Source organism: Oryctolagus cuniculus, chromosome 5 (assembly GCF_964237555.1).
Source record: "Oryctolagus cuniculus chromosome 5, mOryCun1.1, whole genome shotgun sequence".
NCBI classification, from domain to species: Eukaryota; Metazoa; Chordata; class Mammalia; order Lagomorpha; family Leporidae; genus Oryctolagus; species Oryctolagus cuniculus.
Window position 1 is genome coordinate 109626548 of NC_091436.1, and position 144179 is coordinate 109770726.

General features: G+C 37.3%; 1 long non-coding RNA gene across 1 annotated transcript; it reads left to right on the top strand.

Moving 5' to 3' along the window:
* The first annotated feature begins 54629 nt into the window (after positions 1 to 54629).
* Positions 54630 to 110941, top strand: LOC103349786 (uncharacterized). Its single transcript, XR_007923257.2, has 5 exons — positions 54630 to 55889; positions 60551 to 60809; positions 61194 to 61327; positions 106014 to 106130; positions 108581 to 110941. It is a non-coding gene; the product is annotated as an uncharacterized lncRNA (long non-coding RNA).
* Positions 110942 to 144179: the final 33238 nt, after the last annotated feature.

The window sequence follows — 144179 nt, forward strand, 5'->3', positions numbered from 1 at the left end:
CTTTCCATGCCTGAAATACTCTCATGAGCTTTTCAGCCAGCTCCGAATGCCTTTAGGGCTGATTCTGAGGCCAGAGTGCTATTTAGAACATCTGCCATTCTATGAGTCTGCTGAGTATCTCACTTCCCATGTTGGATCACTCTCCCCTTTATTTACTCCATCGGTTAGCGTTAGCAGGTACTAGACTTGTCTATGTGCTCCCTTTGACTCCCAGTCCCTCCACTATGACCAACTGTGAACTGAAACTGATCACCTGGAACAGTGAGATCGCATTGGTACATGCCACCTCGATGGGATTGAATTGGAATCCCCTGGTATGCTTCCAACTCCACCACTTGGGGCAAGTCAGCCTGAGCATGTCCCAAATTATACATCTCTTCCCTCTCTTATTCCCACTCTTATGTTTAACAGGGATCACATTTCAGTTAATTTTCAACACTTAAGAATAACTGTGCATCAATTACAGATCTAAACCAGTCATATTAAGTAGAACAGATAAAAAAACTACTAAGAGGGATAATGTATTAAGTTGTTCATTAACAGTCAGGGCTATGCTGATCAAGCCACCGTTTCCCATAGTGTCCACCTCACTTCAACAGGTTTCCCTCTTGGTGTTCAGTCAGTCGTCACCGATCAGGGAGAACATATGGTATTTGTCCCTTTGGGACTGGCTTATTTCACTCAGCATGATGTGTTCCAGATTCCTCCATTTTGTTGCAAATGACTGGATTTCGTTGTTTCTTACTGTGGTATAGACATTTTTCAAAAGAGGAAATCCAAATGGCCAACAGGCACATGAAAAAATGTTCAAGGTCATTAGCAATCAGGGAAATGCAAATCAAAACCACAATGAGGTTTCACCTCACCCGGGTTAGAATGGCTCACATGCAGAAATCTACCAACAACAGATGCTGGCGAGGATGTGGGGAAAAAGGGACACTAACCCACTGTTGGTGGGAATGCAAACTGGTCAAGCCGCTATGGAAGTCAGTCTGGAGATTCCTCAGAAACCTGAAGATAACCCTACCGTTCGACCCAGCCATCCCACTCCTTGGAATTTACCCAAAGGAATTTAAATTGGCAAACAAAAAAGAGGTCTGCACCCTAATGTTTATTGCAGCTCAATTCACAATAGCTAAGACCTGGAACCAACCTAAATGCCCATCAACGATAGACTGGATAAAGAAATTATGGGATATGTACTCTTTAGAAACTTCTCTTTTAACACCTTTCTTTTTTATAGTTTCATGAGTTTTGGGTAAAAGATAAATAAAATATAGTCCACCTACCAACCAACTCAGTATAGAAACAATATACATATAATTTAATACTAAACACTCTGTCCATGAAGGGTAAAACATGTTTTTTAAGATATCTTGAAGAACCATAGATTTTTCAGCACATAAAACTATATTTCTTAGATAGTAAGTAATGGAAAATAGAGAACATTACAGAATTAAATTTAAATGAGATATGTTTAGTAAATACCAGAAAAGTCTGATTTTTTGTTACTAGCCATGCAACCACAATGAACCCTGTTTTCTTTAATGTTTCATTGATTTTACAGTAACAATTAGTTTTATCTGACAACTATTTGTGATTCTCCATTCTGAGTGTGGTAGGAAGGCACTCTCCAGCCCTTTGAAGTTACTTGTGGTTATGTGACTTGTTTTGGTCCGTGAATCACGGTGAGTGATATAAGTCACTTCTGGAATAATGTTATAAGAGGCAATGAGTGGACTTGTCTCTGGGTATTTCTCCCTCATTGATTGACTCACTGCAATGGCTACTATATTAGTTTGTTTCCCAGAATAAGAATGGTGTGGCATAAAGCCAGTGTTAGACCAAGAAGAGAAAGAGTATGAATGAGAAATACATCGTGCTGTTTAAAACCATGGGGATTGAGGTGTCTGTATTATTAAACTTTCCTTCACTGATGGAGTCCCATTTCATTCACCACCTATGTCAAGAATCAGCAGAGAGTGACAACAATTAGTACTCATCCACAGGCTCAGAATCTTGGTGAAAATATGGATTAGAAAAGGAGACAAGAGACAGGGAAAGGTGGAGAAGAGTTATGGTTAACAGAGGGGAGGAGAAAGAAGAAGAATATAGGGGAGCGAAGAGAAGGACTGAAATAAATTTCCTTTTTAATTAAAAAGTATTCTCTAGGATATTCATTTTGCTTGCATAGGAATATATTATTAAGCAAAGAACTTGGAAAGGAAAGCATAAAATCCTTCTAAAGTAAATCCCGTGTTATTTTTCTTTATACATGTGTAGGCGTACTGCGGAGTGAAAGAATCTATAAAAATCTCATGTTCTAGTGCAAAATGACTAAGTGTGGTCTTAAGTGCTTCTGTGGGAACTTCAGAAACCACTGATTGGGACAGTTTTGCATATCTAGCTAATACAAATTGAGGTGAAATATACCAAATCTGTTTACATGACGACAACTACGACATACATTAAGTGGGAAATTCAGATACTTACACATTTTGTCTGAACATCCTCACTCTGCTGCATGGACTCAGTATTTATTTTGCCTTTGAGATACTACTAAGACGAAAGAGCACTCTAATTCTAAATAACTCAATTTGTCTGCTACTAAAATTACTCATTCAATAACAACATAAAAGAGTGTATGCATTAACTATGCTGCAAACAAACAAAAAGAATCAAAACAAAAAGACAGATGCATCCACATTTTTTCATTAGATTGTGAAGCTAATTCAATTCAGAATGATTCAGTATTTACCAAATGCTTTGTTCGGGAACCATGATGTATTGTTCACATCATCTAAAACACAAAATGAACTATAACAACAGCAGTTAACACTCAGAATGCTTACTAATTGCTAAGACTTGTTCTAAGTTTTTATCTAGAAAACTCTCCAGTCCTCTAACATACACTGTTAGGAAGATGCTAAATAATTTTGCATTTAACCTGTTGCTGGGGAAGAGAGTTAAGTAACTTTCTAGTAGTGGAGAAGCCAAGAATCAAGCCCAGGGCTCCTAACTTTTCTTGGAAAGAAGGCATCAAACTAGGGATCCCAGACATTAACTGAGTCTGATTTCCAAAAAAGATGATTGATTCTGATTTTGTAAGAAAAATTGTAAAATAATACAACTGAAAAAACATATTTAAAAGAAAAATACATTTATCTTCTCACTCTCTATAGTTAAACTCTTTAATTTTTTATTGTTATCCTAGACTTTATTAAAATCCATACAAGGGGCTAGCAGTGTGGCGTAGTAGGCTAGGCTTCTGCCTGGGATGCCAGCATCCCATATGGGTGCTGGATCATGTCCTGGCTGCTCCTCTTCTGATCCATCTCTCTGCTGAGGCCTGGAAAAGTAGTGGAAGATGGGCCAAGTGCTTGGGCCCCTGCTCACTACTGGAAGACCTGGAGGAAGCTCTTGGCTCCTGGTTTCAGATCTTCCCAGCCCTGGCCATTGGGCCATTTGAGGAGTGTACCAGCAGATGAAGGACTTTTTGGTCTTTCCCTTTCTCTGTAACTCTACTTCTCAATTAAATAAATAAAAAAATCTTTAAAAAAAACCCATATAAAACTTTTATATAGTTGTAAGCTTAACAAAACACATGAGGATATTTCACAAACCTCCTGGAAAGTGCATGTTATGAAAAAACTATTCATGGATTTTTTTTTTTTTTTTGCACTGAACGAAACATTTCTTAAAATTCAGTTTCCTTGAATGTTTTGAAATAAATCATGTAATTTTAATAAAAGATTTATTTTATTAATTTGAATGGCAGAGTGACAGAGAGAGAAAAGAGATCTTGTATCCATGATTAACCTCCCAAATCACAACAGCTGAGACTGGGTCAGACCAAATCTAGAAACTTGGAACTCTATCCAAGTTACCCACATGAGTGGCCAGGGCCCAAGCACTTGGGCCATTTTCCATGGTTTTCACAGGTGCATTAGCAGAGTTAGATTAGAAGTGGAGTGGCTGGGACTCAAACTAGTGCTCTTATATGGTTTGATTAATCCTACTCTGACAAGTGGCAGCTTAATCCACTATGTCACAATGCTAGCCCCTGTAATTTTATATTCTATTTATTGTGTTTTTATGCAAAGTAACTTTCCTAAACCCAGGTACTTTTTATTTATTCATTTTTTATTTTTTAAAATATTTTATTTAGTTAGTTGAGAGGTACAGTTACAGACAGTGAGCAGGAGAGAGAGAAAGGTCTTCCATCCGCTGGTTCACTCCCCAAATGCCGCAACAGCTGGATCTGAGCTGATCCAAAGCCAGGAGCCTGGAGCTTCTTCTGGATCTCTATCGTGGGCGCAGGGGCCCAAGGACTGGGACCATTTTCTATTGATTTCCCAGACCACAGCAGAGAGCTGGGTCAGAAGAGGAGCAGCTGGGACTAGAACCGGCATCCATACGGGATGCTCCCACCACAGTTGGAAGATTAACCTATTGCACCACAATGTTGGGCCCCACCAATGTACTTTTTAAAATAATTGTACATATTACTGGATTTCTAATATTCCACAGAGTATATATACCAAAATTTCTTTATTATTTTCTGTTATCGGCCATTTTGGTTGCCTTTAGTTATTTCATTTCATAAATAACATGCCAATGAATTTTCATGAAATATTATTTCATTAAACATGTAATCATGCATGCATCTGCATAAATTTTATGATTTTTTTTGCCAAATTGTGTTCTGATTTAGTCTGTCATAGTGTGTAAGTGTTAATAGTGCTATTATAAATTTGTTAGCCTTTGGAAATAAGATTAGTGTTGGTGAACTCAAGAGGCTTCCATAGCCTCATGTGATTACTGACGTCATAAATAAGAATATCAATTGTTAAATCAACAAGAGTCACTGTGCACTTACTCCCCATGTAGGATCTCCGTCTTTCATGTGTTGTACTATGTGAATTAACGGTATAATTAGTACTCAAACAGTACTCTATACTTTGTGTTTCTGTGTGGGTGCAAACTGCTGAAATCTTTGCTTAGTATATACTAAGTTGATCTTCTGTATATAAAGATAATTGAAAATGAATCTTGATGTGAATGGGATGGGAGAGGGATTGGGACATGGGATGGTTGTGGGTGGGAGGGAGGTTATGGGGGGAAAAGCTGCTATAATCGAAAGTTGTACTTTGGAAATTAATATTTATTAAATAAAAGTTAAAAAACAACAAAACAAACAAACAAAAATTTGTTAGCCTTTGGGATTACTTATTTTAGATTTTATTAGTTTAGAAGATAAAAATTGTATGTGATATTTAATTATTTTCTTTGATGTTGTAAAATAATCATAAATTATCCTAAATTGGTTTTTTATGCTGATGCACTAAAAATATGTAACATTTTTATTTCCTGTGATTATCTTACTTTTTTTACTTACCAATTCATGTAATGTCTCTTCCTGTCTAAGTGTTTAGTCCATTAAACATTAAATTATCTATTCAGACTGATTTTGTGCTGTAAGATCATGCAAGTCTATTTAGATAAGTGCTTAGTCTTTAACAGTTTCACCCAATCCCCTCTCATTTGATACTGGAATCTGGATACATCTAAGAGCAGTTACATATCCTGATGTTGGAAGGGCAGAAGAGGGACTCAGGTCTTTACCTATCCCATAGGCACTCTGTAATTTCTGATGGAGATTAACTGATCTGGTTCTACTTTACCTAATGGTGAACACTGAGGTATGAATGATGTTGACTACTGACTTAACGGTTTTTGAGAGTAACTACTGGCACTCCCTACAGAAGCTCATGCCTTGAACAGTAAAACCTCATATAAAGCAGCCACTTTGCCCAGTTGTATGTGGGGCCTCTGTTTTCTTTCCTGTAAGCTTCCATGCTCAGCATCCACAAACCCTTATACTTGAGTGTGGCAAAATATGGGTCTCCTGTGCACATTGAGTAGAGCTCAGGAAGCCTGGAGAGCTGCTTCACTCAGCTCATTTCTGGACTTCTTACCTAAATACTACCCCATACCATGTTGATATAATCATATAAGGATGTTCTCCCAGAGAATTTAAACTGCTTAAACAGACGAGGGAATGAATCTAGTAGCATCTGTCACCTTTCCAAAGCTCTTGGGCTGTCTAAACCAAGGGTAACATATTTTACTAGATATTCCTCCTTGGCACTTCATTAGCTGAGGATGTACACAAGGGCACGTACTATATCCACTCCCTCCTATGTCGTCTTTCTTTTATTTTTCTGAAACTTTTCAGGCAGAAAGGGACAAGCTTTTACTGTTAAATTCACTTCTAGTATTGTATCCTGTTCTGAAGTGTTGTTCAACTTGCCTACTTTATGAGATCTAGCAGTGATGGACCAGGGCACAGTGCCAGAGGGAAGTGACTTGCTAGATAGGAAAAAACAACTGAGGAATATCTGTTAAACTTATAAACTGAGGAGAAATGTTTGCACAATACTGTAAAATGCACACTTTTATCTCTATTAATTTTTACACAGTGACAATGCCTGTATCACAGATATTTCAGTTGAGATGCAGAAATTAACAATTTTTCCAACATTTATCTCAGGCTTCCATCCAAAGACAACCCATTTCATCCCTCATAGCATGGGGTTAGATATAATTTTAGTTTTTTCTATCTTAAATCCTTTGTTTTTACTTGCTTGAAATATAAAGAATTTCTCAAAACTTTGGCTTAATATCTTTTGCCAGCTTGGGAAGATTCTTGGGCAGCATTTTTTATGCTTTCTGATGCATAATGTCTATTCTCTACTTCCAGAACTCCAGAAATGTTCCAATTTTATTATATATAATTTATAAATGTTCCATCTTATAGCTAAACTAATTATAGTTTCTGCTATGCATAATATAGTTTTATATCCGTCTATTAAATTTCTGTAATTTTTATTGGATTTTTCTATATAGATTGCAATTCTATGGTAAAATCTTCACCTTTCATTTAAATTCATGTTTAATTTATTATTTTATTTTTTTAAATTGCCTATGTATATGAGTAAGTGTGATAATGCATATAGTCAATAACAAAGATCAAACAAGGTTACTTAATATTTCCATCTCTTTAAACATTAAAAAGTTTTTATTATATGTAAGTGTATATATTATATAATATAGCATGACATTTCAATAAACATATACAGTATGTGCTGGTTAAATCAGATTAATGAATAATTTCATTACTTTATGATTGGAGATTTCAAGCTCCTCTCTTCTATTTGCTCAAAAAATACATAATTGGTTATTGTTAACTATAATCACCACTCTGTGATATATAACTGGAGGAACTTATTCCTTCTATTTACCTGATAGCCGTTATCTACTACCCCTTACACATCTCTACCTCCACTTTCCTCAGCTTCTAGTAATCATTATTTTGGTGAATTCCTAAAACCTCCACATATGAAGGAAAATATGTGGCACTTGTCTTTGTCTGGCTTATGTCACCTAATATAATGTCCTCCAGTTTCATCAATTTTGCTGCACATGATTTCATTACAGTATAAAAATATCCCACTGTATAAGTATATCATATTTTCTTTATCAATTTATCCGTTAATGAATATGTTGATTCTGTATCTTGGATACTGTGAATATTCTGCAGTAAATACTTCTTGTATCAAACTAAGAAGCTTTTGCACAAGAAAGGAAAAAATTAATAGAGACAACAAACAAAATGGGAGAAAAGACTTGCAAGCTACTGTTCCAACAAACAACGAATATCCAGAATATGTAAGTAATGAAGAAAACTCAATAGCAAAAAAGCAACAATTCAGGTAGGAAATGACATAGGATATCAATAGATATTTCTCGAAAGAAGATAGAAATGTCCAACATACTTGTTTAGAAATACTTAATATTGCTAGCTGTTAGGAAAATGCAAATCAAAACCTCAATTAAACAGCATCTTACTCCTGTTGGAACGGCTATTATCAAAAAGATCAGAAGGAAGAAATTCTGGTGAGGGTTGTAAAGAAAGGGGAACTCATGCTTTTAGTAGGAATGTGAATTATTGCAGCCACAATGGAAATAAGTATGGAGTTCCTTAACAAACCAGAAATAGGATTGAAAAATGACTCAACAATCCCAACACCAGATATATATTCAAAAGAAAGGAAATCAGTGTCAAAGAGATACCTGCACTAATATACTAATTGTGGTTATTTGAAATCTTTGTCAATAACTCCAGTACTCAGATCATCTTTGAGCCTATTAATTTTTCTTTTGTATTTTCAGTAATATAGTTCCGTGTCTTACCATAGCTGAGGTTTTGCTCAATTCCAGAATTATTTATGTAGAATTGTAGAATTATTGGCGAATATTTTCTTCTTTTGTCCAGAATTCATACATATTAATCAGATATATTTTATTGGTCATATTCTACAGCCTTTTTAATAGTCACTGAAAGTCATTGTTTTATGGGCAGTTGAAAATGAAGATGCTTATTATTTTATTCTCTATTTTTAGTTGCTGAAATTAATATAAATCATTCAGATCTTCTATAGTCTTCTATAGATATTTATTGTTCCCTAATTTCATGTGATAGGATGAAAGAGGTATAATTAAAACCTCATTGTTACCACCCCATACCTCCTGTAATCTCTGACTGTAACTTCCACTCCTATCTATTTGTATGTATTTATAATAATAATCGTATTATGTTATTGTGAGTTGTAACTTTTAGCTTTATTAATTGTCCTTTTTGTCTCCTTTAATGCTTTTGGGTTAAAAATAATGTGGTTTCTTTACTCCCAATTCCCCCAAGAAACCTTTTATTTTAAGGAATACAGACTTCATGCATTTCATAAGTACAACTTTAGGAATACAATGATTCTTCCCACCATACCCTCCCTCCCACCAACTCTCCCACCCCTCCTCCTCCTCTTTTCCATTCCCAGTCCCATTCTCCATTAAGATCCATTTTTGATTAACTTTATACACAGAAGACCAAATCTATACTAAGTAAAGAGTTCAACAATTTGCACAGAAGACAAAACAAAGCAAAAAATATAACAAATGATAAAAAAACCTGTTCCTCAACAATTGAGACAGGGCTGTTCAAGTCATTGCATCTTGAAGTTAATTTCACTTCTTTTTTTTTTTTTTTTTTAGAAACTTAATTAACTTTAAAGAAGTACCCAAGAATGCTGCATCTTTTGCGAGCACTTAGACGTAATTATAATACAATTCTTTGAGGACAGAGGTCTTGCATGGGGAGTTAGTGACTATTGTTAATTTAACAATTAACACTCTTATGTATGATGTCAGTGATCACCCGAGCCCTTGACACGAGCTGCCTAGGCTATGGAAACCTTTTGAATCCACAAGCTACATGAGTACTTAGACAAGGCCATAATAAAAGTGGAAGCTCTCTCCTCCTTTCTGAGAAAAGTACCTCTTTCTTTGATGATCACGTCTTTCCACTGGGGTCTCACCAATCCAGGTCATTCATGCAGGAAATTTTTTGCCACAGTGTCTTGGTTTTCTATGCCTGAAATTATCTGGTGGGCTTTTCAGCCCACCAGAAAGCCTTAAGGGACCAGGAAACCTTAAGGGCTGATTCTGAGGTCAGACTTACTTAAAGTGATTATCATTCTATGAGTCTGCTATGTGGACTGCTTCCCATGTTGGAGCATTCACTCCTTTTTAATTTTATTTATTATTATTACTAGATCCTATCCATATTACCACTTTAACACTTAAAATGGTATTTTTTTCACCCAGCTTAAGGGGATTTGGAGTCCCATGGCAAATTTTTATGCTGTACCCTTAGAAATAAATAAGTAGGAAAGTATATAGAACCATATAGCTTTATAGTTAGAAACATCATACTCTTCATAATTACAACTTTTGGAACATGGTGATTCTTCCCACTCTGCCCACCCTCCCACCCATACTCCCAAATCCTCTCCCCCCCCTCTCTTATTCCTACTCTTATTTTTTATTCCTCCTCTTGTTTTTTACTAAGATCTGTTTTCAATTGACTTTATACACATATGTTTAATTCTGTCGTAAGTAAATAGTTCAACAAATAGTATGAGGAAAAAAAACTGTTCCTTGACAGTTCAGGTCATTGCTTCTCAAAGTCTCAATTTCACTTCCATAGATTGCCTTTTAAGTGCTCTATTAGTTATCAAAGGTCAGAGAGAACATGTGGTATTTGTCCATTTGGGACTGGCTTATTTCACCAAGTATGATGATTTCCGGAGTCACCCATTTTGTTGTAAATGACCAGATTAGGTTTTTGTTTTTGTTTTTTTTTTTTTTTTTTTTTTTTACTACTGTGTAGTATTGCATAGTATACATATCCCATAATTCTTTATCCAGCCTTGAGTTGATGGGCATTTGTGTTGATTCCATGTTTTAGCTATTGTGAATTGAGCTGCAATAAACACGGGGTGCAGATAACTCTTTCATATGCTGATTTAATTTTCCTTGGGTATTTCCCAGGAGTGGGATGGCTGGATCATATATTAGATTTATTTTCAGATTCCTGAGGTATCTCCATACTGTTTTCCATAGAGGCTTTACCAGTTTAGATTCCCACCAACAGTGGATTAGTGTACAATTCCACACATCCCCCCACCCCCCCTCCTGCATTTGTTGTTTTTTGATTTCTGTATGAAAGCCATTCTAACTGGGGTGAGGAGAAACCTTATTGTGGTTTTGATTTGTATTTCCCTGACAGCTAGTGATCCTGACTATTTTTTTTTTGTGTGTCTGATGGCCATTTGGATTTCCTCTTTTGAAAAGTATTTGTTTAAGTCCTTTGTCCATTTCTTGACTGGACTTCCTGAAATGTCCAAATCAGTGCCAGTCACTCATCCATTCAACGCTGCTATGGTTTGAATATTTGTCCTCTAAAATTCATGTGTTGGATCCTCAGGGTCCTATCTAAGTTGTATTTGGAGGTAGGGGTTTTGGCAATTGACTGAGTCATGTAGTGCATTAATTAATGGGTTATGGGTGTTGGCTGTGTTATAAAAGCAAGTTCTCTTTGGCTTGCTTGTTCTATCAACCTGTGATGCCTTCTGCCATGTCATGCACGAAGAAGGTGCTCACTAGATGCCAACCAAATGCCAGTTCTGTGCTCCTGGACTTCCCAGTCTATAGAGCTGTGAGCTCAATGAGTCCCTCTTGTTAGTTACTCAATTTCAGGTATTCTGTGTAGCAACAGAAAATGAGCTAAGACAAATGCCTGCTTCTCTTTGTTGAGGACCTGCTAGTATATTTTTCAGCTTCCCTAAATGCTGATTTCTAATTTGAATGAAGCCTACTTTTAACAGGAGCAAAGTATTCTAACATGTTGGCAGCAGTGTGATTTTGTGATTGCCTCTTACCAATCAGTGTCAGCTAGTAGGGAACTTTCTGTCAGGTTTACTAAAAAACATTTGCTAAGTTAAAGAAATATACATTCAATTTATGTTGAGGAAAATAATGTAACGGTATGAATAAATTATGAAAATATGCTAAAACACAGGCAGTACATTGGAATAGCAGATGCAGGCTTGTTTCGTGAATTATGATGTTATTCTCAAGTTATGTATGATTTTATTCTCAGGCTGTTCATTGCATCTTTTCTCCTATTTCATTTGATTTGAAAGCATATTTTTCTAAGTTGGGATTGGTTTGTGCTCTAAAATTAGAGGGAGCTGGGTGAAATGAGAAGGACATGGATTTTGCTGTAAAAATGATTTGGGACTGAATTTCTTTGCCACTTTATAATTGTGACCTTGGAAGAATTACAGTTTCTTTGAGCCTTGGCTTTCTTCAAAGTTAAATGAGGATACTAAGAGTTACTATGCAGTATTTTTAAGATTATTAAGTGAAATAATACATGTAAAGCATTACTTAACTCAATAAATAGTAATTATTACAGTGTTTTATTAATACATATAATGCCCATCATATGATGAACCTCATTATACAGGTAAATGCATTATTTGTATATGTAAACTGAAGATTTCCTAAGGGCAAGCATTTTATCTGAGAGATCACATGGCTGATAACTGTCATCTAGACCTAATTCAAATGTGCAGAGATTACATGAGATGAGTTGATATGTATACATGCACAAAGGACAGAAATCAGTCTATTTCAAGGTGCCAGATGGAAAAATAAGTTTCTTTTTAGAGTGTGTCTGCCTTGGGAGCTTTGTTTCTAACAAAGAAAGCAAGGGTAATATTTTGGCACACATGGATGGTGCCACCATAGTCTAGGATCTGAAATAAAGATTTAGAGCTTAATGACAAAAAACGCATTAATAAAGAGAAGCAAACAGTCGTATATCTTTATTTCCTAATTCTTTAACATTTAACTGTGACTGTGTGTGGTATATAAAATAAATTATATTCAATAGTATTCATACATGAGAATTTCTCATTTTACATGGAACATATTTGTGATGGTTCCTAAAAAGGAAAGCAAAAAATTCTGTTACAGTATATGTGGATATGTGGTGATGGTTTTGTTTTCCAACCTCAGGGTGACTCTTACAGTGCACTTTAGATTACAGCTAAGTAGCAGAATCACGGTGGAAAAGTTACCTCATTCTCCATTCTGATCACAAAGGGAGAGGGATCTAATGACAGGTGAGGATCTTGAAATTTCCATGGTGCTTGTCACAGGGGAATTTTGTTTGCAAAATTACAGGGAGGCCCATAACAGGAACCCATACAGTCTCAGCAAATACAGGATTTGTCTACTTGTAGCCATGATTGTCTCTGATAAGAACAAATTTGAAAGGAAGAAGGTAAGAAAGTGAGTCTTGCAGTTTGTATAAGGATTACACCAATTAACTGAGCTCCTTTAGCAAGTCACTTTAAGCACCAAGTGGGGCATAATGTAGTTAGAAGGTTGTTGAAAAAACACAAAGTGTTACATAAACATACCTTATTGCAATTACAATTTAATTTATTTGTAATAGTTTTTAAATGTCAAAGACTTTTAAATGTTTAATTTCATTTTTCTAGACGAGTATAATTTTGAAAATATCCTTCCTGAGGTAAAGGACAGGGGAAGATCCCTTTTGCCTTGTCTAACCCCAGAATCTTTTGTCATGAGCGGTTTAAGCTGATGTTATCAGAGGGGCTATGTGATGGTTACAGAAGTCATTTTTAAAAGACATTACTAAGGAGACAGTATAAGCAGTTATTCGAGAACGACTATAAACTTTACCTTAAAAACTACCTACTTTAACAACAGAAGCTGAGAGTGCACAGCTCTACTTATTTATCTAATGGGCAGGAAATGTTTTTCTTTCCTCCTCCTACAAAAGTCCATTGGTGAAGCAATATTCAATTTCACATGTTTAATGGTAACCCATTTCACATCACCTAAAAGCATGGAAGTCATGTAACATTCCAAAAATCAGAGTCGATAGGAGCAAATAAACTTAACCTGCTTCTGAATATAGATGGTGTCAATAAATGTGAAAATCATATTATATGTTATCTTTATTATTTTTGCTGTCGCTCTCTTCTTTGGAGGTGAGAAGGGAAATGGTAACACCTTTTAAAATCTCAGGAGAAACTCTTTTCTACCTAATGTCATTCACATGCCAAAGGATAGGGTGGTGTCACAGCTGCTTCATCCTGTACTTTGTGACGTATGAGCATCTGATGACTTCATGAACTGTTAGATTCACCAAACTGCAGCAGAGAATGACTGGGCTTTGGCCCAGGTGTTTTGGTTCTCTTTTTGATATCATGTAGCAGTGAGAACATGTGATGACTACGGTAGTCTAGGTATACTTAAAAATGAAGCCTTCGATTTTAATAAATCTGAATTATAGTCTTGGCTCACTGAGATTTTACTGTGTGGATAGCCTTGCAAACCACTCAATCTCTCCAATGTTAGTTTTCTTAACTGCAAACTGGAGATGATTAAGGACTAACAAAAATAATAGCAACAAAAGCAATATTAACATATTTTATTATTCCTCTATTTTACTATTGCTCTGAATATTAAATAAAATGACTGATATAAGATACTTAGCATGCAGTGTAGAATATCTGATCACAAAAAAAGTATTAGGTATTGTTACAGAGTCTTCAGAAAGTTCATAGAGAACCTGTATGTATCTCAAAATATTTTTTTCATCAAAATAATCTTATTTGGAAATTCAATTTTCCAGGAACTTTTGAAGTACCCTTGCATTGGCAGAATAGTTTTTCTTTTCATGTCAGTTGCTACTGCACAATAGTTCAATTTGAATACAATTCGTAATGTATTTTAACATGTTGAGTATCAGGAAATAATTAATATATCAGGAAATAATTTCAGTGTCAATATTTACATATTATATTGGTTCTGATTTTGATGTTGATTTGTTAATATTTCTGTGTCAGATGTTATTTTCTTTTCTGTTCTGAGATTATAATACTGTCACAAGAATAATATATGACAGCTAAGCACATTTGTCCTTTCCACCCATATTTGTCATTGAGCTTCTAATAAATTTTCTTTCATGTTTCATTAATATGTATCATAATTGATTTATCACCTCTGGGAAAGAAATAGAATGTGATCTTACTGTGCTGGCAATCTAACACATATTTCTCTTCTGGCATTGGGGTGCTTTTTATTTTCAATGTGGATGAAATAGAGTTTGGAATAAAATCTAACAGTTTAAACACTAAGCTATTAATTTGCCTTGCACAGTGGTTGGTCCACACATTAATGTGGCAGACACTCTTGGTTGGGACCCAATCTCCTTCTTCTACCCTTTCCTCTTCAGTGACCTTCTAATGACTGGTCCAAGGGTGGTTACTTGAATTCATATGGATTCTAGTGAAACAGAAATAAGTTAAAACAAACAGAAATCACTGCAGGGATTTTCTGGGAAAGTTTTGCAAACTGGACATACTCCATTAGTATGATCCTTTGGATTTTGTCTTTTTCTTTTCTGTCTGCCTATAAAATAAGTAAAATGCCTAGAAGTAGTTGGTTAGAGTTGTGTTATGTCAATGGCATCAGTTATGCATCATTTACCCTTTGGACATCTTAGTAGACTAATGCTGGCTCCAATGTATATACACATATACAGAAATGAAATTCTTAGTTTATGTTCATAAAATAACCTAGATTAGAAATTAAAAAATATTTACTTTTAATGCAGACCCTGGGAAGCAGCAGAGATTGTCAAGTGATTTGGTTTCTGCTACCCCCATGGGAGACCTAGATTGAATCCTGGTTCCTAGCATTACATACATTTGGAGAATTAGCTAGCATATAGAAACTCTTTCTCCACCCCCCCATCTAACTCTCAAATAAATACATTTTTAAAAATTAAAAGACATTGAGTAACAATAATTGTACATTTTTATGGGATGCAATGTGATACTTCAACACATGTATACAATGTATACTGTTGAATTCAGGGCAACAAATGTTTCCTTACCCTTTCCCATCATGCTCTGCGGATGGAGCCTTGGAACTCCTCCCTCCTATTTGCTCAGAAAACAATAAGGGAGAATCATTGCCATCCCATTGTACAGTGTAACAATAGGAACTTACTCCTATTTAATTCTGATTTGTATCCTTTATCTGACCTCCTTCTATCTCCTTTACCCATTCTCTTGTGGTTGCTATTCTTTTTTTTATATTCTTTTTTTTAAATTTTTTAACTTTTATTTAATGAATATAAATTTCCAAAGTACAGAATATGGATTACAATGGCTTCCCCCCCATAACGTCCCTCCCAACCGCAACCCTCCCCTTATCCACTCCCTCTCCCTTTCCATTCACATCAAGATTCATTTTCGATTCTCTTTATATATAGAAGATCAGTTTAGCATACATTAAGTAAAGATTTCAACAGTTTGCTCCCACACAGAAACATAAAGTGAAAAATACTGTTTGAGTACTAGTTATAGCATTAAATCTCAATATACAGCACACTAAGGACAAAGATCCTACATGAGGAGTAAGTACACAGTGACTCCTGTTGTTGACTTAACAATTTGACACTCTTGTTTATGGCATCAATAATCAACCTAGGCTCTTGTCATGAGCTGCCAAGGCTATGGAAGCCCCCTGAGTTCACTGACTCTGATCATATTTAGACAAGGCCATGGTCAAAGTGGAACTTCTCTCCTCCCTTCAGAGAAAGGTACCTCCTTCGTTGAAGACCTGTTCTTTCCACTGGGATCTCACTCGTGGAGATCTTTCATTTAGGTTTTTTTTTTCCCCAGAGTGTCTTGGCTTTCCATGCCTGAAATACTCTCATGGGCATTTCAGCCAGATCTGCATGCCTTAAGGGCTGATTATGAGGCCAGAGTGCTATTAGGACATTTGCCATTCTATGGGTCTGCTGTGTATCTCATTTCCCATGTTGGATCATTCTCTCCCTTTATGATTCTATCAGCTAGTAATTGCAGACACTATTCTTGTTTATGTGATCCCTTTGGTTCTTAGTCCTATCATTATGATCAATTGTGAACAGAAATTGATCACTGGGACTAGTGAGATTGCTTTGGTACATGCCACCTCGATGGGATTGAATTGGAATCCCCTGGTATGTTTCTAGCTCTACCGTTTGAGGTAAGTCAGCTTGAGCATGTCCCAAATTGCACATCTCTTCCCTCTCTTATTCCCACTCTTATATTTAACAGCAATCACTTTTCAGTTAAGTTTCAACAATTGAGAATAACTGTGTATTGATTACAGTATTCAACCAAAAGTATTAAGTAGAACAAACAAAAAAAAATACTAAGAGGGATAACATAATAAGTTGTTCATCAACAGTCAGGGTAAGGGCTGATGAAGTCACCGTTTCTCATAGTGTTCATTTCACTTTAACAGGTTTCCTTTTTGGTGCTCAGTTAGTTGTCACCTATCAGGGAGAACAAGTGGTATTTGTCATTTTGGGATTGGCTTATTTCACTCAACATAATGTTTTCCAAATTTCTAACAGGGATCACTTTTCAGTTAAATTTTAAACACCTAAGAATAATTGTGTGTTAATTACAGAGTTCAACCAATGGTATAGAACAAAAAAAAAATACTAAAATGGATAAAGTATTACATTGTACATCAACCGTCAGGACAAGAGCTGATCAAGTCACTGTTTCTCATAATGTCCATTTCACTTCAACAAGTTTCCCTTTTGGTGCTCAGTTAGTTGTCGCCAATCAGGGAGAACATATGATATTTGTCCCTTTGGGACTGGCTTAATTCACTCAGCATGATGTTTTCCAAATTCCTCCATCTTGTTGCAAATGACTGGGTTTTGTGGTTTTTGACTGCTGTATAGTATTCTATAGAGTATATGTCCCATAATTTCTTTATCCAGTCTACTGTTGATGGGCATTTGGGTTGGTTCCAGGTCTTAGCTATTGTGAATTGAGCTGCAATAAACATTAATGTGCAGACTGCTTTTTTGTTTGCCAATTTCATTTCCTTTGGGTAAATTCCAAGGAGTGGGATGGTTGGGTTGAATGGTAGGGTTATATTCAGGTTTCTGAGGAATCTCCAGACTGACTTCCATAGTGGCTTAACCAGTTTGCATTCCCACCAACAGTGGGTTAGTGTCCCTTTTTCCCTACATGCTCACTAGCATCTGTTGTTGGTAGATTTCTGAATGTGAGCCATTCTCACTGGGGTGAGGTGAAACCTCATTGTGGTTTTGATTTGCATTTCCCTGATTGCTAGTGACCTTGAACATTTTTTCATGTGCCTGTTGGCCATTTGGATTTCCTCTTTTGAAAAATGTCTATTGAGGTCCTTGGCCCATCTCTTAAGCAGGCTGTTTGTTTTGATCTTGTGGAGTTTCTTGATTTCTTTGTAGATTCTGGTTATCAACCCTTTATCAGTTGCATAGTTTGCAAATATTTTTTCCCATTCTGTCGGTTGTCTCTTCACTTTCCTGACTGTTTCTTTTGCAGTACAGAAACTTGTCAATTTGATGCAATCCCAAATGTGGGGAGCAACCCGGACTGGACTGAGTTACTGGAATTAAGACTTATTCTATGCATCTGCTCTCCCACAATATGGCGCTGGGAGAGGAGGCAACAGCTTCTACCCAGCTGCCTCTCACCAACTTGACAAGCTGTAGGAGCTGCTCCTGATTGGAGGAGAGCAGCATACTCAGCGTGTGGGCAGCCGAGTTAGGATTGGCGGAGGAGGACTATAAAGGAGGAGAGAGACGGCATGCACCAGGAACATTGAAGGGGAACATCTATCTGAAGGAACACCTGTGCAGCCCCAAAGAGAGCCGGCCGTGGTGTGCCGCTCCCCCACGGAAGTGGGGAATGTGGCAGAGGGAACCGCCCTTCCACGGAGGTGGAAGGGACGGTAGCCAACCCGGGAAGAACCAGCAGCAAACCCGGGGAGGGCCGAGCAGACGAAAGAAAAGCGCAGGGTCCTGTGTCATTCCTCCACGAAGAGGGGGAGCGACATAATGGTGCCGTGACTCGGATATGAAGCCTAGGCAGGGTTTAGTGTTGTTCCTCCATGAAGACGGGGAGCGACACCAAATGTTGATTTTGGCTTTGACTGCCTGTGCTTCTGGGGTGTTTTCCAAGAAGTCATTGCCAGTACCTATATCTTGCAGGGTTTTCCAATGCTCTCTAATAATTTGATGGTGTCAGGTCGTAGATTTAAGTCTTTAATCCATGTTGAGTGGATTTTTGTGTAAGGTGAAAGGTAGGGGTCTTGCTTCATGATTCTGCACGGGGAAATCCAATTTTCCCAGCACCATTTATTGAATAGACTGTCCTTACTCCAGGGATTGGTTTTGGATCCTTGATCATATATGAGTTGGCTGTAGATGTTTGAATTGATTTCTGGTGTTTCAATTCTGTTCCATTGGTCTATCCATCTGTTTCTGTACCAGTACCATGCTGTTTTGATTACAACTGCCCTGTAGTATGTCCTGAAATCTGGTATTGTGATGGCTCTGGCTTTGTTTTTGTTGCACAAGATTGCTTTAGCTATTCGAGGTCTCCTGTGTCTCCATATAAATTTCAGCATCATGTTTTCCAGATCTGAGAAGAAGGTCTTCGGTATCTTGATTGGTATTGCATTGAATCTATAAATTGCTTTTGGGAGAAAGGACATTTTGATGATATTGATTCTTCCAATCCATGAGCATGGAAGATTTTTCCATTTCTTGGTATCCTCTTCTATTTCTTTCTTTAAGGTTTTGTAATTTTCATCATAGAGATCTTGAACGTCCTTGGTTGAGTTTATTCCAAGGTATTTGATTGTTTTTGTAGCTATTGTGAATGGGATTGATCTTAGAAGTTCTTCCTCAGCCCTGGCATTGTCTGTGTATACAAAGGCTGTTGATTTTTGTGCATTGATTTTATACCCTGCCACTTTGCCAAACTCTTCTATGAGTTCCAATAGTCTCTTAGTAGAGTTCTTTGGGTCCTCTAAATAAAGAATCATATCATCTGCAAAGAGGGATAGTTTGAGTTCTTCCTTCCCAATTTGGATCCCTTTCATTTCTTTTTCTTGCCTAATAGCTGTGGCTAGAACTTCCAGAACTATATTGAATAGCAGTGGTGAGAGTGGGCATCCTTGTCTGGTACCAGATCTCAGTGGAAATGCTTCCAACTTTTCCCCATTCAATAGGATGTTGGCTGTGGGTTTTTCATAGATTGCTTTGATTGTATTGAGGAATGTTCCTTCCAAACCCAGTTTGCTTAGAGTTTTCATCATGAACGGGTGTTGTATTTAATCAAATGCTTTCTCGGCGTCTATTGAGATAATCATATGGTTTTTCTTCTGCAGTCTGTTAATGTGTTGTATCACATTGATTGTTTTGTGCACATTAAACCATCCCTGCATACCAGGGATAAATCCCACTTGGTCTGGGTGTGGTTGCTATTCTAAGGGCACACTGAGCTTTATGAGGGAGAATATGTGGCATTTGTCTTTCTGTTTAGGACTAATTCTTATTAAAACTGAGTGTTACCTCAAATATGTCTTTCTTCAATAGAGTTTCTTGTCAATAACATGGCACTAAAGCATTTCCTTTCCAATTTGGAAAGAGACAACTGTCGCTCCCCCTCTTCACGGAGGAACGACACTAGACCCTGCGCTGTTCTTTTGTCTGCTCAGCCCTTCCCGGCTTGGCTGCTGATCCTTCCACCTCCGTGGAAGGGCGGCTCCCCCTGCCACTTTCCCCACTTCTGCGGGGGAGCGGCACACTGCCGGCCGGCTCTCTCGGATGTTCCTCTTAGATGTTCCTGGTGCATGTTGTCTCTCTCCTCCTTTTTAGTCCTCTTCCACCAATCCCAACTCTGCTACCCACACGCCGAGTACGCTGCTCTCCTCCAATCAGGAGCAGGATCAGCTCCTGCAGGTTACTGGTCAACCTGGAGGCAGCTGTGTAAAAGTTGTTTACTCCTCTCCCAGCGCCATATTGTGGGAGAGCAGATGCATAGAATAAGTCTTAATTCCAGTAACTTAGTCTAGTTCGAGTTGCTCCCCACAGACAACCTGAAGAGTGACTTGGTATTTTTATAATGACTAAGTAAACAAATTTATAGTTATGTTTCTAAGTGGTCTACTTAAACTATTCATGCTGAGAATTCTTTATAACTGGTTACATCTGACATGTATTACAAAACTTCTATTTTAAAATATTGTGTTAAAATTTATTGACATAATGATTTTCTTATATTAGCTTTATGTGATAATATATGATATCACACACACATGCATGCACACAAGTATATAGGCAACAGTCATTCTATTTCTGTGGCCTGATTGTGCGTTTGTGGGGTAACTTCTGAGCCTCTGCTACCACATTTCTATAGTAAATACAATAAAATACACATTTCAGTTTCTTGTGGAAGTTAGCTAAATTAACTCAACCATCTGAAAAAAAATGTTTGGGTTATAGTAAATGGTTAATTTTTTGCTTTTGGCAATTGTAAGATGATGATAATGATCATAATGGCTCATCCACTCATAATTCATGACTATATGCAGGACCCTGCTCTTGAATTTAATTCTCCAAAACATGTAGCAAGTCACCTAAATCTGTGCTTTATTTCCTACTTCGGCATGTGTGTTTGTCCCCTTCAAAACTCATATAGAAACAATAATCACAAATATGAGATATTAAGAGGTGTCTCTGGGGCTGGCGCTGTGGCTCACTTGTTTAATCCTCCACCTGCGGCGCTGGCATCCCATGTGGACGCCGGGTTCTAGTCCCGGCTGCTCCTCTTCCAGTCCATCTCTCTGCTGTGGCCCGGGAGGCAGTGGAGGATGGCCCAAGTCCTTGGGCCCCTACACCTGCACTGGAGACCGGGAGGAAGCACCTGGCTCCTGGCTTTGATCGGCACAGTGCCAGCCAAGTGGCCATTTTGGGGATGAACCAATTGAAGGAAGACCTTTCTCTCTGTCTCTCTCTCTCACTGTTTCTCATCATGTGATGCCTTGTGCTACCTCAGGATATCATCAGCGAGAAGACAATTTCCATACCTGCCCCATAAACCTTGAGCTGGAACAGTGATCCCAAATCAATCTCTTTTCTTTATTATCCTATCTGTGGCATGAGGTTATTAGCAACTGAAAGTGGTCTAAGACATTTCCTCATCTCTGAAGTGGGACTACAACCCTGTGGGGGTAGATAATGAATGCTGACGAGTGGAGGCTAAGAGGAGGCCAGGAATGGGAAGGATAAAAGGAGTTGAGATGAAAAAATTAGGGGAAGCTCGATGTGGTTCATTTTTGTTTTGCAAATTCATAATTAATAATAAAAAGGATTTTGAAATCTAAATTAGCCCGTGTGGTTGTGGGTACCATGTCAGACAAGGCCAGTGTGCAGCATTGCAACATTCTAATTTACTAAACTTCATCCACAAAATAAGATTATAATTGGAAAAATGTTGTTAAACCCAGGATATTCATTCATTCTCAGTGGTTTTCTGCTTTCAGGGAATATCTGACATGCTGAATATTATTGGATTGAGATAGTATTATTTATCCAAAAGTCTCATATTTGCATGTTCTGCTGATGAGTAGATACTTTCCTATTAAAATCTGTTTGTGGCTTTATATAATATTTTAAAATATTTTAAAATCTGGGTATTACACTGAAGTTTGGCACAGAAGCCTAGAGCAATAAGAATGAAAGGTAAATAATGAAAAATAGATTTTTCTATCCTGTATATACATTAGAATCACTGGGTATTGGGGCTCCTTTGAACCAAGTCCTGGAAGTGTATTGGCGATTCCACATGATTCAAATAGGCATTCTGGGTAAGGAGCACTACCTAAAAACTTTAGGGTAGAATGACATGACAATAATCCTCACAGCATCCCAGGAATTAAAATTTTGTGTTCTCATTCACCTTTCAGTCATGTTTATCAACTCTCAGTATGCACAGAATCCCATAGGGGCACAGAGGAGTTTTCCTTTTAACAGGCCTACTGGTGTTTCTGATGCAGAAGAGGCTTGGATTACATGTGGAGAAGCACTGCTTTAGAGAACAGACAAGAGTTTATGTAAAGTTGTAGAGCTTGGGCTGAAATATGAAGTAAGAAAGTAAAACAGCTTAGACTTGTAAAATGCTATATTAGTGTGACATGTTTAATATTAGTTAGAATTCCTTGGTAAGTGAGTTCGAATTGAAATCCAGTGTTGGATCAGAGGATGGTGACAATGTGGTTGAGAGTTTTAGAGATGCATATGAATATGATCAGGAAGGAAATAATTTAATTTAATTAATTACTTTTGACAGGAATTATTAGACAGTGAGCGAGAGAGACAGAGAGAAAGGTATTCCTTCAGTTGGTTCACCCCCGAAATGGCCGCTACAGTCGGCGCTGCGCTGATCCGAAGCCAGGAGCCAGGTGCTTCCTCCTGGTCTCCCATGCGGGTGCAGGGCCCAAGCACTTGAGCCATCCTCCACTGCACTCCCAGGCCACAGCAGAGAGCTGGACTGGAAGAGGAGCAACCGGGACAGAATCTGGTGCTCCAACCGGGACTAGAACCTGCCGGTGCCGCAGGTGGAGGATTAGTCAAGTGAGCCATGGTACTGGCCTAATTGTTTTATTTTTGTTAACTAACTTAATAGATTCCAGTGAAAAATGCTGATTTATTAATTAATTCACAATAGGAAATTATTAGTAAATAGAGGATAACACTCAGGTACCACTGATTAATGCACTTAATTCGAATAGACCTATGTATGTGAGAAACAAAACCATAATCCAAAGTAGATATTAGGCATGAAGTTAGAAAAAGGAGACCATTTGGAGTATTTGAACTTTAATCCCAGACTTAAAAAAAAAAAAAAAAAAAAAAAACAGAGGTAGAAACATACATTCCACATGAAGATGGTTTTAGAGTACACCAGAACACTTGCCATCTGTGCTTGTTTTCCTGTTGCTCTTGGATGGTTGTAAGATGGACATGGTCAGAATTTCCTTCTATGACTTTCTTTCAATTATCCTTCCCTGGCTAAATAACCCTCTTTTAAACATGTGCACTGTTTAGATAAGGTAAAGCATTCAATTGGGTTTTCATCTATTAGCACTGGCTCATTGAGGCTACAGAAAATTGACATTCTCAGATTTCCATAGGTGATAATTAATGCAGATTTATTATGAATTTAAGGAAGGAATAATTCTGTAACTGAAATCAGTCAATTGTGGAGAACACAAGTATATTTCAGGATACAACAGTAAGCTAGCCTAGTAGTTGTAGGCAGGCATATAAAATAAAATTGATGGGGTTTGTGACTAGAAGACCACACCTTCACCACGCCCCTGTGTGACCTCATGCCCCTACCTGGCCACACTTGTGCGCCCACTGGCCAATCTGGTTAATTAACCACTCTCCTTTGAAACTGGATTAAAAGCCTGAGACATGGTGTGCCCAGTGCCTTTTTCCTCTTTGGTTCCTTGCTATTGTGTGGCCGCACGGCCCTGGCCTCCAGAGCATGTGGCATTTGGGCCACCTGCCCCATGCTTCCTGGCCTAGATGCTCCTGTACGTGGCTGGCTCCTGGTACTCGGTATGAATCCAGATTCCTCTCTCCTATAGATAGGGCCCTCAGTCTCCTATGCATTTTTTCTCACTGAATAAAAGCTTAAAACATATGCTGCCTCGTTCATTTATGCTGGTATTCAGAATTCTTTGAATATTAGGCAAGAGCCCACACAGGCATATTAATAATGGGAATTTATTAATAAGCACACAATGATATCGTATGGCATCCTGTATTCCGATATCATAGTGACCATATGACAGTGCTTGGAGCCTACCAGCTCTGCTGACTAATTACATGAATATGTCTTCAAAAGTAGTTTTCTATTACATCAACTCTGATATTTCTAAATATAGTTGTGTCACAGCTTTTCTTCATATTTATCTTCAGTTGTCTTGGGTTTTCTTTGAGTGTATTATAATCAACTTCCTTTGAGAGGATATAAATTGTTCACTTTCGCACTACAGCAAACACCCACATCAGGTGGGAGCCTCAGGCCATCTCTTTTCCATGACAAGCTGTCTGTATCCTCAGTGTTCATCACTGAGATTTGCTGTAAATATAGATCTGCTCTGTGGTCTTAATACAAAGGAATTACTCATGGACAAATTCCTGCTTTGGATACCTTCCTTCACATTAAGATTTTGAACCCTGCAGGTACTTATGTCTTAACTGCTGGTGTAGTAAACATTAAGTCTTAACAGGTCTACCAGCAAGTATGTCTTTTTCGAGGACTTTGGAATGTTTTTTGTTGATCAAAGAAGTATTGATTTTGAAGTTTAAATCTTAACAACCATTATTATTCTCTTTATACATTTTGGGGAATTGCTCCCTTAATACTGGAATAGAGATTAAATTGGATCAACTTGTTTTAAACAAAATTGAAGGATCTAATGAGAAAGATTGGATGTGAAATTTGGTTAATGAATTAGGAGAATAAATAAGAGACTGTAAGGGGAAGCTGTCCCCACTTGGGAGGCCAGCATATCATGCTGGAGTGCCTGTGTTCGAGTCCTGACTCTGCTCAGCTTCCTGGTAATATGCACCCTGGGGGGCAGCAGGTGATGGCACAAATAATTGATTCCCTGCCACCCAGGTGGGAGACGCAGATTGAGTTTCTGGCTCACAGCTTCAGCCTGGCCCAGCCGTGATTGTTGTGGTCATCTGGGGAGTGAATCAGGAGGCAGGATATCTCTGACTGTTTGCCTGTTTCTCTTTCTGTCTCTTCGTTTCAAATAAGCAAAAGTAAAAAAAAAAAAAAAAAGAATATAAGACATGTAAAATCTAGGACAGTTCACAATAGGGAATTTTTTCAATCATCTTTAACATAAGGGTTATTACTTAGATGAGTTTTCATATGGAAATAATATGTGGTCAGGTTACATGTCATAATACAAGGCAACAATAACTAAATAAAATGTGTCATTTTTTCGTTAAAAGGAATAATGAATCTTTTATTATTATTTATTATTATTCTTTTTATTTTTATTTTTTATTAAATCATAAAAGTTTTAAAGAATAAGAATCTGCATGAACATAAAATTGGTGTATATCATATATTTCATAAATACTGAATTTTTAAACTAAAGTCAAGTGTGGCATGTAAAAATATTAAGTAAATTCTTTATAACTGTGTCAAACTTTTAAAGCAGATAAATATTAATATCATGTATTCATTGCCATTTGAATTTTTTCAAAAAACCTTCCCTATAGATTTAATTTTTATACAGTATATCTTATAGAATGCATGTCATGTGAGACAGAAAAATCTTCCATTTATGTTTAAAGATAGGATATCCCAGATATTTATAACTGATATTTTCCATCATTAAGAACCAATTCCAGTTTTGTTTTTTTTTTTTTTTTTTTTTTTTTGGTGTTGGGTATCTCAATGGGGCAGGTGGAAATATGGAGAAAATTCCAAGATAAGCTTAAATGTTGGTGTTTTGTAACAATGTCTTTCGTTTATCCCACAGGTAAATGTTCTGTGTTAGTCTACTATCTATGAACAAATGCCAATGTAAGCAACTATTCAGAGTATGAATTTAGATCTGGTTTGTTGTGTATCCACAGCATTGAGTATATAATGACATTGAAATACATGATTTTTAAAGATAGGAAAAAAAGAGATATTTTCCTCTTGGGAAGGAACAACAACAAAATATTTAACCCTGATATAGTCACAATTTCTTGTTGCTAAGAAAACTAAAAGTCAACAAACATGCGTAACTTTAAAGCTAAGTTTTAGTATTTTATTTAAATTTAGTATTTTATTTTAGTTTAGTTTTTTTTTAATTTTATTTTAGTTTGGTTTAGTTTAGTATTTTATTTTAAATATTTTAGTATTTAGTAATATTTTACAATATACTGTGCTTCATACATGCATTAAGTATATCATTTTGTTTTGCATTATTTTCTGTACTCCATCATATCTATAAGACATAATCTTTAAAATCAGGCAACCTTGAATTACACAATATAACTAGTATTTCATAGAAGAGAGAAATGAGACTCAGAAGGTCTCAGTCTCTTGATCAAAGTCTGATGTTTTATATACAAATGACACTCAAGTGAACTCATAGTACTGCAAATCAAGATTACTTTCCTCAGCCCAAAGATATTATGCTATTGAATTCAAAATATTATTTTTAATATGGGTGACTAATGGGTATACTTACTGTTATTAGACTGCTTTGTGTATCTAGCAAAGGGCAATCCCTTAGGTTTAATATATTATGTGATACTAACTATTCAGATACTCGAAGTTGATGTGGAAAAGGGGGATATGAAGGTAAGTCAATACTAAAAGATTCTATTGATAAATAGGTAGGAAGTTTTAAACGTTCAGAAGAATCCTGGAAACTCTTTTGAGAGTTTCATTTTATTTTCCTTAAAATGTCTCTGTGGGCTATTGTGGCCATCTGTGGAGTGAACCAGTGGATACGAGATTCTCTCTCTCTCTCTCTGTGTGTGTGTATCTTTGTCTGTGTCTGTCTCCCTCTTCTTCTGTAACTCTTTCATATAAATGAATACAAATTTTTATAAAAAAAAAAGTAAATGTCTTTAAATTACCTGGTTCATCTTTAGTTATGAAAGAGTCCTAGTATCTTATCCAAATGATTATAAAATATTTCACAAACATCTCAATAATGTTTTATGTTCATGAAAGTGAAATATATAGACAAAGGGGTAAAGCAGTTTTTTTTTTTTTTAAGATTTATTTGAAAGTCAGAGTTACACACAAAGAGAAGGAGAGGCAGAGAGAAAGAGGTTTTCCATCCTCTGTTTCATGCCTCAGTTGGCCGCAATGGCCAGAGCTGTGCTGATCTGAAGCTAGGAGCCAGGAGCCAGGAGCCAAGAGCCAGGAGCTTCTTCTAGGTCTCCCATTTGGGTGCAGGGGCCCAAGCACTTTGGGCCATTTTCTACAGCTTTCCCAGTCCATAGCAGAGAGCTGGATCAGAAGTGGAGTAGCCAGGTCTCAAACCCGTTCCCATATAGGATGCCGGCACTGCTGGCAGTGGCCTAACCCGCTACTCACAGCACTGGCCCCGGTAAAGCAGTTTTAATCTCCAAAACACCAAACACATTTGACTTGATACCTCACCTATCTGAAGATCTGCTATCGACAACATCCATACTAATGATTTTGGTTCTAATTTATTAAGCCTTCATCAATATGAAAACTTGCTTTCTGATTATTCTGTTGGTCTTCCAGTCTACTTAATCTGAAATTAATGAAGTCACTGCAAACTTTTGTATTTCGTATTTGGATAGGATATCTTTTTCTTCATTTGTCTAATCTTAATATTTAATTTGAATTTTGTAATTGGCACATAGTTTTGTTTAATTTGTTTCTTTGCTTTAAATCCATTTTGATAATCTGACTTTTAATTAGAATCCTTAGTCACTTAGTACTTAATTATTGATATGGTTGCATTTGGGTTACAATTTTATTATTTGCTTTTTGTTTGATTCTTCTGTTTTTACTGTTGCCCTTTTTTTTTTTCTGCCTTGTTTGGAACTATTAAATACATGTTCAAATTAAATTTTAATTTATTTATTATTTTTACTTTACATTTTTTCTTTAGTGGTAATTCTATTAATTATATATCCTTTTTTTTAAATAAGATTTACTTATTTATTTGAAAGGCAGTTACAGAGAGGCAGAGGGAGGGAAAGGAGAGGAAAGAGAGAGAGAGAGAGGATCCATCTGCTGGTTCACTCTCCAAATGGCCAAAAAGTCCAAAGCTGAAGCCAGGAACTTCTTCCAGGTCTTTCATGTGGGAGCAGTGGCCCAAGGACTTGGACCGTCTTCTGCTGCTTTTCCAACACATTAGCCGGGAGCAGGATAGGAAGTAGAAACAGTTGTCAACAGAGCTCACAATATCATAGTATCAAAATATTATGATACTTTTTTGCAGTTTTAAAAATTTATTTATTTATTTTTAATTTGCATCTCATAATTACATTATGTACATAGTAATTCTTCCCACAGTACCCTCCCTCTCACCCATTCTTCCCCCTCCTGCTCCCTGTTGTGTTGTATCCAAGAAAGAAAAAAGAAAGAAAGAAAGAAAGAAAGAAAGAAAGAAAGAAAGAAAGAAAGAAAGAAAGAAAGGAAGGAAGAAAAGAACGAGTGGAGTAAAGAAATCTGAGAAGTGTTCCTCAATAGTCTACAGTCTATACAAGGGCTGATCTATGTTACTACTTCCTGAAAGTCATTTTTTCCCCTTCCTCTTTTCCCTTTCTCCCTCTTCTTTCTTTTTTAGCAATGTGTCTTTGAAGAATTCAAGGATGACATGCCTTTTGTGAGCTCTTAGACATAACTATTACTTATGAGACACAATAATATCCTCCTTTTAATATACTAAAAGGAAGTGATTCTTGAGCACAAGTTTTGCTATTAAGTTTCGTGGTACAGTTCTTTGGGGAGAGAGGTCCTACATGGGAAGTTAATGCACAGTGACTCTTGTTGTTTATTTAACAAATATCACTCTTATGTGTAACATCAGTAATTGTCCATGGCTCAGCTATGGAAGCCTTTTGGATCCACTAACTTGACAAGGCCATAAGCAAAATGGAGATTTTCTCCTCCCTTCAGAGAAGGACCATCCTTCTTTGGTGGTCCCTTCTTTCCACTGGGATCTTACCCATTAGGGTCCTTTATGTAGCGTGTCTTTTGCTGGTGTGTCTTGGCTTTCCATGCCTGATATGCTTCCCCTGGACTTTGCAGCTGGACCAGAGTGCCTTAAGGGCTAATCCTGAGGTTGGAGTGCTACATAAAGCAATGGTCATTCTTTGAGTCTGCTGTATGAACTGCTTCCCATGTTGGAACCTGCACTCCTTTTTAATTCTGTCTATTATTAATATTTATTATATTTAATTCTGTCTATTATTATTATTGTTTCCATATACTTAGTCCTATTTATATGATTACATGATCACTTGATCCTATTATATGGTCATTTTACCACTTAATCCTATCTATTTGGTTTTTATAACACTTAAGCTGTTATTTTTATCAGCCAGCTTAAGGAATTTTGGAAGTCCAATGGCAATTTGTTTAGCCATACCCTTAGAAGTGTAGTATAGTATGTAGGACTATATTGCTTTGCAGTTACGTACTTCATGTATTTCCCAATTATAGCTTTAGGATCTAGGTAAAATATCACAATACCTTTTAAACTATCTTGTGTGTTTTAAAAAATTTGGAGGAAAATATTCTCTAAATTTATCCACATGTATATCCTTTCCAGGGCCCTTAGATTTTTTTGAATATTTGAATGTCAAGTTGGAATTATATTCTTTTATTTATTTTTTTTTTATCTTTTATTTAATGAATATAAATTTCCAAAGTACGACTCATGGGTTACAATGCCTTCCCCTCCCATACCGTCCCTCCCACCAACAACCCTCCCCTTTCCCACTCCCTCTCCCCTTCCATTCACATCAAGATTCATTTTCGATTATCTTAATATACAGAAGATCAGCTTAGTATACCTTAAGTAAGTATTTCAACAGTTTGCTCCCACACAGAAACATAAAGTGAAAAATAATAGATGATTTTTTTTAAATGATGATGAAATCAGATCAGACCTATTGTCATGTTTAATCCCAGTGAGAGTCAAGTTGGGAATTGATAATTTCTTTCTTTTTTTTTTTTTTTTTTTTTTTTTACAGAAGATCAGTTTAGTGTACATTAAGTAAAGATTTCAGTCGTTTGCACCCCCATAGAAACACAAAGTGAAATATACTGTTTGAGTACTCGTTATAGCATTAAGCCTCAGTGTACAGCATGTTAAGGACAGAGATCCTACATGAGGAGTAAGTGCACAGTGACTCCTGTTGTTGACTTTACCAATTGACACTCCTGTTTATGGCATCAGTAATCTCCCTATGCACCAGTTATGAGTTTCCAAGGCTATGGAAGCCCCTTGAGTTCTCCGACTCTTATCTTGTTTAGACACGGTCATAGTCAAAGTGGAGGTTCTCTCCTCCCTTCAGAGAAAGGCACCTCCCTCTTTGAAGACCTGTTCTTTCCACTGGGATCTCACTCACAGAGATCTTTTTGCCAGAGTGTCTTGGCTTTCCATGCCTGAAATACTCTCATGGGCTTTTCAGCCAGATCCGAGTGCCTTTAGGGCTGATTCTGAGGCCAGAGTGCTATTTAGGACATCCGCCATTCTATGAGTCTGCTGAGTATCTCACTTCCCATGTTGGATCACTCTCCCCTTTATTTATTCTATCGGTTGGTGTTAGCAGATACTAGACTTGTTTATGTGCTCCCTTTGACTCTTAGTCCTTTCATTATGATCAATTGTGAACTGAAATTGATCACTTGGAGTAGTGAGATGGCATTGGCACATGCCACCTTGATGGGATTGAATTGGAATCCCCTGGTATGTTTCCAACTCTACCAAATGGGGCAAGTCAGCCCGAGCATGTCCCAAATTATACATCTCTTCCCTCTCTTATTCCCACTCTTATTTTTAACAGGGATCACATTTCAGTTAATTTTCAACACTTAAGAATAACTGTGTGATAATTACAGAATTAAACCAGTCATATTAAGTAGAACAGACAAAAAAAAATACTATGAGGGATAATGTATTAAGTTGTCCATTAGCAGTCAGAGCTATGCTGATCAAGTCACGATTTCTCATAGTGTCCATTTCACTTCAACAGGTTTCCTTTTTGGTGTTGAGTCAGTTGTCACCGATCAGGGAGAACATATGGTATTTGTCCCTTTGGAACTGGCTTACTTCACTCAGCATGATGTGTTCCAGATTCCTCCATTTTGTTGCAAATGACTGGATTTCGTTGTTTCTTACTGCGGTATAGTACTCTAAAGAATACATATCCCATAATTTCTTTATCCAGTCTACCGTTGATGGGCATTTAGGTTGGTTCCAGGTCTTGGCTATTGTGAATTGTGCTGCAATAAACATTAGGGTGCAGACCGCTTTTTTGTTTATCAATTTAAACTCCTTTGGGTAAATTCCAAGGAGTGGGATGGCTGGGTCGAATGGTAGGGTTATATTCAGGTTTCTGAGGAATCTCCAGACTGATTTCCATAGTGGCTTGACCAGTTTGCATTCCCACCAACAGTGGGTTAGTGTCCCTTTTTCCCCACATCCTCGCCAGCATCTGTTGTTGGTAGATGTCTGTATGTGAGCCATTCTAACAGAGGTGAGGTGAAACCTCATTGTGGTTTTGATTTGCATTTCCCTGATTGCTAGTGACCTTGAACATTTTTTCATGTGCCTGTTGGCCATTTGGATTTCCTCTTTTGAAAAATGTCTATTGAAGTCCTTGGCCCATCTCTTAAGTGGGTTGTTGGTTTTGTTTTTGTGGAGTTTCTTGATCTCTTTGTAGATTCTGGTTATTAACCCTTTATCTGTTGCATAGTTTGCAAATATTTTTTCCCATTCTGTCGGTTGTCTCTTCACTCTCCTGACTGTTTCTTTTGCAGTACAGAAACTTCTCAATTTGATGCAATCCCAATAGTTGATTTTGGCTTTGACTGTCTGTGCCTCCCGGGTCTTTTCCAGAAATTCTTTGCCTGTGCCAATATCTTGAAGGGTTTCTCCAATGTTCTCTAATAACTTAATGGTGTCAGGACGAAGATTTAGGTCTTTAATCCACGTTGAGTGGATTTTTGTGTAAGGTGTAAGGTAGGGGTCTTGCTTCATGCTTCTGCACGTGGAAATCCAGTTTTCCCAGCACCATTTATTGAATAGACTGTCCTTACTCCAGGGATTGGTTTTAGATCCTTGATCAAATATAAGTTGGCTGTAGATGTTTGGGTTGATTTCTGGTGTTTCAATTCTGTTCCATTGGTCTATCCATCTGTTTCTGTACCAGTACCATGCTGTTTTGATTACAACTGCCCTGTAGTATGTCCTGAAGTCTGGTATTGTGATGCCTCCGGCTTTGTTTTTGTTGTACAAGATTGCTTTAGCTATTCGAGGTCTCTTGTGCCTCCATATGAATTTCAGCATCATTTTTTCTAGATCTGCGAAGAATGTCTTTGGTATCTTGATTGGTATTGCATTGAATCTATAAATTGCTTTTGTAGAATGGACATTTTGATGATGTTGATTCTTCCAATCCATGAGCATGGAAGATTTTTCCATTTTTTGGTATCCTCTTCTATTTCTTTCTTTAAGGTTTTGTAATTTTCATCGTAGAGATCTTTAACGTCCTTGGTTAAGTTTATTCCAAGGTATTTGATTGTTTTTGTAGCTATTGTGAATGGGATTGACCTTAGCAGCTCTTTCTCAGTCATGGCATTGCTTGTGTATACAAAGGCTGTTGATTTTTGTGCATTGATTTTATATCCTGCCACTTTGCCAAACTCCTCTATGAGTTCCAATAGTCTCTTAGTAGAGTTCTTTGGATCCTCTAAGTACAGAATCATATCGTCTGCAAAGAGGGATAGTTTGACTTCTTCCTTCTTGATTTGTATTCCTTTGATTTCTTTTTCTTGTCTGATGGCTCTGGCTAAAACTTCCAGAACTATGTTAAATAGCAGTGGTGAGAGTGGGCATCCCTGTCTGGTGCCAGATTTCAGTGGAAATGCTTCCAACTTTTCCCCATTCAATAGGATGCTGGCTGTGGGTTTTTTATAAATTGCTTTGATTATATTGAGGAATGTTCCTTCTATACCCAATTTGCTTAGAGTTTTCATCATGAAAGGGTGTTGAATTTTATCAAATGCTTTCTCTGCATCAATTGAGATAATCATATGGTTTTTCTTCTGCAGTCTGTTAATGTGGTGAATCACATTGATTGATTTGCGAATGTTGAACCATCCCTGCATACCAGGGATGAATCCCACTTGGTCTGGGTGGATGATTTTCCTGATGTGTTGTTGTATTCTATTGGCCAGAATTTTATTGAGGATTTTTGCATCTATGTTCATCAGGGATATTGGTCTGTAATTTTCTTTCAGTGCTGCATCTTTCTCTGGCTTAGGGATTAAGGTGATGCTGGCTTCATAGAAAGAATTTGGGAGGATTCCCTCTTTTTCGATTGTTCTGAATAGTTTGAGAAGAAATGGGATTAGTTCTTCTTTAAATGTCTGGTAGAATTCAGCGGTGAATCCATCTGGTCCTGGGCTTTTCTTTGTTGGGAGGGCCTTAATTACTGTTTCAATTTCTGTTTCAGTTATGGGTCTATTTAGGTTTTCGATGTCTTCATGGTTCAATTTAGGTAGGTTGCATGTGTCCAGGAATCTATCCATTTCTGATAGGTTTTCCTGTTTGCTGGCGTACAGGTCCTTGTAGTAATTTCTGATGATTCTTTTTATTTCTGTGGTGTCTGTTGTTACGTTTCCTTTTTCATCTCTGATTTTATTGATTTGGGTCTTTTCTCTTCTTTTTTTAGTTAGTTGGGCCAATGGGGTGTCAATTTTGTTTATTTTTTCAAAAAACCAGCTTCTCGCTTGGCTGATTTTTTGTAATGTTTTTTTGGATTCAATCCTATTAATTTCTTCTCTGGTTTTAATTATTTCTCTTCTCCTACTAGATTTGGGTTTGGTTTGCTGCAGTTTTTCTAGGTCCTTGAGGTGCGCTGAAAGCTCATTTATTTGGTACCTTTCCAATTTCTTGGTATAGGCACCTATTGCTATAAATTTGCCTCTCAATACTGCTTTTGCTGTATCCCATAAGTTTTGATATGTTGTGTTGTTGTCTTCATTTACTTCCAGAAAGTTTTTGATTTCTCTTTTGATTTCTTGAATGACCCAGCGTTCATTCAGGAGCATGTTGTTCAGTCTCCATGTGTTTGCATACTTTCTGGGGTTTCCTGAGTTGCTAATTTCCAGCTTTATCCCGCTGTGGTCTGAGAAGCTGCATGGTATGATTCTAATTCTTTTAAATTTGCTGAGACTTGCTTTATGGCCTAGTATGTGGTCAATCCTAGAGAAGGTTCCATGCGCTGCTGAGAAGAATGTGAAGTCTGTAGATGTAGGGTTGAAAGTTCTGTAGATATCTGTTAGATCCATTTGGGCAATAGTGTCAATTAAATCTGCTGTTTCCTTGTTGATCTTCTGTCCGGATGATCTGTCTATTTCTGAGAGTGGAGTATTGAAGTCCCCCAGTACTATTGTATTGGAATCTAAATCTCCCTTTAAGTCCCTTAACATATCTTTTAAATAGACCGGTGCCCTGTAATTAGGTGCATATACATTTATAATAGTTACATCTTCCTGTTGAATTGAACCCTTAATCATTATATAGTGTCCCTCTTTGTCTCTCTTAACAGTTTTTGTATTAAAGTTTATTTTGTCTGATATTAATATGGCTACACCTGCTTTTTTTTGGTTTCTGTTGGCATGGAATATCTTTTTCCAACCTTTCACTTTCAGTCTGCATGCCTCTTTATTAGAGAGATGTGTTTCTTGTAGGCAACAAATAGTTGGGTTGTGTTCTGTGAGCCAGTCAGCTAAACGGTGTCTTTTAACTGAAGAATTCAGACCATTAATGTTCAATGTGACAATTGATACGTAGTGACTTTGCCCTGCCATTTTCCCGGAAATATTTTCTAGTATATGCTTTGAGCTTCCCATGCTCTTTTACTGGTAGGTGTTCTTCCTTTCCCTTCTTTCATATTGATGGCCGTGTTTCTGTGTTTCTGAGTGTAGCACATCTTTAAGTATCTTTTGCAGGGCCGGACGAGTGGCCACAAAGTCTTTCAATTTCTGTTTGCTATGAAAGGTCTTTATTTCACCTTCATTCACAAATGAGAGCTTGGCAGGATATAATATTCTGGGCTGGCAATTTTTCTCTCTTAGCACCTGTGCTATGTCTCGCCATTCCCTCCTAGCTTGTAGGGTTTCTGATGAGAAGTCAGCTGTGAGTCTGATTGGAGATCCTCTGAGAGTAATCTGACCTTTCTCTCTTGCACATTTTAGGATCTTTTCTTTATGTTTCACTGTGGTAAGTTTAATTACCACGTGTCGTGGTGAGGATCTCTTTTGGTCATGTTTATTGGGGGTTCTATGAGCTTCCTGTACTAGGATATCTCTGTCCTTCTCCAAACCTGGAAAGTTCTCTGCTAGTATCTCACTAAAAAGGCCTTCCAATCCTTTCTCTCTCTCCATGCCTTCAGGAACTCCTAGAACTCGAATGTTGGTTTTTTTGATAGTATCCTGTAGATTCCCAACAATATTTTTTAGGTTTCTAATTTCCTCTTCTTTTCTTTGGTTTGACTGTATGTTTTCCTGTGCTCTATCTTCTAAGTCCGATATTCTCTCTTCTGCTTCACCCATTCTGTTTTTAAGGCTTTCTAATGTGTTTGTCATTTGATCTATTGAGCTCTTCATTTCATTTTGATTTCTCTTCACTATAACACTTTCCTGTTCTACTAGTTTCTGAGTTTCATTTTGACTCTTCCTTAAAATTTCGTTTTCACGAGAGAGATTTTCAATCTTGTCCATTAAGGATTTCTCTAGTTCAAGGATTTGCTTTTGAAAACTTCTAAATGTTCTTATCATAAATTTTTTGAAATCCGTATCTTGCATTTCTTCTATCTCATCATCTTCATACTCTTGGCTTGGGGTGTTTTGCTTATTTGGAGGCATCATAGTGTCATCGTTGATCTTGCTCCCTCTATTTCTGTGTTTGTTACTCGGCATAGTTAATTCTTCTTGCGTCACTGTGCGTTTTTTTTTTTCTTTTTTTTTTTTTTTTTTTTTATTTATACTGTGTCCGAGTTAAGTGGACTGCCTGCTGTTGGAGGAGCCTTGGAGGCTTGAGATGGGTGCGGCCTGAGAGCTCTGCCTGGTTCTTCCAGGTTAAGGGTGTGCAAAGGTGACACCCTCAGGTTATGCGTGGTAAATCTCTCTCTTTTTATTTATTTATTTATTTTATTTATTCAGGGGGTAAGTAACACCGCAGGGCACGGCTGTGCAGAATTGATGGTATTTAGCTTCCAGTCTTTGGCTCCTCTGGACTCCCACTGGGTTGCCTAGGCTACTGAATTGTAGTGACTCAGTTCCTTAGCTCTCCCCCATTGATATGTAAATCCAGAGAGCAGGCCTGCTCTTTGTCTCTTGGGAATTCTAGTCTTGCAGCCTTGTAACCTTTGCAAGGTTAGGGGGAAGAGAAACCCGGAAGCTTTTTTTTTTTCCTTCTTTCCGGTAGTGAGTTTGCTGCACTTTCCGGCCCCCCTCTAGATTCTGACCCCCGTTTCCCCACCAATGTCTCGGGTTATTGAGCTCACCTCCCCTTCCAGCGCCGATGTGTGGAGCGTCCCAAGTCTCCCCGCTGTTGTCTGTGTGGCATGCACTCCCCTTGGAGCACTGGGGCTTCTGCGGCTCCGTCCCGCAACTTGGCTTCCGCGCGGTGGGCGACCTTGTTCTCCCAGTAGGTCCTCCGATTCACGATTCCCGTGCAATTTTTTCCTGGTTCTTTTTTCTGCGGCTACCGTAACTCCCCTTTTATTAAACTAAATTTTCCCGGACTATCGGTGCGCGCCCTCACTATTCCGCCATCTTGGCTCCGCCCACAATGCTTGGAATTATATTCTTTTAGTTCACTGAGTTTCTATCAATCTTTCTGTAGTGCAGGTCTGCTCATTAAAATTTTGCAGGCTTCCAAAAATAAATTTGAATAATGCCTATTTTTCTTCATTCTCATAAACTAATACAAATACAATGCACAGTTTTGAAGCGACCACAGTTACAAAATGGCTAACATTCAAAGTAGACTATTTGAACTACCTTTCCTCATTTTTAAAGTAGTTTTTGGAATTAAAAACATTTTTAGGACAAAGAGTGAGAAAATAATATTTTCATGTGTCCTTAACTTTTAATAGTAACTCAAAAAGTCAATTTTGTGACAAAACAGCTCTAGCAATTTGTACTCTCTCATCTTTAAAAGTAAAATTATTCTAGAGTAACTTTACTTTTTTATGGATGATAAAATAAGATTAGTAAAACTATCACCTATTAATTTTAATGCATTTTCAAAAACTGCAAATACTTTCTCTTTGCTCATTTTTCATCCTCTACTTTTTTTTCTATACTTTTGTTTTGGTACCTGTAATCTTCATTTACAATTAAATTATTTCTTCATCTGTCTTACCTTTCTCTTTCTCTATTTTTGGAATGCCCTGTAAGCAAGATTCAGGTCTGATTAAGCCATGTATCCAATTCAGCTCTAACAGTTCAATGTATTAGAAAGTACTCAGAAAGTTTTTTTAATGTGTAAGAGATTACTTAAAACCTCATCTATAATTTTCTTCTTATGAGGAATGAGGTTATTAAAAATGTTATTATTATTTCTTCTTGGTAAAAGAAGACAGTAATACTTATGTTGAAGTCATTTGAATTTGAATATTATATATGTTTTGGCATAGATGTGTATTTGTGAGAAAGTGAATTAGAGCTCATGTGGTAAAATTAATGAAATTTGATCATAAATATTTTAATATTAATGCAGTATTCAATTATTTGTTGTAAGCTTTATTTTTCTATTTGAAAGGCAGAGTTATATAGAGAGAAAAGAGACAGAGATAAAGAGAGAGATCTACCTTCCACTATTTCACTTCCCAGATGGCTACAACAACTAGGTCTGAGCCACACTGAAGCCAAGGGCCTGGAATTCCATCTGTCTCCTATATGGGTGGCAGGTTCTCAAGTACTTGGACCATCCTCTGCTGCTTTCCCAGGCACATTAGCAGGAAGCTCAGTGGGAAAGGGAGCAGCAATGACAAGAAGCAGTGCTAACATTGGATGCTGGTTTCATAGGCAGAGGATTAATCTACTGCACTGAAAGGCCATTTATATCTGGAGTAAAAGGAAGGATGAGATGATTAATTTGCTAATAGAAGTGGAGCTTAGAGGGAAATAAACTAATTAGAAATAAAATCACATTATTGATATTCAAAACTGATAGGAGTTTGGATTACAAATCATGGGAGATTAGGTGTGTGTTTGACTGAAAGAAGGACAGAAACAGAAGTGAATGACTGACTTTGAGGGAAGATCCCTGCAAGCTTTCCTGAAATCCAAATCACTCCTTACCCTAGCCTTTCTAAACAAGAAATGTGAAAAGGATATAGAAGTCAATTAGTAGCTTCAAACTGATCTATTCATACCACAGTAAAAAGCATGGACATCCATCCTAATTGAGTAATGCCCTACTGTGAGAATGTCCTGCTGTAGGGCCTAGTGCCATTTGCATTTCTTGTTAAGCAACTGAGGTTAAGCAATAAGACTAGTTGGCAAAAAATAGATTGCTTTGTTTTATGGGGTTAATGTAAATTTCATCTGCTATCTTATAATAAATGGATAAACTAATGCATTAATTTTTACTACGACATGGTTGCTGCAACTACTTATTTAAAGATGTATTTAAGAGGTTGTATCATTTATGGTAATTTTGACTACAAAAAAAAAACCTTTGAATATAATAGTGTTATATTCCAAAGCAGGAATTCCACTTGTTATACAGAATACTGACATGACAGCACCACGGCTTGAATTCCGGTACTCTTCCTCTCAGCATTTTTTCCATTTTGGTATCTACTTTGGCTTTGCTCTTGGTCAAAAAATGGCTGCCATGTATTTGTTCAACTACAACAGGAAACAGAAACTCCCTTCTAATGCTGGAAGGTAAATCTTTACCTTCTGATTATCCCTTTCCTGACCAACAACAGTCTCCAGAAAGAATGCAGTGTAACAACTGACTTAACTGTGGGTTCTTGGGGAGAAATGGCAAAGGTTTATACGTAACAGAATAAACTAATTATTTTAAACAGAAAGAATGAAGAAATATAAACTGGTCATAACACCTTGGGATTTGCTGAAATACCACTAATATTTGTACAATAAATATGGATGTAGATGTATAAAATAAAAAGTCAAAGTAAATCATTTTTTATTCTATGTTTCTACATTGAAGCACCACCTAATTTTATATTACTGCCTGTATTTACCAACTGAAAATGAGAGTCATGAATTTTGAAGATTTTTAAATTGTAACAAAATCTGAAGGTTAAAATTGGTGTTTTTTCTTTTTCTAGAAAGGTTTTAATATAACATTAAGATTATGTGATAGCATTTTTTCAATATTTGCCTTAGAATGATATAAATTGTACTTGAAAATTTTCATATATTTATATAAAATTAGTAATAAAGTTAATGATTTTAATATTTTTAATAATTCACATATCTGCTTTTCAACCACATCAGTTATAAAGGATGATAAATTCAGTAAAGGAATTAGCTATTCAAGTGAACAAAAATATGTCAAAGAACAAATGACTTTTTAAAAATGCCATGGAAATTAATCACTGTGCTTTTAAAATTATGTCACAAAACACTTGAAGAGAAAGCAAGATAATATTGTCTTCAAGAGATTCTAAAAGTTCAGCAATTCTTATTCTGACAGTTTTCCTAAGGTTATTCTCTTAAAACTCATAGCACATATCTCCCAATTTACACACTTTGCAATATGAGAAGATACAATAGGTCAAATGTATAACTTACCTAAGAAGGTTGAGATATTTCAAATGATCTTTTTAAAAAATGGAGCTATTTTAAGTGGCTTACTTTGTTTGGGGACACTTAAATCACAATAGAACTTCCTCTGGGATGGAAAAAAATATCTGCTGGAGTTTTTCTTAATTAGCAGAGGGACTTTCACTCAAAGTGCCCTTTTTATGAATAAAGCAGTATAAAATACTTAACCACTTAACATAAATTGGCTCTTCTGTCCCAATTTCTTTGTGCATTACAGCTCAAAATTTGCACCTTAAATCATTAAGTGCAAATTTGGCTTAAAACATTTAACTGGTCATAGTACTCAGAAATATTCCTGATTTGTTTAAGCTGTTCCATAGTCCAGGCAATTGCCCATGACCTATGGTTCTGCAGCATTTCTCCCACAGCACACAAATCTGCTTGGGAGCTACAAGGAAGTAAGGATAAGATCCATCTTAGAAAGAGTGTAGGTGGGGTGGATGTGTTGCGCAGTGGCACAGTGAGTTAAGCCATAGCTGGGAACTCTCGTATCCCATATCAGAGCGACGACTTGAGCCTTGGGTGCTCTACTTTCAATCTCACATCCTGCTAATGCATGCTGAGAGGCAGCAGATGATGGTCATGTGCTTTGGCTTCTTTGCCACCAATATAGGAGACCTTGATGCAGTTCCAGGATCCTGGCTTCAACTTGGACTAGACATGGTTTTGGGGGCATTTGGGAAGTGAACCAGCAGAAGGAATCTCTCTCTCCTTTTGCCTTTAAGTAGATGAAAATATAATAGAATATACCACTAACTAACAAGAAGATAAATATAATTTTCCTAAAGGAAATTATAAAAAAAAATTATGCTACACATACACAAATGTTGAATCTATAGGTAAAAGGGAAAATCGTTGTTGACCCATGTCGGTGAATGGCTTGTATCCTAAATATAATGCTTTATTACCCATATCATTGTCCTAGGTGAAACTATTTATGAGTAGCCATAAAATTAGCTATCCTACAAACATTCATTCTGTAGCATGCATACTGCTGACCTCTAATGGAAGTTATTGCCCTGGTCAACTAGTTTTGTCTATTTTATTCAAAGAATCATGTTTTTATTGTCTTGAAATTCACTTCATATTAATTTCATTAAGTTTCTCACAATTTCATATTATAAAAAATCCAGACTGAATACTTTATAAACCACTTTCCACAGTATGCTTCAAAATAGTTTTTAGCCAAGTATATTTTCATGCTTAATGGTTACAGACAACTAAACATAAAGGATGTACTCATTTAAACAGAAAAAAAAAAAACAATTTGTGAGAATGGTCTCACGAGGCTAATTTTTACACTTAGCATCTTTATCCTTGGCAGAAGAAAAATTAGTTTTAACGAAGAGTTTTCCACCAGAACACAGGTATAGTGAAAACCAATACTACATCAAAGCTCAAATGGGAAAGGAAACGACTCATATCATCATCATGGTCATTGGACACATAGATTCGGGCAAGTCTATGACTACTGACCATTTGACTTAGAAATATGGTGGCATTGGCGAAAGAACCACTGAATATTTTGAGAAAGAGGCTGCTGAGATGGGAAAGGGATCTTTCAAGAATGCATGGGTCTTGGATAAATGGAAAATATAGCATGAGCATGGTATCACCATCTACATCTTCCTGTGGAAATTTGAGACTGGCAAGTATTAGGAATCTCTCATTATGTCCCAGGACACAGAGACTTTATTTAAAACATGATGATGGGGCCAGTGCTGTGGCATAGCAGGTAAAGCAGTGCCTGTATCCCATATGAGCGCTGGTTAGAGTCCCAGATGCTCCACGTCAGATCCAGCTCTCTGCTATGGCCTGGGAAAGCAGTAGAAGACGGCCCAACTCCTTGAGCCCCTGCACCCATGTGGGAGACCTGGAACTCTCCTTCTCTCTCTCTGTAACTCTTTCAAATAAGTAAATAAATCTTTAAAAAAATAAAACATGATCATAGGCTCATCTAAGGCTGACTGAGTTGTCCTGATTGTTCCTGCTGGGGTCAGGGAATTAGAAGCAGTGTCGCCAAGAATGGACAGACCTGTGGGTGAGCCCTTCTCACTTACACACTGGGTTTGAAACAACTAATTGTTAATAAAATGGATTCCACTGAACCATCCTACAGCCAGAGAGACACTAGGAAATCATTAAGTAAGTCAGCACCAACATTAATAAACTTGGTTACAACCCTGACACTGCAGTATTTATGCCACTTGCTAATATGCCTTGATTCAAGTGATGGAAAATAACCAGCCGTGGGATAAGCTTGTAATTATAAAGAAAATTGAAAGTATATCATTGTAAAAATTAAAAGAAAAATAAGAAGTAAGGAGTGGGAGTTAGTGAGGGAGGTGGGGAGGGAGGGTATAGTAAGAAGTATCATTCATGTCCTTAAAACTGCAAATATGGCCAGCGCCGCGGTTTGCTAAGCTAATCCTCCGCCTGCGGCGCCGGCACCCCAGGTTCTAGTTCTGGTTGGGGCACTGGATACTGTCTGGGTTGCTACTCTTCCAGTCCAGCTCTCTGTTGTGGCCCAGGAGTGCAGTGTAGGATGGCCCAGATCCTTGGGATCCTTGGGAGATCAGGAGGAAGCACCTGGTTCCTGGCTTTGGATCGGCACAGTGCACCGGCCGCAATGCACCAGCCGTAGCAGCCACTTTGGGGGTGAACCAACGGAAAAAGGAAGACCTTTCTCTCTCTCTCTCTCTCACTGTCTAACTCTGCCTGTCAAAAAAAAAAAATAAAAAAAGAAAACTGCATATATGAACAGCATAAAATTTATTCCTTTTAAAATAATTTTTTTAAAAAAGTATGTATGCACCAAAAATGTTTGTTATGGCAACATTGCTGGTGACAGCAAATACAACCCATCAATGGAAGCTGCTGGTTTTACTGCTCAGTTGATCATCCTGAACCACCCAGGTCAAATCAGTGCTGGCTATGTCTCTGTACAGGATTGTCACACAGCTCATATTGCTTGCAAGTTTGCTCAGGTGAAGAAAGATTGATCATCATTCTGGATAGAAGCTGGAAAATAGGCTTAAATTCTTGAAATCTGGTGATCCTGCCATCAATGATATGGCTGCTGACTAGCCCATGTGTGATGAGAGCTTCTCTGACTATCCTCCTCTGGGTAATTTTGCTATCTGTGATTTCAGACTGTCGCTTTGGGTGTGATCATAGCAGTGTACAAGAAGGCTGCTGGAGCTGGCAAGGTCATTAAGTCTGTCCAGAAAGTTCAGAGGGCTAAATGGATATGATCATTATATTCATATTCCTGTCACCCATTATTACTCAGGGGTGGAAGAACAGTCTCAGGACTGTTTGTCTCAATTGGCCATATAAGTTTAAGAGCAAAAGACTGGTTAATGATAACAATGCATCATACAAACTTCAGAAGGAAAAGATAATATTTTGTGGACCATTTCTTTGTGTGTGCATATGACGGTTTTAAATTACTATTTTTTTTTACTTTTTTTTCAAAGACTTATTTTATATATTTGAAAGACAAAATTATAGAGAGAGGTAGAGACAGAGACACAGAGGTCTTCCATCTGCTGGTTCACTCCCCAGATGGCCGCAATGGCCGGAGCTGTGCCCATCCAAAGCCAGGAGCCAGGAGCTTCTTCTGGGTCTTCTGTGTGGGTGCAGGGGCCCAAGGATTTGGGCCATCTTCTACTGCTTTCCCAGGTCATAGCAGAGAGCTCCTGCAAATTTTGGTCTTCTTGAGTCCAGGAATTTAAAACATGAGCTCCAGAGTCACTTACAATGAAATTCACCAGCTTCTTCAAAGGAAATATATCATACATTATCCTGCAGTACTCCATGGAGGACTCCGCTGAGCAAGTCCACAGTGACTTGGATATGGGGGCCAGGGGGATGATTCCTGGGGTCCTGTTCTTCACCAGCATGTCGAACTCCACGTGCTGCCTGCAGGATTCTGCCATGTAAGGGCAGTGATCCACGACAAAGACTGTTTTATGAGACTCAGAAAAAATCTTCATTTTGTTGCAACTTTCATGCCCTCCTGGTCCTGCAGGGAAACTAATGGAGGCTACGGACCGCAGCCACCGCCAGAGACGGAAGAGTCAGCACGCAATTGGGAGCGCCTGGCACCACACACCGGCGACTGCGCTTTCCCCGCTCATCGCCTGGCACGCCGGTCCCTCTCAGGCCTCCCGGGCATGGGCGCGTGGCGCAGACTAAATTACTAATTTTTGAAATCAGTACTTTTCAAAGGGAGCAACTTGGCCAAAAATCTGTCATAGAATTTTGATACCCATCAGAGCAAAGTTTAAAGAGAAAACAAAAAAAAAAAAAAAAAAGAAAGAAAAAGAAAAAGAAAAAGAAAAAAGTTAACTTCATTGAAGTTTTTTTTTTTTACTTTTATTTAATGAATATAAATTTCCAAAGTACAACTTTTGTATTATAGCGGCTTTCCCCCCATAACCTCCCTCCCACCCACAACCATCCCATCTCCCACTCCCTCTCCCATCGCATTCTTCATTAAGATTCATTTTCAATTATCTTTGTATAAAGAAGATCAACTTAGTGTATACTAAGTAAAGATTTCACCAGTTTGTACCCACACAGAAACACAAAGTATAGAGTACTAGTTGAGTAGTAGTTTTACTGTTAATTCACATAGTACAACACATTAAGGACAGAAATCCTACATGGTGAGTGGGTACACAGTGACTCCTGTGTTGATTTAACAATTGATACTCTTATCTAGGATGTCAGTAACCATCTGAGGCTCTTGTCATGAGCTGCTAAGGTTATGGAAGCCTCTTTAGTTCACAAACTCTGACCTTATTTAGACAAAGCCATAGTCAAAGTGGAAGCTCTCTCCTTCCTTCAGAGAAAGGTACTTCTTTCTTTGATGGCCTGTTCTTTCTGCTGGGATCTCATTCACAGAGATCTTTCATTTAGGTCATTTTTCTTGCCAGTTTCTTGGCTTTCCAATGCTGAGAAACTCTCATGGGCTTTTTAGCCAGATCCAAATGCCTTAAGGGCTGATTCTGAGGCCAGAGTGCTGTTTAGGACATCTGCCATTCTATGAGTCTGCTGTGTATCCTGCTTCCCATGTTGGATCATTCTTTCCTTTTTAATTCTATCAGTTAGTATTAGCAGGCACTAGTCTTGTTTATGTGATCCCTTTGACACTTAATACTATCATTATGATCAATTATGAACTTAAGCTGATCACTTTGACTGGTAAGATGGCATTGGTACTTGCCACCTTGATGGGATTGAATTGGAATCTCCTGGCATGTTTCCAGCTCTACCATTAGGGGTAAGTCCGATTGAGCATGTGCCAAACTGTACATCTCCTTCCTTTCTTATTCCCACTCTTATATTTAACAGGGATCACTTTTCAGTTAAATTTAAACACCTAAGAATAATTGTGTGCTAATTAAAGAGTTCAACCAATGGTATTAAGTAGAACAAAAAAATACTAAAAGGAATAAAATAGTAAGTTGTTCCTCGACAGTCAGGACAAGGGCTGATCTTAATATTAAATTTAAATAGCATACACCATGTCCTAAAAACGTAGTAAAACAGTTCAAAATTCTTCCCTAATTTTGTCTATGTACATGACCCTCATTAAGGTTAAAAGTCTATATGGTAGTAAATAAAATATAAAACACTATTGTGTTTGATTTTTTGTATATACTGTTTTAGACTTTTGAAATAAAAATGTGAGGTAAGGATTAACTTGTGCCCACTTTCTTTGAGAAATCCAGGGTATTAAGCAATATAGTACGTTTTAAGAGTTGCTTCAATAGGTAAATAAGAAATGAGGATTGCCCAAGTCAGCTTTTCACAGGTTACTAGGGACTCATTCCACCTCAAATTATAGCAATGAAAAACATCAAATTAAAATTATCCAGAACATTTATAACATCTTCAAAATACAAATGAAATAAACAGACCAAAAACCCCGGGTAAAATCTGGTATTTGGCATTTGCATTGCATAATTGTAATTTAGCACACTCAAATTGCTGTCAGATTTAGTAGGAGCAATCAAAGTTTCCCAACATTTGTAGGTTAAAAATGTTTGAATATTCATGAAACAATCTAATTTGTTAAAGAAAAAAGTTAAATTTTTATATCAATCTTCATATCATGAGATCTGAGTTTCTTAGATGACATTTGTTATCCTGTATAATCATTGTGAAGACTGAGAGCAAGGACATGCTCTTGGGCAAGGAGAAAAGAGGAGTATTAAATTATATTTCAACAATGTGAGATTAAAAATTAGAAGAATACACTTCTTTATTGTTTAAAGAGAGGGTTTAAAGCAGCTTATAAAGATGAATCAAATCAAATATATAGTAAATCTAGAAAATGAAAGGTAAAGGGAAAATAGGGTGAGAAAAATCCACTGTTAACTACTTTTAATTTAGATCAGAACTTAACAAGTTTGCGAAGAGTGGGTCACAAATGTGACATGTGACATTAAACTATTTAGCAGCCATACATTTGTGTGTGTGTGTGTGTGTGTGTGTGTGTGAGAGAGAGAGAGAGAGAGAGAGAGATTATAAGCTTTAAGCTATAGAGTTTATAAAAGTGAACCATTTTATAAAAAGATACATGATTATTTTTGATACTGAAATTTGAGGTTTTACTGTAAAACAGTAAAATATTTTTACTGTAAACCAGACATATTTTGCAGGACAATTTCTTAATTTTCATATAGGTTGGTAGCTTGATACCAATGCACAAAAAAAAAAAAACAGTTATAGAAGGAGCAAAGGGCAGATATAATGGGATTTAGATATGTGGCTCTCTGATGATCTAGCTTATTTTGGGGATAAATTTTAAACTATTGAAAGAATGAATAAATTGCATATCCTTTCTGCTATATTGCTAGAATGATGAATTGGATATCCATTAACTTCATTTCTCTCTACTGAGCTTCTGAAAGCTTTCCATTTAGTGACAAAAGTTTTGAAGTTATATCCTTGACAGGTATCTCGAGTACTTGTATTCCTTATAAAACATGTACACAAGTGTGTGTTTTTAATAGCCAGATTATCTGGAAATAGGGTAAAATTGATTAACATAATAAAAAGTTTGTATGGGGTCTTATCCAAATAAAATGACATGCCAAGATCTCCTGGAAGAGAACAAAAAGAGATCTAATTAGAACAACATTTCTGCTATGGGAAATTTTTACTTAAAAGGATTTTCAAAATAGATAAGCGAGCCATTTTAATAGTAACAAAAGCCAAATCTTACATATGCACACATATAAAAAAGCACCTACAGAATATTGAAGCTAAAGCCTTATGTTATATAGCTTTGAAGATGAACTAATGCTAAAATGTACATGTGAATATTTAACTAAAATGACATGGAAAATATAATATAATTCCCTTTTAGCTTTGTTTTTTAAATTTTTTTTTAATCTTTTATTTAATGAATATAAATTTCCAAAGTATGACTCATGTGTTACAATGGCTTCCCCCCCCATACCGTCCCTCCCACCCACAACCCTCCCCTTTCCCACTCCCTCTCCCCTTCCATTCACATCAGATTCATTTTCGATTATCTTAATATACAGAAGATCAGCTTAGTATACCTTAAGTAAGTATTTCAACAGTTTGCTCCCACACAGAAACATAAAGTGAAAAATAATAGATGATTTTTTTTAAATGATGATGAAATCAGATCAGACCTATTGTCATGTTTAATCCCAGTGAGAGTCAAGTTGGGAATTGATAATTTCTTTCTTTTTTTTTTTTTTTTTTTTTTTTACAGAAGATCAGTTTAGTGTACATTAAGCAAAGATTTCAGTCGTTTGCACCCCAATAGAAACACAAAGTGAAATATACTGTTTGAGTACTCGTTATAGCATTAAGCCTCAGTGTACAGCACGTTAAGGACAGAGATCCTACATGAGGAGTAAGTGCACAGTGACTCCTGTTGTTGACTTTACCAATTGACACTCCTGTTTATGGCATCAGTAATCTCCCTATGCACCAGTTATGAGTTTCCAAGGCTATGGAAGCCCCTTGAGTTCTCCGACTCTTATCTTGTTTAGACACGGTCATAGTCAAAGTGGAGGTTCTCTCCTCCCTTCAGAGAAAGGCACCTCCCTCTTTGAAGACCTGTTCTTTCCACTGGGATCTCACTCACAGAGATCTTTTTGCCAGAGTGTCTTGGCTTTCCATGCCTGAAATACTCTCATGGGCTTTTCAGCCAGATCCGAGTGCCTTTAGGGCTGATTCTGAGGCCAGAGTGCTATTTAGGACATCCGCCATTCTATGAGTCTGCTGAGTATCTCACTTCCCATGTTGGATCACTCTCCCCTTTATTTATTCTATCGGGTAGTGTTAGCAGATACTAGACTTGTTTATGTGCTCCCTTTGACTCTTAGTCCTTTCATTATGATCAATTGTGAACTGAAATTGATCACTTGGAGTAGTGAGATGGCATTGGCACATGCCACCTTGATGGGATTGAATTGGAATCCCCTGGTATGTTTCCAACTCTACCAATTGGGGCAAGTCAGCCCAAGCATGCCCCAAATTATACATCTCTTCCCTCTCTTATTCCCACTCTTATGTTTAACAGGGATCACATTTCAGTTAATTTTCAACACTTAAGAATAACTGTGTGATAATTACAGAATTAAACCAGTCATATTAAGTAGAACAGACAAAAAAAAAATACTATGAGGGATAATGTATTAAGTTGTCCATTAGCAGTCAGGGCTATGCTGATCAAGTCACCATTTCTCATAGTGTCCATTTCACTTCAGGAGGTTTCCTTTTTGGTGTTCAGTCAGTTGTCACCGATCAGGGAGAACATATGGTATTTGTCCCTTTGGGACTGGCTTACTTCACTCAGCATGATGTGTTCCAGATTCCTCCATTTTGTTGCAAATGACTGGATTTCGTTGTTTCTTACTGCGGTATAGTACTCTAAAGAATACATATCCCATAATTTCTTTATCCAGTCTACCGTTGATGGGCATTTAGGTTGGTTCCAGGTCTTGGCTATTGTGAATTGTGCTGCAATAAACATTAGGGTGCAGACCGCTTTTTTGTTTATCAATTTAAACTCCTTTGGGTAAATTCCAAGGAGTGGGATGGCTGGGTCGAACGGTAGGGTTATATTCAGGTTTCTGAGGAATCTCCAGACTGATTTCCATAGTGGCTTGACCAGTTTGCATTCCCACCAACAGTGGGTTAGTGTCCCTTTTTCCCCACATCCTCGCCAGCATCTGTTGTTGGTAGATTTCTGTATGTGAGCCATTCTAACCGGGGTGAGGTGAAACCTCATTGTGGTTTTGATTTGCATTTCCCTGATTGCTAGTGACCTTGAACATTTTTTCATGTGCCTGTTGGCCATTTGGATTTCCTCTTTTGAAAAATGTCTATTGAAGTCCTTGGCCCATCTCTTAAGTGGGTTGTTGGTTTTGTTGTTGTGTAGTTTCTTGATCTCTTTGTAGATTCTGGTTATTAACCCTTTATCTGTTGCATAGTTTGCAAATATTTTTTCCCATTCTGTCGGTTGTCTCTTCACTCTCCTGACTGTTTCTTTTGCAGTACAGAAACTTCTCAATTTGATGCAATCCCAATAGTTGATTTTGGCTTTGACTGTCTGTGCCTCCCGGGTCTTTTCCAGAAATTCTTTGCCTGTGCCAATATCTTGAAGGGTTTCTCCAATGTTCTCTAATAACGTAATGGTGTCAGGACGTAGATTTAGGTCTTTAATCCACGTTGAGTGGATTTTTGTGTAAGGTGTAAGGTAGGGGTCTTGCTTCATGCTTCTGCACGTGGAAATCCAGTTTTCCCAGCACCATTTATTGAATAGACTGTCCTTGCTCCAGGAATTGGTTTTAGATCCTTGATCAAATATAAGTCGGCTGTAGATGTTTGGGTTGATTTCTGGTGTTTCAATTCTGTTCCATTGGTCTATCCATCTGTTTCTGTACCAGTACCATGCTGTTTTGATTACAACTGCCCTGTAGTATGTCCTGAAATCTGGTATTGTGATGCCTCCAGCTTTGTTTTTGTTGTACAAGATTGCTTTAGCTATTCGAGGTCTCTTGTGCCTCCATATGAATTTCAGCACCATTTTTTCTAGATCTGAGAAGAAGGTCTTCGGTATCTTGATTGGTATTGCATTGAATCTATAAATTGCTTTTGTAGAATGGACATTTTGATGATGTTGATTCTTCCAATCCATGAGCATGGAAGATTTTTCCATTTTTTGGTATCCTCTTCTATTTCTTTCTTTAAGGTTTTGTAGTTTTCATCGTAGAGATCTTTAACGTCCTTGGTTAAGTTTATTCCAAGGTATCTGATTGTTTTTGTAGCTATTGTGAATGGGATTGACCTTAGCAGCTCTTTCTCAGTCATGGCATTGCTTGTGTATACAAAGGCTGTTGATTTTTGTGCATTGATTTTATATCCTGCCACTTTGCCAAACTCCTCTATGAGTTCCAATAGTCTCTTAGTAGAGTTCTTTGGATCCTCTAAGTACAGAATCATATCGTCTGCAAAGAGGGATAGTTTGACTTCTTCCTTCTTGATTTGTATTCCTTTGATTTCTTTTTCTTGTCTGATGGCTCTGGCTAAAACTTCCAGAACTATGTTAAATAGCAGTGGTGAGAGTGGGCATCCCTGCCTGGTCCCAGATTTCAGTGGAAATGCTTCCAACTTTTCCCCATTCAATAGGATGCTGGCTGTGGGTTTTTTATAAATTGCTTTGATTATATTGAGGAATGTTCCTTCTATACCCAATTTGCTTAGAGTTTTCATCATGAAAGGGTGTTGAATTTTATCAAATGCTTTCTCTGCATCAATTGAGATAATCATATGGTTTTTCTTCTGCAGTCTGTTAATGTGGTGAATCACATTGATTGATTTGCGAATGTTGAACCATCCCTGCATACCAGGGATGAATCCCACTTGGTCTGGGTGGATGATTTTCCTGATGTGTTGTTGTATTCTATTGGCCAGAATTTTATTGAGGATTTTTGCGTCTATGTTCATCAGGGATATTGGTCTGTAATTTTCTTTCAGTGCTGCATCTTTCTCTGGCTTAGGGATTAAGGTGATGCTGGCTTCATAGAAAGAATTTGGGAGGATTCCCTCTTTTTCGATTGTTCTGAATAGTTTGAGAAGAAATGGGATTAGTTCTTCTTTAAATGTCTGGTAGAATTCAGCAGTGAATCCATCTGGTCCTGGGCTTTTCTTTGTTGGGAGGGCCTTTATTACTGTTTCAATTTCTGTTTCAGTTATGGGTCTATTTAGGTTTTCGATGTCTTCATGGTTCAATTTTGGTAGATTGCATGTGTCCAGGAATCTATCCATTTCTGATAGGTTTTCCTGTTTGCTGGCATACAGGTCCTTGTAGTAATTTCTGATGATTCTTTTTATTTCTGTGGTGTCTGTTGTTACGTTTCCTTTTTCATCTCTGATTTTATTGATTTGGGTCTTTTCTTTTTTTAGTTAGTTGGGCCAATGGGGTGTCAATTTTGTTTATTTTTTCAAAAAACCAGCTTCTTGCTTGGCTGATTTTTTGTAATGTTTTTTTGGATTCAATCCTGGTAATTTCTTCTCTGGTTTTAATTATTTCTCTTCTCCTACTAGATTTGGGTTTGGTTTGCTGCATTTTTCTAGGTCCTTGAGGTGCGCTGAAAGCTCATTTATTTGGTGCCTTTCCAATTTCTTGGTATAGGCACCTATTGCTATAAATTTGCCTCTCAATACTGCTTTTGCTGTATCCCATAAGTTTTGATATGTTGTGTTGTTGTCTTCATTTACTTCCAGAAAGTTTTTGATTTCTCTTTTGATTTCTTGAATGACCCAGTGTTCATTCAGGAGCATGTTGTTCAGTCTCCATGTGTTTGCATACTTTCTGGGGTTTCCTGAGTTGCTAATTTCCAACTTCATCCCGCTGTGGTCTGAGAAGCTGCATGGTATGATTCTAATTCTTTTAAATTTGCTGAGACTTGCTTTATGGCCTAGTATGTGGTCAATCCTAGAGAAGGTTCCATGCGCTGCTGAGAAGAATGTGAAGTCTGTAGATGTAGGGTTGAAAGTTCTGTAGATATCTGTTAGATCCATTTGGGCAATAGTGTCAATTAAATCTGCTGTTTCCTTGTTGATCTTCTGTCCTGATGATCTGTCTATTTCTGAGAGTGGAGTATTGAAGTCCCCCAGTACTATTGTATTGGAATCTAAATCTCCCTTTAAGTCCCTTAACATATCTTTTAAATAGACCGGTGCCCTGTAATTAGGTGCATATACATTTATAATAGTTACATCTTCCTGTTGAATTGAACCCTTAATCATTATATAGTGTCCCTCTTTGTCTCTCTTAACAGTTTTTGTATTAAAGTTTATTTTGTCTGATATTAATATGGCTACACCTGCCTTTTTTTGGTTTCTGTTGGCATGGAATATCTTTTTCCAACCTTTCACTTTCAGTCTGCATGCCTCTTTGTTAGAGAGATGTGTTTCTTGTAGGCAACAAATAGTTGGGTTGTGTTCTGTGAGCCAGTCAGCTAAACGGTGTCTTTTAACTGAAGAATTCAGACCATTAATGTTCAATGTGACTATTGATACGTAGTGACTTTGCCCTGCCATTTTCCCGGAAATATTTTCTAGTATATACTTTGAGCTTCCCATGCTCTTTTACTGGTAGGTGTTCTTCCTTTCCCTTCTTTCATATTGATGGCCGTGTTTCTGTGTTTCTGAGTGTAGCACATCTTTAAGTATCTTTTGCAGGGCCGGACGAGTGGCCACAAAGTCTTTCAATTTCTGTTTGCTATGAAAGGTCTTTATTTCACCTTCATTCACAAATGAGAGCTTGGCAGGATATAATATTCTGGGCTGGCAATTTTTCTCTCTTAGCACCTGTGCTATGTCTCGCCATTCCCTCCTAGCTTGTAGGGTTTCTGATGAGAAGTCAGCTGTGAGTCTGATTGGAGATCCTCTGAGAGTAATCTGACGTTTCTCTCTTGCACATTTTAGGATCTTTTCTTTATGTTTCACTGTGGTAAGTTTAATTACCACGTGTCGTGGTGAGGATCTCTTTTGGTCATGTTTATTGGGGGTTCTATGAGCTTCCTGTACTAGGATATCTCTGTCCTTCTCCAAACCTGGAAAGTTCTCTGCTAGTATCTCACTAAAAAGGCCTTCCAATCCTTTCTCTCTCTCCATGCCTTCAGGAACTCCTAGAACTCGAATGTTGGTTTTTTTGATAGTATCCTGTAGATTCCCAACAATATTTTTTAGGTTTCTAATTTCCTCTTCTTTTCTTTGGTTTGACTGTATGTTTTCCTGTGCTCTATCTTCTAAGTCCGATATTCTCTCTTCTGCTTCACCCATTCTGTTTTTAAGGCTTTCTAATGTGTTTGTCATTTGATCTATTGAGCTCTTCATTTCATTTTGATTTCTCTTCACTATAACACTTTCCTGTTCTACTAGTTTCTGAGTTTCATTTTGACTCTTCCTTAAAATTTCGTTTTCACGAGAGAGATTTTCAATCTTGTCCATTAAGGATTTCTCTAGTTCAAGGATTTGCTTTTGAAAACTTCTAAATGTTCTTATCATAAATTTTTTGAAATCCGTATCTTGCATTTCTTCTATCTCATCATCTTCATACTCTTGGCTTGGGGTGTTTTGCTTATTTGGAGGCATCATAGTGTCATCGTTGATCTTGCTCCCTCTATTTCTGTGTTTGTTACTCGGCATAGTTAATTCTTCTTGCGTTACTGTGCGGTTTTTTTTTTCTTTTTTTTTTTTTTTTTTTTTAATTTATACTGTGTCCGAGTTAAGTGGACTGCCTGCTGTTGGAGGAGCCTTGGAGGCTTGAGATGGGTGCGGCCTGAGAGCTCTGCCTGGTTCTTCCAGGTTAAGGGTGTGCAAAGGTGACACCCTCAGGTTATGCGTGGTAAATCTCTCTCTTTTTATTTATTTATTTATTTTATTTATTCAGGGGGTAAGTAACACCGCAGGGCAAGGCTGTGCAGAATTGATGGTATTTAGCTTCCAGTCTTTGGCTCCTCTGGACTCCCACTGGGTTGCCTAGGCTACTGAATTGTAGTGACTCAGTTCCTTAGCTCTCCCCCATTGATATGTAAATCCAGAGAGCAGGCCTGCTCTTTGTCTCTTGGGAATTCTTCAAGCCTTGCAGCCTTGTAACCTTTGCAAGGTTAGGGGGAAGAGAAACCCCGAAGCTTTTTTTTTCCTTCTTTCCGGTAGTGAGTTTGCTGCACTTTCCGGCCCCCCTCTAGATTCTGACCCCCGTTTCCCCACCAATGTCTCGGGTTATTGAGCTCACCTCCCCTTCCAGCACCGATGTGTGGACTCGGTGCCCTGAGCGTCCCAAGTCTCCCCGCTGTTGTCTGTGTGGCATGCACTCCCCTTGGAGCACTGGGGCTTCTGCGGCTCGGTCCTGTGACTTGGCTTCCTCATGGTGGGCGACCTTGTTCTCCCAGTAGGTCCTCCGATTCACGATTCCCGTGCAATTTTTTCCTGGTTCTTTTTTCTGCGGCTACCGTAACTCCCCTTTTATTAAACTAAATTTTCCCGGACTATCGGTGCGCGCCCTCACTATTCCGCCATCTTGTGTTTTTTAAATTTAAAATAATCAGATTTTAAAGATGTTTGATAAAAAGTCTTTTGTCATAATTAACTAATTGTTTGACAGTAAAATATGTGTAGCATTAGTTTTTGGTAATAATAATAATTAGATAAGAAGCAGCTATTACAAAAATATTCCTATTTTGTGAGAATGATCCTAATTCATCTCTACAATATTGTGAAAAATACATAATACACATAAAAGGCAAAGTGGTTGCATCAGACCACTCACCATGTGAACAGAATATGAGGAAGGAATGAACAAAATATGGTTCTGTATACATTCCTCTTTTACTATAATAGTGGGTTAGTGCTTTTCAACTATTCCATTTTAAAGCAAAAATCTCAGTAATTCACTTTGCTCTGCAGCATTATATTAATTGAATTTGAGAATTCTTTGTTTTGGGAAAAGGAGATAAAGCAAGAGCAAGGTTAAAAAGAATTTACGAGCTACTTTGATTTTCAAGTATAATTTTTGATACCCAGAATAGAAAAAAAAAACATAGTCTTGAAGGTGATAATGTCTTTTGCATAAGCTGGAGTTTTAAAGAGTAAAGATTCGTGGTTCTCTAAGCCATAGAAAGGGAAATGTAAAAAATGATTTAAAGAAAATTTCCTAGCATTCAGAAAAGATGATGACTTATGTTTAGGTTGAAGAAAATGAACTGTATGAGAAGAGCCAGAGAGCTGCATTGACTTAGAAGATACAGGTCTCATAGTGGGGCAGAACTTATTTTATCCCAGGAATGCACTCGGACTTACTTGCTTACTAAAGTCCATAATAGGGGAGCCCCCACATCTTAGAGAGCTAATTAATAGGTTTTCAGAGAGAGGAGGTACCAGCCACTGGCAAGGGAGTTCTGTAGCAGAGGAACACCCAAATCAGAGCATAGGTAGAAGATGTAGCTTTATTTCAGAAGGTGGTGCTGTCATCAAAGTGTGAGAAGGTCTGAGCTGTGATATGTGTATTTGAGATCTTGTGTAATGCATGGATAAAAAGTAATCAATAGCATGAATGTTATTGTGCATTTGATTATTGTGAGTAAAAACAGACCATATATTACACCTATTACAACAACTAATTAGCCTGTGCTATGAGGACAGATGCATTTGTCAGCGTAAAGCAATGTATCAGCTATATCATATAAGAAATTTTCTTGTTAATGTGCATCTATTTCTCATCACACTGACCTGTCACAATTTTGTTCAGTTTCAGTACGATCATGTGCAGCCAGAGATCTATAGTGAACTCATGGAGGTTAGGTCATAACTGATTTCTGTCCACAATGTCAAAGAACAAAGGTAAGTCGATAGGTGTTGCTAACAATCCTGTTACTCACGGCAGTAAGTCTATACATAATTTAAGAGTGATCTTTAGCACAGTGCTCATGTGTAGGGACCAGCTGTTACTTGTATAATCCATTGGTTTGAGAGATTTGCAATTTAACAAAAGCAAGCATTATATTTTATCATTTACTACAATTTCTCATTCTCACTAGGTTTTGAATAGAAATAATATATAAGCACAAATTTCAAAATACACAAAAAGTATAAGGTGAAAAATACTACTTCTACTCTCCTAATTTCTAGCCATCAGGTTTCTTCCTTCAAAGGCAGCTACCATTACTAAATTTGAATCTCTTTCTAATAATTTACCTTTCAAGTAGAACTAATCTGATCTGGTTTCTGGCTCCCTAACTCTGCGGGAAAAAATATCTACCTTGCTTAAGTTGCTAATTCTCTAACTCCCATTGAATTCCAAAATATACTTCTTCCTGGGCCTTTCAATAGCAATCAATCCTGTTGTTTCTTGAGATGCTCAATCCCCTGTTATTAGAGGGCATGTGAAAACTTGAAGGCTTAGTTTAGGGCTTCTTTCTCTCTTGGGTAAAGTCATCCATACCTGAAGACTCATTTACCATCTGACAAAGATGAAATATTTTATTTTATTTTTTAAATTTATTTATTTATTTGAAAGTCAGAGTTACAGAGAGAGAGGAGAGGCAGAGAGAGAGAGAGAGAGAAAGGTCTTCCATCTGATGGTTCACTCCCTAGATGGCTGCAATGGCCAGAGCTGTGCCAATCCAAAGCCAGGAGCCAGGAGCCAGGAGCCAGGAGCCAGGAGCCAGGAGCCAGGAGCCAGGCACTTCTTCCTGGTCTCCCACATGCAGGCAGGGGCCCAAGGACTTGGAGCATCTTCTGCTGCTTTCCCGGGTCATAGCAGAGTGCTGGACAGGAAGTGGAGCAGCCCGGTCTTGAAATGGTGCCCATATGGGATGCCAGCGCTTCAGGCCAGGGCGTTAACCCACTGCACTACAGTCCAAGCCTCAAAGATGACATTTTAAATTCATGCTCAGGTTCATATCCAATTTTTCATGGGTTACCTTCACTAAGGTAGCCTAAAGCCATCTAAAAATGCCAGATAAAAAACTAAACTCTTGACTGTCTCCTACAAACTTAATCTTCCATTTGCTATACCTTAATGAATCACAATCCAGGATTATTAAACAATCTTTGATATTTCTTTTTAATCCCCTGCTCTTTTTATTTATTTACTTATTTTAAATATTTTATTTATTTATTTGAGTAGTAGAGTTACAAACAGTGAGAGGGAGAGACAGAGAGGTCTTTCATCTGGCCGGCGCTGCGGCTCAATAGGCTAATCCTCCACCTAGCGGCGCTGGCCCCACGGGTTCTAGTCCCGGACCGGGCACCGGATTCTGTCCCGGTTGCGCCTCTTCCAGGTCAGCTCTCTGCTGTGCAGTGGAGAATGGCCCAAGTCCTTGGGCCCTGCACCGGCATGGGAGACCAGGAGAAGCACCTGGCTCCTGGCTTTGGATCAGCGTGATGCGCCAGCCACAGCACACCAGCTGCGGCGGCCATTGGTGGGTGAACTAACGGCAAAAGGAAGACCTTTCTCTCTCTGTCTCTCTCTCTCTCTCACTGTCCACTCTGCCTGTCAAAAAAAAAAAAATAAATTAAAAAAAAAAAAGAAAGGTCTTTTATCTGCTGGTTCACTCTCCAAAAGGCTGCAACAGTTAGAGCTGAACTGATCCAAAGCCAGGAGCCATGAGCAAGTACAGGGGCCCAAGTATTTGAGCCATTTTCCACTGCCTTCCCAGGCCATAGAAGAGAGCTGGATTGGAAGAGGAGCAGTCTGGACATGAACTGGCATTCATATGGGATGCAGGTGCTGCAGAAGGAGGATTAAACTACTGCACCACAGCGCCACTCCTGGCCTGTCCTTTTTAAATTACATCTAGCTCTACCATTAGGGGTAAGTCCGATTGAGCATGTGCTGAACTGTACATCTCTTCCCTCTCTTATTCCCACTCTTATATTTAACAGGGATCACTTTTCAGTCAAATTTAAACACCTAAGAATAATTGTGTGTTATTTACAGAGTTCAACCAATGGTATTAAGTAGAACAAAAAAATACTAAAAGGAATAAAGTAGTAAGTTGTTCCTTGACAGTCAGGACAAGGGCTGATCAAGTCACTGTTTCTCATAGTGTCCATTTCAGTTCAACAGGTTTCCTTTTAGGTGCTCAGGTAGTTGTCACTGATCAGGGAGAACATATGATATTTGTCCCTTTGGGACTGGCTTGTTTCATTCAGCATGATGTTTTCCAGATTCCTCCATTTTGTTGCAAATGACCAGATTTCATTGTTATTGACTGCTGTATAGTATTCTATAGAGTACATGTCCCATAATTTATTTATCCAGTCTTCTGTTGATGGGCATTTAGGTTGATTCCAGGTCTTAGCTATTGTGAATTGAGCTGCAATAAACATTGAGGTGCAGGCAGCTCTTTTATTTGCCAATTTAATTTCCTTTGGGTAAATTCCAAGGAGTGGATTCCAATTCAGTCCCATCAAGGTATATATATATATATATATATATATGAACATATATATTCAAAGTGACACTTTTTGAATTACTAATTTGACTGTTGTTATTCTTACTCCTTAAAAATTGACATATTAGTTTTGTCATTAGAATTGAAGGCAATATCTTAAAAATGGTTTATGGGTCTCTACAAATGAATCTATGAATATAGAAACTAAGTGTAGACCAGAACAAGGTGCCTGTTCTGGGGTTTACACTCCTTGGGAGTTTCTCTATTTGAGAGTAGAAATTTTCTTTGTTTCTCACTCACTGATATGTTATTGAATATCATCTGATGTGGGAGACTTCTTCCACTGCTGGCTTTACATTTGGAGCTCTGTGCATTTATCTCACTCCTCAGGGAGAACCAAAAATCTCAGACTCTCAGGTAAGTATTCAGTTACATTTCCATGATTTTTCAGGGTTTGACATATTGACTTGAAAGAAGCAGACTCAGGCCGGTGCCATGGCCCAATAGGCTAATCCTCCACCTAGCGGCGCCGGCCCCACGGGTTCTAGTCCCGGTCGGGGCACCGGATTCTGTCCCGGTTGCTCCTCTTCCAGGCCAGCTGTCTGCTGTGGCCAGGGAGTGCAGTGGAGGATGGCCCAAGTGCTTGGGCCCTGCACCCCATGGGAGACCAGGAGAAGCACCTGGCTCCTGCCTTCGGATCAGCGCGGTGCGCAGGCCACAGTGCGCCAGCCGTGGCGGCCATTGGAGGGTGAACCAACGGCAAAAGGAAGACCTTTCTTCTCTCTCCTTTCTCTCTGTCTCTCTCTCACTGTCCACTCTGCCTGTCCAAAAAAAAAAAAAAAAAAAAAAGAAGCTGAGGTGAAGCTATATTTGAACACTGTTCTGACTTGGAAAACATCAGGCAGATACATTGCTTTCAGAGGCCATTGCGGTTGGTGACAGGCAGCTTGAAAAATTAAGAGTTGACCCCTTGCACCATCTTATTGTGGAAGTTCTGGGCATAGGCCATGGAGTGGAAAGGGTCACAGTCTGTGGCTACATTCCTGTACACTCACCCAACCTGACTGTGGAGACACAGAACTCCCTGCATTCTGGAGACAGATCTTGCAGAGTGATTGGAGGACACACTGCAGACTGGGTCCGTGCTGTGTATGGTGTGCATGCCTGGGTGGGCCTGGGTGGGTTGGGTGTGTGAGACCGTTAGCTCATACTAGGCTGTGAGTCAGCTGATTTCACCTTGGCACAGTGAAGAGCTGGGACTGTGAACATCTTCTCCCCTACTGACTGTAGCCAGAGATACTCCACCACGTCTGACTTAGGTGTCACTTGGATTCTTGCCCCACCCACAATTGGTGGTCAGAGCTTCTGGCTCCAGCCAGTATGTATGAACCTATATTGTATTTCAATAAAATGTTTACTAAAAATTTCCTATAAAGTAAAATACAACCTAAATGGCTTCATTGGTGAATTCTACAAAACACTTAAAGGAAGTAGCACCAAAACCACACAAAACCTTCTGAAAAATTGAAGAGAAGAGACTTTATTCTCACTTATTCCATAACGTCAAGTTGACAATGATACTTCATTGATTTGGAATGTATTTCAGGAACTCTCAGTAGGTCCACAATAATAATTGTTACCATATACTTTTACCAGAATTATTCCAGTTATAACCATTCTTAAAGATATGGTAGTGCTTAGGATTTCATTTGAATGAAATAGGCTAAATAACTTGTTCTTTTGAGAATTTATAATGGTGAATTGCATCTTCATCATTTCAAGTATGGGTTTCTTTTATTATTCAGAGTGGCTTGAGTATTATAAGTCTTTTAAAAATGTACTCAAATATTTTTTGACTTATGAAAAACCATCATTAAGCCTTATGTGTCATAAAGGTTAACAATATGAGCAAAGTTAAATATACTTTCTGAATTTTGTCAAATAAATTGAAGTTATGATTATTAAAATATTTTTCTTTAATAATTTAGGAAGAGAATAGCCACATAGGTCATTCTCTTTCTTTATTAATAAACAGGATTTTTCTACTTTTTGCCTTTGTTGTGAGTGTGCCTAAGTCTCTTCCTTGTCATATCTTCTCACCAGGCTTTCAGGATCAAGAGATTCCAGGCTAAAAGACAAAAACAAAATCACTCCATTCCCCAACAGATTTTCATGAAAACTGATAATAAAATGCAGGTGCAGCTCCAAGAAGGGACATTGCAGAAGAATCATGTTTGGCCTGTAAGAAATTGTACAGGAGATGATATGCTTATCTGTGCTTTATCAAGGTCACCTTCATCTTAACCTTTTCAACCTGAAATGTTACCATCGGCTGTACCACTGCACGTGTTTCACTGGAGAGGTGATTTTCTTTGTGTTTCCATGCCCTGCATTAGTGTGTTGATTTAATACTAAATATGTGAAACATTTTGAAAAATAGCAGAAATGTATATAATTTTGCATGTATCTCTTGGATAGTTCTAAAACATGACTAACAAAAGATGAGTCAGAAAATAGAGACATACTAATACGTAACAGAAAATTAATACCTGTTTTAGCAATAAGGATTTATTATCCTAATACATGAGTTTAGGAAAGACAGTTATTTCTTGGGGTGATTACTGGATGGAAATATTTTGAAAATTAAATAAAATTTTAATTTAGTATAAACCATTTTAGTATAGGGTTTATATGCTTTCAAAAATAGGCTTTGAGGCCTAACATTCAACTTTTTCCAATGTCATAGTGAGTAAAGATTTGAGGAGCTTTGGTTGTAATCAGAACTGGCAGTTTTAAAATGAAGTAATGGCCTCAGAAGGCCTTTCTTGACCATTTTTTCCAGCACATAACTTCTCCAACAGATAGAGCTCCTTTTGAAGGGTAAGCATCATATTTAGAATGGATCAAAGTATGTCAATTATTGTAATTAATCTGATTATTTTTAAGAGAAGCAAGAGTGACATTTCAATTCTGTGTTATGGTTAGGCTTTATAAATCTAAAAAGCACTTGATTTTCTAGAAGAAATGTTTATATATGTATGCACAAATATACAAACGTAACACTAGTGTTAGTGTACATATTTGAGTTTATATGTGTTGGTTGTATTCAAAGTACAAGATAAATGTACAGTTTAAAGTTTAAAACTGAATTTCTATAAACTATTTTTTCTTCATTTCACACTTTTTTCCATTTTTTAAAAAGTTTTTATTTTGATTTTTAGTCTTTAACAGATTTAATGTGATTTGCAGATACAATTCTAAGAACATAATGATATTTCATATCTCCATGTCTCCCTCCCCCATCTCTCTCAAACATAAAAATTTCATAAGTTAAAATAATTTTTCTCTAGAAGAAAATTTTATGCTTTAAGTATTATTTGTATCTTGTGTTTCTTTGGTTGAACAATTAATTTAAATTTTTAAAAAGAATTTTTAAGAAAAGAAGTAAAAGATACAGAAACAAAACTCTTCAGAATGGGAAAGCCATGCTATTTCAAAACAATTAATACTTTCAAAAGCACAAATGGATTTCTTTTAAAGAAAATCATTAAAGTGGTGATAAATGGATGTGCTAAAATTACAGAGTATGTCTTCCCATCCATCACATATATTGCTATATTTTCAACAAGAAGAAAAATCTCTAAATACAATTCAGTACATAAAGTGGAGTGAAAACTATTTAAAATTAATGATATATGTAGAAAAACTATAAAGCACTGGTATGCAATTGTGAAGAAAAATACAATTTGTAAAATCCATATTTGACTATCATAATTCTATTTGGTAAATTACAATAGGCAAATCAAGACTATGTGTTACTTCTCTCTGTTACACTTTCTCTGCCTTTCAAATAAAACTAAAATAACACACTCTAAAGTTCCTTGTGGCACCATATTATTTATAAAATTCTCAATTACTAGAAATTAAATAAAAATGGCTTTTTCATTTTATTGTTTGTCTTTTTGCCTATCTTTTTAAGAACAACACACAAAAATTTTATTTACTGATGGTGTACAACATGAAGTTTTGATATATGAATAAGTTTTGGAGTGGTTAAATCAAACAAAATAATGTATGAATATCTTTTTATAATTACTTTTTCTGTTGAGAACGTTTCAAATCTACCCTCTTAGCAATTTTGAAGTATATAATATGTTGTTTGAAACTACAGCTACCTCGTTGTACACTAGACCTCTTGAAATTATTTATTTCTCATAGTGGAAATTTGTCTCCTTTGGACGAGAATATCTCCAATACCCTTTCAGCCCCTGCTAGTCACTCTGCTGACTACTTCACTGAGATTACTCCTTATATTCAACATACAAGAGTGATTGCACAATAACTCTATTGGTTTATTTCACTTAATATAATAACCCCTAATTTCAAATTTCATCCTTATTGCAAATGACAGAATATTCTTTTTTAAGGCTGGATAATATTTCATTTTCTTTATCTGCTCATCCATTCATGGGTACTTAGAGGGATTCCATTTTTGGCTGTTGTGAAAAATATGCAGTAAACAAGGATGTGCAGGTATGTCTTCAATATAATGATTCAGTTTCTTTGGATATATATCCAGCAGTGAGATTACTGGCTCATACGGTCCATACTGTCAGATCTAGCTGATGTTAAAAGCTTTTGCAAATACAGTGGCTCATTGAGCAGAGGCATTAATTACTGAATGTATCCCTTGCAAAATAGTGTCCACAATTCTATTCATTCTCACTGTTTGTTATCATTTGTATTTTTGATAGTAGCTTTTCTAATAGATGTGGCATGATATCTCATTGTGGTTTTTAACTTCATTTCTTCTAATTAGTGATGACGAACATTTTTTCATATACCTGTTCGTAATTTGTACATCTTCTTTTGATACCACATGATCTCACTCAAATGGATACTCTAAAAAATGCTGACAGATGTAGAGAGTAGAATGTTGATTACCAGAGGTTTGGCGGTTAGGCAAGAGAGAAGGATGTAGAGATGACACTCACAATTTACATGATGACACACAATGACATTCAAATTAAAGAAAGACTGAGAAAGGAAGGAGTATGGAGGGCGGGAGCATGGGTGGGAGAGAGAGTAGAGTGGGAAATATCATTATGCTCCCAAATCTGTGTGTATGAAATACATGTAATTTGTTGACCTTATATAAATAAATATTTTTAAAAAAGATTTATATAATTACACTTATATAGAAAGAATAAACTTTAAGGGATCTATTGCAAAGCAAAATGACTATAGCTTATCATTATGTGTGGTATTCTTAAAAAACATAAAAATAATGGGTATTATGTGCTCTCACTATAAAAATGATAACTATAGGAGGTAATGCATTTGTTAATTAATTAGATGTAATCACTCCATAATGTGAAAACATTATGCCATACATGATAAAAACTTACAATGCTATTGCTTTCAATCAGAAAGGAAAAGAAAGGCAGCTTTTCAATGGCAGGTTGGTAATACCAGCTAGATTATGAAAGCTTCCAAAGAGGCAGTTTATATGTCAAGTGGATCAACATAGATTAATTATATTTTGGAAAATGAGGTAAATAAAGTGTTAGATTAACAAATATGAGTGCAACAGTTTGAAAACAAAAAAGTTTGTTTTAATGGCCATGTCAGCAGACTTCATTAACAAAATGCACATTTAATTATGTATGTTGAACACAAAATGGAGATATAGCAAAACTCATTACTAGTCTACAGATGTTTTGTGTAATTTTTAAAACTGTACACAGAGATTGATACTGCTCCTTTGTATATAAACCATCTGTCATATTTTATTAAGACATCTGTCAATTCTTGTAGAAAAATAAGTGAAAACCGAATGGATTTAACCTAAATGCAAGTTATAGAAATTGAATTTATAGTTACACAAATAAAATAAAATATATATTTTTTTCTCTACTGGCAATGTATCTGAGAAACAGCAAAAGAAAAAATAAATTTTCTGCCTGTAATACATTTCTTATTTTTTATCTTACCAAATCTTTCTTTGCTCTGATCCTGGCATACTCTTAACTCATCTGCATCTATTATATTATCTCTGCAGAATCAAAGGTACTGATTATTAATCTGTTCTGAAATTTTAATACTACTCAGCTAGTTGGTAACTCCAAAAGCTTGGAAGATCTACCTGATGTTAACAGCTTTTGCAAATATAGTCCTCATTGAGCAGAAGCATTAATTACTGTATGCACTGCTTAAAGAAGAATAAGCTGGTAGACTTTCACTAACCTAGGCTGATCTCTTTCCCACACTAATCTCTGATGTGGTCTCAGCAGCTAGTTCTTATGATTTCATGCATTTGTTGGATTCTGGGCTGTCCAGTGGACTCCTCTCCACAATATCCTGGAAGTAATTGTTCTTCGGACTTCAGACTGCTGCTCATCCAGCAGATAGTCAAATCCAAGTCTTATAGTCAGGTCTTAATCATTATCTCTGACCTAACGGCCTCTTGGATGGTTGATGAGGTTTTCTGGGATCTAATGCCTTTCTCAGACCTCTCTGGTGATGCTGTGTAGTTAAAATCTTCTTTGACAACCATGCCAACTGTAACTGTTTGTGAAACTGAAGGTTGATTTATGTTTTCTCTTTCTTAGCTCTCTAATTCTGTCATTTCTACATTATTCCAAGAACACTAGTGGAAAGCATTGTGCCTTATATTGGCATCATACTTGGCATAGTGCCTTCTTAGAGTAGCTTGACATTTTCCTAATCAATGCTACAGAATATGGAAACAAACTCCTCCAGTCCAGAGTTGTTCTAAACATATTCCCCCTTTTTCTTATTTTTATCTCTCATCACTTTTCCAGTTTCAGCTTACAGTGGTAAGAATGAGTATATGTGTTGGACATCCTATCATCCCCATCTGTCTTCTTCTCCTGAGTCCACAGGAAATCAAGGGTGAGTTTTAATGTTGAGATATGTTTTCATTCTCCTTCTTTACATTCCTCAAGGTGGAAATAAGCTGGTTTATCAGAAGTGTCGCTCCCCCTCTTTGCGGAGGAACGACACAGGACCCTGCGTTGTTCTTTCGTCTGCTCGGCCCTCCCCGGGTTTGCTGCTGGTTCTTGCCGGGTTGGCTACCGACCCTTCCACCTCCGTGGCAGGGCGGTTCCCCCTGCCACTTTCCCCACTTCCGCGGGGGAGCGGCACACCGCCGGCTGGCTCTCTCGGGGGCTGCTCAGGTGTTCCTTCAGATAGATGTTCCTGGTGCATGTTGTCTCTCTCCTCCTTTATAGTCCTCTTCCACCAATCCCAACTCTGCTACCCACACGCCGAGTACGCTGCTCTCCTCCAATCAGGAGCAGCCCCTACAGCTTGTCAAGTTGGTGAAAGGCAGCTGTGTAGAAGCTGTTTACTCCTCTCCCAGTGCCATATTGTGGGAGAGCAGATGCATAGAATAAGTCTTAATTTCAGTAACAGTCTAGTCCGAGTTGCTCCCCACAAGAAGGAGGGGGAGAAAGTAGGAGGAAGAGGTAGAGGAGGAAAGGAAAGAGAAGGAAAAGGAGAAGAGAGAGGAAGAAGAGAAGAAGAAGGAGGAGAAAGGGAATGGGAGAAGATATTTCTGAGGACATATTTGAAAATTTGACCCTTGTTGAAATATAATTATTTTTAAAATCTATTTGACCATTTTGTTGACCTTTCTCCTTACTAGACATTCCTTTTCGAAAAGGCCACATCTGACTGCTCACTTCTATATCACCAGCACCAGCAAAGCCAGGCACATGGTCAGTTCTTAAAAAAACGATTAATTCAGTGAATGCATGAAGTAAAAGTGTAAGATAAATTACAAAATAGCCGCATGGCCACCGAAATGACTCCCCTTGATTCCTGCTTCTTGTATGAGATCATTACCAGCCCCAGGTGTGGGCTGGCTCTTTTAGCAGGTATCTAACAATGAGAATCTGACAAACAATGATGAGATATGACTTCCAATATTAGGTTGCAAAGTCTGTAGCTTTCTCGCCATCTCTCTTTGTCAGTCTGTTTCTGTATCTGTCTCTGTCTCTCAACTCTCACTCTAGGGGAGAGAAGCTATAGTTTGTGAGTAGCCCTGTGGAGAAGCTCAGTGACAAGGATCTAAGGTCTCTGGCTAAGGGCCAGTGAAGACTGACACCTGCTAACAGCCCTGTGAATGGGCTTGGGAGTGGATCCTCCTTCCTTCCAGTGTGGAATTTTATGTACTGGGTGGCAACTGTTGGTACCTCTACGAGACTGATTCTGAGGGCTCAGCTAAGCTGTACCCTAATGCTGGTTCCCAAAACTGTGAGATGATACATTTTATTTTTTTAAGCCACTGTGATTTAGGACAATTTTTGTGTAGCAATAGAAAACATAAATTTGTAAAATGTTAACATTTTATAGAATAAGAAAAAATTACCTTATGAAGTATCACCTTCCACATAGGTCCTAGTGATAATATATATTTGTTTTTCTATTGACTGAGATCTAAGGATTTTAAATTTAAGTACATGCTGGCAATGTGATACATTATCCAATCATTTTATCTACATAATATATTTGTCCAAATGTTCTTGCTGGGCCCACTAGATGTGGAAGCTTTCTTGGGTAAATGTCCATGTTCAAAGGCAATTCAGACATTTTGAACTAAGTGATGCAAAGAGACAGACAGACCTGTTTGAAAAACACAATAAATAAAATCCCAAAGGTACCTAACTAAGGATGTACCAGTTGACTGTGTTTGAAGCCTGTGCAACAAAAGACAATAACTATTTCTGTGGGGTATAACTTCAGAACATCTCAAAGGACTCAGATATAATTCTGCTCCTCACTTTATTCTCTGGAAAGAGGCCAGACATTGGCTGGTTCTGTCCAAGAATAACTCATTCCACCTCATGTTAGGAAGTTCCCTCAGAAACCTGTGTGGCTTTATTATTTAGAAGGTCTCTGTCTCTACAGATAACTTAACATGTTTTCTAGTATTGGCTGGCACATACAAATGGTAGCAGTATACTTTAAGAACTTGTTCTCTAAGATTATTCCAGTGAAGAAAATAAATATGAATAATGGTAGCTACACAGAAAAATAATTTATCTGCTTGAGAATTATAGTTAATATGGAGAGACTTTGTAGATCAGTTTCCATTGACTATAATGCTTTAGCATCTATGATTTTGGCTCTTTACCAGTGGGCTAATAAGTGGATCAGATCAGTGGAGCTGATTATCATCTAACCAGACCTTCAAATTAAAATATCCAAGCATTTATAGAGAAATCACTTTGGGGTTGGGGAATTAAGTTGAGGAAATGGTTGGCAAGATCAAGGTGGTGTATCCAAACCCAGTCCAAACAACTGGGGTTAAGAAGGGAAGTTAATATCCCCCATTAGGAAAGTGGACTGAACACACCTATGTCACCAGAGCATATGAGTGTAGAGTTAGAAGAAAGAGTGGCTAGAGCTCATGGGCTGCTGGGTACTGGCTTAGAGAAATACATTCTACTATAGCACCCACTTAGTAATTTATAACACATTTCCAGGCTTAGTGAAGACCAAGTCAGGGTCCTGTGAGAGAAAGTCCACAAATAAGTTTTGATATGTGGAAGGAACAACAGGAGACAGACTGATATTTTAAAACTTCAGAAACTTTAATATACACTTATAGTGGCTTAAAATAGTTGAAAAAGACACTAAGAGAAACATCTGGGGTAAGGAGGATTTTTGCTAAACAAATTCAGAAGAATTCTTGGACAGGATGCTAAGGCATGAACAATGGTCAAATACTAAGGGTGGGGTGTTTTCATTAAACAAATACAGCAGGATTCTCATTCAAACTGGACTCCTCAGACACAGAGAGGGAAGCCCGAAGCTGGGACCCAGACAGAAAGGACTTAAGTGTGACGGCCCTGCCAAGTTTCTTAAATGTTTTTTTACTTCCTACTATGTGTCAGACACAACATAGGTCAGACATATAAGTAAATAAATAACAAGAAAATTCAATGTAAGAGTTCAGCAAATATAGAAGCCATTTGAAGAGTGTGTTCAATTATTGAGTGAGAGCAAGCATAATATAGTAGGCACCTTCACTGTCTCCCCAAGTGGGAAATGGACATCCTAAATGTCCTCCACAAATATATGAAATCTAAACCAAAACCCGAAACAAAGCAGAATTTTGTTTAGTGAAGGAGAGGCAGTGGACTTGTGCAAGATCTCCTCAAATGAAGAAAGTAGTATGTTCCAATGCCCATTATCATGAGAGCCTATCATGTTTAGGAATTGATGAATATTTAAATATGGTTAAAAGTTAATGTATGAAGACACACATAGGGTGATCTGGAAAAAGATGAGTTTGGGGAATAAGTAGATACCCATTTAAGGACTTTTCAAGCAAGATCCCAATATAGCAGGAGACTTGGAACTTCTTCAAGCATTTTGTGAGGTTTAAAATGTTGCCTGCATAAGGCAAATCCATGGATATATGACTCATCTATGTGATAAACTCTCTACTTAAATCCTGATTTAATCCTCTGATATTTTGGGACTAAAGCTTTTTCTCACTGCTACCTGGCTTGTCCCCTCCCTCATCCCATTTCACATTTCTCTATACTTTGTTGGACAACATTTCTCAGTTCTTTTTAGCTTTGTCTCTCTTGCACTTCTCTGGTCATTAATTTTCTACCTCACAACTATGTTGGTTATAGAAATTAGCCAGAGTTAGCATAGAGAGTTGTTTGCACTTTTGTCTTAGGAATATTTATTCCTTATAAGCACTTGGAGTTCTGTGATCCAATATTCTGAGAATAGCTCTACCAGGACACTAAGGTGAATTCCCATGTGTCCATATATGCCGTACGTGCCTGGGAATACAATATCATTCATTTGAATTTGGCAGAGTTTCTTGTGATTTTCCTAGAACATGAAAGGATGGAAGACTTATAAGTAACTGCTACAAGGTCATCTTTCATTTGTCTCCCATTTGCCTGACTAGCTCCGCTGGAGCACTGTCATGGGTCTCTATCTTAACACTGATAACATTCTGATGAGGGGTTGGGTTTTCTGTCTTGACTCCTTCAGAATGGAACCACTTAGCTGTATTCTAGCTTTGGTTCTCGGCAATAGGATAAAACATAACATTGTCATCCTCTTGTCCCTTTTATTTGTGTCATTGTTTGCTATGTGAGTCAAGGACTGTGAGGCGATACCACTTTTTTATTTGCTAGCTTTTCTTTGTGTAAATAATCAACTGTTTGAATTTAAGTGTGTTACTTGTCAAATCAGTCAGACCCTGGAATTTGAGAAGCTGGTATGAATTAATGCTTTTCAACTGTATAAATATAGAAACACAGATGCAATATGTGTCTGTATGTGTGATACATGCATACAGACACACACAAACACACACACACACACACACACACATATATATATATATATATACACACATACATACATATGTACATTAGCTCTGTTCACCAACAGCATCACGGAGCAATAACACCCTACCAACAATGAGCTCACTTAGCATGTAGATCTTGGTTTCTGAATTCTATTTGAACCAACAGCTATTGGAGAAATGGCTTATTTCAATGCTACAGCAGATGAAAGATGAAAATTTCATATGTCAGAAATTAAGGAAGCACTAAAAATGATAGAGGTATATCAGAAAGTTATGATCAGCTTGAAGGGACTGTAACTGACCCAAATTGGACAATTTGGGTATAAAATAAGTAGCGATAAACATAACAGTAGTCATTTGAATACAATGCTGATTTACCAAAACACCTGATTCCCCACTATCCTCATGTTTTTGAATTTTCATGCTGCAATTTAGACTCTCCCTGAGTTTCCTTTACCATAACCATAGATTTTGTTTTATCTGTTAATGATCACACCACATATATTTTCTGTCTTGCAAAATGTTATTGTAGTGACTCTCCTTCATTGCGTCTGTCACTTTAAAATCATCTTGGAGACATTGCAGGAGAGAATGGCAATGAACACAAAATCCCATAAAATTTGAGTGCTAGCCTGAGAAACAATCTATCATTTATGGTATTGTTTATATGAAGGAAGAAACACATTCAGGAATTCAAATAGTGAACATACAAATGGACTTTTGAAAATAACTAAATTCTGGGACCGGTGCTGTGGCATAGTGGATAAAGCCACTGCCTGCAGTGCCAGCATCCCATATGGGTGCCAGTTCGAGTCCCAGCTGCTCCACTTCCAACCTAGCTCTCTGCTATGGCCTGTAAAACAGTAGAAGATGGCCCAAGCCCATGGGCCCCCTGTACCCAGGTGAGAGACCTGGAAGAAGCTCCTTGCTCCTGGCTCCAGGCTTCCGATTGGCGCATCTCGGGCCGTTGCAGCCATCTGGGTAGTGAAACAGCAGATGGAAGACCTCTCTCTCTCTCTCTCTCTCTCTCTGCCTCTTCTTCTCTCTCTGCGTAACTCTGATTTTCAAGTAAATAAATAAATCTTTTAAAAAAAAGAAAATAAGTAAATTCTGTCTTCATTAATTTTTCCCTATTCACCCCAATGATCTTCATTTTTGGAAGCTGAAATATCACAGAAAAATTACTAAAATATTTCTTTTAATATGAGGAATTGAATTTAAAATTATCAAGAAAATGCTGCAGCTTTGAGTATAAAGTTAAAAGATAAATTCTGCTTTATGTATTTATCAAAATCCCTCTAGTACCCATTTTAAGTGTATAAATATAAATTCCAATGATCACTCATGTAAAGACTAATGGATATTATCGTTATTGTCTTAAGTTGGACTTTCCCGTTCAATGAGAGAAACTGCAGTTCCCTAAAGTACATATCTGCATTTAACTCACTGTGTTCAGGTTTTTTAACAATCATTCAACTAAAGTTTCTCCACCAGAATAAAGTGATATTTAAAAAATTGGAAGTTCTGGCACTGTGGCATAGTGGGTAAAGCCACCGCCTGCAGTGCTGGCACCCCATATGTTCGCCAGTTGGAGTCCTGGCTGCTCCACTTCCAATCCAGCTCTCTGCTATGGCCTGGGAAAGCAGTAGAAGATGGTCCAAGTTCTTGGGCCCCTGTATCCGTGTGGAAGACTTAGGGGAGGCTCCTGGCTCCTGGCTTCCACTGGCCCAAATCTGGCCAATACAGCCATTTGGGGAGTGAGCCAACATATGGAAGATCTCTCTCTCTCTCTCTGTTTCTCCCTCTCTCTCTCTCACTCTGTAATTCTGACTTTCAAATAAAATAGTTAAATCTTTAAAAAAAATCCACAGTCTTAAATCTCTATGAATTCTTTAGGGCAAATGTGAATCTTGGGTAGCTACCACTCATTCGAATTTAATCAGCAATTTATGGTTACACTGATGTTTAAAGATAAAAGTCTCAGTCTTTTAAAATGCATATGTATATGTGTGATCTTTAATTTAGAAAACTCAAAGTTCATAATAGTTAATTAAATTTGGCTCCATAATTTAAAATTTATAGAGGAGTAGGCACTTAATAAACTGTTGTTGAATTAATAGATAAATTTAATATTAATAGTCAGTGGTAGTAAATAAAGTGGAATAAAGTATTTTTAAGACTTGAATAGTTAATAATAAAGTATTAAATATTTCAAAGGAGTTAATAGAGTAAATTTCAAATATTTCAACCAAAAAATAGTAAGTTAGATGATGGTTATGTTTATCAGCTTGAATTAACCATTCCACATTGCATGATTACATCAAAACATATTAATGTATAAAATTGTATTTTGTGTTTTATCTATGTTTTGTCAATTAACTTAACATTAATAACATAAACTGACAAAAATGGAGGAACTTGTGGGTGGATCATTAGATCCCCCCCCCCATTCTTCCCAACACAACCTTTTAAAAACCAGCACATAAATCCTTGCACCTGAATGGATTTAAGGACATTTTAATAAGACATGTAGCCAACTGAAAATCTAATCATAGTCTGCACAATCCCACTCCTAAACAGAGCATGCACAGAATATATTGATCATTAAGTTATCTTTAAGTTTGTAGGAAATGGTAGACAGATTTGGAAAAAGCTGAGGCCTTCAAATATGTAGTGTAGTATTTATTGTAGGTAAAATTTATATATAATGGAGGCAAATAAAAGTAAGTTGATTGGAGTAGGGTATATGTATTGCTGAGGAACCTGGCAAAAGTTGATGAAGTAATAGCAAATTCAAAGAGAACAAAATATTAACATTTCAAAGGTTTATTTTATTGTAGTGAAATAAAATCTTCCTAAGAGGAAATAAGCAATGTGCTTTGTTATCGAGGCAGAAGTTGGGAATTATGCATTACTATTTAATCTCTAGTGTCTAACACAATGAATTCCCACTACTGATCATCTGAAGCCAACTATATAGTAACTATTAACTTAGAGGCATGCTGCAGAATGGGTAAGAAAAGATTCAGGAGTTCAGCTGCCTGAATTTAAAATTGTGGTCCATCACTTAACAACTACATGACCTTGAGAAATTTTAACACTATGCAATGAATGAATATATGTAAGGTGATTAAAGATGTGCTGGCATATTAAGTACTATATTACCTTTATATCTTTTCCTTTTTTTTGTAAATTAAAGACTATTTCTATAAAACTTTAAAAGAACTAGGAAAAGAAATAGTAGGAAATTCTTTTTTCCCTTAGAGGATTTGATTAAATGCTGATTTAAATTGGGAGTTATCAAAAGAGCCTAATGGTCATATACAGCACTCCATGCACAGAAAAATATGTGAATTCTTCCTAAAACTTCTCAGGCAAGAAATCAAAAAAATCACATGTCATTGGATTAAAGGTGCTTTTTTCGGATGCTTATAGGAACTATATTTAGGAGATATATTTATGTAAACAGGTTTTTTATTTTTCTTTAGGCTAAATAGCTAAAGAGGTATTTATTGTACACATGTAACTCTCTCATCCATAACTGAGAATGGAATTAGTTCAGAATGTTACAGGCCCAGGGCAAAAGACCATTGGGGACTTTTTTGGTGTCAGCAAAATGGATCTAATCAGTAGTTTCAGCAATCCAACCACGATGGAAGTTTCAGATCCATGAGGAGACACGTTGTAGATAATATCAGGCAGTCCATCAACTCGTACCAGCGTCCCAGACTCCAGCACTTCTTACTTCTGCTCCTGTAGCCATCATGTGTACACAAGCCAACAGCTCACTTGGATCTTTCTCTCATAGTTCTTTTGCATTTCAGCCTTGCCTTTGATTCTTCCTTCACTTGCCTCTCACGACTTGTAGGGTCCTAAGGACTTTTTTTTTTTGTCTATGTAACTGTTCTGAATTGTTGTCATAGAACTTTATAAATGTAAGAAGTAAGAGATTTCTTAGCCTGATTACTTCATTTTCTTGACAACAAAATCAAAGTCAATAATTGAAACCAGCACTTTAAGAGCAAACACTCGGGATCTGAAATAAGTTCTGGAATTTAGTTCTATGTGTTTTCATGACAAGGATGCAATGCAACCTCAGATCTTTTTTCTGAGCTAATGTGTGTCCCATTCACAGGAAGAGATAGCCTATAAATATTATTTGTATTAAGACCCATAAATTTTACCTCCTATCTTCTTAGAATAATAAAGTTTAGCTATACAAATTATAAATGCATTATCTAATATTCAAGACATGTAGAAAAGTACAAAAGTTTTGTCCAATCAACCAAAACCCTGTACTCCAAAATAATCATTAAAGGGAGGATAATACACTTTCAGGCACCTTTTCAAGGATAAATAAATATATAAAAACCAGAGAGTAATACACGTAGAAGTTGTTTTATGTGAATACTGTCACATATATAATATGTATATTAACGTATATTTTAATTCAGTTGATAGATATATGAAAACTTAATTTGACTTTAACTGAAAAATTAATCAGTTTGAAACTTAAGGAATTGCTTACTTGGAGCCTAGATTCAAAAACTTGAATTCTTTACTAATTTTCATGTTTTGGTTGACTGGATTTTATTATTATATTATTGAAGGCTCTTGTTGTAAAAATAGAAAATAGCATAAAGACAGAATATTTTTTTTTGACAGGCAGAGTGGATAGTGAGAGAGAGAGAGACAGAAAGAAAGGTCTTCCTTTTTGCTGTTGGTTCACCCTCCAATGGCCGCCACAGCTGGCGCGCTGTGGCCAGCAGACCGCGATGATCCGAAGCCAGGAGCCAGGTGCTTCTCCTGGTCTCCCATGGGGTGCAGGGCCCAAGCACTTGGGCCATCCTCCACTGCACTCCCAGGCCACAGCAGAGAGCTGGCCTGGAAGAGGAGCAACCAGGACAGAATCCGGCGCCCCGACCGGGACTAGAACCCAGTGTGCCGGCGCCGCTAGGTTGAGGATTAGCCTATTGAGCCGCGGCGCTGGCCAGAATAATTTTTTTCTAAGAGTATTGAGTAGCTCAGAGAATTTACAGAAATGTTTGGAGAACTAGAGTAAAGGGGAGTTCTATGATTGGGATGTTGTCTGTCCATTGAAAGGTTCTTGTGTTGGGAGCTTGTTTTAGGAAATGCTCTGCAGATGAAAATTGACTTTCTCCCTACGAAGGTAAGGTCTTGCTTCAGAGTTTCAGGAGTCTGTCCTCTGACTCTGGGATTTATTTTCAAATACATTATATGCTGTCACCAATATTCCAAGAAGCTCCTAAACTACAGCTCCTTCTTACTTGTAGGGGTTGCAAATTGAAGGCATTTCTTCTTCCTTGAACAGGAATGTCTTGGCATTCCCAGATCAGTATCTTCACAGATAGGCCTTCCTCTGAATTGTTGGAGCGCGTTCTTCCGGAATGCATGTATTTTTTACTAGTTCTTCAAGAGCCCTTTTTCTAGTTAAAGGATCATGTTGACATTGTTAGTTTCCTGTTATTAATATCAATTTTGGTCCCATATATAATAAACTTCCATAAATCCATACTACTCCCCTTTCTCCAGTACAACAGTTATCTAACAAAATACTTTTAAATCCTTTGGGGGAAGTTATCAGAGGACTATTTTCTGTGTGCAAGTGTAGGGGTAATGCATTCACATTAGCCAAAGGGAGATTTCTTCCTGGATGGCATCACTGATTAATTCTACTGAAGCTTTAAGAAGAACTGACCAACTCCCCTAGAACTATTCCAAACAATGGAAAGGGGGAACCCTTACAAAGTCATTCTATGAGGCCCACATGACTTTAATTCTAAAATCAGAAAAGAATACAGCAATAAAGAGAACCATAGACCAGTATCCCTGATGAATATAAATGAAAAAATTCTCAAAAAATAAAATACTATCAAATGGAACCCAACAACACCTCAAAAACATCAATCACCCTGACCTTGTAGGATTAATCTAAGAGATACAGGGGTGGTTTGAAATATGTAAATCAGCAAACATGATAGATCACAGCAGCAGAATCAAGGAATCCTAATACACTTGCTGGGAACGCAGACTAGTACAACCACTATGGAAAACAGTGCGGAGAGTCCTCAAAACTAAAAATAGAGCTACCATGTGATCCAGCTACCCCACTACGTAACTTCTTGTCGTTATTGAATGTACCCTCTACATAGTGATAAACCCTTACTTTCTCACTGGATAATTTTTGTCATCAATATCACAGTATAGAATATCCTTGTTTTTAAGCAAAATTGTATGAATATGGATATAATATTTATATATAAGTAAATATGGAAAATGTTGAAAATTATAAATCTAGATAAATATTTTTTAAAAACAACATTTGTTTCTTTGCTTGTGAATGACTATGACATGGAAGCTATGTGGTGAATTGCAGTTTCCGTTTGCCAGCTGACACCTGCTTTCTGCTAGCCGGCCATTTTTTTTTTTTAAAGAATTTATTCTTTCGAGAGGTAGAGTCACAGACAGTGAGAGGGAGAGACAGAGAGAGAAAGGTCTTCCTTCCAATGGTTCATTCCCCAAATGGCCGCAATGGCCGGAGCTATGCTGATCCGAAGCCAGGAGCCAGGTGCTTCCTCCTGGTCTCCCCTGCGGATGCAGGGCCCAGGGACTTAGGCCATCCTCCACTGCCTTCCCGGTCCATAGCAGAGAGCTGGATCAGAAGAGGAGCAGCCGGGACCAGAACCGGTGCCATATGGGATGCTGGCGCTGCAGGCAGAGGATTAACCTACTGCGCTATAGCTCTGGCCCCTAGCCAGCCATTTTTAAGTATAGAATATGAGCCACAACTTAGTCATGTATCCAATTATCTCATACATAGAGAAGCAGCAGAAACATATTAAGCCTTGCAAAAGGGCACATTACATCTTATGATGACTATATTATGTAATATACATAATACATGCTTGGTACTTATCCCTGGTTTATGGTATACAACTTATAAATTCCTTGAAATCTCTAGAATAACAAGTCTTGTATGCTAAGGCGCATACTGATGACTGGGGCCCTAAGACAGCTTCAGCTCCAGAAAGACAAGCATTTTCAGAGAATTGGCACTTTCATTCCCACCCCTCAGTCACTAGGGCAGGGGAGAGAGAGCTCAAATTATGTCAACCACCAATTGCCATTGGTTTATTCAATTGTGCCTCTATTATAAAATCTCAATAAAAGCCTGAAGTGAGGAGGCTGAGAGCCCCGGAGTTGTTGAGCATGCTTCTGTGCTGGGAGGCTGTCACATCAAAAGGGCTGGAAGCCCTGCTGCGTGGCCTCCTGACTTTCTCCATCTTGTCCATCTGGCCTTTCCTGAGTTTTACGTTTTATTAAAAACTGATAATGGCAATTAAAGTGCTTTCCTCATTTCTGTGGTTAAGCAAATTATTGAAACTGAAGTAGAGTTTGTGGGAACCCCATATTTACTGCAACAAAGTCAGACAGAGGTATGTATACCCTGGGTATTCAACACTTGACATGGTGTCTGACAGACAGAGGGCACTCTTTGTGAATGAGCCCTGAAATTTGTGGAGTCTGATGCTAACTGGGTGATAGGCATCAAATTTGTGTTCATTTGTGAAATAACTGTTTGGTTTTTGGAGATTTGGGCAATTGGTTATTAGTTTTGGAAAACCCTAAGATATGATTAGATGGAGTTTATATGCACATTACTTTTGCTTCTGCCTGACTTCTGTACTTACAGAATTCCACAATTCTTTGTGAAACTGGGAAGTATATTGTATGGTGATATTGTCCTTAACTGGCCCTGTTTATGGAGCCAAAACTGTTCCTAAAAATCAGAGCTCCATTCATTAGTGTATTCATACCGTATTATTAGGGAGTTGTCCTACAGACCCTCTGGAAACAGTTGTCCTACAGACCCTCTGATCTCATGTAATGATCATTTCTAATTTTACATCTATTTGAGACCCTGTTTTCTTTCTTTGTAGTGCAATGGCTTCTTTACTCCCTTATTTAGCTTAGGCTATGTGTCAAGAAGTCATTTCTGTCATGTATTAGTTAGCCTGGGCTGCTGTAACAGAATACCACTCACTGGGTGCCTTAACAGAAATTCTCATTGTGTTCTCAGAGGAATCCAGTGTCTCTTTCTTTTCTTATGTAGACAGAAAAGATTTCTATCAGAATAGCTCCCCTTCCATGGCCTCCTTTAACCTTAATTTCCTCTCTAAAGGTCATATGCATATTGGAGTTAGAGTTTCAACACAGGAATATGAAAGGGACACACTTCAATTAACAAATCTTTCATCAGGACTAGAATGAGTGTCTTTTTGAGGACTTCAAATTGCAAGTCCAGCTTTTTTGTACATTACTAATAATACATCCTCCCCAAGTGAACATGACGAATATTCATTCCTGTTTTTCCCTCAACCCATAAGTAGATGAAAATAAGTGAAGAAAGCTAGTGTAGAATAGAGAAGCAACCTCTACCTTAAAGGCAATAAAACAACACAGCGTACAGAACTATATGTCTGTGGGAATGGCTTCAGGATGATCAGTAAGGAAGTTTAGCAATGACTTTGAGCTATCATAACAGTGGTAACACATAAGAAAGTCTCAGAATGAAAGTAAAATGAAAAAGACACAATACCTGACACTAATCTTTTACTCTTTCTATCTTAATAAAGCAAATATGTGCCTGTTGTGTGATCAATTGTTCTATACATAGCTTCACATCTACATTAACAACTTCCTCTCACTTTCCCTTCCCAACCCACCTATTGAACAATAATTGCAACAATTTAATATATACAATCTTTCACTCAAACCATGAAACATGCTATACATTTACATATATTTGTGCATATATATTGACATCTCCCATTACTTTAAAAACTAGAATCATTACATAATAAATTGTGTTTTATATATTTTGTCAGGCCACTAATTACACACTAGGTCATGCTTTTGAAATAGTTCCATGATGTTGTATATCACTGACACACTGTATAAATTTTGAGTTACTGGCCGGCGCCATGGCTCAACAGGCTAATCCTCCGCCTGCGGTGCTGGCTCCCCAGGTTCTAGTCCCGGTTGGGGTGCCGGATTCTGTCCCGGTTACCCCTCTTCCAGGCCAGCTCTCTGCTATGGCCTGGGAGTGCAGAGGAGGATGGCCCAAGTGCTTGAGTCCTGCACCCCATGGGAGACCAGGAGAAGCACCTGGCTCCTGCCATGGGATCAGCGCGGTACGCCGCCGCAGTGCGCCGGCCGCAGCGGCCGTTGGAGGGTGAACCAATGGCCAAAAGGAAGACCTTTCTCTGTCTCTCTCTCTCTCACTGTCCACTCTGCCTGTCAAAAATTTAAAAAAATTTTTTTTGAGTTACTGTTTTTAAAATAATAATTCATATGTACAGCATAATTCATTGACATATCTTCCAAGACACTGATCCTTTTATTTCAGAAGGACATATTTTTAAAAGTAGGATTGAAAAAAAGAAGAAATTTTAAATTTTAGTAAGGGAATGAACCTGGTGGTACCAGATGTTAAGCTGATACACTCTCATCCATATTGGAGCACTAGTGTGAGCCTTGACTACTTTGCTTCCCACCCAGCTCCCTGTTAATGCTCCTGGGAAAGCAGTGGAAGAGTGACCCAAATGCTTAAACCCCTGTCAACCACGTGGGAGACCAGAATGGATTTTCTGGCTCCTAGCTTCAGCATGGCCCAGCTATGGCTGTTGCAACCATCTGGGGAGTGAACTAGTAGATAAAAATCTCTCTCTGTCTGATTCTACCTTTCAAGGAAATAAATAAATGTTAGAAAAATAACTTTAATAGCTGCTTGGGTAATAATTATTATAGTGATAATAAGTAGAATTAATAGTTAAAATTAAAAATATGTTAGTGTATTTAAAATTATATATTTTTGCATACTCCAGCCAGCTATATGTAAGATGTATTGTATATAATGGGTTCACAAAAAATAGTTATTGCTTATTAGAAATTTATGTTTGAAAAGTGGTTAATCATATAAATACTTTTCATCTAGCCTCAAGATTTGTTAGGTTGTGGTTTTACAACTAAAGAAATGTGTCTTGCTAACAGAACTGATTTTTTTATATAAATAATTTTAAAAGGCAGGCAGTAAAACTCATCCTGCCATTTTTATGGGCTAATGTTAGAAAGTTAAAATTTTAAACATCTAAATACCTAACTATGATAATATTTTGGTTTTCTTTTGCATAAAACTTGCTGGTTCTGCATACTACCAAAATGTTTAGTAGAAGTATTTAAAATTGTGTTATATATGTCACTTCTAAACTATGTTTACCAAGAAACCTACAGAGATTATAGTTATTGAAAAATATGCTTCAGCACACAGACTCCTGGGCAAATTTTCCCCGTTTATATTTTTTACATTTTAAACCACTTAATTTATTTTTAAAAAGCATGTTCTATATACACACATACACACACATTGTTTCACGGCAAACTCTATCATATTTTATTGTAATTAAAGATAATCCTAGATAAGCCCGTAATATATAAAATCAGTTACCTGCAAAACAAACAAACAAATAAAAAATAACTAACAACCCCATACTAAGATACAATTCAAAGCTATGGGAAAATATTAACCTAAATTATATCAAATTGATAAAGACATTGCTTAAATGTAGTTAGATTGCTTAAAATAAATTTCAGATGCATTACTAAAACACAATCCATACACAAGGAAAACATAATCCATGTTATTTTAGCATTTGAAGAGATAAGTAAAAATATGTTAAATGAGGGTGGATGTTCAGTATGGATTACACAAAAAGAATAGAAAAAAGGCAAGGATGCACAGGAGTAATTTCAGTATTGTGTAAGGAGAAGGACATGATCTCTGATGGCTGCCTCAGGTCCTTATAGCCTGATAATGCTAACCATTATGACTATCTTCCTAAATGCCCTTGCTCATCAAGTATTTTCTGATGATGTCTACCTCGCATAAAGACTTTATTACTGTGTTTAGAATGTGCTGACCAACTGACAAGAATATTTTGACCTTTGGAAGTTCTATTTAATTTGAACTAACACTTTAGTAATCTGTTTTATGGGTTATTTTTTTCATGAGCTTGATTAATGTGAAGTCATCACCAATTCTAATACCTTCTGGGTATACTAACAAAAGGCAGATTTCTTTTGAAATTTAAGAACTCAAACCTGTAACATGGACCTCTTTCCACACTTCGTTTTATTTTTGGAATCATTGCATCTTTAGCCAAAGAGCTATCCACTTGGACTTTTTATGCCTCTTCAAGTGATGTTTTGTAAACAAAAATTATAGGTTTTTTTTTTATTCTAATGTTTCTAGTGGGAGACAAAAATTTCAGGATATGTGGACAATCTGTGCCTTCATGTAAAAAAAAAAAAAAAGCATTATGTTAAGCAGTGAAAGTAGAGTAGAAGAAAGCAGTCATAGGGGCAAGGGTTGTAGCACAGCAGGTTAAGCCACCCCTTACAATGTGGGCATTCCATATCTGAGCACCAGTTGAGAGTCCCAGTTGCTCCATTTCCAGTCTAACTCCTTGTTAACATGCCTGTGATAGCAGGAGAGGATGGCCCAAATACTTGGGCCCTGCCACCCACCTAGATTGAATTCTAGGCTCCTGGCATCAGCCTGGCCCAGGATTGGCTGTGGTGGGTCATTTGGGGAGTGACACAGGAAATGAAAAATCTCTCTCCCTCCTCTTCTCTTTTCTCTTCCCTTTCTTTTCCTTTCTTTCCCTCCCCCCTCCTCTCCTCTTCCTTCCCCTCTCCTCCCCTCCCCTCCCCTCCCCTCTCCTTCCCTCTACCTCTCCTTTATACTCACTCTACTTTTCAAATAAATAAATAAAATGTTTTTGAAATGGAATAGCAATTATGCTTTTGTCATTGTGTCCTGCAACATAACCAATTCATTACTTTTGAAATAATTTTTAAAACTTTAAATGGACACACAAAAATGTAAATATTTATGGGGTACCATGTGATGTTTTGATATATGTATACAGTGTGTAATATCCAATCTGGATAAACACATCTGTCTATGAAGACATTTAGCATTTCTTTATTGTAAAAATATTCTAAACCCTTGCTTCTAGTTTTCTTAGGATAAATTTACAGTAAATTATCATCATCTCCACTCATCTTACCATGCAATAAAACATAGAATTTTTTACTCCTATTTAAATAAAACTTAGTACCAATTAATCAACCTATCCCATTCTCTCATTCTCTCCTACTGTCTCTAGCCTCTGGTTTTCTTTTTTTTTTTTTTCTTTTTTTTTTTTGACAGGCAGAGTGGACAGTGAGAGAGAGAGAGAGACAGAGAGAAAGGTCTTCTTTTGCCGTTGGTTCACCCTCCAATGGCCACCGCGGCCTGCACGCTGCGGCCGACGCATGGCACTGATCCCATGGCAGGAGCCAGGTACTTCTCCTGGTCTCCCATGGGGTGCAGGGCCCAAGCACTTGGGCCATCCTCCACTGCACTCCCTGGCCACAGCAGAGAGCTGGCCTGGAAGAGGGGCAACCGGGACAGAATCCGGCACCCTGACCGGGACTAGAACCAGGTGTGCTGGCGCCGCAAGGTGGAGGATTAGCCTAGTGAGCTGCGGCGCCGGTTTTCTTAACTTATAAACGATCATCCTATTTGGATTACTCATGTAAGTTAGATCATGCAGTACTTGTCTTTCTTTGCTTGACATTTCTCTTAACATGACATCCAGTTCTATTCATTTTGTGGCAAATGAAAGTGCTGAATAGTATTTCATTGTGTATGAAATGTGCATCAATGTATGTATGTCAATGAATGAAGATCTGGTTGTTTGAAAAGTTTTTTTTAAAAAAAATACCTATAAATCTCTAACTTGATTAATCAAGAAAAAAAAAAGAAGATTCAAAAATAAATGGTCTAGGCTGGCCCTATGACACAGCAAGTTGAACCACTGCCTGCGATGCTGGCATCACATGAGGTGCTGGCTTGAATCCTGGCTGCTCCTCTTCCGATCCAGTTTCCTGCTAATGCACTTGAGAAAGCAGCGGAAGATGGTCCAAGTACTTGGTTCCTGCACCTATGTGGGAGACCTGGAAGAAGCTCCTGGCTGCTGGCTCCAACTTGGCTCACCCTTGGCTGTTGTGGCCATCTGGTGAGTGAGTCAGAGTATGGAAGTTCTCTCTCTCTTTCCTTCTCTCTCCCTCTCTCTGTAGCTCTGCATTTCAGATAAATAAATTAAATTAAAAAAAAAAACAAACAAGGAATCTAAGATGAACATGTCAAAATTACAACTACACCACTGAAATACAAAGTGTTATAGGAGACTAGTATGAACAAATAAATGACAATAAATTCAATAACCTAGAGGAAGTGGACAAACTCTTGGATAAATACATCTTACCAACATTTAAGCATAGGGAAACAGACCACCTATCCAGATCAATAATGAATAATGAGATTAAATTAGCAAAACAAACAAACAAACAAAAAAGCCCAGGACCAGATGGTCTCATTGCTAAGTTCTACCAAAGATTTAAAGAAGAATTAACGCCAATCCTTCTTAAATTATTTTTAAAAAATGGAACAAGAATGAACTTTTACTAATTTAACCTATGTGACCAGCATTGCTTTGATAAGAAAAGACAAGGACACAATAAAAAACGAATGTTACAGGTCAGTATCCTTGATGAACAAATACACAATAATTCTCAGTTGAATACTAGTAAATCAAATCCAGCAGAACATTAAAAAGATCATTCACCATGATCAAGTGAAATTTATCCCAGAAATGCAAGTATGGCTGTACATACACAATTCAATAAATATGATATAAGACATCAATAGAATGATGTATCAATATACGCAAAAAAAGGATATGATAAAATTCAACATTGATTAATGATAAAGACTCTGGACAAATTAAGTATAGAAGAAATGTACTTTAAAATAATAAAGACCATATATAACAAGTCAACAGTTGATGGCTTTCTTTCTAATATCTATAAGAAGATAATGATGCTTACTTTAATCTCTTTTATTTAATATACTATGAGAAGACCTAGCTGGAGTAACTAGGACAAAGAAAGAAATAAAGTGCATCCAAATTGCAAAAGAGGGTGTTAAATTGTCATTTTTTGCAGATGACATGATAGTATATATTGAAAACCTCAAAAACTTCACCAAAAAGCTTTTAGTACTAATAAATACAGCAAAGTCGCAAGACAGGAGGCCAATGTGTAAAATCAGTACCATTGTTATATATTTTATATACATTGTTTTCATGTGTATATACATTTGTGCATATATATAATATGAATAAATTTGACCAAAGAGGCAAAAGATCTGTACAATGGAAACTGTCAGTAATTGATTAAAAAAACTGAAGAAAACAAAAAGAAATGGAAAAACATTCTATATTCATAGATTGAGAATGGCAATATTATTAAAATGTGCATAATATCCAAAGCAATCTACAGATTCAATTAAATTCCTATTAAAATTTCAATTAAATTTTCCACAGAACCAGAAAAAGCACTACTAAAATCTGTATAGAGTCACAAGAGACCTTGGCCGGCGCTGTGGCTCACTTGGCTAATTCTCCACCTGCGGCACCAGCACCCAAGGTTCTGGACCCAGTTGGGGTGCCGGATTCTGTCCTGGTTGCTCTTCTTCCAGTCCAGCTCTCTGCTGTGGCCCGGGAGGGCAGTGGAGGATGTCCCAAGTGCTTGGGTCCTGCAACCGCATGGGAGATCAGGAGGAAGCACCTGGCTCCTGGCTTCGGATCAGCACAGGTGCTGGCCGTGGAAGCTATTTGGGGAGTGAACCAACCGAAAGAAGATCTTTCTCTCTGTCTCTCTCTCTCTCACTCTAACTCTGCCTGTCCAAAAAAAAAAAAAAAAAAAAGAGAGAGAGAGAGAGAGACCTCAAATAGCCAAACTGATCTTGAGCAAAAAAAAAAAAAAAACAAAGCTGGAGGCATTGTTTTACTTTACTTTAAAATATATTACACAACTGTGGTGATTAAAACAGCATGGTATTGACATTAAAACAAATCTATAGACAGAAGAGAGACACTAGAGAGACACTAGAAATAAATTCACTTATCTGCCACTGACTAATCTTTGACAAAAGTGATTTGCATGTGCATTGGGAAAATGGCAAATTTTTCATTAAATGGTTCTGGAAAAAATGGATATTTACATGCAGAAGAATTAAACTTAATCCTACCTCTCACCATGAACAAAAGTCAACTCAAAATGGAATTATGACTTAAATGTTAGATTCCAACTTTTGAAACTATTAGGAAAAAATGTAGAGAAAATTACTTGTGGACATTGAAACCAGAAAGGATTTTTGGATCTGAGCTTTAAGACACATGAAATCAAATTAAAGAGCTTTAAAAAAAAAAAGAAAACAATCAACAGAGTGGATAGAAAGCCTACAGCTTGGGAGAAGATATTTGCAAGCTGTACATCTGGCAAGTGGTTAGTATCCCGAATATATAAGGAACTCAAAGAACTCACAATAAAAAAAAAAAAAACGAACATGTCTTCATTTTTTTTTTTAACTTTTATTTAATGAATATAAATTTCCAAAGTACAGCTTATGGATTACAATGGCTTCCCCCCATAACGTCCCTCCAACCCGCAACCCTCCCCTTTCCCACTCCCTCTCCCCTTCCATTCACATCAAGATTCATTTTCGTTTCTCTTTATATACAGAAGATCAGTTCAGCATATATTAAGTAAAGATTTCAACAGTTTGCACCCACATAGAAACACAAAGTGAAAAATACTGTTTGAGTACTAGTTATAGCATTAAATCACACTGTACAGCACATTAAGGACAGAGGGTCCTACATGAGAAGTAAGTGCACAGTGACTCCTGTTGTTGACTTAACAATGTGACACTCTTGTTTATGGCATCAGTAATCACCCTAGGCTCTATCATGAGTCGCCAAGCCTACGGAAGCCTTTTGAGTTCACCAAATCTGATCATATTTAGACAAGGTTGTAGTCAAAGTGGAAGTTCTCTCCTCCCTTCAGAGAAAGGTACCTCCTTCTTTGATGACCCATTCTTTCCACTGAGATCTCACTCACGGAGATATTTCATTTAGGGCAATTTTATTTTTTTCAGAGTGTTTTGGCTTTCCATGCCTATAATATTCTCATGGGCTTTTCAGCCAGATCCGCGTGCCTTTAGGGCTGATTCTGAGGCCAGAGTGCTGTTTAGGACATCTGCCATTCTATGGGTCTGCTGTGTATCTCGCTTCCCATGTTGGATCGTTCTCTCCCTTTTTTATTCTATCAGCTAGTATTTGCAGACACTATTTTTGTTTATGTGATCCCTTTGGCTCTTAGTCCTATCATTATGATCAATTGTGAACAGAAATTGATCACCGGGACTAGTGAGATGGCATTGGTACATGCCTCCTTGATGGGATTGAATTGGAATCCCCTGGTATGTTTCTAACTCTACCATTTGAGGTAAATCAGCTTGAGCATGTCCCGAATTGCACATCTCTTCCCTCTCTTATTCCCGCTCTTATATTTAACAGTGATCACTTTTCAGTTAAGTTTCAACACTTGAGAATAACTGTGTATTGATTACAGTATTCAACCAAAAGTATTAAGTAGAACAAACAAAAAAAAATACTAAGAGGGATAACTTATTAAGTTGTTCATCAACAGTCGGGGCAAGGGCTGATCAAGTCACCGTTTCTCATAGTGTTCATTTCACTTTAACAGGTTTCCTTTTTGGTGCTCAGTTAGTTGTTACTGATCAGGGAGAACATATGGTATTTGTCCCTTTGGGACTGGCTTATTTCACTCAGCATAACGCTTTCCAAATTCCTAACAGGGATCACTTTTCAGTTAAAATTTAAACACCTAAGAATAATTGTATGTTAATTACAGAGTTCAACCAATAGTACTAGAACAAAAAAAATACTAAAATGGATAAATTATTACATTGTACATCAACAGTCAGGACAAGAGCTGATCAAGTCACTGTTTCTCATAGTGTCAATTTCACTTCATGTCTTCTAAAAGTAAGCTATACAAATGGCCAACAGGTACTTAAAAAATTCTAAAGATCAATAATAATCGGGAAATGCAAATAAAACCACAATATCACCTCATTCCAATGAAATTGGCTATTATAAAAGAGACAAAACATAGCAAGTCTCAGAGAGGTTGTGTAGAATATGAAACTCTTGAACACTCTTGATGGGAAGGCAAATTAATACTGGCAGTATGGTGGTTCCTCAAAAAATTAAATATATAGCTATCCAGTAATCATATTCCTGGATATATATCCAAGGGAAATGGAATACATCTGTCACAGGGACATTTGCACTACCATGTTTATTGAGCAAACAACATATGGAACCAACTTTATATCCATCCATTGAATAAAAGGTAAACAGATGAAACAGATGTGGTAGATTTACACAATCGAATATTACTTTGCCATTTAGAAAAATAAAATCTTTTAATTTGCAGCAATATTGATAAAACTGAAGGTCATTATTTTAAGTCAAGCACAGAAAGACAAATATCACATGATCTCACTCATGTGGAATCTATAACAGGTGATTTCAGAGAAGTTTAAAATATAATGGTGGCTAGTAGAGGCTGGGAAGGAAGGTGGAGAGGAACCAATGAGGAAAAATTGACTGACGGGCATTAAGTTACAGTTAGGTAGGAGTAAGAAGTTCTCGGATTTTCTTGCACATGAGCATGACCATAGATCATGTTAATGTACTCTATACATGTCAATAAAAAGTAGATAATATTATTTTGGCTGTTTTAACTATAAGGAAATATTAAATGCTTGAAAGGATAAATATATTTACCTGAATTAACATTTGGGAAAAAAAAATAGAAATTGACTATTAATTTATATACCACATTTAAAAATAACTGAAAATGTATCTAGTTCTAAATATAAAACCCAGAATTAAATGATTTCTCACATAAACCAGTAGGGAAAAGATGTAATATCTTTGATTTGCCAAATATTTTCAGCTACAACATGAAAAACACATTCTTTTTTTTAAAAAAAAGATTTTATTTATTTGAAAGACAGAGTTACAGAGAGAGGGAGAGACACAGAGAGAGGTCTTCCATATGCTGGTTCACTCTCCAGATGGCTGCAAAGGCTGGAGCGGCGCCCATCAGAAGCCAGGAGCCAGGAGCTTCTTCCAGGTCTCCCACATGAGTGCAGGGGCCAAAGGACTTGGGCCATCTTCTACTGCTATCCCAGGCCATAGCAGAGAGCTGCATCAGAAGTGGAGCTGCTGGGACTAGAACCGATGCCCATGTGGGATGCTGGTGCTGCAGGTCAGGGTTTTAACCCACTGTGCCATGGCGCCGGCCCCGAAAAACACATACTTTAAAAGAAGAACTTTGATCATTTATAGTTTTTTTAAACTTTCAATTATCTTTATATACAGAAGATCAATTTAGCATATATTAAGTAAACATTTATAGTTTTTAAAAATAAATTCTTCTCCTGAAAGACACTTAAGAGAATAATGAAAAGTTCTCAAAATTTTCAGATTACATACTTCAAATCCGGGAGCCAGGAGCTTCTTCAGGATCTCTCACATGGTTGCAGGGGTCCCAGCACTTGGGTCACCTTCTGCTGTCTCCCCAGGTGCATTAGCAGGGAGCTGGATTGGAAGTGGAGCGGCCAGGACTCACATCAGTGCCCGTATGGGATGCCAGTTCAGCAGGAGACAGCATACCCTGCTGCACCACTGCTCTGGCCCTTGTAGTATTTATAACCCCAGTAGTATTTTTTGCACTGAAATCTACTTAGTCTGATGTTAATATAGTTATATCCTAATGTAATGTTAATATAAACATGCCAATTATCTTTTGAATAGCATTAATGTGCTATATGTTTTTAACCTATTGTTTTACTTTTAAGTATTTTTGTCCCTATTTTCAAAACAGTTTCCTTGAAGGTAGTATATAGTTATGTATTCTAGTACTTCCTTTTACAAAAATTAGAGTAGTTAGATCATTTAATTTTTCATTTGGTTATGATTAATGTTATCATTTTGATGTGCACGTTATGCTTTTATTTGTTATATTGCTTTTTTGACCATTTTCCTTTATTCTTTCATACAAATGAAGTATTTTTAAGGAGTCTATCTTTGTTGGCCTTTAGTTATTACTGTTATTTTCGTTCTTTAGTTGCTACATTACAGTTTATAGTGTACATGTTTATCTTGTCCCAGTAGATTTTCAACGTTTGTGCTATATCTTCAAAGATTTTCTTTCTTCCTTCCTAATATATATGCCCCACAGTTTACGGGGGTGCTGCTAATTTTTCATTCAGTTTTTTTCTACCCTTAGTGTTTCTTTGGATCTTTTGTATTATTGTGTTCAGGCAAATTGTATTTCCTTTGCTGTGTCTAATATGCCAGAAATCAAGTCTTAAATATTTTTAATAGAAGTGTATTTTTCTTCTCAAGAATTCAATTTGGTTGTTTTTTGCAACTTTCATATCCCTTCCTAACATTCTCAAACTTTAATTGAATTTTGGAACATAAAAAACATTAAATAATTTTTAGAAAGTATTTATTTATTTATTTGAAAAGCAGAGCTATAGAGAGAGAGAGGAGAGACAGAGAGATTTTCCATCTGCTGGTTCATTCCCCAAATGGAAGAAACTACCAGGGCTGTTCCAGGCCAAAGCCAGGAGCCAGGAGATTCTTCTGGGTCTCCCATGTGAGTTTAGGGGCCTGAGCACTTAGGTCATCCTCCACTGCTTTCTCAGGTCTGATAACAGGGAGCTGGATTGGAAGTGGAGCAGCCAGGACTCAAACTGGCACCCATATGGGATGTCAATGCCACAGGCTATGGCCTAACCCATGGAGCCACAGTGCCAGTAGCTATAATTCTATCTCTATATCATTTAAGCTTTGCTTCTGTTGATTGGTGTATTTATTATTATTATTCTGAAGAAAAATATCTTTGCTTCTCTGAATGCTTCTCTGAATAACTTCTTATTGGATGCCAAAGTTTGTGAATTTCATAGTGCCATTGCTAAATATTTTAATTTATGTGAATATCCTTGAAATTTGTTCTGAGATACACTTAAAGTTGCTTGGAAATAGTCTGATGAAACTTGGTTTTTACAGCTTTCTTGGAAGGGGCTAGAACAGCCTCTACACCAGAGCTAATTTCCCTCAGCAGTGACACAATATTTTTCCAGTACTCTAAATGATGTCTGTAGATTTATGAGATTTTCCATTCTGTCCCAGGATTGCACAAGAACAGGGTTCAGTAGGTTCTTACTCCAGAGCTAGTTTTCTTCTTCACATGCCTGTGCTCATTGACTGAAGTCAAGTTGCCCCTTGCAGATTTTCAGAGACTTCTCTCTCTTCTCTTATATTCTGCTCTGGGAAACCTGGATTTCCAATTTCATTTCAAATTATGGAGAATACTGGGCTCTTACTGAGTTCACTTCCATAATTATTTACACTTACTAAAATTACTACCTGAAGGTAGACTTTTTCCTGGGATTCTATCACAATAGGTTTAGGACGACTACAGTGAGATTTTGCAGTAGGGGGCAGAGATTATTTTCAACTCTAAACATTACTAGCAAAAGTTGGAATTTATAGCCAAGGACTAGAGGCAGCACCAGTGGATAGCAAATTGCTAAGAGGAAACACCAGGGATAAGGGGACAGTCTGTGAATCCATGCAACATGATAACACCTGGAGGATGAGGAAGCTGATGAGATGTTGAGGATGAAGAATGCTGGCTGACTTGACTTAGTACGATTCTTGCTATAATTGGACATTTCCGGTGCAAGCGTGAAAGCACAAGAGGTGGGGCCAACTTGAGATGAGAGTTCATAGGAGCTAACTACAATTTGGTCAAGGAGAGAATTTTTGTCTTGGGGAAATCATAGGGCTCTTTCTTTTTCAATTCTTAGAAGATGTTCTGTACTGGTGGGTGTTCAAAGCGGAAAATCATCAGTCTATATATTTGATCCTGTTTTTTCGCTTGTTTCAGGTGCCATGTAGAATCCTGGTCTGCTATTCTATCTTAAATGAGAGACTAAGTATACATGTTATTTATTAGCTCTTCATAATATTAAATAAAATAAATGCATTATGGCTTAACATTGGACAAATGCTCACATTTGTATAAGTTATTTTTTTAAAAAAACTAAAGCTAATGAGTAGTATTCTATGCCAGTTTTTTAAGTAAACTTTCTGTGTGCATTATAACCATCAAGATAAAAAAAAAAACAATACTAAATAAATGTTTCATTTCAAGCAAAAATATTCTCAGTACTTATAACTTTATGTGACTCTGATGAAGTTAAATTAGCTTGAACATAATTTTACATAGTGTTCCCAAGAAAAAATGATTATTGATTTGTCAACTATTCATTCTTTTTAGTTCTTCCTGGCCTTGACATAAGCAACTTAATATAGGAAACCAATAGATACTGCAGGAACCACTATATTATTTCTTAGCAAACCAGCTGTGTCAGTAATGACAAAAGTTAAAGGGTCAAAGTGTGTGGGAGAAAAATTCCATACTTTGCATAAGTGATGGCCTATTTGAATATTCAAGCACAGTCTCTGGGCTTATGCAAGTTTTATGATCATAGCTTAAGAAACAACCTTGAAAAGCTTTGGCCTGTGTTCTTAAAAGAAATTGTTTGTAAATTCTGGTCAAAGTTGTAGTAATAATTGAACTATAGTCCATCAATATGATTCGAATCATTTGCAGAACCTATGGAAACTTTCTTTGACTATATTTTGATTGCAATCAAAAATTTTCTGTTACTTATGTTTGGAAATTTTTCAGTGTTTTTAATTAGCTTGAAATGGACATTTTTGTGTATATCATTCTTTTTGTCTGTGAAACCTTTCAGTTCAATTTAATAAGGAAACTTCTTTATAGAACAGCTAGAAAAGTTCCTAACTTGCATTGATATTTATAAGCCATACATTGTTTAGATTTTTCTTCTATTTTAATTTTGAAACTTGTACCCCAATTTTTTCCTTTTAATGATTTGAAAAACCTTTGCAAAAGAAAAATTCATGGTAGTTATTTTTGGGTTCCTCCTAGTAGCCTCTGTCATCTTCATTTTTGTAATAGTGTGATTGAATCAATGACCATTACATGTCTTGATTGAGGCTAAGATGATTTAAGAATATTGCTAGAGTACAGATAAAGTCTTGCTTTTCACTTTGAGTCTTAGGTCAAGAAGCTTGTTCCCCATTTTCTTTTTTTTTAAGGATTTATTTAATTTATTTGAAAGAGTTACACACACAGAGAGAAGGACAGGCAGAGAGAGAGAGAGAGAGAGAGAGAGAGAGAGAGAGGTTTTCCATCCACTGGTTCACTCCGCAGTTAGCCACAACAGCTAGAGCTGTGCCAATCTGAAGCCAGGAACCAGGAGTTTTCTCTGGGTCTCCCATGTGGGTGCAGGGGTCCTAGGACTTGGGCCATCCTCCACTGCTTTCCCAGGCCACAGCAGAGAGCTGGATCAGAAGAGGAGCAGCCGGGACTCGAACCCGTGCCCATATGGGATGCCGGCTCTGCAGGCAGCAGCTTTACCTGTCACACCACAGCCACAGCGCAGGCCCCTGTTACCATTTTCTAGATCAGTGATTCTTAATCTGTAAACATACATTGGAATCAAAGTTATCTTAAAGGTTTTCTAAATAAAACAAAGTTATTAGCAAGATACCACAAATGGGTGGAGCCAAATATATTACATTTATAAAAATTTTGTTGTTGATATTGATGCTAATGGTCCATGACCACATTTTGAGAGTTGCTGTTCAAATCGGTGGTTGTCAACTCTGTCAGCATTTTTGAGACACCTGGGAAATTTATAAATACTGCAATTCCCCTTGTGCAGAAATGGCCATGCAATCTGAAACCATGCAAACAATAGAGAAACAACAATTGCTCCATGACCTTTAAATATTTTTGTCAAATATCAAAATTTTTCTTACTATCTTGCTAATGTAGTCTAATTCTAAATACAAAGCTAGTATTTAGGTATTATAATGAAATTAAAATGTTGCAAACATTGAAAGCAATATGTTTGCTTCTTTGTAGAAAACTTATCAAAAGCAGTTTGAACAGTGGTCACCTTCCTGTATAACTTAGGAGACTGAGTGAGCATCTTTGCTATGCTTTGACAAATCACCATACTCATTTCTAAGCTTAGATCGCTTCTGTCAAGAGCCGTGGAAGCTGTGAGGTTCTTGTCTTCACATAAGAAAGAATTCAGGTGTGAGGCAGTGAAGTAATAAGGTTTTACTGTGGATAGGGCATCCTTCAGAATGGAAGGGACAGATAGAATGTCCAGTCAATCGGATGGGAGTAGAGCAAGGTTATATAGTTGAATGGAGAGAATACGCCTGGCAGTCCAGGTGGGCAGCTCAGCAGAGAGCAGAGGGCTGAGCATGCAGTCTTTGTTTGGGGTCCGGTTTTTAAGGGAGTCTCTACCCGCTCCTTCTCCAGGACAAAGGATGGAGAGCCCTGGAGGAAGGGTTTGTTGGGTGAAAATGAACAAATTCCTCTCCAGATTTAAGGCTGTCCTTAGGCATCTGTGAAGATTTAATTGCCCCATGAATCAGGTCAGATAACTCATTTAGTCCTGAGGAGAGAGAATTCTGAGAGCTTTCCTTGGGGGAAGGGGTGTGACCACCTGTGCGGTTATCAGGGTCTGAGCAGGACTTTGAAGTCCAAAATGCTGGACTTCCCCGCTTCCAAAGCATATGCTGGTTTCTTCAGGCCCTTCTCACACACACTTAGGCTAATTTTTAACTTCCTAACTAGTACTTCCAATATTTTATTCTTTGTGATTTCCATGTTGCGAGATATCTCAGAGTTCTTTTAGTGTGAGATTTTTGCCAAAGTCACTTCCTCTGAGACATCTTTATCCTTTTATTCACAACCACTTTCCTTCTCCACACTGATAAGTTTGCCTTCAATAAGTTCTCTTGCTTCATATCTCAGAGTTTACAAACAGGGGCAGTGTCAACATTCCCACGGTCAGCTATGTCTTTTAAAATTCCATTTACATTTGATTTTCATTTCACTTCCAGCATTATCATTTTTCCTTTCTCTGCTTCCCTTTTATCTTGGTTAGCCAGTTTCCTTTTTTGATTATCCTTATTTAAAATATGTCACATGGATTTATCAGTGAGAAACACACTCAGAATATGTAAACAGATATACAGTAAGCAATCACAGATTTTTTTTTTAAAGTGCATGATTGGTCACTGATCCCAATTCATGTCTGTTATCTAAATAGAGATTTGTGTTTTGAAGAACTAGTAATGAAGTTTATAATTTATGCAGCTCCTCATAGTTAATATACCATTGCAATTAAAATTTCTTTGATGTTATTTAGAGACTGATGTTATTTAAGTCTACCATAATAACTGAAATTGGCACATGGGAAACATGGAAAGCAAGGACTGCCTCATCCCCACCTTAGACTAAACAGAATATCTTGAAAATAGACGCAGCCTGTGGTACAATTTTACAATCACCCTGAAGTGACACTAATGTGACACCAGGTTAAAAGCCATCTTTGAATAAAATTTAATGTTCATAAAATTGTTTGAAGGGCTTGTGATAAACAGATTCCAAGCTCTACCCTTCAAATATTTATTCAGAGATCTTATAAATCAATTAATTATTTGACAAATTACCTAGAATTTGAATTTGTCACAAGCACCCAGATGTGACAACACTAGTGTTGTTGTTCTGTGGACCACACTTTGAGCAGTTATCTGGATCCAATGGTATGCCATTTAATGGTACAGCCCGAGTCCAGACAACTCAGGTTGCTACTATAGAGAGTCACTTGAGTACTATTTGGCATATGGAGGAGAGCAAGACTGAAAGAGTAATAATGAAATCAAGACGGAAATCTAGTGACTCAGTGAACTTCAGTCTCAACCTACACTTTTCTTATACTCTTTAGTTACAAATATCAATAAATCATCTCAAATTTAAAACAGTATCCACTTACATCTTGGTATTGATAATACCAAGTATCACACCTCATGAAGAATTTAATTTCTGTTGTGTAAAATTTTCCTTCATAACATTAGTCCTATTTTATTTTTCACTGTGTTTTTAAGAAATAGGCAAAGTGTGAAAGATCTCCTGGCATTGTCAGATGAGACATAACTAGGAATTGAGTGGACTCATATTTGGTTTTTCAGTATGATAAAGACTCTTAAGTTAATTTTTTGGGTCACTGAGGGTAAAATTCAATTTAACTCTGGAAAACTGCCCATGAACTTGCTCAGTGTTAGCACAAGGCCATTTGATTGATTTTGAATTATAGTAATTTATTTTTTATCTTTGAGGTTGTTGGTATAAACACGTTCATTACTGAAAAATACTAATGAATATATTCAAAACAACTAGCTAACAGCCAGGTTTGCAAAATAACTAGAAAGCCTATTTGCCCTTTCTATTGAATCTGATTATGTACACCTAATGGACTTGATATAAGCTCAGTGCTTAATATGCCTCCTCGTGATTGAATATACCTATTGCTACTAAATTTGCTTTCCTTTCTATCGCCCAGCATGTTCATTTGTTGCCGTAGCAGAGTGCCACAATTGGATGTACTTTAAAATACAGAAATCTATTTCCTGATGATTCTGGGGACTCGGAGTCTGAGATCGAGTTGCTGGCTTGTTTGATTTCTCCTAAGGCTTTTCTTCCTGCCTTGTAAATAACATATTCTCCTCTGTTTTCACATGGGATTCCCTCAGTGTCATAATCTCCCTGTTACAAGGATTACTAGTAATGCTGGATTAGGCTCAGCCTGATGACCTTGTTTTAACTTAATTCCACATTTAAAACACTTATTTCCACATAAATTTATATTCTGAGATACAACACTTAGCATGTTATCACATGAATTTGGAGGAGGATATGATTCAGCCTACAATACTAAGATAATTTAAAACTCCTAATGTCTCACTTTAGGTTCTAGTTTTTAACTCAATTTCTCCCAACCTCCTCTTCTTTCCTTCTTGTCTTCTTTTGTTTGTAGTACACATTGTCTTCAGTTTCTGTGTTTTCTTCCTAATAAGTGGAAACAGATGTTGGGTATGATAATTTAATGCTTATTGATGAGAGTTGGGCTGTTCAGATTACAAGAACATTCACTACTTCACAAACTGGAACTGTGCTTGCTAAGGTCTCCATAAAGGTTAAAAATGTATCATAGCATACAATCTAACCTCCAAAAACCATTTTCTTCTTTCTACGAGGAATGACAAATTACCTGTTCATAAAATAAAGGTAAATTTATAACAGGACGTCTTACAAAATTTCCAAAGGTGATGTGGGAATGTATTGTTTGACCTTGGTTGAATGTGAAACTTGTGAGTAATAAAGCAAGGTGTGCTTGCAGTGGACATAAAATGACTTATTTCTCTTCTTGGCAAATACGCATTTCCTGCACTCTGTTTTATTTCACCTTTAAAATAAAGTTCTCGAAAATGTAACTTTATTATATCACTAAATGATACCTTGGATTGAGTTTGCCAATGACACTATCATAAGCTTAAAGTCATTATCTCTAATAAGTTATATGAATGATCTGTAAGGTAATGCATAGTGGATTAATTTGTTTATAATATATGCATTGAAATCCATTAGAGAGTACCTATAACTTGTTATTCACTAATGAAAAAATTTAAGCAATAACAAGATTTTGTGATTTTATTATTTGTATTGAAAAGTAATACAAAAATTATATATGTTTTGCATTTTGGACAAATATGTTCATATGTTTAAATATTTCTTTAAAGGGGATTTCCAATTTATTTTTCTAATTTCAATGTATTTATAAACATTTTATTTGCCTTTTCATTATAAGAATTTGCATTTAATTCCTCCATTTCTTACATTACTAACAATAAAATATTTTGTATTAAGCAATGAGCATATTTGAAAAGAAAATATTTCATAGCAGCTTTTAATATTTTGAAGAAATATATTTATTTAATATATGTAGTTCCTGGATGCAACAATAAATATATTTATTTGATATATATAATGCCTGGAGTCAGTACTTTAAGAACTTTTTAAATCGCCAAGTTCTTTTATATAACACCAAAAATATAAAATAAGAAAAATGACTTTGCTGTTGGCAAAGCAGAGCTAGAGGTTCTCTTGATTGTAAGAAAACTCTGAGAAACCTTAGCTTATTTTTGTTATAGTCACTATCTGAGAATATTTTTGTTTCCCAGAATTCCTTGCAATATTTACTTTATGTAAAGTGTAATCTTTTGCAAGAACTCTTATGCAAAATTATGGATAATAATGTGCTTGAAAATAATTTGTGGACAGAGAAAAAGATTACAGAACTGTCTTCTAGAAACTTAGAAGTAGATTATTAAGTTATATTGGTCTTATAGTTAGGAAAAGAAACTACTCCAACAGTGAGTCCCCAAAATGAAATAAATGACTCATTAGAGGTTAAATGGCTAGGTTACAACAAAGCCAAGGTGGGACTATTATCTTCACAAACTAGAGAAATTCTCTTTCCATATACTGCAGTTTAAAATTTCAATTATTTAAATTTCTCACAAGCAGTATGTATAAAAAAATCTTCTCTATGTTAGATTTCTGCCCTATCTGCAGAGTAGTTACAGTAGTCCCCATCTTAACTAGTGGTTTGCTTTTGGCAGTTTCAATTATCTCCTATCAATTTTAGATCAAAAATATTAAATGAAAAATTCCAGAAATAAATGATTTAAAGTTTTGACTTGCTCTGAGTAGCATGATTAAATTTCTAGCCACCCATCTCTGTCCTACCCAGAATGTGATCAACCTTTTGGCCTGTGCATGCACTATAATGACTTCTCACCCATCAGTCAGTAGGTTGCCCTCTAGGTTATAGATTGACTGTCACAGCATCAGGGTGTTTGTGCTCAAGCAACCTTTAATCTACCTAATAAAAATTCCAAAGTACATGAGTGGTGATACTGGCAATTTGAATGTGCCGAAGAGAAACCAGAATCTTTTTAAAGTGGAAAGGTGAGACTTTATCACAGGTATGTATGTGTATGAAAAAGCGTAGTGTATATATGGAATTCGAGAAATCTGAGTCTTCATAATTTTAAATTGCTTAAGTTTATCCAGAGGCTAAGAGCAGAATATTGGTTCATTCCTGTATACATCCAAACAGTATTAACTTTACAGAATGGTGTAGTATTTAGTCTTAGAGGAAACAAATAGGTCACTGAACTTACATTCTACATAGACTTTTCAGAAGCTCATGATAAACTGAATTATTCAGGGTTTGTTACTAAAACTTGTTCATGGAAGCCAGCTCTCTAACGTGGATGACTGCAAAACTTATACGGCCAGAATCCTAGGGACCTATGTCAAATTTCAGGACTAGACACATAACTGGTTTAGATGAACTTTTGTTCATCTGTCAATAAAATATTAGATTTTGAAGGTGGTATTGTGGTGGAGCAGGTTGAGCCACAGTTTGCAATGCTGGCATCCTGTTTCACTGGTGGTTCATGTCCTAGCTACTCTATTTCCAATCCAGCTCCCTGCTAATGTGATTAGGAAGGAATTGGAAGATGACTTAAGTGCTTGGGCCCCTGCTACTCATATGGGAGACTCAAATGAAGTTGCAGGCTCCTGACTTCAGCCTGGCCCAGCCCAAGTCATTGTGACCATCTGGGGAGTGAACCAAGGGATGGAAAATCTTTCCTTTTTTCTCTGTCTCTTTCCCTTTCTCTGTGACTCTGTGAATTTGAATTCATTCAAATTCAATGGCTATTTCTACTATCTGGTCTCTGTTACAAGCTGCCCTCAGTTAATAAGGTGCAAAAGAATTAAGTATTTAACTCTACTTTTCACTTCAAATGTGCACTCTACTGTGTATTATTTATTCCATATTTTATATGTCAATTATGTGTATAACCAGTAGTTGAACAGGCTGTACCAGACTGCCAGACTCTAACCACTTTTCATCTAGAGATCACCAAGAGCAGTGCGTGCAGAGCAGAGACAAAGTCTCTGAAGGCCTCTGTCATCCTTTATGAGTATTTGACTCAGAAGTCATACGACCTTGATTAATGCCTTTTAAGTTTTCGATTCTTGTATATATTTAAAATGGGGAAATATTTTCTTTGTGTCATAACATTTGTAGAAACAAACGGAATCATAATTTTTTTTCCCATTTTTGACAGGCAGAGTGGACAGTGAGAGAGAGAGACAAAGGTCTTCCTTTTTGACGTTGGTTCACCCTCCAATGGCCGCCACAGCTGGCGCACCACGCTGATCCGAAGCCAGGTGCTTCTCCTGGTCTCCCATGTGGGTGCAGGGCCCAAGGACTTGGGCCATCCTCCACTGCACTCCCTGGCCACAGCAGAGAGCTGGCCTGGAAGAGAAGCAACCAGGACAGAATCCGGCGCCCTGACCGGGAGTAGAGCCCGGTGTGCTGGCGCCGCAGGTGGAGGATTAGCCTAATGAGCCACGGTGCTGGCCCAGAATCATAATTTTATAACAAGTGAATTACATGAGAGAACTTCAAAAGCTTCATTGAAAAATGATATAAAAAGACACATTTATTTTGGGGTGCCAAAAATTAAGGTTTATGTATGAATTTTTTTCCTAATATGTACTTTCATGAACTTTTTGAAGACTTCTCATAAATGGGAAGTAATACTTAAAATACACAATGTTTAATGTAGCCATCTGAAGGAAGAACTTACGAAAAATACTTGATATAAAATGTAGCAGTTTTAGAGAATCAAATTTTTTGCTTTTATTTTATTATTATTTATTTTATTTTATTATTTATTTTATTATGACACTTCAATGTTTCCTAGGAGATTAAAGAGACTGATCACTGGTGTTTTTCTTTTTTCTTTTTGGAAGAAAACTCACTCAATACCAAAGTCCTATGACATTACTTGTCCATGATAAATATTATAATGAAACAGTAAGTAATTAGTTTATACAAGAGAAATAATGGACTCTAATCAAAAAACTTGTTGGAAGGCAAATACAATGCATTAGAATTACAAAAAAAATTTAAAGCACTTTCATTGATCTACTCAGTACAACTTCTTAAAATCCTAAAAATATGCTTATTAATTTACATGAAGATTGAAAATACTTGCTGTGTCCCATAGGATTTAAAATATGCTGATTTCTAAACATGAGAATATCTTGTGGAATGATTGGAATTCAAATGAATTGGACAGGGTATAAGTTGGAAATTTTGGATAAAGAATATAAAAAAACCTCTTTTTAGTACATTTAGTACCTCAGTTTAGTACATATGAAGTGGAAATTTGAGAAAAATACTTTAAAACATTGAAGTTAGAATTGATAAAAAAGAAAACTGACACTTCATTGCATACAAGACATTTATTGCATTGCTTGAGTTGTGCAGAAACACTTAACCACTCTATTTAATATGAAATTTTATTAAGAACATAATTGAATCCATTCTTTAAATTCTAAGACTTGCCAGGTATCAAATTTCACTTTTGCATCATCCATTATGCTCTACTTGCTGATCTAGTGTTCAGATATGTTCTCCCTGATCTGTGGTGACTAACAGAGCACCTAAAAGGTAATCTACAGAAGTGAAATTGACACTTTGAGATGTGATGACTTTGAACAGCCCTTGTCTCAACTGCTAAGGAACAGTTTTTTTTTTTTTTTCATACTATTTGTTGAACTCTTTACTTAGTATAGAGTTAATCTTATGTGTATAAAGTTAATTGAAAATACATCTTAGTTAAAAAAAATAAGAATGGTTATAGGATAGGAGAAGGAGGAGGAAGAGGGGTATGAGTTGGGGTGGGAAAAATCACTATGTCACTAAAGTTGTATTTATGAAATGCATGAAGTTTGTATACCTTAAATAATAGGTTTCTGGGGAAAATTTTATTTTTCATCCTTTTTTTTTAAGATAACATTTGAAGTGAGCTATACTAATAATTATATAAAATCCAGTTACTTCCTCTTAAACATCAAGTGCATACATAATATGTGGGAGCTTTTTAAAATGCAGATTTCTTGGGCCAGCACTATGGCACAGCAGCTTAAGCTGCCATCTATAGTGCCAGCATCCCATTTGGGCACCAGTTAGAGCTGTAGCATCTCCACTTCCAATCCAGCTCTTTGCTAATGTGCCTGGGAAAGATGTGCCAAATGCTTGGACCCCTGCACCCATGTGAGAGACCTGGATGGATCTCCTGGCTCCTGGCCTCGGCCTGGCCCAGCCCTGGCTATTGCAGCCATTTGGGGAATGAACCAGTGGATGGAAGATACCTCTCTCTCTCTCTAATTCTCTAATTCTGACTTTCAAACACATAAATAAATAATATTAATATTATTTATTAATATTAAAATTATAATTATTAATATAAACTTAAATTAAATTAATAATATTTCTAAAATATAGATTTATGTCTTTTTCCAAAGATCTTTCCATAACTGGGGCTCATGAATCTGGATTTTTCATTAGCAGAATTCAAGACAGGTGATATCTGGACACACTGAGAAATCATAAATTTGGTATATGTGAACAAAGGTTAAAAGAGTTAGGGATTTGGTGTACACCAGTAATTTTCATAAATTGTCTCAAAGGGAAGAGGCAAGGAGTAATATTAATTGAGCATGGGCAGTCATTGTGCTAAGTACCTTACTAATGATGTGCTAATCCTATCAACACATCCTGAAAGGTGGAATTATCATAGCATTTTAGTATTATGGGTTGTTAAGTAGTGGAACAGGATAGTCAGTACATTTTTTTAGCTTCAAAAACCAACAAGATTCTGCTTTTTACTATAACTCATTAAAATATTCACCCTTTAAGATATTCTCACAAAAATATAAATATATCAACATAAATCTGTGAATGTTAATTGTCATGAGTGCAAGAAGCAAAAATTTCACAGGAAACACTTTTAAAGAGATATTATAATTAAAAATGGATTAGTGAAAGATTAGATAAAGGATAGAGACTGTCTAACCTATCAATAGAGGAGGGGTAGTTTATTGACATCTTAGAAATACCGTCCTGTTTAGAGAGAATAGTCTGAGATTTTTATTGAAGCTGCAGTGGAGGGGGCTAGCTTCACAGAAAATGCAGGAGGAGTAGCACATCTTTGAGGTAGCAATGATAGAAGCCAAACCGGGTCTAGCCAAGCACAGAGCATGCCATTGTATTGCTTCTCATCCTTGAATGGTGCTCTCATTGAATTTTATTTAAAGGCCTTCTACTGGGATTTGATTTCCTCTCCCTGCCCACAGCAAGAGGCTTCTCTGTTCACCCAGCCATGCCAACTTGGAGCTGGGACAGGAGTTATACAGGCAATGCTTTCCTTTCTACTTACTCCAAGGTGCTTTCTCTTTTCTCTTTTTTTGATTTTATAGATGTTTATTTATTTTTTCAACTTTTATTTAATAAATATAAATTTCCAAAGTACAACATTAGGATTATAGCGGCTCTTCCCCCCATAACCACCCTCTGACCCGCAACCATCCCATCTCCAACCAACTCCCTCTCCCATCCCATTCTTCAAGATTCATTTTCAATTATCCTTATATACAGAAGATCAACTTAGTATATACAAAGTAAAGGTTTCAACAGACCCACACAGACACACAAAGTATAGAGTACTGTTTGAGTAGTAGTTTTACCATTAATCTGCATAGTACAACACATTAAGGACAGAGATCCTACATGGTGAGTGGGTACACAGTGACTCCTGTGTTGATTTAACAATTGGTACTTTTATCTATGATGTCAGTAACCATCTGAGGCTCTTGTCATGAGCTGCTAAGGTTATGGACGCCTCTTGAGTTCACAAACTCCAACCTTATTTAGACAAAGCCATAGTCAAAGTGGAAGCTCTCTCCTCCCTTCAGAGAAAGTTACCTCCTTCTTTGATGGCCCATTCTTTCTGCTGGGATCTCATTCACAGAGATCTTTCATTTAGGTCCTTTTTTAAAATTTTTTTGACACAGTGTCTTGGCTTTCCATGCCTGAGGGCTGATCCTGAGGCCAGGGTGCTGTTTAGGAAATCTGCCATTTGATGACTCTGCTGTGTATCCCGCTTCCCATGTTGGATTGTTCTCCCCTTTTTAATTCTATCAATTATTTGCAGACACTGGTTCTATTTATGTAATCCCTTTGACACTTAATTCTATCCTTTTGATCAATTATGAATTTAAACTGATCACTTTAACAAGTAAGATGGCATTCATACATGCCTCCTTGATGGGACTGAATTGGAATCCCCTGGCACGTTTCTAGCTCTACCATTAGGGATGAGTCTCTTATTCCCACTCTTACATTTAACAGATTACTTTTCAGTTAAATTTAAGTGCCTAAGAATAATTGTGCATTAATTAGAGAGTTCAATCAATGATATTAAGTAGAACAAAAAAATACTAAAAGGAACAAAATAGTAGGTTGTTCCTCGACAGTCAGGACAAGGGCTGATCCAGTCATTGTTTCTCAGTGTCCATTTCACTTCAACAGGTTTCCTTTTAGGTGCTTAGGTAGTTGTCATCGATAAGGGAGAACATATGATATTTGTCCCTTTGGGACTGGCTTATTTCACTCAGCATGATGTTTTCCAGATTCCTCCTTTTTGTTGCAAATGACTGGATTTCATTTTTTATTGCTATATAGTATTTTATAGAGTACATATCCCATAATTTCTTTTTTTAACTTTTACTTAAAATTTAAATTTCCAAAGTACAACTTTTGAATTATAGTGGCTTTTCCCCCCATAACCTCCTGCCCACCTGCAACCATCCCATCTCCCACTCCCTCTCCCAACCATTCACATTAAGATTCATTTTCAATTTTCTTTATAAACAGAAAATCAATTGAAAATCAATTTAGTATATACTAAGTAAAGATTTCAATAGTCTGCACCCACACAGAAACACAAATTATAAAGTACTATTAAAGTACTAGTTATGCCATTAATTCACATAGTACAACACATTAAGGACAGAGATCCTACATAGGGAGTAAGTGCGCAGTGACTGCTGTTGTTGATTTAACAATTGATACTCTTGTTTATGACATCAGTAATCACCCGAGGCTCCTGTCATGAGTCGCCAAGGCTATGGAAGCCTCTTGAGTTTGCCAGCTCTGATTGTATTCCATAATTTTTTTAATCAGTCTACTGTTGATACACATTTAGGTTGATTCCAGGTCTTAGCTATTGTGAATTGAGCTGCAATAAACATTAAGGTGCAGACAGCTCTTTTATTTGCCAATTTAATTTCCTTTGGGTAAATTCCAAGGAGTGGGATGGCTGGGTCGAACGGTAAGGCTATATCAGTTTTCTGAGCAATCTCCAAACTGTATTCCATAGTGGCTTTACTAGTTTGCATTCCTACCAACAGTGGAGTAATGTCTCTTTTTCTCCACATCCTCGCCAGCATCTGTTATTAGTTGATTTCTGTATGTAAGTCATTCTAACCGGGTTGAGGTGAAACCTCATTGTGGTTTTGATTTGCATTTCCCTGATGACTAGTGATCCTGAACCTTTTTTCACGTGTATGTTGGCCATTTGGATTTCCTCTTTTGAAAAATGTCTATTTAGGTCCTTGGCCCATCACTTAAGTGGGTCGTTTGTTTTGTTGTTTTGGAGTTTCTTGATCTCTTTGTAGATCCTGGTTATTAAACCTTTATCAGTTGCATAATTTGCAAATATTTTTTCCCATTCTGTCGGTTGCCTCTTCATTTTCCTGACTGTTTCTTTTGCAGTACAGAAACTTCTCAATTTGATGCAATCCCAAATGTTAATTCTGGCTTGACTGCCTGTGCCTCTGGGATCTTTTCTAAGAAATCTTTCCCTATGCCTATATCTTGCAGGGTTTTTCCAATGTTCTCTAATAATTTGATGGTGTTGGGTTGTAGATTTAGATCTTTAACACATGTTGTGTAAGGTGTAAGGTAGGGATCTTGCTTCATGCTTCTGCACGTGGAAATCCAGTTTTCCCAGCACCATTTATTGAATAGACTGTCCTTACTCCAGGGTTTGGTTTTGGATCCTTGATGTAGATGTTTGGATTGATTTCTGGTGTTTCTATTCTGTTCCATTCGTCTATCCATCTGTTTCTGTACCAGTACCATGCTGTTTTGATTACAACTGCCCTGTAGTATGTCCTGAAATCTGGTATTGTGATGGCTCTGGCTTTGTTTTTGTTGTATAAGATTGCTTTAGCTATTCGAGATCTCCTGTGTCTCCATATGAATTTCAGCATCATTTTTATTACTCTACAATGAGGCATTCTGGTCTCTGACCTGGCTTCTGTTGTTCTTCTGAAGGTGACCTAGTACATGAATAGCAATTCAAATTGGTGTCTCTGTGGGAAGGTGGTCGTCCAAGCATCTGACTCAGCTACCATCCTCCTTTCAGCCACCTGTCTGTTATTTTGGGCAAAAAATTTATCTCTGCTTATCTTAATCATTTTCTGAACTATAATTTTTTTTGAATGAAAGGGTTTTTTCCTTTATTTGTTAAGGGTATGAGTTAAATTTAAATGGGTGAAATAAAAGTAATGAGATGAATTTTATAATTACTAGGATATATTAATTTCAACCATGTGTGAATATACTTATATATTTTGTTTCCTTTCTTTCCTGCAATCTTATCCTTGGGAAAGTTCTTCCAGTTGTGCCTTTTCTTTTTCTTCTCCACAACTTTATTTTTTTAAAATTTCATTTAAGTTGTATAAGTTTCATGTATTTCATTTAAACTTATTTAGGAACATAGTGATACCTCCCACCCCAGCCTCCCTCCCACTCAGACTATAACCCTTCTTCTTCCTCCCTCTCCTATTCCCACTCTAAATTTTTACAAAGATCTATTTTCAGTTTACTTAATGATCATAAAGTTAAACCTTAACTACGTAAAAGAATTCAACAAACAGTATGAAGGAAAAAAATACACTATTCCTCAGAGAAAGAGACAATGGCTGTAAACAATCATTGAAGTTCAAAATGTCTATTTATATTTTAGGTACTCTTTTAGCTACCTTGGATCAGGGAAAATATATGGTATTTGTCTTTTTGGGACTGGCTTATTTCACTAAGTATAATGGTTTCCAGTTGCATCCATCTTGTTGCAAATGACTGGGATTCATTTCTTTTTTTTACAGGTAAGTGGGACTCCATAGTGTATATATATACCATAATTTCCTTATCCAGTCAACAGTTGATGCACATCTGGGTTGAATCCATATCTTAGCTATTGTGAATTGAGCTACAATGAACATGTAAGTACAGATAACTCTTTCATATAGTGATTTCTTTTGGTTTATGTGCATTCCCAGGAGTGGAATGGCTGGATTATATGGTAAGTCTATATTCAGATTTCTGAAATATCTCTATAGTTTTTTCTACAGTGGCTGCACAAGCTTACATTTCTATGCACATCCTTACCAGCGTTTGTTGTTTGTTGATGTCTGTATGAAAGTCATTCTAACCAGAGGGAGGTGAAACCTCATTGCTCCCCCACTTTCTCAACCCTTTTAACAATTGCTTTCAGTGCCTCTGTCCTGAGAATGAATTTCTGCTGAAAAGCCTGGAAAGCATTGCAGAGAAGCACCAAATAAGACTCATCTTTTTTTAAACTTTTATTTAATGAATATAAATTTCCAAAGTACAGCTTATGGATTACAATGGCTTTTTCCCCCCATAACTTCCCTCCCACCCGCAACCTTCCCTTCTCCCGCTCCTCTCCTATTCCATTCACATCAAGATTCATTTTCAATTATCTTTATATACAGAAGATCAATTTAGCATATATTAAGTAAAGATTTCAACAGTTTGCACCCACACAGAAGCACAAAGTATAAAGTACTGTTTGAGTACTAGTTATAGCATTAAATCACAATGTACAGCACATTTAGCACAGAGATCCTACGTGAGGAGTAAGTACACAGTGACTCCTGTTGTTGACTTAACAAATTGACACTCTTATTTATGGCATCAGTAATCTCCCTAGGCTCTTGTCATGAGTTGCCAAGGCCATGGAGGCCTTTTGAGTTCGCCAATTCTGATCTGATCTTATTTCGACAAGGCCATAGTCAAAGTGGAAGTTCTCTCCTCCCTTCAGAGAAAGGTACCTCCTTCTTTGATGACCTGTTCTTTCCACTGGGATCTCACACACAGAGATCTTTCATATAGGTTTATTTATTTATTTATTTATTTTTTATTTTTGCCACAGTGTCTTGGATTTCTATGTCTATAATACTCTCATGGACTCTTCACCAGATAAGTGCCCTAAGGACTGATTCTGAGGCCAGAGTGCTGTTTAGGACATCTGCCATTCTATGAGTCTGCTGTGTATCTTGCTTCCCATGTTGGATCATTCTCTCCCTTTTTTATTCTATCAGTTAGTATTTGCAGACAGTAGTCTTTTTTATGGGATCCCTTTGACTCTTAGTCCTATCATTATGATCAGTTGTGAACAGAAACTGATCACTGGGACTAGTGAGATGGCATTGGTACATGCCACCTTGATGGGATTGAATTGGAATCCCCTGGCACATTTCTAAATGAGACTCATCTTAAAGCGTGTCTACAAAGAGCAATTAATGTTAGCTACTGGGTCTATTTGACTAGGGGGATGTTCACACAAGTTCATGCTGTCCATCTAATATAACCTTGCGTATTCCTTTGTTTTATCTATAGATTCCTTATTTGTTCCCAGAAATGCCCTCTTTAATATTAATCAGTAGTCTTCTTTTCAGTAGCACTATTTAGAGTCAATATTTGAAACAATGTTCTAAAACATGTAATCTCCAATCTGTGAGAAGAGAAATTTGTCCCCACTTACATAAAGCATACTACTTTGGGCCAAACCAATGGATGTTTACTATATAATGATAAATGATAATTATTGTCATTGAATATGTAAATTTGGACTAGAATTTGAACACATAGGAACACTGATCAAGACTCCTCAAAGGTTATTGGGCTTGTTTCTCCCAGACCTGTTTATCATGTTCTGCCTTGAATAAACCTCACCTTAACTGTTTTATAGCCTATTTATTTCTCTCAACAAATTCATATTTTGAATCTTATTCAGTGAGCTCCAAATTCTTCACTGGTGCTGTCAAAATTTAATATGGAGAAGAGAGTTATTAAAGAGCTATTTATAAAATGTGATAAAGTAAATATAAGAGTAAACCAAAGAGGAGAACAGGACATTAATGATGCAATTTTCTCATGTATTATAAAATTATTTTCTTGTATTTCTTATCCATGTGTAATTAAGTTTGAATTAAAATTCAGTGGAAAATAAGCTACATCCTTTAAAATGTTAAAGCATAAATAGTTAAAAAAAACTTAGGTATGGCCTAGTTTGCTTTCTTCACGATACAATAATATGTTGGTTGCATGTTTAATAAAAAGTGACAAATTTATTCTTTTATTACCATTGAAGTAAAGCTAAAGAAAATAACACAATTTTTAGAAATGTAGAAATTTACTACATAGTGACATAATTTTATTATTTTACTTAATTTTAGGGAACATAACACTTTTTCTTACACAAAGTAAAACAGCCAATATTCTTGAGACCAATGAACTGTTCATTTTTCTGTATGGAGCATTCCAGTATTAGTATAGTCACTAGAATATCAAATGTATATGTTACATATTGTTGATATGAAGAACATGCAAATGAGTGAATTGAAAATATTTTTTCGGTGTGTTGCAGTACTCACATTTCTAGGTGCAAATGGTATTTGCAACAAAACATATAATAAAGAGAACATCTCAGATGCTATGCCGTTTTCCTCACTGGAATTTAGCTAGGCTATTGGAGCTTGGAGGTAGATGAAGAGGACAGAAATGGTAAGGAAGAGCCAGAGGTAAGTTAATGTTAAAGCTAAGAGCTTAGCAATCAATTTTCCTTATAAAAGTTAAAAAGGAACCAAGAGTTCAAAAGTTATATTAATTTCCCAACTGACCAAGCAGTGAGTCATGAGGATTTAAATTCAGCACTCCAGTTTCAAAGCTAATGTTTCTTGTTTCTTGGTTAGCAGGTATATAACATTTTAGTTCATAATTTAAAATTATTAAAGTTGTTGAACTATTTATTGAGTAGTTACTGTATGCCAGACCACATTTAAATTTTTTTCCTCTACTGGTGCTAATCCTCACATGTCTTTTTTTCCACTTCAAAATTCTAATTGACTTATGATAACTATGTATACTTACGGAGTAACTGTGCTGTTTAAATACATACAATCTATAAATATGCCAAAAGGATAATGACACATCCATCACTTTAAATATGTATCAGATCTTATGTTTGGAATGTTCAAAATATTCTTCATTAGCTATTTTGAAATAAACAGCTAATTATTGTCAGTCATAGTTATCCCACTGTCCTAAAGAATGTTAGAAGTGATTCCTCCTATCTAACTATATTCCTGTACCTTCTAACTCACCTCTCTCCAGCCTCTCCTCCCTTCAGCCCCACCCCCAGCCTCTAGTAATGATTATGTTACTCTCTACTTATATGAGATTAATTTTTTTTTTGGTTTCCACATATAAGGTAGACAATGAAGCTTTTGTTTTTCTATACCTGACATTGCAGTTAACATAATGCTCTTCCAGGCTCATCCATGAGCTGCAAATGACATTATTTCCTTGTTTTCTATGACTGAATATATTTCACACTTTTTATTCCGTTCATCCATTGAGAGACACTTAGGTTGAGTCCATATCTTGGCTATTGTGAATAGTGCTGCAATAAATATGGAGGGGTGGATATCCAACATGCTGATTTCCTTTCATTTGGATATTTACCCAGTGCTGGAATTGATGATCATATTGCAGTTCTGTCTTTCTATGTATTTTTAAAATACATACTTTATTTACTTGAAAAGCAGAGGTATAGAGCTATCTCCTATTTGCTGGTTCACTCCTAAAATGACCACAACCACATAGCTCTGAGCCAGATTGGAGCCCAGAGGTAGTTAGTCAATCCCAGTGTTTCATATGGGTGGCAGTGACACAAGTACTTAAGCCATAACCTCCTGCCTCCGAAGATGCATTTTACCAGCAAGTTTGGAATTGGGAACAGAATTTGGACTGAAATCCAGGTACTCTGATGCGGGATGTAGGCATTACAAGTGGAATTTTAACCCCTATGCCAGATGCCCATTCATGCTTCTAATATTTTTTCAAGAAATTCCATACTGGTTTTCACAGTGACTCTAGTATTTCACATTTATATAAACACCATGTGAGAACTTCTCTTTTTTACTAGCATCTGTGATTAATATTATTATAATTTTTATTTTAAATCTTTTCAACTCATACATTTTATAGGGCACAGTACAATATTTCAATACATATATGCAGTGGAAACTGATTGTTTCCTCATTTTATCCTGGTGCTTGGAGACTACCAGCTGCTCTCGTCCAGATCCGTTTTCTTTTTCTTCTTAAAAATATTTTATTTATGGTTTGTCCTTTCGAAAAAGCCATTCCAATTTGAGTAAGAAGACATCACATAGTGGTTTTGATTTACATTTCTGTGATGACTAGTGATGCTGAGCATTTTTTCACATACTTGTTGGACAGTTCACAACAGGCTTTTTATAAATTTTCTTATTACTCCATTTTATAAATGGAGAAACTCTGACCCAGTATGACAAGTAGTGAAACAGAAAGATTTTTATTCAAATCTATATTTATCAGATGGACTTTAGTCATCACTGCTGCCTCTCAGGGTGTCCATTAGTAGGAGACTGGATTGGAAGTGGAGCCTGGACTGAAACCCAGAGACTTTTATAAGTGATATAGGCATCCCAAGTAGTGTCCTAACTGCTGTGCCAAATTCCTGCCCCTAAATTGATGTTCTGAAATATTAAATTACACATCATTATAGATTTCTACAATGTACAGCTTAAGATTATTATTAGAAAGCAATGAATATTAGAATTTTAATGCAAAATCTAAATAATTACTATGAAAAACGTAGAAATTCACAGATATCTTATTATGCTGTTATTTTTCTTAAAGGACAAAAGTTATGATGTACATGATTGCATCTACATTGAAAATAAATGTACTTATGGGCATATATAATAGATTACAAATAAAAATATATTATTTGATAACTGATGATGTTGTAAATTAATTTTGCCCAAAATATTACTTATTTATGTGATTATATGGTATTTTTTCTATCTAAGATAATAGAGGAATTCCAAAGACTAATTTAAAAAATTATATGAAGGTTAAGTCTAGCAACAAATAAATTAGTAGAATTATTTTTGCTGCAAAGGAAAATAATTTTAATATGATCACATGAATGTTAGAAAAACTTTCACATTTTACTAATCCATTTCTTTATAACTTGTATGCACCTGAGTTTTAGTTCTTGTATAAACTTCATTTTGCACCATTTTTTTCTTTTTAATTTGTTTTAAATTCAAGTCGATGGGACATGCAAAATAATCACGAGGCATTTTTAGTGTACTGAACAACAATTTTCATTAAAATCTAGTTTTTCTACTTTCTAATCTACACACAGAATTTGATGCCTTATTTTCTGAAACTGGTAAATATCTACTCATTGTTTTTGTTTCTCCAATCCTTATGGATCTGCAGTAGAATTTGTTTTCCTTTGCCTTTAGTAATACATTTATGGATAGATTTATGCTTGCAGTCATGGAAGATTGGAAAATGTTGACCAACTTTCTTATTGAGAAAAATGAGTAAAAGTGAGGAACATTTGCCTGAAGGCATGAAAAGCCATTAAAGCTGTGAAGAAAGAGAAGGCTAAATTCTGGAAGAAGAGAGGTATACCTAAATTTTAGAGTGCCTTTTTCCTTAAGGTTTCCTTTAGATTTCAGACAAGGTAATCAAGTGCCTAAGAAATTTAAAGGGGCCTTTGAAAATGTTATGAAACTGGAGGAACAAATATTCAAATTTACTTCACTCTAAAAGAAACCTATTAAATCTCCCAAATATGGTTGGGGTCCTGAAGGACTGCTCTTGGAGAAAATGCATTCATAATGAGTTAGCCTTGTACAGCTTGAAACCCAGTTCTGAATCATTTCAAGCTCTTCTGTTGGATGAAGATGATCCCCAAACACTAGTGTTTCTGGTAGTTTACCAGCGGTAAATGCAAATCCCCACTTGAAGATTATAACATCATCTTAAATCATGTATTATTTTACAATTTTCTAGTCACAAAGCTTGACAGATTAAAAATCACAGGTGTGCAGATTGTTAAAACAACAAGAATAAAAGAAATAAAAAGGAAATAAATGATAGGAAAACACTGATGGAGCTCCTGGTAATAAAACTTATCAGACACATAAACACTATGGCTGAAGAGGATAAATGTGAGATTGGAGATTTTAACAGAGAATTGGAAGCTAGAACAAAGTGAACTGTACATTCTAGGACTGAAAAAATACAAATTTAAAACATAAATCAATGGCTAGGTTTAATAGCAGATTGGACGCAGATGAAAAGAGAAATCATTCACTGAGATGCAGCTTTGCAACAGAATAAATGGAAACTAGGAGACACAAGAATTGTACAGTCAAAGTCTGAAAATAAAATAACTATCAACATCCAATTTGAGCGTCGGTTCTAGTCCTGGATGCTCCACTTCAGTTCCAGCTTTCTGCTATGGCCTGGTAAAGCAGTAGAAGATGGTCCAAGTTCTTGGGCTTCGCACCCACATGGGAGACCCGAAGAAGCTCCTGACTCCTTGCTTTGGATGTGCGCAGCTCCCACCATCGTGGCCATCTGGGGAATGAACCACTGGATGGAAGACCTCTCTCTCTCTCTCTCTCTCTCTCTGGGTAATTCTGAGATTCAAGCAAATAAATAAATCTTTAAAAAATTGAAGACAATTTTGGGGCAAAAAAAATGACAAAAAAAGAAATCCTAAGTTGATCAATGTAGCTGAGATAAAGGAAATAAAAAGGATTATTTTGCGATGATAAGAAACAAATCCTAAATGCAAGGCAAATGATTTAGATGGGACTAACAAACTAGCAAAATTGTAATTATCTGGAAACAAACAAAAATATATATTTACTGTGTAGAAGAGCAATAACAATCATCTCCAGGATTTAAAGTATATGTAGATTTAAAAAAAATGACAACAGCAACCCAGACAGGAGTTAAATTATTCTAGCATCTTGCTTTATCTGACAGCAAAGTAAATATCCAGTGAAACTCATCCTCACTCCAGAATACCTGATGCCTTCTCCTTCTTTATTTATCTGCATAGCATTATCAGCACCTGACTAGTCATGTGTGGTAGTTATTCAAATTTACTGCCTCTTAATGGTTAATTCACATGCAGCATGAGAAAATAGAATAATATATGTCTCATAAATATTTTCGAGTCATTTAATGATAACTGTAATATAGCATTTGCAAATTTACTTTTTTATATAATGTAGTAATATGCAAATAATTCCTTATATGTAAGATGTAGTATTATTATTAAAAATAATAAGTCTTGGAGTTATTTAGAAAAGGCATGTTTGTCTTGCTCTTTAACTTGGGCGTATCAAAATCAGCTAGGTTGGTAATGTGACATACTGACATAATCCACATCAACATGGCATTTTAATAATAGACAAAGCATGAAATATGAAGGTAAAAGTAGATTATAATATGGCAAAGATGATTAATGATTACCCTTATAAATGTTAATGCATTTTATTCTGTAGAATATAAGAGCTGTGATGTCACTTTACATATATATATTTGCAAATTAATCTAACTGTAGAAGAAGGAAGTTATTAGCTCATCTGTATGTATGAAAATATTTATTGGTATATTAAAACGATGATATAAATTTTTTAATAGATTAGGATATTTTCTCTTCAAAGCTACATAAATGTGTGGCAAAATGATTCTTTCAATTAAGATGTATGATAAAATTAAGTTTTCCATTTCAATTATGTATTTTTCAATTAACAAAATTATGTCAATGATAATACATCTTTTTTGAATACAAGTGTAATAAATAGTATTTCCAAATATATTATTTGGAGGAAGTTACAAAGCTTAAAAATATGAAACATTTGGGGCTGGCACTGTGGTGTAGTGGGCACTTGCAGTGCCCCTTCCCATATGGACACTGGTTTGACTCCCAGTTGCTCCACTTCTGATCCAGCTCTCTGCGATGGCCTGGAAAAGTAGCGGAAGATGGCCCAAGTCCTTGGGCCCCTGCACCTGCAAGGGAGACACAGAAAAATCTCCTGGCTCCTGGCTTCAGGTCAGCCTAGCTCTGGCCGTTATTGTCATCTGGGGCGTGAACCAGCAGATGGAAGACATCTCTCTCTCTCATTCTGCCTCCACCTCTCTGTAGCTCTGCCTTTCAAATAAATAAGTAAATCTATCTATCTATCTATCTATCTATCTATCTATATAACATTTAATACTATTTCATGCATCGTCATGGTCCTGTCAGGATTAAGAATCCCTTATCAATATATTATTAATATAGGAACTTACAGTTTTGTTAATAGTTATTTCAATAGACTTTTATTAATTAACTCATTTAAGTGAGTTATACTTCTCAAAGGACCATTGGTTGAACTCTGTAATTAACACACAATTATTCTTAGGTGTTTAAATTTTAACTGAAAAGTGATCCCTGTTAGGAATCTGGAAAGCATTATACTGAGTGAAATAAGCCAGTCCCAAAGGGACAAATACCATATGTTCTCCCTGATCAGTGACAACTAACTGAGCATCAAAAAGGAAACCTGTTAAAGTGAAATGAACACTAGGAGAAACGGTGACTTGATCAGCCCTTGCCCCGACTGTTGATGAACAACTTAATACGTTATCCCTCTTAGTATTTTTTTTGTTTATTTGTTCTACTTAATACTTTTGGTTGAATACTGTAATCAATACACAGTTATTCTCAAGTGTTGAAACTTAACTAAAAAGTGATCCCTGTTAAATATAAGAGTGGGAGTAAGAGAGGGAAGAGATGTGCAATTTGGGACATACTCAAGCTGACTTACCTCAAATGGTAGAGTTAGAAACATACCAGGGGATTCCAATTCAATCCCATCAAGGTGGCCTGTACCAATGCCATCTCACTAGTCCCAGTGATCAATTTCTGTTCACAATTGATCATAATGATAGGACTAAGAGCCAAAGGGATCACATAAACAAGACTAGTGTCTGCAAATACTAGCTGATAGAATAAAAAAGGGAGAGAACAATCCAACATGGGAAGTGAGATAATAGAATGACTGATGTCCTGAACAGCACTCTGGCCTCAGAATCAGCCCTTAAGGCACGCGGATCTGGCTGAAAAGCCCATGAGAGTATTATAGGCATGGAAAGCCAAAACACTCTGGCAAAACAAACAAACAAACAAAAAAAAACAAAAAAAACCCAAAACAAACAAACAAACAAAAAAACAGAAAAACCTAAATGAAAGATCTCCACAAGTGAGATCCCAGTGGAAAGAACAGGTCATCAAAGAAGGAGGTATCTTTCTCTGAAGGGAGGAGAGAACTTCCATTTTGACTATGACCTTGTCTAAATATGATCAGTGTTGGTGAACTCAAAAGGCTTCCATGGCCTTGGCGACTCATGACAAGAGCCTAGGGTGATTACTGATGCCATAAACAAGAGTGTCAATTTGTTAAGTCAACAACAGGAGTCACTGTGCACTTACTCCTCATGTAGGATCTCTGTCCTAAATGTTCTGTACATTGTGATTTAATGCTATAATTAGTACTCAAACAGTATTTTTCACTTTATGTTTCTGTGTGGGTGCAAACTGTTGAAATCTTTACTTAATGTATGCTAAATTGATCTTCTGTATATAAAGAAAATTGAAAATGAATCTTGATGTGAATGGAAGGGGAGAAGGAGTGAGAAAGGGGAGGGTTGTGGGTGGGAGGGAAGTTATGGTGGGGGGAAGCCATTGTAATCCATAAGCTGTACTTTGGAAATTTATATTCATTAAATAAAGTTAAAAAATATATTGATAAGGGATTCTAATTTCTCCCTACAGTTAGCCAAAACAACATGCTGTATTCATTTCCAGGCCTGAAGGAGTAAAGGATAGCACAGATACAGTATTGGAGAGGACTAGCACAGGGCTTACTGTTCCAGGGAACAACATCTAAAAAGGAAATGAAGATATCTATAAGGTATTGCAACTCAGCAGAGAGTGGGCTGGGGGAATTAGTGTCTGACTTCATTCTTATGCCTGCAGAGATCCTCCGCAGATCTTTTTTCATTGTCCTGAAGTCAGAAGGCAAAGTTGTTTTGGGAGATTCTATCCATAAATTTCTTTTTCTTTTGACAGGCAGAGTGGACAGTGAGAGAGAAAGACAAAGAGAAAGGTCTTCCTTTTGCCTTTGGTTCACCCCACCAAGTGGCTGCTATGGCCAGTGTGTTGAGGCCAGTGCACTGCGCCAATCCGAAGCCAGGAGCCAGGTGCTTCCTCCTGGTCTCCCGTGGGGTGTAGGGCCCAAGGACCTGGGCCATTCTCCACTGCACTCCCAGGCCACAGCAGAGCTGGCCTGGAAGAGGAGCAACCAGGACAGAATCTGGCACCCCGACCAGGACTAGAACCTGGGGTGCCAGCGCCGCAGGCTTAGTCTCTGAATTCCAGCTTCCTGCCTTGCTGACCTTGAGATGCAGTGATGATGGCTCAATAATTGAGTTCCTGACAGCAATGTGAATGACCTGGATTGAGTTCTTGGCTCCTGGCTTTAGTCTTGGCCAATACTGGCTGTTGATGCATTTAGAGAGTGAGTAGTGTATGTGAGCTCTGTCTAGTTTGTCTCTCTGACAAATAATTAATTTTAAAAAGGATTAAATTATAGTACTTCTAAAAAAATGTGAAATAGGGCTGGCTTGTGGTGTAGTGGATAAAGCCACTGTTAGCAGTGCCGGCATCCCAAATGGGCACCAGTTCTAGTCCTAGCTGCTCCACTTTTGTTCCAGCTCTCTGCTATGGCCTGGGAAAGCAGTAGAAGATGGCCCAAGTCCTTGGGCACCTGCACCCACGTAGGAGACCTGGAACAATCTCGGCATAGCTCCAGCCGTTGCGGCTGATTGGGGAGTGAACCAGCAGATGGAAGACCTCTTGCTATCTTTTTGCCTCTCCTTCTTTCTCTGTGTTAACTCTTTCTAATAAATAAATAAATCTTAAAAAAATAAAACTGTGAAATAAAACATGATGCTAAAATGTTGCACTGTATTTTTGACTGATGCTGTACAATTCTCAGGTCATTCTGTATAATTATGTAAGAGGAAGTGATAACATTTAGTGCATAACAAATTATGCTGGAAATAAAGCTATTTCAGAGAAAATATATTCCAAAAGCCAGAAGTCAAAGCATTGTTCACAGATTGAAATTAAGACCTATGTACATAAATCATAAAGTGATCCAATCACATATACTGAGGATTAGGGAGAGTTAACGAATGTTAAAGTAAATAACAGAATACATTAAATGAAAATTGAATAATTTTCAGCAATACATTTTTTTTGACAGGCAGAGTGGATAGTGAGAGAGAGAGAGACAGAGAGAAAGGTCTTCCTTTTGCGGTTGGTTCCCCCTCCAATGGCCGCCACAGCTGTCGTGCTGTGGCTGGTGCACCAAGCTGATCTGAAGGCAGGAGCCAGGTGCTTCTCCTGGTCTCCCATGGGGTTCAGGGCCCAAGCACTTGGGCCATCCTCCACTGCCTTCCCGGGCCACAGCAGAGAGCTGGCCTGGAAGAGGGGCAACCAGGAAAGAATCCGGCGCCCTGACCGGGACTAGAACCCGGTGTGCCGGCGCTGCTAGGTGGAGGATTAGCCTATTGAGCCGCGGCGCTGGCCTCCGCAATACATTCTTAAAGAGATTTCATTTTTTTTCTTAAAAATTATAACTTTCAATCATTTATTGACAAACCAATGCTTTGATGATATGTCAAACCAAAAGTTTATCTGGTTTATTTTATCTAGGCTTTTGGTTAGCAACTACTATGTTCCATGATACATTAGACTCTCAGGCTATAAATGAGTCAGAAATGAAGAGTGTCCTGAGTTCAAATCCTTTGTAAATAATATTAGATATCTAAAATAACTTCTTACATTTCTGTGTCTCAGAAACATATTAAGTAATGGTGGAATTTACTAATATGCATACTGGAGCTGATATCTTGGATATCTTGACAGTTGTTCTTGAATACAGTATTTTATTGTTGTATCTGTCCTCATAGAATGACATGAAAGTAGTACACACTTAGTCAAGGATTCCAGAAACAGACTAGTTTTGGATTAACTGTACATGCATCAGTTTATCAGAATCCATAGAAATAGCTTAAATGAAGAGACTTTAATTAAAATACCTGTACAGATAGAAAGACAAGAACAAATAAGGGTTGTATAGCATCCACACACTGGCAACATCAGGAAACTGTTACCACCATCAGAAGAACTCAGTGCTTGCTGGGCCCCAGTGAGAGGTCTGGAAAAGAAGGGTGCAGCTGCTAGCAGGTTAGGAGTGCTGAAACAAAGGAGAGAAGCAGAAGCGGGCTATAAAGCAAGCTGTTCCCTATTTCCAACCTTCAGCATTCCTCTGTCGCTGCTTATTAGAGAAAAACCACTCAAAGCAAAAGGGCCAAAAGTTTCAAATGATATAACCTAGGGCATGGAGGAAAAGCAAAAAATAATTTCTTTGACTTATATGGAAGCAAATGGAGAAAATTAAGCAGAATAAGTAAGAAGTTCACATCCTTCCCTGCAAAAATACTAATTAAATTTATAGGGAAATGTTTTCCATTTTAGCTGAAAATTCAAAATATTATTTTATTCTTAAATTGTTTTGGTCATATGTTGGGAGTGAAAAAAACCACACTTGTAAAAGCAAAACCCACTTATTCATTTTGGAATATATTTCTAATTTGACTAATGGACTTCAGAGCACTTCATTTATATATCAAGAAAGTTTATTAATGATCACAATATCAAAATAACTTTGATTAACTAATACCAAGTACATTGAGCCAACTACTTTTCAATAATGATTACTTTTATTGTTTCTATTGTAAAATGTCTCTAATTGACAGTGCATAATTTTTAATAAGTCTGTGTTATTAGATTACAAACCTAATGATGTTCACATGTGGGAACATGAAGAAAAAATAATTAACTTTAATAATAATGAAAATAATTCATGGTAATCCATCATGCCACTTTTGCAGTATGAACAATGAAGTTGAGTGGGTGCCAAATTAGGAAATGGATCCATAAAATATGTCAATTATTGTAATCATAATAAAATTCCTGCCCCAGTTCAAGTGAATGCAAGACATCATCTTCACCTCAAATCAAGCTCCATAGGAGTCCATTGTTTTAAAATTTTAGATGTATTCTTAACTCACATTAGAAACAAAATTTTTATGAAAGCTCAATGAGAAGATACATTTTTAATGCAATTATAACACCACTGGCTTATATAACCCAACTACTGAAACTTATTCCTATATTTGAATATGCCATGCTAACACATCTTTTACTTTGCACATTATTTGGTATAAGCTGAACCTTAGTTTGACAAATAAGGGAATGACTACCTTATATCAGTGAGATGATCATATAATTCCTATCTAGATGTGAGGTTATTAGCATTTAATTAAGAAACTGCTAAAAGTAATCTTTAAATTAAAAACTACAGTCACCACCAATATTATATTTCATGAAACTGACCTCTTTCTCTACAGTCTTTGAATTACATGGATTTCTGTAATGCTAATTACATAGAAAATATAATCCCAATGTATTTTCTGTTTTTCTGCATACATGTCAGGAAATGAACTGATGGTCAAGTTCTATACAGCAACAGGAATAGTGGGGAGTGGGAGATAGGAGAGAATCCAATTGCTGACTCTGAAAACTGCTAGCTCCTCCTGTGAGTTTCTACCCTTTCCTTTCTTTTGGAGCCTTTTTATTTATCTTTTTAAACTATAGTAGTATGTAATTCTGTGCAGTTTGTTTGACGAAGATACAACACAAAGTTTGGACAAAACACTGTAGTTGTAGCAATACTGATGCACACAGGAATTTGTTTTCTTTCTTTTTAGCTTTAGATTCTAAATATAAGGAATAATATGCAAGGGCAATTCTAAATTAGTCTTAGAAAATTTTCCACTAGCTATCTAGTAAAATATATAGGTTATGGACTAAATTAATTCTGGAAGGAGAAAAAAAAACTTATCAGAGAATTTGCTACTGGAAAAATTGTTGCTCCAAAATTGTAAATAGGCTTGTATTCCTTAGAAAAGTGACTCCAAAGTGGTATATGGATGTGAGGCTCCAGAAATATTCTCAGTTGTTCACCTTCTCACTGACTTTTATCTTCAGTATTAATAAATGCTGTGATTCATCTTTCCAGAATAGGTATAGAAGAAAGTAAGAAAGAGAACATGAAAGAACCAGACATGCCACACTTAAGGAAAAAAAGAGGACTGTCACAGAGTTGTAAAAGTAACACAATATTTTACAATTCCTACCAGGACCATCTTAGAAATGTCCCAAATCTTTATTAGCAACTGAATCACCAATAGGATCATTTGGAAACCAGACTGATTTACTGGTGAATTGTTTTTGCTTTTAGATTAATTTTTTAAAATTTTTTAAATTTTTTTATTTTTTTGACAGGCAGAGTGGACAGTGAGAGAGAGAGACAGAGAGAAAGGTCTTCCTTTTTGCCGTTGGTTCACCCTCCAATGGCCGCCGCGGCCGGCGTGCTGCGCCCAGCACACTGTGCTGATCCGAAGCCAGGAGCCAGGTGCTTCTCCTGGTCTCCCATGGGGTGCAGGGCCCAAGCACTCGGTCCATCCTCCACTGCACTCCCTGGCCACAGCAGAGAGCTGGCCTAGAAGAGGGGCAACCAGGACAGAATCCGGCGCCCCGACCGGGACTAGAACCCGCTGTGCTGGCGCCGCTAGGTGGAGGATTAGCCTAGTGAGCTGCGGCGCCGGCCAGATTAATTTTTGCATCTCTTTTTTTGCTGAATACAATGTTTTTCATAATTTTATATATTGTGACTCTATGAACATTTCTTGAAGATGTCAAATTTAAAAAATTAAATCTCTTGATTATCTATTCTCATGTTAGACATAGAAATATTTTCCTCCTACACTTTTATTTTGACTGGCTGATATTATTTTAAAATATTATCTTTTCACCCTTATTTATACTCATTCTGTTTTTCCATCATGCTCAAAATAGTATATTTTCTGCCTCCTGTTTCTAAAATCCTTAGTCTTAGAATAAAAAGAGTATATATAGGAAGGGATACAAAAAGGAGCTAGATTAAATCCAAACCAGGGAGTAGATTCCAAGTTTGGGAATATGATGACTCAGGCTTGTCTAAGGTTACATTAAGTTTGGTTTACTACACAACATTAAGTTATAAGCAGGTGGATGTCACTATCCAAATATACCTACCTCCATACAGAGATGTTCTTGGGTTCTGAGGTTTTATTGCCTGAATGACAGGAAGAACCTACAATCTGAGACTAACTCAAAATTGTGGACTTGTTCCCTCAATTCTATTCTGTGGGGTGGTAGGAAGGGCATAGTGGTGCTAAGTTCCCTATCTCCACAGAATTTTATGATGTGAAAGGATTCTTGATTGGACACAGTAATGTATTTCCAAGTTCTTACTAAATCATCAACCTTCCTGAAATTTTTCTATGGAAGCCTTAGCCATAAGCCTACTAAAAGACTAAAATTATACACACACACACACACACATATATATAATATTTATAATATAAAATTTAACTCAGAAATTAAAAAAGAGAAAGATATTTCTGAAATTTCTAAGCATAAATTCAGCACAGCTCAAGGATGTAACATGACCCAGAGGAAAAAGGCTGTTACAAAAGTAGGTTATAGAGATAAAGAGCTCTGAGTGCCTCAGAGGAGCAAGGATTTCCTATAGCTAGAAATGCCCAGTTGGCTCCATGATTAGAGTCTTAGTGCTAAGTGATATGGAAATGCTCTGCAAAACTTGGATTTAGCATGAGTGCATGGAGTTAGAACTCAAAATCATGTCGCAGTATTCCAGGTAGGGTTAGGAGCTATACCCAAGGGGAAAAACAACACTATATTTAGTTGCTAAGAAAAATAAAATCTTAGACCCAAAATTAATTACAAAAAATACAAGTATGAAAAATATTTAAGAAAGTTCATAAAAATGCATTTTATGGAAAAACTATACATGAATTTAAAATTGTTTGCATTAAAATAAACACCTTTAAAGATTTATTTATTTATTTATTTGAAAGGTAGAGTGATAGAGTGGGAGAAAATGAGATAAAGCAAGAGTTAAAGAAATAGATCTGCTAGTTCATTTCCCAAATGCCTCCAACATGCAGGGTTGGGCCATCCAAAGCCAAGAACCTGGTATACCAGCCTAGTATTCTTGTTGAGTGTCAGGGAACCATGCACTTGGGCTATCATCTGCTGCCTTCCCAGTCATATTATCAAAAGGCTGGGTCAAGGCTGGCACTACAGCTCACTAGGCTAATCCTCCACCTGCGGCACCAGCATCCTGGGTTCTAGTCCCGGTCGGGGCGCCGGATTCTGTCCCGGTTGCCCCTCTTCCAGGCCAGCTGTCTGCTGTGGCCCGGGAGTGCAGTGTAAGATGGCCCAAGTGCCTGGGCCCTGCACCCGCATAGGAGACCAGGACGAAGCACCTGGCTCCTGGCTTCAGACCGGTGCAGCGCGCTGGCTGTAGTAGCCATTTGCGGGGTGAACCAACGGAAGGAAGACCTTTCTCTCTCTCTCTCTCTCTCTCTCTCTCTCTCTCTCACTGTCTAACTCTGCCTGTCAAAAAAACAAAACAACAACAACAACAAAAAGTGCTGGATCCAAAGCTGAGTTTCCAGGGCTTGAACCAGCTGTTTGATATCAGATGTGAACACCCCAAGAGGTACCTGCCATGAAAATAAATATCTTTGACTTATTTACCAATGAACTATTTGAAGTATCCTCATGTTTATTTAACACCTGAATTTGTGAGCTTTCTTGTGTCTTACATCCATTTATTATTTCTGTATTACAATTGTGGAATTAACTAGGTTTTGACTTGACCTTGAGAATCAGTCTTTCTTGAACTGAAGCCTTTTCATCTTCTCATTGACTCTCCAGGTACATTTTAAAGTAATGTACTATTCAGAAATCCACATTGTATATTTGTTGGTGCCAACTAGGTTGTTACCAACTGAATGCTTGTGTCTTCTCCAGATTCATTTGTTGAATTATAATCTCCAGTGTGATTTTATTGGATGTGGAGACTTTGGGAGGTAATTACAGCATGAGGACAGAGGCCTTGTGAATGACATTAGTGCTTTTATAAGATGCTGGAGGCTGCCTGAACACAGGAGGCAGCTCTCCCCAGACCTCGACCATTCTGGTACCCTGATCTTGGACTCCTACTCTCCAGAATGATAAGAAGTAAATGCTTGCTGTTTAGAACACCTATTATATCATATTTTATAGTAGCCCAAACTAACTAAGACACAGGGTAAGTATAGCTCCTATGCTATTATTATTATAACACATGATGATAAGCAAACACATGACTATGTTAATTTCTTACAGTGAATAAAACTAAAAGCATTGTATAAGGTTTAGGATTTTATTTTTTTAATAATTGCATTTGCTCATCTTATGCTAAATGTCCTTAGGAAACATTTATTTTGAAAATTTTAAAAAATATTTATGTATTTATTTGAAAAGTGGAGTTACACAGTCAGAGGCAGACAGAGACAGAGGTCTTCCATGCACTGGTTCACTCCCCAAATGGCCACAATGGCCAGAGATGGGCCAATCTGATGATGGAGCTGAGTGCATCTGAAGCCAGAGCCCAGGACTTTCTCCAGGTCTCCCATATGGGTGCTGGGGCCCAAGGAGCTGGGCCATTCTCTACTGCTTTCCCAGGCCATGGCAGGGCACTGGATTGGAAGTGGAGCAGAGGGGACTCTAACCATAGCCCATATGGGATGCCAGCACTGCAGGTGGGGGCCTCATTCACCATGCCACAGAGCTGGCTCCAGAAAAATTAATATTTAATGATATTTATAGTGGATCCTTTAAAATATTTCTATTAGGATAGTAATCTTTTATTATCTCCAGAGAGTAAAACAAAAACAAAATGGAGTGGTTGGACTATTAGGCCTTGTCAGTTATATTGTACCATACCACAGAAGAACCTTTTTTTCGCAAGAGAAAATGGATTGTTACTTTTTACTGGCAAGAACAATATTGTGTAAATGTCATCTTAAAAATACATTGCATACATCAATGTCAAGGCTGTATTATTTTGTTCCATATGGGAGAGAATAAGCCTTAGAAGAGTTACTTCATTATAGATTTTTTTTAAACTTTTATTTAATGAATATAAATTTCCAAAGTAACAGCTTATGGAATACAATGGCTCCCCCCCCCCCATAACTTCCCTCCCACCCACAACCCTCCCCTTTCTCGCTCCTTCTCCCCTTCCATTCACATCGAGATTCATTTTCATTTCTCTTCTATACAGAAGATCAGTTTAGTATATATTAAGTAAAGATTTCAACAGCTTGCACCCACATAGAAACACAAAGTGAAAAATACTGTTTGAGTACTAGTTATAGAATTAAATCACAATGTACAGCACATTAAGGACAGAGATCCTACATGAGGAATAAGTGCACAGTGACTCCTGTTGTTGACTTAACAATTTGACACTCTTGTTTATAGCATCAGTAATCTCCCTAGGCTCCAGTCATGAGTTGCCAAGGCTATGGAAGCCTTTTGAGTTCACCAACTCTGATCATATTTAGACAAGGTCGTAGTCAAAGTGGAAGTTCTCTCCTCCCTTCAGAGAAAGGTACCTCCTTCTTTGATGACCCGTTCTTTCTACTTGTGGAGATCTTTCATTTAGATCATTTTTTTTTTTCCCCCAGAGTGTCTTGGCTTTCCATGCCTGAAATACTCTCATGGGCTTTTCAGCCAGATCCAAGTGCCCTAAGGGCTGATTCTGAGGCCAGAATGCTGTTTAGGACATCCGCCATTCTATGAGTCTGCTGTGTATCCTGCTTCCCATGTTGGATTGTTCTCTCCCTTTTTTGTTCTATCAGCTAGTATTTGCAGACACTAATCTTGTTTATGTGATCCCTTTGATTCTTAGTCCTATCATTATGATCAATTGTGAACAGAAATTGATCACTGGGACTAGTGAGATGGCATTGGTACATGCCTCCTTGATGGGATTGAATTGGAATCCCCTGATTTTCCAAGACAACTTGCAGCTGTCCACATGGACCCTTAAAACCTCTGCACGGCTAAACAGTAATTATTTGAAATGCTTTTATTGGCCATCATATTTTAAAATTCTTACCTTGATAGCTGGCAATTGCTTTCTATGCCATTTAGAGATATTTACTTCTTTAAAAACAATACAAAATCCCTAAAAATTTGAACCATGATTGTAAAAACATAAAAATACCTGGGTAATTCACAAAGTTCATGGAAAATAGAATTAAAAAACATGTTCATTTGGTATCAAAAGTTTTAAAACCATACACAGCTATTTCATAATACACATTTTCCATATTTTCTTTTCCATTTAAAGAAAATAAAATGTAAGGATGTGCCAGAAAGTAATGGTTTATATTTATTTAATGTATTGTGATATTAATATATATGTATTTAATATTTATTACCCTGTTATATCATTTACAAGTTCAAAGCAGCATTTTCCTTTTCTCCTACTGAAGAAAATATAATACCATAGACCACACATACAACTTCAGTATTAGGAAATCAAAATATAATTGTGAAATGACAATGGTAAATAGCCACATGTTTTTATTTATTATAAAACTAATAGTTTACTATGTCTGAATGTAAAATTGAAATATTTTTACTCACTACATTATGAAGTAACATCTCAAATACTTAATACCATTCTTGTAATACCAAAAACTTATATAAATTAACCTGGGTGGGGCTAGCGTTGTGGCATAGCAAGTAAACCTGTCTGCTTTGCAGGCATCTCCTATGGGCGCCACTTTGAGTCCCAGATGCTGCACTTCCAATCCAGCTCTCTGCTATAGCCTGGGAATGCAGTAGAAGATAGCCCAAGTCCTTGGGCCCCTGCACCCTCGTGGGAGACCGGGAAGGAGCTCCTGGCTCCTGGCTTAGGATCAGCTTAGCTCCTGCCATTGTGGCCTTTTAGAGACTGAACCAGTGGATGGAAGACCTCTCTCTTTCTCTGCCTCTGCCTCTGCCTCTCTGTAACTCTGCCTTTCAAATAAATAAATAAATGTCTTTAAAAAAATTAACCTGGTCCAAATGTAGGATACATACCATGTACAGACATCTCTATATTGAGTAAACTTATAAAATAATTATTGATCAGCAGCAATTTCCAGGGGGGTTTGCCTATGCTTTTATTAAAGGATGTATATATGTGTTTGTAGCAAAGGATTACTTTTAATAAAGAATATGCTTATTATGGGCTTAAAATTAATGTCAAGTTTTTCTATTTTAAAATGTGATCTCTGTTCTTTCAAATTTTTACAAGTTTATTCAAAATTTATTTTTCTTTTCTCCTTCTTCGTATTCATATTAGTATTCGTATTCTTTTTATTTTTTTTTTGGTGGAGAATAGGTAAATTTACTTTTTTCTCAGGATTAGTATCCCTTCCAAGTACCCTAACTTCTCTTTTCTTTTTTTTTAAAGATTTATTTTTTTATAAAAAATATTTATATAAAGAGAATAAAGAGAATAGATTTTATGCATCCCATAGGCACAATTCCAAGTAGACAACCACACTTCCCTCAGTCTCCTGCCTCAATTTTTGTTTAGGAAAATGGACATCACAGGCATGCAATTTCTAGATAAAATCTGAGTGAGTTTCTCTGTTATTATTACACTTCTGGCTAACACTAGACACTTCTGGTTAACATAGTCTGAGAATTACATCTCTGACATTTCCTAAAGTGAGGATTTTCAAAGAAAGACAGATACGGTCAAACACTTGATACTAGGGTCAGGAGCACATGCCATGCACCAGAGGTGCAGAGAATCAGTCATTGTGTCATGGATGAGAATCTGGAGGGATGTTTTAGGAAGATTTTAATAAAGAGTATTTAGAAGTAAGGATGCGATCTATGTTTCTGTTACTTCAGATAGAACACTTTTAGCAACTGATTTCAAATAACAAATGGAAATATGGTTGTTTTTGTTACTTTGGAAAATAGTCTTAATCAACAATGAACACAAATTTCTGGAAAAACAAAGCCCAAAGAAAATTAGTCACTTACTAAAGAAAATAGTATGTGAAAATTTTAAAGAATTAGAAAGTATCTTTTATTCTTCTGGTTTAAGAAACCCAGAATAGCATGCAATGCAGTAAGGATTAGCTTACTGAATGCCTTTCATTATCATCATCTCTTATTGTGTATGTTCTCAGTCAACATACATCACATCACCGAGTAAATTATTAGTGGAAGAGTAGAAATAAATGGACACAATGCTCTACTTAGGAAAGAGATATTCAAATCTATAAGCTGAGTCTTAGAATATAGGGTTCACCGGAACAGGCAGGGCATTCTTTTTTTTAAGATTTATTTATTTATTTGAAAGTCAGAGTTACAGTGAGGCAGAGAGAGAGAGAGAGAGAGAGAGAGAGAGAGGTCCTCCATCCACTGGTTCACTCCCCAACTGGCCACAATGGCCAGAGCTGCCCTGATCAGAAGCCAGGGGCCAGGAGCCCCCTTTAAGTCTCTCATGTGGCTGTAGGGGCCCAAGGACTTAGGTCATTCTCTACTGCTTTTCCAGGCTGTAGCAGAGAGCTGGATCAGAAGGGGAGCAAATGGGTTTCGAACTGGTGCCCATATGGGATGCCAGCACTGCAGGCAGTGGCTTAACCCACTAAGCTGCAATGCTGGCCTCTATTCTGAAATCCTTAAAAGAAATGCTTATGGTCATTATGGAACTTTAAGTTTTTGTGAACTAATACTTTACTTTTCACAGTATCCTCTAAAATGCAGATCAATGCTATAAAGGCAACTATATGATATAGAAAGTGTTAGAATCATCTTTTTATATGGGCACTGTGTACTAGGAAAAAACCTGCTTAGTGCACATATATGAGGTTCTATTAAGGGGCCAGCTCTGTGTCGTAGTGGGTAAAGCCGCCGTCTGCAGTGCTGGCGTCACATATGAAAAGCGGTTCGAGTACCGGCTGCTCCACTTCTGATCTGGCTCTCTGCTGTGGCCTGGGAAGGCAGTGGAAGATGGCCTGAGTCCTTGGGCCCCTGCACCCATGTGGGAGACTGGGAAGAAGCTCCTGGCTCCTGGCTTCGGTATGGTATAGCTCTGGCTGATGTGGCCAATTTTCTCTCTGTGTAACTCTTTCTATTTATTTATTTATTTATTTATTTATTTATTTTTATATTTTGACAGGCAGAGTGGACAGTGAGAGAGAGAGACAGAGAGAAAGGTCTTCCTTTGCCATTGGCTCACCCTCCAATGGCCCCCGCGGCCGGCGCACTGTGGCCAGCGCACCGCGCTGATCCGATGGTAGGAGCCAAGTGCTTCTCCCATGGGGTGCAGGGCCCAAGCACCTGGGCCATCCTCCACTGCACTCCCTGGCCACAGCAGAGAGCTGGACTGGAAGAGGGGCAACCGGGACAGAATCTGGCGCCCCGACTGGGACTAGAACCCGGTGTGCCGGCACCGCAAGGCGGAGGATTAGCCTAGTGAGCTGCGGCGCCAGCTGACTTTTAAATAAATAAATAAATTTTAAAAAAGAAATGCTATTAAATAAAAATATACTAAAAACTAGAGGAGGTAAAAAAGAAAAAGTTGCAAGGACTTTTCAGTGCTTGTTTCAGTGCGCTGCATAGCCAACCTCCAATGCTTAGCTGTTTGCACAGATTAATGAAAATAAGCTTAATCTTAGAAAGAACAGCTTAAGATAATATAAAGTCACAGTCAGTCTCAGAGCAAGGCACTAAAATAGTGGAATTCTTCATTACTTAGCTCATTGTGCTCACTTTAGATTGTTACACAAAATCTGGTTTACTAAGTTTCTGGAGATGGAAAAATAAAACATCACTAATGTTTAAATACCACTGAAATTTAAATTATGTTTATTTAAATTTTTAACTATGTGCATTATGTTCATTTGAAGGTCACATGTGTAAACAAGAATATTCTTGTCAATTGGGTTGAGCACCTACAAAGTAATCTATAAAAGTGAAAGTGAAACTTAGAGATGTGATGACTTTGAACAGCCCTTGTCTTGACTGTTGAGGAATATTTTTTCTGTACTATTTGTTGAAAATAGATCTTAGTAAAAAATAAAAGTGGGAATACAAGAGGGAGGAGGAAGAAGGTTGGGGAAATGAGTGGGACGGCAGGCAGAGTGGGAAGACTCACTATGTTCCTAAAGCTGTATTTATGAAATGCATAGTTTGTATACCTTAAATAAATGGTTTCTGGGGAAAAAAAAACTATCCCAAATATATTAGTTCTTAAAAATAAAAAAAGAGGGCCGGCGCCGTGGCTCAATAGGCTAATCCTCTGCCTGCAGCACCGGCACCCCGGGTTCTAGTCCTGGTCGGGGCGCCGGATTCTGTCCCGGTTGCCCCTCTTCCAGGCCAGCTCTCTGCTGTGGCCCGGGAGTGCAGTGGAGGATGGCCCAAGTCCTTGGGCCCTGCACCCCATGGGAGACCAGGAGAAGCACCTGGCTCCTGGCTTCGGATCAGTACAGTGTGCTGGCCGCAGCATGCCAGCCGCAGAGGCCATTGTGGGGTGAACCAACAGAAGGAAGACCTTTCTCTCTGTCTCTCTCTCTCACTGTCCACTCTGCCTGTCAAAAATAAATAAATAAAAAAAGAGAAAAAGATAGTTGTTTCACTGTTTTCATATTTGTTACTTTTATTAACAGTTTTCCCAAGTTAGTAGATTATCTCTCATTTTATAATATGTTATCATGAGAGTTTCAATGATGTAAACACAAAAGGATGCCATGTCTTTTTTAAAAAAGACATTTATTTGTTTGAAAAGCAGAGTTGCAGAGAGAGAGGGAAAGAGCGACACAGAGAGATGCTCTATCCACTGGTTTACTCTCCAATTGGCTGCAAAGACTAACCCTATTCAGGCTGAACCCAGGAGCCAGGAACTTCATTGGGTCTCCCATGTAGTGGTAGGGACCTAAGGATTTGGTACATCTTATGCTGCTTTCACAGATGCATTAACAGAGAGTTGGATCCAAAATAGGGCAGCTGGGACTTGAATTAGGATGCCTAATCTTAATGTTTTAATGTAAAGTATACATCCAAGATTGTTGTAAGAGTTTTGTATTGAAATGTGGCTTACTAATGAAGAGATGATTATTTAATACATTTAAACAATTTAAATACATTTAAAACAATTTCAGAGGCTGGTACTGTGGCGTAGCGGGTAAAGCCGCCACCTTTAGTGCCAGCATTTCATATGGGCTCCAGTTCGAGTCCCAGATGCTCCACTTCCTATCCATCTCTCTGCTATGGCCTGGGAAAGCAGTGACCCATGTGCTTAAGCCCCTGCACCCACATGAGAGAGCTAGAAGAAGCTCCTGGCTCCTAGCTAAGGATTGGCCCAGCTCTGGCCATTGGAGCCATTTGGGGAGTAAACCAGCAGACAGAAGATCTCACTCTCTCTCTCCCCTTGCCTCTACCTCTCTGTAACTCTGCTTTCGAAAAATAAATAAATCTTTAAAATATTTCAGTACTTCAGTAAATAACATTTAAAATGTATAGCACAGTCTACGAATATTGAACTTGATTTTATAAGGAGCTTAATTTCTCCGAGTCCCCCACGTGAGTGGCTGATATGCAAGCACTTACACTATCATCTCCTGCTTTCCGAGGTGCGTTAGCAGGGAGCTGGAGGGGAAGCAGAGGTGCTTATACTCGAATTGATGCTCTGACAAACGATGGTGATGTTACAGGAGCACCACATTTTCCTTGAGAAAACGTTTGGAATTATAATTTATGTTTTATGTGTTATAAATTATAGGTTTCTCATAACTTGTAGGATTTCCAGTAGAAACAACATACATTACTGAATGGTAGGAAAAGACATGGGGTGAAGGATTGTAAAACAAATTCAAGTGAGATAATGGCAATTCACAGATGGCTCATTTGGTAATAAATAGCGTAAGTGACCTATCCATGGTTCAAGACTCTTTTGACATTTTTAAGTGAAGAAAATTTATTCTCTGTGTGTGTATGTGTATGTGTGTGTGTGTGTGTGTATTTCAGCTCTGGTCTCTCCTAACCAACTGATTTTGTGCTTTAACATCTTGAACTGATCCTACGTCCTACAGCTGTGGGCCCATTCCAGGCACTGTATCCTCCAGACAATTCCTTGAAGCTGCCAAGTCTTAATATCTCAGCCCATGCCATTTCTTCTGCTTCAGCGATAATTCCTTCAGAATCCCACTGAGCTTACTACATGATTGCTTCATGTGTCTTTTCACTTTCCTGGCCACAAATACTTATATAACATAGGATCCCACCTATTGCCAATGCCACGTAAATTTTCTTCTTTGTTCTATAAATTATTTTATGACTTCTCCTTGTATTATACTCTCTCTCTCTTTTTTTAAAGATTTATTTATTTTACTTGAAAGTCACAGTTACACAGAGGGAGAAGGAGAGGCAGAGAGAGAGAGAGAGAGAGAGAGGCGAGAGGTTTTCCAGCCGCTGGTCCACTTCCCAGATGGCTGCAACGACTGGAACTGCGCTGATCTGAAGCCAGGAGCCAGGAGCCCCCTCCAAGTCCCCCATGTGGGTGCAGGGCCCAAGGTCTTGGGCCATCCTCCACTGCTCTCCCAGGCCACAGTGGGGAGCTGGATCGGAAGTGGAGCAGCCAGGTCTCAAACCGGTGACCACATGGGATGCCAGAACCGCAGGCGGCAGCTTTACCCACTGTGCCACAGCGCCAGCCCCCTCCATTATACTCTCACAGTCAACTTACTCCTCTCAAAATATTACGTTTACTGTTTTTAAGTGTGTGTGTGTGTTTAAAAGTGTTTGGTTCACAGGGTCAGGTTCAAAAATATGTCTTAATAAATGGATGAATTTCAAAGGATATTTCTTAATGCTCACGGTGACATAAAATAATAGTGAATTAAGAAACCCTTTGAAGTTTTCCATATTATGGGAATATCTTGTTTTTCTGGAGAGTAAAGAGACAGTAGTCAGGAAAAGTGCATTTAGGGAAACAAATTCTCTACAGTCATAAAAATTGCTCTGTTCATTAGTGTCAGATGAAATATTAATTTGCTAATTTGTACTTTTGTATTTATATTTCTTCAAAGTATAGACCGTGTAAGTATAAAACATTAAGTATTTTATCATTTAAAACATAGGCCCTGGCCAGTGCCGTGGCTCAGTAAGCTAATCCTCCACCTGCAGCGCCGGCATCCCGGGTTCTAGTCCCGGTCGGGGCGCCGGATTCTGTCCCGGTTGCCCCTCTTCCAGGCCAACTCTCTGCTGTGGCCTGGGAGTGCAGTGGAGAATGGCTCAAGTGCTTGGGCCCTGCACCCGCATGGGAGACCAGGAGAAGCACCTGGCTCCTGGTTTTGGATCAGTGCGGTGCGCCGGCCGCAGCACAACAGCCGCAGCGGCCATTGGAGGGTGAACCAACGGAAAAGGAAGACCTTTCTCTGTCTCTCTCTCTCTCTCACTGTCCACTCTGCCTGTCAAAAAAAGAACATAGTTCCTTTCTCTTTTTAAAAATTTATTTATTTTGCTTAAAAGACAGTTACAGAGAAGAGAGGGAAAGACACACACATACACACACATACAGAGGGAAGATAGATAGATAGATGGTGGGGGGGGGGAGGAGAGGGAATCTTCCATCCTCTTGTTCATGATTTGGTTTAGTGTTACACTCACATGTGTTTAGAGGAAAATGCACTCCAAGGGGAAAATGGAGCTACAACATAGCTTCCCAAACAATAGAGAAATTTTTAAACAAAAGACTAAGTTTCTTTAGATTATACCATAGGGGGCACTGAAGTGAATATGTTGTATGTCCTCTTTGCCCATAAAACCATAGTATTTATTACTAGATTATAGTCCTATTTAAAATACTATCAGCACAGAAATATGTTTTAAATAGATGTTTTATGATGGCAGATTCCCTATGCCCCTTCTCAATTTGCTTTTCAAGAAAATATTAAGCTATCTCTATTAGCATTTGTATTTTCTGATTTGAAGAGAATAACATAAGATGGAAAGTCATATTAATAATCTGCAGAAACAAATTAGTAGGACAGGGATCCAAAAACGAATAAAATAGAGAACCAGTGAAAAATATGACAAAGTTTCTTTACAGTGTTGAATTTAGGAAAATCACAAGATGATCAGGAACGTGAACTCTGCAATGGACTCTGTCTATATTCCAAAATTAGAATCCTGATTCTGCTGTCAACCAGAGATATGAATCTGAGTGAATTATTCTCATTTCAATTTTTTCACCTGCCATTTGAGTTTAAAATCATATGATTTACTTTAAAGTGTAATTCTTGTTGAGTATTCAGAATAGCACCTGCATATAACACATTCAATAGCACTTTTTATTAATATTACTGATTAATATTTATGACTGTTTGCTTTGAACTCTTCTATTTATTCAGAACAAACATAATAGGTCATTATGAACTATAATCACCCCCACTGTACATTGTAATGCTAGGAATTTATTCCCTTCAACTAATTGTGATTTGGTATCTATTATCCAACTTCCCTTCTACCCTTCCCATCTCCTAGTATGTGCTATTCCATGTTCAGATCAATGCTTTTTTAAAAAATCATTTGTTTATTTTTCCTTATTTAAAAGGCAGAGAGACAATCAGAGATCTCGCATTGACTGGTTCATTCTCCAATTGTTTGCAGCAGCTGAGGAAAGAACAGGCCAAAACCAGGAGCCTGGAACTCAGTCTGGATTGCAATGCATAGTGTTTAATGTCTGCTTGCCTTTGCCCATTATGGTGGATCCTGGAGAAAACACTAATAATTTTTAGCCTCCGATGGTCTCACCATTGCATGAACTCCTCCCTTTGAAATGTGAGTAGGACCTCTGATGTACTTCTAGCCTATAAACTATGGTGAAGGTGATGGAAAGCCATCCTCCTGATAATGTTCTGTTGTGTGGCAAAATAAAGGGATTTTATAAGTGTAATTAAGGCCCCTTATCAGTTGATACTGAGCTACTCAAAGAGGGGTGATTCCAGATAGGCTTTTCCCTGCTTAACTGAAAGCTGGTAAAAGTGAGACATTCCCTTATGCCCTTGTAGAGGCAAAGGCTCGTGTTTGAAATGACTATGGGCTGAGCTTTACAGAGGAAGCTGCAGGTGGCTACTAGGACCTGACTAGTTTTTAGCCGACATCCTGTAATAGAATAGACCATGACCTATACAAGGACATTAATTCTGTCAACAACCTTTATGGACTTGGAAGCTGATTCTTCCCTTGTATCAGAATGCAGACTAGACTGCACCTTGATTGTAGCCTGCATAGACTCAGATAAGCATGACCAGACTGTTAACACATGAAGCTATGGTGTTATAATCAGGTGTTGCTTTAGTAGTTAAGTACATGGATGGTGTTTGTTATGTAGTAATAGATAACTAATAAGACATACTATAGTAATCGCCAGCAATACGTTTTAACCTTTCTATTCAATTCTACAACACACTAAAATAATCTTTTAACAGTCAACCTAAATAATGACTCTTCCATGAATATTTTTCTTATTTATTAACTTTGGTTAATTGTATGTGCTCTTCTCAGAGTATTGTCTACATTTCTTTGTTAGTACTACTCATATTGTATTGGAATTTGATTTTATATGCTCATTTATTTTTCTGGGTACAATGACTTTCTGCAAAAGAGACTAAGCAAACACAAATATTTGCATTTGAATATATTACACAGTAATAGAATATTAAGTTAGGTGATTTATTGTTATTTGATAAGCTTATCTCCAAAATTTTATGAATTCTTTTTTATACTTTGAGCTATTTTTTGGGCATCTGAATTCCATGTTTAAAAAATTGAAATAGAATTATGGAAAAACAGTAGACCAAAGCAAGTTGGAAAGTAGTAAATACAGAAAGAGACAAGATTTCTTCTTACAGAAATATTTTAAAAGAATAATTGATGTGAATAATATTAGTTCAAAGAGATGACTTGATCTTGATAAGAGTGACTTTACAATTTTACAGTCATTCTGAAAAGCTATAAAATGAGATGAATTACAACAAAAAAGAAGCAGAAAATAGTTGCTTGTATCCCGAGTTCTGACACAGTATGAATGATGATCGTTTCAGAGTGTCTGATCTATGACATATGAAATAAAGCTTCAAAACCCACATAACAGATATGCGGGTTAAAAGGGAGAGAATGTAAGCTGAAAGCCTGAGCTAAGTAAAAGGAGCCTGATATACACATGCTGAGGAAATGGTGCGGCTGGATTTATACATATCCAGTACATCCCAGAGAAAGAGGGCAAATAAGAGTATTTGATTTTTTAAGTTTTGATAAGGCACACAATAAAGAATGTTATCACAATGCAAATCTTTCTCTGTAGTCAAAGGAAGGTTTTGATCTATTTCCCAATAAAACCAGCCATGTAAACCGTTGTAAAATGTCCGAGCTGACAGAATGTTGGTAAAATTATCCTCCGTGGTGCTGTTGCATAGCCTATGTGGAATTTTTTCCTCATTTCAAGGATTATATTATATGAGTAGGAATAGAATGCAAAAACACCTTTAAAAGCAGCATCGTCAAAGGCTTCATGCTGCTTATTAGTTCTGATTATAGAATTCAGTTCCACATAAGCTATTTTGATAGTCATAAAGCTATAATTTTGATGAGTTATCAATACAGTCCTCAAAAACTTCAAGGAAGTTATGTATTTCAAAATATGCACCAAAACAATTTATTTTTCCACACACTTTTTATAGTATCCTCATAGATATACCTTTCAATGTGATTAGTACTGCCTACTATTTTGCTGCTTGTGAATGGCAAAGCGGATGTGCATTCTAAGATCTACGGCTTCATTGTCATTGACCACATGCCACTCAAGCAACATACCAGCCCACTCCCACGCTTTCATAAGAGGTAGAGGGGATAAGTCCATAACCATGTTCCACTATTTCTACCAGTTAACCTATTATAGTTTTGATGCTGCCTGGGAAAATCAGGAAGAGAATTTATGACAGAGAGCTAGACTACTTTCATCATATTATTAACTTTTCTAAAGTCTAATCAAAATGACAAAAGTTTAATATCTATATCTGGAAAATACATGGTCATTTGTTGTCTGAAAAGCTGGATACACATTGGGCAGTTCTTTGAAACAAAAGCCTAAACATTGTAAAGAATCTTTCAAAAGAGTGTCAGACAATTTGTCCATATTTAATATCTGTCCAGCGCCGTGGCTCACTAGGCTAATCCTCTGACTGTGGCACTGGCACCCGGGGTTCTAGTCCTGGTTGGGGCACTGAATTCTGTCCTGGTTGCTCCTCTTCCAGTCCAGCTCTCTGCTGTGGCCTGGGAGTGCAGTGGAGGATGGCCCAAGTGCTTGGGCCCTGCACCCACATGGGAGACCAGGAGGAGGCACCTGGCTCCTGGCTTCGGATTGGCACAGCACGCCGGCCACAGTGCACCAGCCGTAGTGGCCATTTGGGTGGTGAACCAATGGAAAAGGATGACCTTTCTCCCTTTCTCTCTGTCTCTCTCTCACTGTCTAACTCTGCCTGTCAACAACAACAACAACAAACAAAAAAAAAGGAAAAAAAGTGGAGAAAATCTATATTTGTTGGCTTGCCACAATTAGTTCTAAACTGTAGGTTTATCATTTATAACTTCTGACTCTCAATTTCCACATTTCCAAAATTGTATTAATGGAGGTGGTATTGTGCCATGTTGAGTTTGGCCATTGCCTGTGGTGCCAGCATCCTCACATGCGCATTGGTTCACATACTGGTGCTGTACTTCCTATCCAGCTCCCTGCGAATGCTCTTCGGACAGAACCATAGAATGTCCCAAATATTTTGGTCCCTGCCATTCACATGGGGTACCAGATGGAGTTCCAAGTGTCTGGATTTGACCTGGCTTTGGCCTCACCTGACCCAGACCTGGCCATTGTGGCTCTTGCTCTGTCTCTCCCTCTGTATAACTATGTCTTTCAAATAAACTAATCTTTAAAACATAAATTTGTATTAATTATTCTTGTCCTGCCTATATCACAGAGAAACTGTGAAAGAAGAATGGAATAATATGAATGATACTTAATTGATAATAATTTATTTGAGTAATATGACTAATATTAATTTGATAACTATACTAGTTAGTGACAGCTGGGCACCCTTCTCATTCAGAACCTGTACTGTGGCAGGGATTTCCTTTCAAAACAGATTTGAGCATTGATTTTGAAGAGCCTAGTATGAAGGGATCTTTGAAATTTTCTTAGAAAATTAATGTTATCTTTAATTCCATTTTTACAAGCTTTTAAAAGTACTGTAACCTAATGAATAATAAGTATATAAAGGTCCATGCCACGAATTAAAAAGAAGTACTACTATATTCCACAAGAAACAAATAAATATCATTTGAGACTGGTGAGGATATAGGTATTCAGTCATTTGTTCATTCATTCATTCAACAATTATTCACTGTATAACTACTATGTTTAATAAGTTACCTTTTATAACAGAAGTTTACCAGAAAACTGTGTTTTACTCATTAAGGAATCTTATTTGAAATTAGTTTTTATTGTGAAATACATAGTTATCATAATTTCTTCTGGACATCAGCCTTTCAGCTAATATTTTATTTATTTATTTTTTATTTATTTGAGAGGTAGAGTTACAGACAGTGGGAGGGAGAGACAGAGAGAAAGATCTTCCTTCCGTTGGTTCACTCCCCAAATGGCTGCAATAGCTGGAGCTGCTCCAATCTAAAGTCAGGAGCTAGGTGCCTCTTCCTGGTCTCCCACGTGGGTGTACGCGCCCAAGCACTTGGACCATTTCCACTGCTTTCCCGAGCCACAGCAGAGAGCTGAACTGGAAGAGGAGCAACCAGGGCTAGAACTGGGACCCACATGGGATGCTGGAGCTGCAGGCGGAGGATTAACCAAGTGAGCCACAGTGCTGGCCCCCAATATATGTTTTATTTTATGAAGTATTTGATAGGCAAGATAAAATCATTGCAAAGATGTCCATGCCTTAAAGTCTGGAACCTGTGAATGTGTTTCTTTAATGGTAAAGACAACTTTTGGAGATGTGAGAGGTTAATGACTTTAAGAAGATTATCCTAGCCGGCGCCGTGGCTCAATAGGCTAATCCTCCACCTTGCGGCGCCGGCACACCGGGTTCTAGTCCCGGTCGGGGCACCGGATTCTGTCCCGGTTGCCCCTCTTCCAGGCCAGCTCTCTGCTATGGCCAGGGAGTGCAGTGGAGGATGGCCCAGGTGCTTGGGCCCTGCACCCCATGGGAGACCAGGAAAAGCACCTGGATCCTGGCTCCTGCCATCGGATCAGCGCGGTGCGCCGGCTGCAGCGGCGGTCATTGGAGGGTGAACCAACGGCAAAGGAAGACCTTTCTCTCTCTGTCTCTCTCTCTCACTGTCCACTCTGCCTATCAAAAATAAAAAAATAAAAAAAAAAAAAAGAAGATTATCCTAAGTTATGTGAGTGGGACAAGTCTGCTTACACTAGTTCATAAATGTGGAAAAGGAAGAGCCAGAATGGTGGTCAGGGACATGTGATATGATAACTTGCCTTTGTCAGTCTTGAAGGTGGAGAAAGGGCCATGAAGCAAGGACTAAGGTAGCATCTGGAAGATTGGAGTGGCCCTCAGCCAAAATACAGTGCCAAAATACAGAGACCTTCATCTAGCAACTACAAGGCACTTACTTTACCAACAATCTGAATAAATAAGAAATGAAATCTCCTCTATTGATTCCAGAAGAGAGTACAACTGATGACGACTTCATTTTATCTGAGTAAACCAGACAATAGAAACAGACTCACAATGGACCCAGATATTTAATATAAGAGTACTTTTAAAAGATCATGGGAAATAGAATTTTATTACAGTGGGAAATGTTATTTTTGGAAATCTAGGCATACAAAAGCTTTTAAAGTTCATGGACATCTATAGGATAGAATTGTGTGTCAATTTCAAAATACTTTTGCATCAAAATAAATGTATATTTTAATTCCATTCTCCATGATTTTTAAAAGTACTCTTAAGGAAGCCAAGAAATTAGGATACCCACATTCTACTTTGAGTTCTGGTGTTCAGTTCATAGCTCCAGCTCCTGAATCCAGGTTCTTGCCAATGGAAGGCAATAGAGATAATGATGTTGATTAGGTTTCTGCCATCCATTTCAAAGGCCAGTTCCCAGCTTTGTCATTGGCCCGGTCTTGGCCATTTTGGGCATTTGGGGAGTGGATCAGCTGATGTTTCTCTCTCTCTCTCTCTCTCTCTCTCTCTCTTTCCTCTCTCCATCTAAAATAGAAAAACAAAAATAGAAATGTACTCTTGGATATCAAACATGAATTAGGAAATAATCATGAGTAATATTTTAAGGAAATCAAAAGTAAGAATTTTTTGGAGCATTAAAATCTAGGAATATATTAAGTAAACTTGGAAATTAAAACTATAATAGCTACAATTATTACATATAATCAAAATGAGAATGAGTATAGATGATATGGTAAAGCCTAAAGAATCAGGAGAATGAGGATTTTTTTCTTTTTTTATTTGAAAGGAAGAATTACAGAGAAAGGGGGAAAGACAGAGAAAGAGGTCTTCCATTCGTTGGTTCACTCTCTAAATAACTGCAACAATAGAGCTGGACTGGTCCAAAGCTAGGAGCCCAGAACTGCTTCCTGGTCTCGCAGGTGGGTGCAGGGTCCCTAGCACTTCGGTCATCCTCTGCTGCTTTCTGAGGCACAAGAGCAGATTGTTGGGTTGGAAGTGGAGGAGCCAGGACTTGAACTGGCACCAAATGAGATACTGGTGCTGCAGGTGGCGGCTTAACCTGCCATACCACCTCCGGCCCCCAGAGAATGAAATTTTTTTGGAGGGAAAGAATATAAACACAAAAGGGTGGAATGAAAGTGTCAAAACACATACATTTTAGTCTCATAATGAAAAAAAGGAGTCTGACAGAAATAAGATAAATTATATCAGTTCATAAAATCAAGAATCACTAAGAAGATAAACACAAAGAAAGATCAGTTGATAGATTCTATTAACAATGTAGAAACTAATATGTTTTATTTTATGTATTTGAAAGACAGAAAACAAAAGTGAGGACACACTCTGCTGGTTCATTTTCCAAATGCTCGGAATAGCAGGAGCAAGACCAGGATGAAGCTGGGACCCGGGAGCTCAGTCCAGTTTTCATATGTGGGTAGCAGGGACCCAAGCATTTGAGGCATCTCCACCTGGCTCCCAGGGTGCACATTAGTAGGGAACAAGAATTGCAAGTAGGGCCCCGATTCAAACCCAAGCCCTCTAAATTGGTACATGGGTGGTCCAATTGTCATCTTAACTGCTATGTCGAACTCCTGCCCTAAGAAAACATTACCTACCTAGAAAAATTTTAAAAACACATGTTATGATTGAAGGAACAATGAAAAAAACTGACAAGATAACTTTTTTTATGAAGATTTACTTATTTGTGAAAGTCAGAGTTACACATAGAGAGAAGGAGAGGCAGAGAGAGAGAGAGGGAAAGAGAGAGAGTCTTCCATCCACTGGTTCACTCCCCAGATGGTCAGAGCTGTGCCTATCCAAAGCCAGGAGCCAGGAGCTTCTTCCAGGTGTCCCACACAGGTGCAGGAGCCCAAGTACTTGGGCCATCTTCTACTGCTTTCCCAGTCCATAGTAGAGAGCTGGATCGGAAGTGGAGCAGCCAGGTCTCAAATTGGTGTCCAAATGGGATGCTGGCACTGCAGGCGGCATCTTTACCTGTTACACCACTGTGCCGACCCCAAGATTAACTTTTTTAATAGAAACACTGAATACACTAAAATATTGGCTCCTATCTTTAAAATATTGAAAGATTATTTTTCTTAAAGGGAGATGAAATAAAGACAGCTTTAGACCAATACAACTTAAAATAATTTATCAGTAATAGTTTTTCATTAAGAGCAAACATGCTCTTGAGACAGAAGGAAATTAATTCCAGAGGGATGCTCCAAAATTGGCAAATAAATAAAGAGCAATGTAAAGAGAAAGTGTGAGCTAAATGTAACAGGAATTTTTAAATAATAAAATTTACAGTATGTAAAATTATGTTTAGCAAATGATATACTATATATTACAATAAACATAAACCTTTGAATTATATGTTCAAAATAATAATCTAACTCAATTTAAAATATGTGTAAGATTAAAATATATCACAGTGGCACAAAAGATGTCATTACATTCATGGTTTTTAGATGTTATAATGTTATCATACTATTCTGGCATGAAAAATAAATGTAAACTAGTATTATACTTATAACAAGTTTTTGCGACCTCCCAGGGAAATCATTCAAAGTAGCAATAAAATAATTTGCAAATATTAGGGTAACAAAGGGAAGGATGGTATAACAAAAATCTTATCTAATTAAAAATAGACCAGAGAAGAAAAGAACACTGTGAAAGTAAGACAATTAAAAGAAATAATAAGGAAGTATATTCAATCCAATTAGAAAGAGATTGTCAGCTATTAAAAATAATATACTATTTTCATGGGAAATACCTTAAATACTCATATAAGAATTCAGAAATGCACAGGATTAAGAGATGAAAAAATAACATAATCTGTGAATAAAAACAAAAATAAAGCTGATGTAACTATACTAATATCAACATGGAGTTTAAAGAATGAAGTATTGGAGAAAAGGATGTACATTTCCTTATCATAAAAAGAAAACTTTATCAGAGGAATTAATAATTTTACATTGCATGCATCTAAATCTGTATGCTTCCAAATAAATATAAAATAATATCACTGAAAGAAGGAAAAAACCTACAACTACAGTGAAACATTTCTTAAAAATATATTTTTTATTTGAAAGGCCACAAACTAAGAGCATGGTTGAAACAGCAGACACTAGTCTTCCTGTAGCCTAGAGGTACGGGATCTATATGCTTAGTAGAGCAATGCTCCTGCAGAAAGTACCAGAGGGGATTCTACCCCAGACCGCTCCTGTGTTCCAGTAGTTCCCTGGCTTGTGGACACAGTGAAAAATCTTCATCTGACTTTCTCTGTGTGGCACTCTTTGAATTATGAATCCATCTTACCCCAGTTTGTCATATAAAGAGATGCATGTCTTCCCTTAACCTATTTCCAAATCAGGTCACAGTCCTCATGAGATACTGTTGCAATTAAAATGTTGGAATTTTGGTAGACACATTCAACCCAACATGTATGATTGACACAATAATTGTGTACTTGAAGTGTTTACCGAGGTTGACATTTATTAGGTCATAAAACTAGCCTCAGTAAAGTTAAAAGTACTGGAAACATGAATGAATTACCTAAAATTTTCATTAAGAAAAAGGAATACTCAATTATCATTAATTGCACTAATTATATTTTTTGAAGTTTTAGTAAACATGGAATTAGTGAATACTGAAGCATTGTTCCAAGGGAAAATATGCACATATTTATACATATCACATGAACTATATTCCTAAATGGTAACAAACAAAACACTTCATTCTAGTGGATTGTTTTATTTATAGAAAAGAAAATGAGATTCAGAAGCACTAAGTAACTTGCCTAAAGGAGCCCCACTAACAGATGCCGGAACTGGATTCAAGCAATGCTCAGCTGCCCCACAAGCAAAGCTTCTGCACCACCCTGCGCTGCACACAGCATCTCCATCCTCTGGACACATCTGTGTGAGCCAGGGGAGGGCTGCTGCAGAGAAACTCCTTCTATTCTGCCTTCCTCAATGCATCTCTTCTTTTGATTATAATAAAACCAGGCACAGTGACCCCTCCCCTGCCTTCCTTAGTGAGGTTGGCTTGGTGCATACAATCTGTTCAAACTGCTGTCTCTGAGGGGGAGATAATCCCTGAGCATTTTAACCAGCTGCCATCTTACCCTGACCTTTTATAAAATAGAATTCTAAGACAGCATATTTTATTTTAAAAAGTAAACTCCATGGGACTGGCGCTGTGGTGCAGTAGGTTAATTCTCCACCTGCAGCGCCAGCATCCCATATGGGCGCAGGTGCTACTCCTGGTTGCTGTGGCCTGGGAAAGCAGTAGAAGATAGCCCAAGTTGTTGGGCCCTTGCACCCATGTGGGAGACTCGGAAGAAGCTCCTGGCTCCTGGCTTCGGATCGGCGCAGCTCCGGCCCTTGTGGCCAATTGGGGAGTAAACAGCGGATGGAAACCTTTCTCTCTGTCTCTACCTCTCACTCTCTGTAACTCTACTTCTCAAGTAAGTAAATAAAATCTTTTTTTTTTTTAAAGTAAGCGCGCAATTCGTGAGGCCCCTGAGGAAGCGGCATGCTAGAGGAGCCTTGAGGTAAATTTAAAGGAGAGGGATGTGGGCTGCAGCCACAGGAACGCTTGAGCTTGAGGCACGTGAGGATCCTGTTGGCCTGGAGCTCCCGGGGCTGAGCGCTGCCTGGCTAGTCTCCCGTCATTGGGCGCGGGCCACAGCACCCGTCCTTAGTGCGAGGGTGACAAAATACAACACAGTGAATGCTCAGGCGCTCCTTGCCGTTTTTTATATTTTTTGTATCTTCTGAAGCCATGCGACAGGTGGCTCTGAGGGTTTAAACCTTACGGGCTGGCAGTGCGTGGCCTGTGCGTGGGCTGTCAGTCACAGGTGTTTGCTGGGCCTTGAGGTGAAGCCGCTCCGCGTGGAGACCTGCTCCTTCATAGGAGCAAAATGCAAAATACCCCAATAATTTTTTATACTTAGTACATGTTGGAATGTAACGTTTTGCCTATATGGGATCCAATAAAATATGTTATTAAACTTAACAAAAACTAAAAAAAAAGGTAAAACACCTAACATTCATCAACAGATAAATAACTAGCTAAATCAATTAGATAAATTATAGCTTAAGTGACAAGTATTCATATTATGACATATTTACATATCAATGATATACAAGGAACATGCAAATATGTAATTCCACAAACATAATGTTCACTGAAAGAAGCTGAACAGAATTAAGAACACTTACTATATAATCTCAC